Source organism: Euprymna scolopes, chromosome 36 (assembly GCF_053919585.1).
Source record: "Euprymna scolopes isolate OS-2025 chromosome 36, ASM5391958v1, whole genome shotgun sequence".
In the NCBI taxonomy this organism is placed as follows: Eukaryota; Metazoa; Mollusca; class Cephalopoda; order Sepiida; family Sepiolidae; genus Euprymna; species Euprymna scolopes.
In genome coordinates this window covers 65,601,430-65,744,903 of record NC_136517.1, presented here as the reverse complement: position 1 = coordinate 65,744,903, position 143,474 = coordinate 65,601,430, and the positions used below count along the sequence as shown (strand labels likewise).

The 143,474-nt window shown below is 31.3% G+C and overlaps 1 protein-coding gene across 2 annotated transcripts; it reads left to right on the top strand.

The window, feature by feature from the left end:
- The first annotated feature begins 35,153 nt into the window (after window positions 1–35,153).
- LOC145260558 (egl nine homolog 1-like) lies at window positions 35,154–119,636 on the top strand. 2 transcript variants are annotated; one of them, XR_013864320.1, is made up of 6 exons: window positions 35,154–36,347; window positions 80,803–80,922; window positions 95,702–95,838; window positions 105,114–105,178; window positions 106,364–111,034; window positions 111,104–119,636. XR_013864320.1 is itself a non-coding variant. In XM_080118797.1 (5 exons), the coding sequence occupies exons 1-5, from the start codon at window positions 35,430–35,432 to the stop codon at window positions 106,411–106,413; spliced, it is 1,290 nt and encodes a 429-aa protein (XP_079974923.1). In that variant the 5' UTR covers window positions 35,154–35,429; the 3' UTR covers window positions 106,414–119,636. The 2 variants fall into 2 exon arrangements, 1 of the variants encoding a protein (XP_079974923.1); XM_080118797.1 differs by having other exon boundaries at window positions 106,364–119,636.
- The last annotated feature ends 23,838 nt before the right edge of the window (window positions 119,637–143,474 follow it).

The window sequence follows — 143,474 nt, the reverse complement described above, 5'->3', positions numbered from 1 at the left end:
CATATATCTGTTTTGACATTCGAACACAATTAAAAATGGCGTCTTTTTACATGCTAAAATTCTAAAATCCAAATGATTTCTAATTTTTGTTATGTATATAAAAATATAATTTTTGTTATGTATATAAAAATATACATTTATTTTTGAGCAGAACGAACACAAGGGACTTCCCCATTATAAAAAATAGGGAGGATGTTGCAATATTTTGGAGTTATAATGGGGTATTTATTTAAATGCTGCCCACATCAGCATTATGTGGCACAAGGCCGGAAAGTGGAAACCCCGCAGGCTCCCCTAAAGAAGGGGCACTCCTGCAATTTTAAAAATTGCCTGAGTAACCGCGTCGGCATTCCTTGGTCGGGGCGCCTCAGGCAGCAAGCAATAAACTTGCCCCACTGGAAAGCCCGGTGGCAAGGGCTTGGAGGGTGGACCTCCTAGGTATTACCCAGGCGGCGTACTTCAGTCCAACAGGTGCTGGGCCGGTTCCCGGCCCCTCACCTGTTGGGCTGAGTGTCAAGTGACGAATCCTTGACGTGTACTACCCTGTCTCCCTGCAGCCGAAGCCACTAGGAGACACATCCCATCACAACAGTGTTATAATGGGGTATGATCCCACACAGTCGGACTATTCTATTTATAAACGATGCTGCTAGGAACTGACGAATCGAATTAATTCATGTTCTGCTACCAACCAATCAAAACCAGAATTGCTCCATAAATATTAAACCTTTTCCGTAGCAATTTCACGTTTTTTTTCCGTCTCGACACGGTAAGAATATTTTGCTCTGTGGAACTGTCTACTGCAAATAAGTCACCTCTCAGGACTTGTGTGTAACAGCGAACCATCAGAAACTGTTCTGTCTACTGCAAACCAGTCACCTCTCCAAACTTGTTTAGAACAACGAACCATCGGAAACTGTTCTGTCTACTGCAAACCAGTCACCTCTCAAAACTTGTTTAGAACAACGAACCATCTGAAACTGTTCTGAAACTAAACATGGCTTACACTTCTAGAACACTCTTTAACCGTCATCCTGGAGTGGCCTCTTGGCCTTAAGTGCTGATGCCTATGTAAAAAAAATAAATATATAAATAAATGTTACCATGACTAATAAAAGTTACTTTTCTACCTACATTGCTTATTATTGTTTAGAACTCGTTTTTTTTTTCAAAATAATTACACATTTTAAATTTAAATCAATGTATTCAAACGGTCCTTTGAAAAAATAGAAATATGTAAAATAAAGTGATGCAATAGCAGTGTCAGTAAAAACTTGCGGTAAACACTGGAATATTTAGACTTACTGTCTTTCGGAGCATATAACTTCTTGAAAAATGTAATTCAAACCCTAATTTTTTTTTAATTAAAGGAGCAAAGACCAAAATTTAAAAACAATAACAGGTTTAATAGCAAATTATGCAATATTTGTTTTTTTTTTAAATCGGTTTTCCTTAAAAAAGATTTAAAAAAAACAACGAAATTTTACTTCCTTCGATTATAAAAAATATATATGAATTCCAAAAAATTACTTACCTATAAAAACTAGTATTCGATGAGTAGTTCAATTGTTCATTGTTAAGAATTTATCCATATTTATACTTATATTCCATGTCCTTTTTAAATAAAATACTTTTTTAAACAAGGATTAAAAACAAACGCGAACTCACATTTTGTTTTAACTGTTCAAATAAAGGGAGACAAGTCTGATTTTATTCGCCTTTATATTCCGGTGCCTTGAAGGGACATAATTTATGTGTCTTTTTAATGCGTGCTTTAAACCAAATTTAGTATTTCGGTCCCCCGTACTTAAAAACCGAACATATTCACTTATAAGTTTTTATTGCTAAACAAAAAAAACCAAAACAGTTGACCGATTTTTTATTATTTTTTTTATTCTCTTGATGAAATACATGAGTTTTTGATAGATATATTTTAATACTTCCTATCGACTTAATTTTTTGTTTTTTTTATATCTATAAAGAAAACATTGAATGAAATAGAAAAATTGTTGTAAGCATCCCATATTTATTTGACATTATGAGTATAACATAAGCTGCCACTTAAAAAAAAATCAACGTATTACACTTTGGACTTTACAGGTAAATTAAAAAAGGTATTACACTTTGGACTTTACAGGTAAATTAAAAAAAAAAACTATTCTTTTTTTTTTAATTAGAATATTTTATTTATTGATCTTTTATCTTCAATTTGTGACATATAAAACTTTGGCACATAAATTAATTATTAAGATTTTGATAGACATTTCAAAATGGGGGGGGGTGAATTTGAAAAAAGAAACGTTTCTCTAAAATATTATAGTTGGTTTATTGGAAAGAGCATAAAATTTCATATTGACCCTGAAAATATCGTAAAAATTGAACCAATAGAAAAATTTTGGTCAATTTTTAAACTTAAAAAATTGAAAAATATTTAACTCGTAAAATTCAAGTGATTTCATTACGTAAAAAATAATGGCTGCATGAAGGCGCGCCGGCACTTTGTAAACGCTGTTTTTTAAACAACTTTAATAGTTTATTTTGGAAGTATATTCCATAAAGAAAATAAACAACCCACTTTAAAAAGAGAAATTACGAGTTTTGTATATTTTATTCGCAGTTTTGTGTGAGGGGTGTCAAAAATTCCCTCAAAATTCTGATACACCTAGTGGGTCATGTTACCGTACCGTGCTATTTTTTTTTTTTTTAACCCCGTATTTTCAAGTTAAATTAAAGTTTTACGATATCTTTTTGTTAGGCGAAAGTACAGAATAATTACAATGCACCCGCCAGCCCGGTAACATAAATGCATAAGTACCGAATTCTGTATTACCAATTCTTTGCTTACCTCCCTTTCCGATCCTTTCCCCCGCTTCAGCTTAGTGTCTAATCGATAATAATCTGATTAAAATACTACCTTTTTTAAGTACACGCGAATCAATTCATAATTGTGAAATTATTCAAAATTGAAGAACTGAATTTTTTGAATAATTACACAATTCTTTAAATTTAAATCAATCTATTCAAACGGTCCTTCAAGTTTTACGATATATTTTTATTTATTAAATTGTTAGGTGAAAATACAGAATAGTTACAATACACCCGTTTGCCCGGTAACATAAGTGCATAAGTACCGAAAAAGTGATTTTTAATATCGTATTCAGCTAAATCCATAAGCGGCACTTGAATTAATGGTTTATTTTATTGATGCTACAGTAAAAAAAGAGTAAAGAGTTCCAAAAAATTTATCTTAATTTCATCATTTTTTTTTTATTTTTATTTTTTAGCAACGAAAAAACAATGTGTCATGATACCGAGCAAAAGGTTCGATTTTTAGGAAGAAAAGCTAGTAATAAAGATGGGGACGGTATATCTGCGGTTTACATGGAGTTATCAACAAATTTCATAATGGCTGACTTCAACGTGCTCGCATAAGAACGTCTTTTTCCGCCGTAAAAAAAAAAAAAAAAAAAAAAACTACCCGATCAAATTAAATGAAATTTTTTTTCCGGAGATCTTCAGTCCAAAACGGATGAGTACAATATAACCCCTTTTTTTTTTTTTTTTCCTTTTTTTTCTCTCGATATTTTCATTTTTGAATGCCTTGATTAAACTGTACAAGTACCTTTATTTTGGGAGGGTGGGGGCTGGAACTTTGCGCTTTTCGAATTATTTTTTTAATGTTTTTTCTGTTTGTTTTTTGGCCAGAGGTTATAGTTATAGGTAATTATTAACAGGAAAATTGGTGCAAGTAACAGCTCAGCAGCAGCACTTCTGGCGATAAACAAAAACCTATCACGTGTTTTTTTTTTCATAGTATTTTCAATTAAAATTTTACTATATCTGTTTTTATTAAATTGTTAGGTGAAAGTACAGAATAGGTACACAACACCCTCCCGTCCCATGTTAAAAATGGCTTTCTAAATAACGTTTTATTTTAGCACGGATCAATTGTGCGCAGTGCATGAATCATGCACTTATTATTGCACTCCTTTTATTTTCTTAAATAAAAAAACAACTATTTGATGAGAACACGAGTACGACTGTTTTAGTTTTAATAATTTTTTATTAAAAATAAATAAATAAAATTATCTAGTATTTTTTCGCTTTTCACGTTATAAGCCTGATCCCGTAGGTGTGTCAGAATTTGGGGGAAAATTTTGAGAAAGCTAACACAAAACTGTGAATAAAATATTAAAAAAAAACTCGTAATTTCTCTTTTTAAAGTTGTTTGTTTAATTTCTTTATGGAATATACTTCCAAAATAAACTATTAAAGTTTTTTTAATAATAAAAATATGATTTTTATTTAAAAAAAAAAAAAAGTGTTTACAAAGTGCATGCGCGCTCATGCAGCCATTTTTTGTGCGTAATGAAGTGAATTGAATTTTACGAGTTAAATTTTTTTCAATTTTTAAACTTTAAAAATCTATAAAAAAATTTCTGTTTGTTCAATTTTTAGGATATTTGCAGGTATGCAGGTTTAATGTAAAATTTTATGCACTTTCCAATAAACCGAATATAATATTCTAGACAAACGCCCCCCCCCATTTTTAAATGTCTATTAAAATGAAAATAATTAATTTTCTCACCTAAGGTTTATATATCACAAATTGAAGATAAAAGATCAATAAATAAAATAATCTAATTTAAAATAAACAAAATAGAATAGTTATGTGCAAATTTACCTGTAAAGTCAAAAGTTTCAAAACTTTTTTTTAAAAAAACACGTTGATTCTTTTTTTTTTTTTAAGTGGAACCTCATATTTTGATAATATTGTTCAGTAAATATTGGACTCTTACATCAATTTTTCTATTTCATTCAATGTTGTTTTATTTTAGATATTTAACAAAAAAATTCATTCCATAAAAAAGAAATAAAATATTTAAAATCAAAAACTCATGTATTTCTTTAAAAGAATAAAAAAATCGAAAATTTGTCGAGGGGTTTGTTGATAAAAGTAAACTTGTGAGTGAATGTGATCATTTTTCATATTGACTAACTTTTGTTGACAGCAAACATATCAGAAATAGAAAGGGGAGATTAATCATGGCGGTTTTAGGCCACTGTATTTGTCAACTCGAAAAAAGGGAGACAAACTGGCTCTGTGACCATCTGATATGAGAATTTAAAATGGCGTTATTTTTTAATCCTTACTTAAAAAATTTGTTTATTTAAAAAGTACATGAAATATAAAATATAAATATGGACAAATTCTTATAAATTAAGAATGGAAGTACCCATTGATTAGTATTTTTATAGGTAAGTGATTTTTTTGAATTTATATATATATATTATATTCAGAGTAAGTTAAAATTTGTTGAATTTCTTGAAATCTTTTTGAAAACTGATTAAAAAATAAATATTGCATATTTTGCTATTAAACCTTTTATTATTTTAAAATTTGGTCTTTGCTCCTTTTATTGAAAAAAAAATTAGGGTTTAAATTACATTTTTCAAGTAGTTATAAGCTTCGAAAGATAGTTTAGTCTAATAATTCACATTTTTATCACTCATTTTTAATGGCGACATCTGACACTGCTACCCGGTATGTATTTTAGTGTTTACCGCCACGAGAGCTAATCTAGACTTGCACCAATTTTCCTGTTAATAATTACCAATAACTATAATCTCCGGCCAAAAAATATCCAGCAAAAAAACAAAAAACAAAAAAACATAATAATAAAATAATCCACGCTTCTTGAAACTGCGTACAACATCAGAAATTTATGAATGATTAAAATGTACAATAAAAAAAATGGATAAAAAACAATATAAGACTTACCATTTATAAAACAAATAGATTTTTAATAACGAACTACACAGACGATAAAATTAATTATTCTAAACATGATGTCGTACAGACCTCTGTACTTTGGAAAAAAAAGCGCAAATTTTGATTATCACCTCTGTCATTTTAAATAATCAAATCAAAGGAATTTTCTTAGTCGATTTTGCTTTTGTAATTTTTATTATCTCAAGAGTCATATATTCTGTAGGGGAAAAGAAGTTTAAGTGAAATTAAATCTCTTTGCCCCAAACAAAATAATAAAAAGGAATAAAACAAAATAACACCTCCTTCTGGTTTTGTGCAGCTGCCATTGCTCAAAGGCAGCATGCATACTTCAGTATGTCCAATACAAATAGACAAAAGTTTATAGAAGTAATTGTAAAAAAGAAATAATTGCAGATAAATGAGAATATACCAAAACCACCAGAAAATGAATTGAAATGCAAAAATGATTTCTGGAAAATTTATAAAAATGCAGTAATGGGCAATCAACAATTCCCTCACTATCCAAACAATCTTGAGGTTGTTTGTATGCCAACTGAGAAGGCTAACCTACTGGCCCCATCGGTTTGCCTCCAACTCTACTTTGGATCTAGTAAACCACTCCCTTGTAGATTTCCCTTTGTGGACAGAAACCATACTTGATGATCTGAAAATCACCCCTTCTCAAGTATGTGATATCATAAAAATCCTTGACACCTCAAAAGCATCTGGACCTGATCTCATTCCGGCTATACTATTAAAAAATGCTTTGCTGAGGTTGCTCTCGTTCTTTCCAAACTTTTCAATAAATGCCTTAACAAATCTTGTTTTCCTGACTGCTGGAAAACTGCTTGTGGTACCAGTTTACAAGAATTCTGCTGAAAGAACTGACTCATTACATTATTGCCCTATTAATTTCTCCCTCTTTTTTACAAAAACTTTGAGTCCTTAATTAATCAAGCTCTAGTCCACCCCCTCACAGCTGCTAAACTTCTATCCGACCAACAGTATGGATTTAGGCAAGCCCCTTCTACTGCAGATATTCTAACTGTAACCTCTGAATGTATATACCATGCACTGGATAAGACAGGGGAGACTTATGCCTGAGGATATCCTGTACCTTTACAAGGCCACCATTCACCTATGTATGGAGTATTGTTATCACATTTGGGCTGGTGTATCTGCTATTAGTCTATCACTCTTAGACAGGGTTAAAAAAAAGTCACCAACCTAGTAGATCCCACACTGTTTAAACGCATGGACAGAATGTTGCATCTCTCTGCCTGTTTTACAAGTATTTTATGTACAAAATTTGTTTTGGCGAAATAGTCAGTTCCTGTTCAAATCTATGTGGACAAAATGTATCAGTGTTTGTTTTGATGAATATCCAATTATAAGGGAAGATTTTTTCCCACTCATCTGCAGAAGGATATTGAAAGGAACTCATAACTTCTATGGTTATTCCCTTAAATGGGATCTTTCAATAATTTTCCCTGTTTGAGAATGAATCAAACTTTATTGAACTTTTCCCCTTTGTTGCAATAAGTTACATTACAAACTACAGGGTGTCCAAAAAGTTACTGAAGGGTTTTGAACTTAAATAGATTCTTTTTGATATCTTTTTGTAATTTTAACACAATCTGACTAAGACATTCGGAAATATTTTAAAAAATGCAAAATTAAACCATTTTTATTTATGAAAAATAATGTTTTGGAAGGAAAGATTATTCATGCAGAATCTCTGGATTGCAATTTAACTCCCTTTTTTCGTTCCTGATGTTTTCCTTCAATTCTTACATGGTTTGGGGTTTGTACATCTTGGTCTTCAGTTCAGTGCACAATGTTTCCAATTGTATTGTGACTTAGGCTATCTCTTACATGATAATGCCGTCGATAAGCTCTTTGAGTCAAAACAATTGATCCCTGATTTTTGTAAAACAATTTCACAACTTGTGTACGTTGTTCAATGCTAAACTTATCCATAATTAATTTCCAAAATATTATTTGTAAAATATTTGAAATAGACAAAAAAAATAGTTATTAATTGTAAAATGACAAAGATTTTCAACCTTTCAGTGATTTTTTGGTACAGTGACTGTACCAGGACTTTACTTCATTACATGCCTCAAACAGGAAGCTCGAAGCACACTTAAAACAGTTTTCTGCAGCATAGAATTCAATCAAGAAATATATTCAAGGTAAGTGTTTATGGTTTTGCATATTTCATGCCTTCAAAGTCGTTTATCTTTGGAGAAGAAATGTCTACAGTAAACAAAAATCCCACTGATTTTCACAAAAGAACGGATCACAGAAAGTGTAATAATTTTGTTTAATTAATTTAATTTTGTTGTAATAAAACAGGAAATGTTTATTTAAGTAGAATATTTTTTAATGTCTTACCACGTGTGTGCGTTGGGTGGGGTCAGGTGAGAAAGAGAGAGATCAAAGATGATGCCCGTAGTTTTATGAACGGTGGTCTCGCAAAATCATGCTGCACACATGTAAAAGAGGGGAATTACAAGCTGTATAAAAGCAGCTTGAGTCGAAAAGTATTGGAGTGAATCTGTATCTTTGATGATTGTCGGTGCTAGTCACATTGTTGAAGTTTGAGCCACGTGTTTGTTGGACCGTTGCTACAATTTTTCTCAAAACCAAAACAAGCTATCTTGGCTATAGCTAACGGCCTGAACAATATGATAAAGCCATTCAGTGGTGAAGGCGATGTGGTGGATTGGCTAAAGAAAGTGAACCTAGTGATGAAGCTCCAAAAGATTGGCAATGTTGTCACAGTGATACTGTTGTTCATGGAGGGGGATGCGCTAGCTTATGCTTGGAGTTGAACGAGTGGGAACAGAATGATACTGACGCAATCAAAATCAGATTGATCCAGGCATTTGCCAAGGGACCATTTGAGGTGTTCAAGAGATTAAAAGAGATGAGGTGGACGGGGGGAATCCATCGATGTGTACGCTAATGAGCGTAAAAGATTTAGCAGGAATTAGGAGGCAGGCAGTGAGTCACATGGTCAAGATGACGTTCGTTACTGGGTTCCTGGTGAAGATTTCCAAGAGGTTGCAACAGGTTCTGGGTGTTGAGACCTTAGAGATGAGTGAGCTGCTCCCAACTGTGAAAATATTAGTGAGCACCCAACCCTCTGGACTTGTGGGAATGACGACAATAACGCGGAAGGATGTGAGCAGAAGCCGACCAAAATCGAGATACATGTTTCAAATGTGGTGGCTCACACCTGTGGAGAGACTGCAGGAAATTCTTAGAAAGGATGGTGTGTCACAGTTGTAACAGGAATGGTCACATGGTAGTGAACTGCATGAGTCCAGGAAACTGGCAAGGGGGAGCCGAAATGCCAACGACTGTCCCGACTTGGGAATAATGATGCACTCGCAGCAGATACTCAAGCGGGAGATTGTGGTGGAAGAACAAGAAGTCATGGCCCTGATCGACAGTGGCTGTACCACTACTATGGTGTACACAAGCCTGGTTGGAGAATGGAAAGGGAAAGTCGAAGTAGTGGCATTTGATGGGTCACAAGTGAAGTGTCGAGGGAGAAGAACTGTCATGATTGAAATTTAGGATCACCAGATGAGAGTCCATGCAGTGTCACCAACCAACTGGTGCCTGGCATGCAAGCAATTGTCAGAATGAATGTAATATGCCAACTTGGAGGCGTCACAGTCAACAGCGATGGTTTGAGGTTCATACTGGCTGGGTGTGCAGTGACAGAGTGGGTCAACAAAGGCATCAAAGAAGCCAGAGAAAAGAGATGGATATCGATTGGTGATCCAGATTTTCAAGCTGAATTCGACGGGAATCAGTGGATGGTGTAGTTGGCATAAAAACATAAACTGCTGATGTTAAAAAACAGGGTGGCATGCTACAATAATTCGTTCAAAGGAGGAGCAGGAAAGGATTTTGAATGAGAAGTGGACAGATGGATTGAGAAGGTCATACTGTTGCCGTGGATGGATGACTTCGAAACAGGCATCTTTGCCATTGATGGCCATTCTGCAACCAACAAAAGGGAAAGTCAGACCAGTTCTGTATTTCAGAGAGTTGAACCAATATGTTGAATGCCATACTGTCATGACGCTGTAGGAGTATGCAGTGAAATTATTAAAAAATGGAGGCAAATGAATGGTGTGTCTACCTTGGTTGATCTAAAATTTGCCTACTTGCAACTCCACATCGCCAAAAAACTGGATGTACTAGTTGGTCAGATATATATATATGAGGAAGGTTCTGGAAAGAATGGGGAAAGGAGATGGCACCGTGAGCTTGTACATTGATGACATCCTCATAAATGGAACACTGGTGACTGCAAAGGAGGTGGTAGTTCAGATTGGTCTTACACACTTATGTTACCATACTATTTTTAAAGTTATTACAGTCGTGTGTGTGTGTATGTGTGTGCATATGATACAACACACTCTAATACTTGCTTTATCCAAACTGAGCCACAGCAAAAGCCAGGTATAGCTAGTATATATATAAAGCCTATTCGATAAAATTACATGTGTTTACCTTAATAAAGCCTATTCGATAAAATTACATGTGTTTACCTTAATATAATTTCAGTGGTGGTTTGGAATGAGGTCGTCATTGTATGCCATTTAAATAGAAAATCATCAAAATCAATTAAAAAACAAAAAACTCAACATCTAAAATAGCCATATGATAGTGAAAAACAAAACATGTACGATGATCTTGTTTAGTCTATATAGTAAACTTCAGCATCTGAATATGAAGACAACATAATTTGAATGTAATTTGTTTTGGAACTTTTGAAGTAAGGAGCGATGATTTAGTTTATTCATGTTTGACATAATGTTCTGGAAAGTTTGAAAAGATACATTTAAAAGAAGGTTGGGGGTTACATCGGCCAAAATGTTGTGAAAATAATAACCAAAATATGAATAGTAGTTCAAATAATCCAAATAGCACATAAAGTAATTTGTGGTTAAAATTAAAGTTTATATGTCCAAACATTCAGTATGCAAAATTAAGATGCCCCAAGTGGACTCGGTTTATCTGAATATGGAATGTATTAAGTATAACCAAACCCCCACCACTGCCCACTCTAGACCTCTCCCCTTTCTACATAACTCTCCTATAAAAAGAAGAGGACATCTAATTGTAAAATGGCTGCTCAATAAAGTTGTGATTACACTTAGTTCTGTGTCATCTTCATTCTGATGCTAACGCATGAACGTAACATGGTGGGATCGCATTTACAGAATTCGTACCATACAAGAAGGATGACAGATTGTCAAGTAATGTGTAAGTAGTATTCCTTTTGGTTTTAACTTCTGTTATGTTTTTTTTTTTTTTTTATCACTCGGTCGCTTCCACGTGAATATATTAATGACGTGCCCTCACCTCATGGTCCCTGCTGATCTCTACAGTCTGTTATTATTATTATTGTTATTATTGTTGTTATTATTATTGTTATTATTATTATTATTATTATTATTATTGTTGTTATTATTATTGTTATTGTTATTATTGTTGTTATTATTATTATTGTTATGGAGTTGCTTGTTGCAAGTGATTCTTGCCTAAACTTTTTTTTCATCTCTACATTGATGAATTTCCAAAGCAGAACATGTCTCACGGCGATGTTCACCGAAGAGAATGTGACTACTGCAACTAATACCATCTCCTTGACTGGCGACCTGTCCAGCTTACACATCAAAGTCCCAGAAGAACTCATATTTAGTGGAAATAAGGCAGACTCCTGGAAAATCTATAAATATAAAAGCGAAAATGTATGTATGTATGTATGTATGTATGTGTGTGTATGTATGTATGTATGTATGTGTGTGTATGTATGTATGTATGTATGCATGTGTATTCGCTTTTTCTGTGTGTTTACAAAAGGCTTCTTTCAGAGAAGCGGTCGGTCGGTTTACAACTTTTTAAAACTTTTATATCACATACAAATCGTAATATCTCACAGTTAACAACGAAGCTCGCCTGTCTATTTAATTTGGTCGATTTCAGGAAGAAAAATATTCAATATTTGTCGCTTGCCGCATGTGGGTTAGTCTTTTTCCTATAACATCTTGGGGGCGAGGAAAAAAGCGTTCAGCAGTAAATGAAATCCCACAGTAAAATTGACCTCATTAAAACGAGCACCTGCTAAATCCAACTAATTAAATAAATTCAAACGTGTTTCCGTAAGCATGTCGTGATGGGGCAATGGTTAACATCGCACGTTTTTTTTTTCACAACTTTGCCTCAAGGGTTCGGGTTCAATCATCATACTTACTTTTTTTTTAACTCCCCCCCCCTCAAACACCCGGGCAACGCCAGGTACCCCTTGCTAGTCTAATAATATAAAAGGCAAAATGTGAGTGTGTGTGTTTGTACGTCTGCTAAACACTTTCGACAGATAGAACAAAAATTAACAAACTTGGTCTCATATTAAAGCCCCACCCTCCGGACGACAAATATCGAAAAATTGGCTCAAAAGGACCATCAGAAGTGGGTCAGCTGATCGATTTTCTGCAGGCCCCCCCCCCCCGCCAAAAAAAGTGACATTTTAATGTTAAACATTATATATTTTTAAATCGATTCATAAGTGCCCCCCCAAAAAACCGGCCCCAACTCTTCTACATAAAGTGTACACGGAGCCCGTTTATTTTGGGTCACCTTGTATTTAAAAACCGCTGAGTCATGTCACGTGATCTTGATGTCAGCAAGTTGTAATGGCAGTCTGTATATAAAAACATTGTGCATATGTACGAGCAAAATACCCAGCGTCGCCCATAATAGTATGACATAGCACTAGCACGACATATATACTAGCTGATTACCCGGCATGGCCTGGGATTGGAAGAACACTCAGCGACGCCTGGGATTGGAAAAAATTGGTTGATATATGTACTAGCTCAGCGTCGCCCAGGATGGATTACATAGGTGGATATCTGTACTAGCAAAATACCCGGCATAGCCCAGGATTGGATAAAGTAGGTGTATATGCACTAGCAGAACAACCGGCGTCGCCCGGGATTGTATGACATAGGTGGATGTGTACTAGTAGAATACCAAGTGTCGCCTGGGATTGTACGATATAGGTGAAGTATAGGTCCGATTCGACAATTTGAAAGGTGCTTGTGCAGTATAGGTCCGATTTGAAAAATTTTGATGGTGCTTGTGCATTATAGGTCCGATTTGACAATTTTGAAGGTGCTTGTGGATTATAGGCCAATTTGACAATTTTTAAGGTGCTTGTGCAGTATAGGTCCCATTTGACAATTTTGAAGGTGCTTGTGCCGTATAGGTCCAATTTGAAAAATTTAGAAGGTGCTTGTGCAGTATAGGTCCAATTTGAAAAATTTAAAAGGTGCTTGTGCAGTATATGTCTGATGTGAAAATTTTGAAGGGGCTTGTGCATTATAGGTCCGATTTGAAAAATTTAGAAGGTGCTTGCGCAGTATATATGTTACAATATGCAAGTGACCCCCCTTGGATGTAGCATCATTATCAGATTCCATTAGATTAATATACAATCATTGTTATAAAATGCAAGTGACCTCCCTTGGATGTAGCTTCATTGTCGAATTCCATTATATTAATATACAATCATTGTTATAATATGCAAGTGACCTCCCTTGAGTGTAGCTTTATTGTCGAATACCATTAGATTAATATACAATCATTGTTATTATATGCAGGTGACCTCCCTTGGATGTAGCTTGAATACCATTAGATTAATATACAATCATTGTTATAATATTCAACTTACCTCCCTTGGATTAAGCGTCATTGTCGAATACCATTAGATTAATATAAAATCATTGAGGTAATATGCAAGTGACCTCCCTAGGGTGTAGCTCCATTGTCAAATTCCATTAGATTAATATACATTCATTGTCATAATATGCGAGTGACCTCCCTTGGATGTAGCTTCATTGTCGAATACCATTAGAATTATATACAATCATTGTAATAGTATGTAAGTGACCTCCCTTGGATGTAGCTTCATTGTTGAATACCATTAGATTAATATAAAATACTTGTTATGATATGTAAGTTACCTCCCTTGGTTGTAGCTACATTGTCAAATTGTATTAGAATAATATACAATAATTATAATATGCAAGTGACCTCCCTTTGGTGTAGCTTCATTGTCGAATTCCATTAGATTAATATACAATCATTGTCATAATATGTAAGTGACCTCCCTTGGATGTAGCTTCGTTGTGAAATACTATTAGATTAATATACAATCATTCTCATAATATGTAAGTGACCTCCTTTGGATGTAGCTTAATTGTCGAATACAATTAGATTAATATAAAATAATTGTTATATGTAAGGTACCTCCCTTGGATGTAGCTTCATTGTCAAATTCTATTAAAATAATACAATCATTATAATATGCAAATGACCTCCCTTGGGTATAGATTCATTGTTGAATTCCATTAGATTAATATACAATCATTTGTTACAATATGCAAGTGATCTCCCTTGGATGTATAGTCATTGTCGAATTTCATTAGAATAATATACAATCATTGCCATAATATGTAAGTGACCTCCCTGGGATGTAGCATTCTTTGTCGAATACTATTAGAATAATATAAAATCATTAGTGTAATATGCAAGTGACTTTCATAGAGTGTAGCTTCATTGTCGAATACCATTAGATTAATATGCAATTGTTGTCATAATATGTAAGTGACATCCATTGAGTGTAGCTTCATTCTAGAATTCCATTATATTAATATACATTCATTATCAATATGTAAGTGACCTCCCTTGGATGTAGCTTCATTCTCGAATGCCATTACATTTATATACAATCATTGTTATAATATGCAAGTGACCTCCCTTGGATGTAGCTTTATTGTCAAATACCATTAGATTGATATACAATCATTGTTATAATATGCAAGTGACCTCCCTTGAATGTTTGTTGTCGAATACCATTAGAATAATATACAATCATTGTTATAGTATGCAAGTTACTTCCCTTGGATGTAGCTTCATTGCCGGATACTTTTAGAATAATATACAATCATTATAACATGCGAGTGACCTCCCTTTGATGTAACTTCATTGTCGACTACCATTAGATTATGCAAGTGGCCTCACTTGGCTGTAGTTTCATTTTCGAATATAATTAGATTAATATACAATCATTGTTATAATATGCAAGTAACCTCCCTTGGATGTAGTCTCATTATCGAATACCATTAGATTAATATGCAATCAATGTAATATTATGCCAGTGAAAGCTCTTGGATATGGCTTCATAACTGGATATTTGTACTAGCATAATACCCAGCGTTGCCGGTGATTGGATAAGAAAGGTGGATATATGTACTAACAAAATACCCGACGTTGCCTGGGATTGGATGACATGGGTGGGATGTTTCCTAGGAGAATACCTGGGATCGGATCAGATGGGTGGATATTTGTGCTAACAGAATACCCCATATGGGAAGATAGTGCGATTATGTCATAAAATCATGAAAAATTATTGTCCAGATTAGTAACATATCCAAGAATTATGAAAAATTATGAAATGCGAGTTATTTGTTGGTGTGTTTATAATGAAATAACATGCCAGACGATGTCACAAATAATTATTTTAGCAAAAGGAAAGGATATTATGTGGGTTAAATTATGAAAAACGATTGTCGAAATTAGTAACATATCCAAGAATTATGAAAAATTATGAAATGCGAGTTATTTGTTGGTGTGTTTATAATGAAATAACACGCCAGACGATGTCACAAATAATTATTTTAGCAAAAGGAAAGGATATTATGTGGGTTAAATTATGAAAAACGATTGTCGAAATTAGTAACAAATCCAAGAATTATGAAAAGTGATTAAATGTAAGTTATTGGATTGGTGTTTTTATAATGAAATGAACAGCCCAAATATAGTCTTAAAGGTAATATTTTATTAAGAGGAGTCGATTATGTGGGTTGCATCATTAAAAATGATTGTAGAAATTAGTAAAATATCCAAGAAAAGTGAAAAAGTATTAAATGTGAGTTATGTGATTGGTGTGTTTGTAATGAAATTACCAGCACAGACAATGTCTCAAATGTATTAATTTAGTAAGAGGAAGGGGATTAATATGGTTAACTCATGAAACATGATTGTCGAAATTAGTAACATATCCAAGAATTATGAAAAATGATGAAATGTTAGTTATTTGATGTGTATGTTTGTAATGAAATAGACACCCTAAACAATGTCGCATGGTTGTTATTTTAGTAAGAGAGGGGCGATTATGTGTGTTAAATCATCGAAAATGATTGTCAAAATTAGTAACAAATCCAAGTATTATGAAAAATTATAAAATGTGAGTTATTTGATTGGTGTGTTTATCATGAAATAACCAGTATCAATGTCTCAAAGTTTTTATTTTAGCAAGAGGAGAGGCGATTATGTGAGTTAAATCATCAAAAACGATTAGAAAAGTATACAAGTATTGCCATAATATGCGAGTGATCTCCCTTGGGTTTAGCTTCATTGTTGAATTCCATTAGAAATATATACAATTGTTGTTATAATATGTAAGTGACCTCCCTTTGGTGTAGCTTCATTGTCGAATACAATTAGATTAATATAAAATCATTGTTATATTATATAAGTGACCTCCCTTGGGTGTAGCTTCATTGTCGAATACCATTAGAATAATATAAAATCATTGTTATAATATGCAAGTGATCTCCCTTGGATGTAGCTTTGTTGTCGAATACCATTAGAATAATATGCAATCATTACTATAATATACAAGTGACCTCGCTTGGATGTAGCTTCATTGTCGAATATCATTACATAAATATACAATCATTGTTATAATATGCGAGTGAGCTCCCCTGAATGTAACTTCATTGTTGACTACCATTAGATTATACAGGTGACTTCCCTTGGATGTAGCTTTATCGTCGAATACCATTAGATTAATATGCAATCATTGTAATATTATGCCAGTTAACTCTCTTTTATGTGGCTTCATAACTGGATATGTGTACTAGCAGAATACCAAGCATTGCCGGTGATTGGATAAGACAGGTGGATATATGTACTAGCAAAATACCCGACATTGCCTGAGATTGGATGAGATAGGTGGTTTGTTTCCTAGGAGAATATCTGGGATCGGATAAGATAGGTGGATATTTGTGATAACAGAATACCCTATATAGGAAGATGGTGCGATTATGTCGTAAAATCATGAAAAATTATTGTCCAAATAAGTAACATATCCAAGAATTATGAAAAATGATGAACTGTGAGTCATTTGATTGGTGTGTTTGTAATGAAATAAACAGCCCAGATGTTGTCTGAAAGTTAGTATTTTAGTAATGAAAAAAAAACAAAAAAGCCAGATAATGTCTCAAACTTATTATTTTAGTAAGAGGAAGGGGATTATGTGGGTTGAATCATGAAAAAATGATTGTTGAAATTAGCAACATATCCAAGAAATATGAAAAGTGATTAAATGTAAGCTATATGTGTTTATAATGAAATAAACAGCTCATATATAGTCTGAAAGTTATTATTTTAGTAAGAGGGGGTTAATTATGTGGGTTACATGATAAAAAATGATCGTAAAAATTAGTAACATATCCAAGAATTATTAAAAACTAGCGAGGGGTACCCGGCGTTGCCCGGGTGTTTTTCGGGGTATGTGAAAAAACCCCAAAGCGTTGACGACGCGCAGTTGAAAAATAGTAAACTGTTTTAAAAAAAACAGGTGCGCGTTTTTGATTGACGTGACGGCGATAGGTATTCAGCAGTTATTTTGTGCGGGACAGTTTTGAATAAATGGGTTTGTTTGTTTTTAAAAAGCCGCTCACAAGGAGCGAAATGAAAGCTAGAATCTGATATGACGAAGTCGACATTGACGAAACTGGCTCTGGGCCTCTGATTAGAGTCGAGGTTAGCTTTTTTTATACTGAAAACCGAATGTAACGCGTGCCGATGCGGGAAATGTGGAATAATTAAGGTTTGAAAGTGAATAAAATTAAATAGAGAGGCGAGCTCCGTGGATAATTCGTAGATATTACAATTTATAGATGACATAAAAAGTTTTAAAAAGTTTTTAAGCGAGCAAGCGCTTGTTTGAAAGAAGCCTTTCGTGGACATCAAGGAAAAGCGAACATACATACATACATTTTCGCTTTTATATTTATAGATTAGTAAATTTGAGTTATTTGCTTGGGTGTTCTTAATAAAATAGAAAGCCAAGATGGTGTATTAAAGTTATAATTTTAGTAAGAACAGGGCTATAACTAGTGTTAAATCAAGAAAAATGATTATCAAAATTAGTAAAATATCCAAGAATTATGAAAAATGATGACATGTGAGTAATTTTATTAGTGTGTTTGTAATTAAATAGACAGCCCAGACAATTTCTGAAATGTATTATTTTAGTAAGAGGTGGGCGATAATGTTGGGTAACTCATGAAACATGATTGTCAAAATAAGTAACATATCCAAGAATTATGAAAAGTTATGAAATGTAAGTTATTTTATTTCTGTTTTTATAATGAAATAAACAGCCGAGAAAAAGCCTCAGAGTTATTTCTTTAGAAGGACGGGGTAAATTATGTGGGGTTAATCATGAAAAATGACTGTTGAAATTAGTAACATATCCAGGAATTATGAAAAATGATGAAATATGAGTTATTTGATTGGTGTGTTTGTAATAAAATAACTAGCCAGATAATATCTCTAAGTTATTATTTTAGTAAGAGGAAAAGGGATTATGTGAGTTAAATCATGAAAAATGATTGTCAAAATTAGTAACATATCCAAGAATTATGAAATATGATAAAATGTGAGATATTTGATTAATGTGTTTGCAATGAAATAACCAGTCAGACAATCTCACAAAGTAATTATTTTAGCAAAAGGAAATGATATTATGTGGGTTAAATTATAAAAAACGATTGTCGAAATCAGTAACATATCCAAGAATTAGGAAAAGTGATTAAATGTAAGTTATTGGATTGATGTGTTTATAATGAAATGAATAGCCCAGATATAGTCTTAAAGTTAATATTTTAGTAAGAGTGGGTCGATTATGTTGGTTACATAATTAAAAATGATTGTTGAAATTAGTAACATATCCAAGAATTATGAAAAATTATAAAATGTGAGTTATTTGATTGATGTGTTTATAATGAAATAACTAGCAAGACAATGTATCAAAGTTATTGTTTAGCAAGAGGAGAGGGGATTATGTGGATTAAATAAACTAAAATGATTGTCAAAATTAGTAACATATCTAAGAATTATGAAAAATGATAAAATATGAGTTATTTGATTGGTGTGTTTATCATGAAATAACCAGAGGCAATGTCTCAAAGTTATTATTTTAGCTAGAGGAGAGGGGATTATGTGGGTTAAATCATGAAAAACGATTGTCGAAATTAGTATCATATCCAAGAATTATGAAAAGTTATTAAATGTAAGTTATTTGATTGGTGTGTTTATAATGAAATAAACAGCCCAGATATTGTCTGAAAGTTAGTATTTTAGTAAGAGGGGGTCGATTATACGGGTTAAATCTTAAACAATGATTGTCGAAATTAGTAACATATCCAAGAATTATGAAAAATGATTAAATGTGAATTATTTGATTGATGTGTTTGTAATTAAATAGACAGGCTAGAAGATGTATCAAAGTTGTTATTTTTGTAAGAGGAATGGGATCATGTCGGTTAATGAGGGGGCGATTATTTGGGTTACTTTATTAAAAATAATTCTCGAAATTAGTAACATATCCAAGAATTATGAAAAATGGTAAAATGTGAGTAACTTGATAGGTGTGTTTGTAATGAAAAAAAAAACAGCAATACAATGACTGAAAGTTATTATTTTAGTAATAGGAGGTGGCGATAATGTGGATTAACTCTTGAAAAATTGTCGAAATTAGTAACATATCCAAGAATTATGAAAAATGAAGTTTTAGTTATTTGATTGGTGTGTTTATAATGAAATAAACAGCCCAGTCAATGTAGCAAATTTATGATTTTAATAAGAATTGGGCGATTATATGTGTGCACTCATTAAATTTGATTGTCGAAATTCATAACATATTCAAGAATTATAAAAAATGATGAAATGTGAGGTATTTTATTGATGTGTTTGTAATGAAATATACAACTTAGAAATGTCTCAAAGGTATTATTTTAGTAAGAGGAGAGGGATTATGTGATTGAACTCAGAAAAAATGACGTTTTAAATTAGCAACATATCTAAAAATTATGAAAAATGATGAAATGTGAGTTATTTGATTGGTATATTCATAATGAATTAGACATACTAGACAATTTATGGAAGTTATTATTTTAGCAAGAGATGGTGATTATTTGGGTTACTTCATTAAAAATAATCGTCGAAATTATTAACATATCCAAGAATTATGAAAAATGATATAATGTGAGTTACTTTGTTGGTGGGTTTGTAATGAAATAACCAGCCATACACTGTCTAAAAGTTATTATTTTAGTGATAGAAGGGGGCGATAATGTGGATTTACTCATGAAAAATGATAGCAGAAATTAGTAACATACCATAGCCTATGTATCAATGTTTTTATTTTAGTAAGAGTGGAGGCGATAATGTAAGTTAAATCATGTGACATGGTTGTTGAAATTAGTAACATATCAAAAAATTATGAAAAATGATTAAATGTGAGTTATTTTGATGATGTGTTTGTAATGAAAAACCAGCCAAGACAATGTCTTAAAGTTATTATTTTAGACAGGTGAGCGATAATGTGGGTTAAATTGTCGAAATGTGTAACAATCCAAGAATTATGGGATTCAACGAGATACATCTGGAGTCACCCTGGATTCAATGAGCAAATGTATGCAAGCAGAATACATGGTCAGCTGGGATGTAATGAGATAGATGCAAATATATACTAGCAGAATACTTGGCGTTGCCTTGGATTGAATTAGATTGATTGAAATATATACTAACAGAATACCTTGCGTCGCCCAGGATTTCATGAGATTGATTGAGATATATACTAGCAAAACACCCAGTGTTGCCCGGGATTGAATGAAATAGATGAGAATATATATTAGCAAAATACTTGGCATCGCTTGGGATTTGATGAGATAAATATGTTGCATATTACCTGTCCTTGCATATACATGCTGTAAATTACCTACCTTAGGTAAGATACAATTATTTCATATGTGTAATACCCGTCTTATGTAGGTAAAATATTCTTTTGCTCGAAATAGCAAATGATACATAAACATACAAAATTCCTCTCATAAGAATAATAAATATATTACCAAACCAAATTCAATTTTTTCATTGTTTATACGGTCCCGAGCAACGCCGGGTAGCCCGCTAGTATTTCATAAATGATGGCCCATCTTCTCGTTATTGATCGGTCTGGACCATAAACCACAAGAAATTCAGGTTACTATACTTGAGAACTCTCGGCGATGATGCCATGAAAATATACTAGGACATGCAGTTTGACAACCCAGAGATTGAGCACACTATGGAGGACATACTACAAGCACTGGAGGACTATTTCATTGGAATTCTCAATTCTCAAGATTTGCATTCTGTCAGAGGAAAAGGGTGAGGAAGAGGCCTTTGACAAATTCTAAAATGATCTTAGAGTACTGTCAAAGCCATGCAATTTCTGCGTTCGATGCAGTGATTCACTTCTGTGGGACCAGATTGTAGAAGGTGTTTATGACCAGTTAACCAAGCAGGATTTGCTAAAAATACAGAACCTCATTTTACAGAAGTGTAGACATATGCAGAGCAGCTGAAATAGCTTCAACCCACAGTCCAGGAATGGGTCTAGATACTCTCAGGTGATGAGAGTATGTGAAACCAGTTGAGTGAAGGAACCAGTCTTCAAAAGAGAATGCCTATTTTGTGGCTACATACACATGCCAAAATACAACAGATGCCCAGCCGATGGCAAACTGTGCAATGCATACAACGAGAAGGGATATTTTGAGTCCAAGTTTCCAACAAAGACAAAAACGACACAAAAAAAGAGACACAACACATGAACAAATGGAAGCAAGAAGCGTGTTGCATCTCCACCACGAGTACATCAACTAGATGTATCATCATCAGAGGAGGATGAAGAATACATCCATAGGGTGAATGCGATAAAACCCCCAAAGACAAAACGAGGCAAAATACCTTCTGAATAAAAAAGTTGTTTTCCAGATTGACACAGGGGCATCTATTAATACTCTCCCTGAAAAGTTTTGCCAAGAGGATGAAACCCTATAAAGAGGGTCAATCTCTGATGAAACCACTTGGTGTATGCTGAAGAAAAATTTAAAAAACCTAAAACACAACAATCGTACTCAGTAGATTTGGTTGGTTGTTTTTGGGTTTATGGCATATCAACCCTTTCTGGGTTATTTAATGCCAAATCCAGTTATTTTGGGAATAGAATTCGATGTTGTATCCAGTTATTTTGTAGAAGGTTTTTATTCTTCAAGCTCTTTGTATTTTCAATCGTTAGTTTGTAGCTTTTGGTTTGGTTGTTTTATAGTGGATTTTATCATTTTTGTTCTGTTTTGCAGAATATGGTTGGGTTTTGCAATGGGAGGGGGAAAATGGTTACAGTATTATTGATCGGTACATTTTGGGTTGGAAAACCAGTCAGAAAGTGGGGGGAGATAGAAAGAGAAAGCGAAAATAGGAGGATGGAAAAGTAGGAAAAGGCAGGTTGTTTTTGTTTTTGCAGAATATAAGGTTTTTGGGGGTTATATTTTTTGGAAGAGTCCTGTTTCTTTAATGTAAGATAAGATTTTTCCGGTGTTGAAGATTTTTTAAAGAGTTTTTTCTAATTTGTGAAAGATCTATGCATTCAGTTAGTAAATGTTTTACAGTAAGTGGTGCTTGACAGAGAATGCATTGAGGTTGAGTTTCTCCTTTTAGGAGGTAAGAATGCGTTAGGTGTGTGTGACCTATTCTAAGTCTTGTTAAAATGACATTTTGTTTTCTATGTGTTTTTTGATGATCCCGCCTCTACTCTCCAAGTGTGGGTTTTATATTTTACTAGCATGGGTGCCCGGTGTTACCCGGGTGTTTGGAATGGTATGCTGAGCAAAAAAAAAAAAAAAAATGAGTAATTTTTTAAACTTTGACCCCCTAAAATTTATTGTTTTGGGCTCAAGGAACCTATATCTAAAATTTCAAGTGTTTAGACCCCAAATTGTCGGAGGAGTTTGATAGAGTTCTCAAAGATCAAATCGTTGAACTTGGACCCCTTAACAGCCAAATTTCTGTCCGAAAACCGATCACATAAATGTTCCCAAATCTCAGTACCCTGTATATCAAATTTCAAGTCTGTAGACTTAAAATTAACAGAGTTATTGCGAAGGAAAATGTACACAGGCACACAGACAGACAGACACGTTCACTTTTATAGATATAATAATAGATAATTTGTTATTTTATTTTCATTCCATTGACTTTGCCATTTCCCAAGTATATAGCTGTTGATCAGGGGTCCAATATCCATGTATGGGATCCTGTGCCCATCATTGCCTCCTTAGCCATAGTATCAGCTCTTTCATTGCCCATGATTCCCATGTGGCTAGGGATCCAGATGAACATTTTCTTTTGGTTGGTAATGGGATTTATTTTGTTTAGGAGTTTGAGAATAGAATTCGATGTTGCAGGGGTTCTCCTGTTTTCTATTTTTTATTTTATAGCTGTTAAAACGGATAAAGAGTCAGAGAATATAATGAATTTTTCTGAGTTTTCCTAAGCAATAATATCCAGTGTTAAATCTATGGCTCTGGTTTCAGCACTAAATATAGAGGCTTCGTTCGGAAGTCGTTTGCTAATTGTTGTAGGTAGCCGCACATCCAACTAGCGTTATCCTTTGAGTCATCTGTGTATATGTATGTATAGTCAGAATAGAATAGCTTGATATTTTCAAGGTCTTTTTGAAATATGTCAGGATTTGTTCTTGATTTTTTATTTTCATTTAAGTTCAGCATTACATCTGATTGTCTCATAGTCCATGGTGGGCTTTCGGATATTATAGAATGGTGGATATTTGTTATTGGAATTTGAGATTCCTCTATACTGGTTTCCATTCGAAGTCCGAAGATTTTTATGGCTTTTTCTTTTCTGTTAAATAGGTTTCTATATTTGGGGTCAAAAGTACATTGATAAGCATGGTTTGTTGGGCAAGACTTTAGTTTCAAGTAATATTATAAGCCAAGTTTTTCCCGTCTGAGCTTTAAGGGTGCTTCATAGGCTTCTGCATATAGACTTTCTTTGGGGGATGTTCTATATGCTCCCAAGATTAGTTTTAGTCCCTCATGGTGAATGGAGTCAAGGATGTAGGAAGACCTTGCTGACCCATAAATGAAACAGCCATAATCCAGTTTCGAATGAATTAGAGTCCTGTATAGTTTTAAGAGTGTTTGTTGGTCTGCTCCCCAGTCTATGTTGGCGACAACTCTTAATAATTGTAGTGCTTTGTGACATTTCTGCTTTAAATATCTTAAATAAAATTAAATTTTTTGTCAAAAACGATCCCTAGGTATTTATATCATTTTTTTTGGCATCGAGTTTGAGGGTTGGATCATTGTGCATTTTTTTAATATTACAGAAGTGCATTCACTTTGTTTTTGACTTGGAAAATTTAAGCCCATTTTCTGTGGCCCACCGGTTTTTGTTTAGGTTCAGCTGCAAACTGTCGCTCTACTGCTTGGACATTTTTTGATCTATAACAGATCAAGAAGTCATCGACATATAGGGAGCAGTCGGTTCCAGGACTTAGCTATTTGGTAATACTGTTAATCTTTATATTAAACTAGCATGGGCACCCGACGTTGCCCGGGTGTTTGGATGTGTATGTTGAGCAAAAAAAAAAAAAATGTGGTAGTAGGGAGGCAGGCTCGAACCCGTACCGCAAAGGAGGAAAAGAACGAGGTAAAACCTAACGTTTATGCTGTTACGACCACCGCCAAACCGGAAGCGACATTTTTTAAATCCTTTCTAATTTAAGGAAAAGGACAGTTAACATAGCCCATCAAGCACACCAAGGCATTGTTCCCAGGAATAGACAAATTAGTGGAAGAAACAGTACATGGCTGCATCCCCTGCCAAGTCTTGAACCCAAGACACACTGCAAACTAATACATTCCACTTTTCTCCCAACTACTCCATAGACTGAAATTTTGGTTGATTTTGCAGGTCTATTTCCATCTGGAGACTAGTTGAAGACTATAGGCAATTTCCTGAAGTTGAAATACTCACCTCACTGTCTGCTGAATTTAGGAAAATTAGACACCAGAGAACTAATTTTGGCAAGATAGTGAAAAATGCCCCCTCTCCTTTATGAGGAAGGAGCGAGGAGCCTCGTTTTCAGATTTGTTTTTGCACATATTTTTGAAGACTGAATCGCACAAAAATAGAAAATAAAATACTCAACAGAATGGAAAAGTGGTCAAAAACAAATATATAACATTTGAAATAGAAAATAAAATTAAAGACTCGTTCTCCCTAAGTTTTTTTTTTTTTTGTTAAATTTTCTTTTAGGTAGGGGGGGAGGTTAGTGACGGGTCTCCCCCCCCCCATCTCTCTCTCATATATATATATGTATATATGTATGTGTGTGTTTGTGTGTGTGTTTTTAGGGACAGGTATCTCAAAAACTGATTTTTTGAGGGAGGGGGATATCTCACCTTCTGTGGTACAACACAAGAAGGTGCTCATGGAGAAAAATACTTTGTTATTTTTTTAAATAATAATATTTACATGAATTTTCAGAGAAGACACCATAATGAAGATAATGAAGGAGAGCGAAAAGGTGAAAAACAAAAGAGGAAGCAAAAAAGAAAAGCATTGTTAAATTGAAATTCATCAAAAAGACTTCTACGACTGAAATGGTAGAAACGAAAGATGAAAATCATGCTGAGACCGAAGGTAAAGTTGATATTGCTAACGTTCATACAAGAGACACCACCTTAGAGTTTTGCTTTTGGTTTTACGGCACATCAACCTTTTCTGGGTTATTTAATGCCGAATCCAGTTATTTTGGGAATAGAATTCGATGTTGCATCCAGTTATTTTATAGGATGTTTTTATTGTTCAAGCTCTTTGTATTTTCAATCGTTAGTTTGTAGCTTTTAGTTTGGTTGTTTTATAGTGGATTTTATCATTTTTGTTCTGTTTTGCAGAATATGGTTGTGTTTTGCAATAGGAGGAAAATGGTTACAGTATTATTGATCGGTAAATTTTGAGTTGGAAAACCAGTCAGAAAGTGGGAGGGAGATAGAAAGAGAAGGCGAAAATAGGAGGATGGAAAAGTGAGAAAAGGCCGGTCATTTATGTTTTTGCAGAATATAAGGTTTTTGGGGGGTTATATTTTTTGGAAAAATCCTATTTCTTTAATGTAAGATGAGATTTTTCCAGTGTTGTTCTTTTTGAAGATTTTTTGAAGATCTATTTCTTTGTCGTGTTTTTTTTCTAATTTGTGAAAGATCTATGCATTCAGTTAGTAGATGTTTTACAGTAAGTGGTGCTTGACAGAGAATGCATTGGGGTTGAGTGTCTCCTTTTAGGAGGTAAGAATGCGTTAGGTGTGTGTGACCTATTCTAAGTCTTGTTAGAATGACATTTTGTTTTCTGTTTGTTTTTTGATGATCCCACCTCCACTCTCCAAGTGTGGGTTTTATATTGTATAATTTGTTATTTTTATTTTCATTCATTGACTTTGCCATTTCCCAAGTATATAGCTGTTGATCAGGGGTCCAATATCCATGTATGGGATCCTGTGCCCATCATTGCCTCCTTAGCCATAGTATCAGCTCTTTCATTGCCCATGATTCCCATGTGGCTAGGGATCCAGATGAACATTTTCTTTTGGTTGGTAATGGGATTTATTTTGTTTAGGAGTTTGATAATTATGGGGTTCTCCTGTTTTCTATTTTTTATAGCTGTTAAAACAGAAAGAGTCAGAATATATAATGAATTTTTCTGAGTTTTCCTCAGCAATGATATCCAGTGCTAAATCTATGGCTCTGGTTTCAGCACTAAATATAGAGGCTTCGTTCGGAAGTCGTTTGCTAATTGTTGTATTGTTGTAGGTAGCCGCACATCCAACTAGCGTTATCCTTTGAGTCATCTGTGTATATGTATATATAGTCAGAGTAGCATAGCTTGATATTTTCAAGGTCTTCTTGAAATATGGCAGGATTTGTTTTTGATTTTTTATTTTCATTTAAGTTGAGCATTACATCTGGCTGTCTCATCGTCCATGGTGGGCTTTCGGATATTATAGAATGGTGGATATTTGTTATTGGAATTTGAGATTCTTCTATACTGGTTTCCATTCAAAGTCCAAAGGTTTTTATGGTTCTTTCTTTTCTGTTAAATAGATTTCTATATTTGGGGTCAAAGGTACATTGATAAGCATGGTTTGTTGGGCAAGACTTTAGTTTCAAGTAATATTATAAGCCAAGTTTTTCCCGTCTGAGCTTTAAGGGTGCTTCATAGGCTTCTGCATATAGACTTTCTTTGGGGGATGTTCTATATGCTCTCCAGATTAGTTTTAGTCCCTCATGGTGAATGGGGTCGAGGATATTTATGTAGGAAGACCTTGCTGACCCATAAATGAAACAGCCATAATCCAATTTCGAACAAATTAGAGTCCTGTATAGCTTTAGGAACGTTTGTTGGTCTGCTCTCCTGTCTGTGTTGGCGACAACTCTTAATAATTGTAGTGCTTTGTGACATTTCTGCTTTAAATATCTCAGATGGGGAATAAAATAAAATTTTTTTTCAAAAATGATCCCTAGGTATTTATATTTATCAGTAATATCAATTTTTTTGCCAATAATTTGAGCGTTGGATCATTGTGCATTTCTTTTTAATATTACCAAAGTGCATGCACTTTGTTTTTGACTCGGAAAATTTAAGCCTATTTTCTCTGGCCGACCGGTTTAATTTGTTTAGGTTCAGCTGCAACTGTCGCTCTGTTGTTTGGACATTTTTTGATCTATAACAGATCAAGAAGTCATCGACATATAGGGAACAATCAGTTCCAGAACTTAGGCATTTGGTAATATTGTTAATCTTTATATTAAATAAAGTGACTGATAGTATGCTTCCTTGTGGCACACCTTCCTCCTGATTTTTGAGGTAAGAAAGGGTAGATCCCACACGGACCTTGAAGTTTCTGTCAGACAAAAAATCTTTTATTAATTTGGGTAGTCTGCCCTTTAGTTCAAGATTGTGTATGTCTTTCATGATACCGTCTCTTCATGTTGTATTTTAGGCCTTTTCTAAATCGAAGAAAATGTTTGTTATATGTTCTATTTTTATGAATCCCTCTCTGATAAAGGTTTCTAAGTGTACCAGGTTATCAATGGTGCTCCTTTTATTTCGGAACCCACTTTGGAGGTTTGTAATCAGACCATTTGATTCACGGTACCAAGTTACTCCTTGGGTTCACTATTCTTTCGAATGTTTTACATATGCAACTTATTAATGCTATGGGTCAGTAGCTTTTGGGATCAGACTTAACTTTATCGGGTTTTGGGATGGGGATCACTGTTGCTCGTTTCCATATGTCAGGGAGTTCAACCCTGATCCAAATGTCATTGAAGATGTTTTGGAGGTAGATTAAGGATTTTTGAGGTAGTTGTTTCAAGAACTTGTAGTGGATCTCATCTGGCCCTGTTGCAGTGTTGTGTGAACTGTTTATGGCCATTGGTTAATTCAGATAGGGTGAAAGGTTTGTTGTAGTTTTCTACATTGAGTTGAAATTTAGTTTCTTTCAGCATCTAGTTTGATTTTTTTGAATTGTGGTTTATAATTTTTGCTAGAGGAGTTTTTTGAGAAGGTTTTGCAAGTACATTTGCTATATCTTTTTTTGCTGGTTATTTTTGTATTATCATTTGACGGGTGTTTTAGCGGTGTTGGTTGATTTTTACTAGCTGTCTTTCTAACCATATTCCAGATTTGTTTTGTTTTCGTGTTAGAGTTCAGTTTGCTGATGTAGACTCTCCATGACATTCTTTTGACCTCTTTAATTGTTTTACGGGTTTTTGCTCGGTTTTGTTTGAACTGGTCTAGATTGTAGGTAGTGGAACGACTTAAATTTTTGCAGTGCAGCTTTATGTAATCTTACCGCTTTTTGGCAATCTTCATTAAACCAAGGTCTTTTATATTTTTTTGATTTGGAGCCTTTGGGTATACATTCCCCAGCTATTGACATCAACGTATCAGTGAAGTGTTCCATAGAGTTCTCCGGTTCCTTTTTGTCTATTAGTTTTGCATTGCATTGGGTTTTATATTCCTCCCAGTTAGCTTTGTTTAGCTTCCATCTGGGGGGGGGTATCTTCAATCGGGATTGAGTTTTCAAGTATAATGGGAAAGTGATCGCTACCACATGAGTCATCATACACTTGCCAATTAATTTGTCCATTAATGTGGTTGGATCGCATAGCGACAAATCAATGGCTGAGTATGTACCTGAGGCAGGGTGGAGGTATGTATTGAAGATTTGGTTCATGAGGGACAGGTTATTATTGTTGATGATATTTTCTAGTTTTTTACCTTTTATGTCTATTTTATTGTTTCCCCATATGATGTGGCTGTTGAAGTCTCCTAGTACGATGTATGGTTTAGGAAGTTGTTCTATTATTTTGTTGACTTCGACTTCATTTATGGGGTCATGTGGTGGGATATACACGGAGCAAATTCTGATGGTTTTATGTAAAGTGATTTTCACAGCAATTACTTGTAATGTGGTGTCTAAAGTTATTTCGCTCTGAGGGATGTCGTTTCTAACTAAAATCGATACACGTCAGAAGGGCCTCTGCCAGTATTGTGTATAAAGTCGTATTGGGTGTAGTTTTTTATAGTAATGTTATCGTGTGTCTTCAGAAATGTTTTCTGGAGGCAGATGATAGCAGGTCGTAGTTTAGATATTAACAATAGTAATTTGTTTATGTTTGCCTTAAGTCCTTGGCAGTTCCATTGAATGATAGTTTGATTTTTTTTTTTTTTTTATTGTGTTCTGTCATTTTATTTGTCTGGAGGTGTTTTGTCTTCTACCTCCATCTCCTACAGTGTTCCTATTTTGTTTCCTCTCGAGGTTGATTGGGATCTAGATCTTGGTTTGTTAATTGTTTTTTTTTTAGTTTTAGTTTTATTGGTTGATGATGGTGTTTCATCTGGTTTGTTTATAAGGGTTGTTGCTTTTTCTTTTTCTTTGTTTGATTTAATTTGAGTTTTTTGGTTTGTTGGTTCTGTTTGTTTTTTTTTTGTTGTACTCTCTTTTGTAGACTGATTATTTCCAGAGTTCAGGATTAGTGTTTTAATTTCTTTCATTGGGTCTTTCATCTCTTTTATCAATTGAGATAGTTCTTCAATTTTTATTTCTGGCGAATTTTTTGTATAGCTTTGACAACTTTGATTTGTGTGTATTTTAGCATTCTTGGTTACTTCTGAGTATCTTGCATTCATAATTTTCCTGGCTTCCAGGAAGGTTATATTTTTTGTGTACTTTATTGTTATTTCTTTTAGCCATGTTTTTCATCCTTTGAAGTCAGCTGAATGGTTTTCACTACAGTGTGAGCATTTGGGTTTATTTTTTTTGCAGTCATTGTTTTGAGTTTTTGCCACATCTTACACAGATTGATGATTTGGTGCATTCGGATTGGTGATGTCCAAATTGTTGACAATTGTAGCACCTTAGAGGGTTTGGGATGTATTTTTCAACGTTCACCAATTTTAATCTCACTTGGGGGATTTGTGGAGTCAAAGGAGAGTATATATGTATTTGTCAAAATAGTTTCTCCATTTCATTTTATGCTTATTCTTTTTACTTCTGTAACACTTTGGGATGATAGATTAGATAAAATTTCCTCAGTCGAGCAATTTGATAGTTCGCTGCATCGAATGACTCCTTTTGAGGAGTTTAGGTATGGGTGGGGAGAAGTTTTAATTTTTATATTATTAAAGGTTTACCATTTGAGAATTTCTTTAGCTTGTGTTTTTTTGTTTCAATTTGATAAGTATGGTGTTATTTTGCAGTCTTTTTATCATTTTGGGTTTTATTTTTTGAGAGAAAATTTTTCCCATTGTAAAAGGTGAAATTTTATTTCATTTTTTTTTTCAAGTGTTTCCATTACTAAAAATATTGAGTTTTCTTTGATTAAGCATTTCTGTTCATCCTCTGAACTTGAAATGTCGGAAACATCTGAAAAGTTTCTTTTTGGGGGAGTTATGGGGGTAATAAAGCCATAATCAAATAAGATTGGTTTTTTCATCATCTTTGCTCCCCACCTTCCTCGGAGCCCTATATGAGAAGTGTCTGGAGGGAAACCCATTCGCCCAGGCTCAACAAGGATAGATGATATACTCGATTCGTACTCAGTAGAATTTATAATATTCAAAGATGAAGATGACTGCCAACCACTGCTCGGCCTGCGGGCGAGCATACAAGTGGATCTTATAGAGATAAAACAGAACAAGTTCCACCGTGTCATAGCAGTCAACATAGAGAAAATCCATAAGGAGGTGTTTAATTATCAACTCAGCAAACTGTCGGGCATTGCCACTCTCCAGGTCAAGCCAGATGCAATACCAGTTATAATGCCCAATTGGAGAATACCTATAGCCATATGTTCTGAACTGAAAAATGAGTTAAGTCGACTGACCAAATTAGGAGTAATTAAACCAGTAGAAAAACCCACTTCATGGGTTAGCCAACTTGTCATCATAAGAAAGAAAAATGGGATTCTCACGAGCTCAACAAAGCACATACCAATTCTCGAGGATGTTCTTCATGACATAAGAGATGCAAAAATATTCACAAAAATTCTCATCAGGATATTGGCATGTTGAGCTCGATGATGTAATCAGTGACTTTTTAGACGTGCTTTGGCCAATACTGTTGGCATCGGTTACCATTTGGCCTGAACTCCTCAGCAGATATTTCAAAGTAACCTAAATGAATATTTTCAAGATATTTAAGGATTTATTATTGTAGATGATCTAGTCATTTATAGGAAAGATCAAGAAAACTATGACACACGGTTCCACAAGACACTTCAGAAATACCAAACAATAGGAGTAAAACTCAAACCAGAAAAAACACGATCACTTTCATGGGGCATTGCATCACCAAAGATGACATTGGAGTTGACCCAGAAAAAGTGAGGGCTATAACTGATATGCCAGCACCAGGAAACATTGGAGCTCTCCGCAGATTCCTAGGCAGGACAAGCTACATAGGGAAATTTATCCTAAATCTTGCAACAATAACAAAACCCCCTCCAGAACCAAAAAAGGTGTTCTGTGGACATGGTCGGATTTCTAACAAGCAGCTTTCAATACTGTAGAAGAAGTAATCATAAACTCACCCATCCTTATGCACTAGGACCCTTATAAGGAACTGACTCTTAAGAATTATGCGTGTTAGGAGCAGCACTAACACAGGTTGAAAAACCAGTTGCATTTGCAGATTTGCTTATCAGATGCTGAACAAAGATATGCACAAATTGAGAAAGAGATGCTGGCAGTTGTATATGGCCTATAAAAATTTCACCACTATACCTACAGAAGAGAAGTGATAGTTTTGACTGACTACAAGCCCCTCATCTCAATCAGCAAAAAACTCCTATCAAAGGCACCAAAACGACTACAGAACATCCTGCTATGTACCCAGTAATACAACTACACACTCTATGTGTCAGGAAAAGATTGGCAGATACGCGGTCATGAGCACCAACAAACAAGCCAAACTTAAAAGAAATAACGTTGATGAATAATCTGACAATGCAACCGATACAGAGACTTGCCGAAAAACAGTTGCGGACTCTAACATGAGAGCACTGGCAGAAGTAATCGCCAAAGGGTGGCTGGATGATAAGGAAAGCCTGCCTAACTTGATCAAACTGTTCTCAGAAATGAACCCAATGTAAAAGATGGACTAATACTGTGAGGACAGTGAATAGACATATGAAAGAAAACGCGCATGCTGGCCACATAGGCATAAATACATGTCTGCGAAGAGCAAGAGATCTTAAATTTTAACCAGGAATGTCTAAAGAGATTAGACATTACATTGAAGTCATATCACCAGTGCCGGAAAGACTTTGGCAACAAGTAGCAGTTGACCTCCTATCATGGGGAGAGAACATCTGATCACAGTAGATATAGCAATTTCTTTGAAATTGACAAACTGGATACACCCACATCAGAAACTATGATTGAATGCATGAAAGCACATTTCACACACCATGGAATTTCAGAGGTACTGACATTTGACAATGATCCTCAGTTTTTGTCATACACGTCCAGAAAATTTGCCAGGGAATGGCTGTTCAAACACAAAACAATTCACTAGGCAACAGCCAAGCAAATGGCGCTGCCAAATGCCTCTTCCACAAATGCAAAGCGTCAGGAGAAAATCCATTTTTAAGGCTGGTGAACCGACACAATGTGGCAATTGAAGGACTAAATAACAGCCCAGCACGAAGACTCTTTGGTAGAAGGAAAAGGTCAACAAATGAACAATCCACCCTCCCCCATGTTGCCATTCAAAACCCTGCCCCTAGGTGTCTCCTTCCACCTAAGAAAAAAACAAAATGAACAAACACCCACCCTGATGCAGAGGTGGGGGTGTTACATACAACAAAACCCCCACCATTGCCCTCCCTCTTGGCCTTCGAGCAAAAATCAAAGTGTAGTATCTATTCTTCAGATGCTACACTTGTTTTTTGTTCTCTCTCAGTGAATGAAAAATCCTTCACGACTGAGACAATTTTAATTTTTGTTCCTTTTCTCCACGTTAAAAAACGACCCTGGTGTTGAACTCTGTCCCGTGGGGGAGGCAGTGTAAGGAACTCTCCTATAAAAAGAGGAGGATTTTGTAAGATGGCCGCTCTTCATTCTAATACTAACTCAGCTGGTTTTGTTTAAAGTAGGAGGTTTGTAAACAATATGCCAGGGTCGAGACCCGGCCCGGCGCCTTCGGGGCCTGGGCAACAAATGTCAAGCAAAGACCATATGTGGGGGCAACCCCACATATGTTATTGATCAATGTAGGGGAAACCCTTTATACCAATTGTCACTATCAAGCTCCCCTACTCCCCGGGGAGTTGGTCCCTATTTCTCCAAACTCTCCACATTAAAAAACGGCCTTGTGCCTAATTTGTTCAGTGGGGAAGCAAATAAATACATACTAACTCATGAACGTTACAAAATCGAGTCAGTAAACGTGAAACGAAAAACGAAACCATATAAAAGCAGTTCTACTTGTTTTATTATGAAACAAAATAATAAACTTTTATTTTTTTTACATTTCTATAAATATTTTTTTTAATATTTAAAATATATTCATTTGGAAATATTTTATTTCCAAAAAAGTAAGTTAAATATTAATTAAATTATTTATAGAAATATAAACTATGAAAGTATAGTTTACATTTCTATAAATAATTTTCTAAATATTTAAAATATCTACATCAAGATAAAATTACAATTATTCATTTTAAGAAACTTTTTTATATAAATATTTAAAATAATTTTTTTTTGTGATAACACAAGAAGTGTTTTTTTAACTTTCATACATTTATGACAAAATTCTATGATAAATCTTGTGAAAAACAAATATATTATTTCAGAAAGGCACCATTTATAAAAATGTAAACAATAAAAAAAAATTCATTGTTTTTTCGTGATAACACAAGTGTTAAAAATATTTATGACAATGTAAAAAAATGAAAGTTTATTTTTTATTGTTTCATGAAAGCACAAGAACTTAAATAATTTTTTTAAATAAAATATTACGATATAGTTTTGTATTTCGTTTCATGTTTACTGTTTACCGACTTCCATTTCATATTTAGGTAAACCGAGTGCTCTTAGACGTTTTAACTTCTCGTACTGAATTTTTGGACATTAGTCCGAATGTCATGGTTAATTGTCAGTGCTCAAACATAAGAAAACATTTTTCACATAAGATATTCTAGAAAAGAAAAATTAATGTTTATTTAAAAATGAAATGAGAAAAACTGAAATAGAAGTGATATTTTGTATTTAAATAAAAAGACAAATGGATTCCATGAAGATAAAGATAACTTGATTAACTGCGCAATTTTTTTTAATTATAAAAATCCACTAACAAAACAGTAAATAAGATATTTCCGTTTTGCTTTGAGACGTGCTTACAAATATCTAAACAATGGCGCCTCGATTGAAACTACTCTGACCCAATACATACATAATCGTTAGAGAGGTGAAAGTAGATATTTTCGATGTGTTATATATATATATATATATATATATATATATATATATATATATATATATATATATATATATATATAACGACGATAATATTTGGAACGATAGAACTATGCTAAGTTATAAACAATAGGGATAAGAAATGAAACTAAAGGTAATAACGCCTTAGTTTCGCTTCCACGTATTTTATTTTACCTGGTTTTGCAAATAAGTAATAATTTTATTACTTCATTCAAAATCCAAGATTTTAAAGTAATGCAGTTGAATTTAGTGTGTTTTGAATTTAAGTAAAAGCAATGTGTACGAACATAAACTGAATACGAAACTACAGAGTAAGTATTATCTCTGTTTGTGTTCTAAAAATGGCTGACAACGTGCGAATATGTCAATAACTAATAAAATTTGTCAACTGTGTGGCACTTTTGAAAACCTGTCGGTCTGTTCCGGTTGTAGAAATGCCTGGTATTGCAGCCATGAGCACCAGAGAACCGATTGGAAAGTTCACAAATTATTGTGCCGGAAAACTCCCTCAAAAAATTCTGAACAAATCCAAGCAGGCCAAATCTTAATAAGCAAAACAAGATTGAATAACAATAGTAAGCATTCATCGGAGGTAAAAGTGTCCAACAATCGTTCTCCGGAAGAGACATCTTCCGAAACAACGGCAAACTCGGGACCTCCAGTGTCTTCTAAACGCCGCGGAAACAAAAATAATAAAAACCAAACAACTAGTATAACTTCTTCCGAGGCGAAACCGATAGATCTCCCAATTCCTAACGAGGGGACGGTGATTGAAAAACGCTCAAACCAATCGAGCAAAAGGTCTGGCTCCCATAAGTCTTCCAACAAACGGAAAAACAAACTACAAGCACAAAAGAATGATAATGATAGCCAATCTGATCGAGATAATCCGACTATGGTCCGTGATGCGCCGAGGGTCGAAATCGACTCGAATTTAATGGGAAGAATTCACGAATTGCACCATTATGTCATAGAATGCATGGATAAATACGGGATATGTGTTGTGGATAATTTTCTAGGCGAGGATCAGGGCCTAAAAATTTTGAACGAGGTGAAATGTTTGTACGATTCTGGGGTTTTCACACAAGGTCAGCTTGTTAGTTCCCAAAATAAGGACGGGTCCGCAAATAACTCGACTATCCGTGGTGATATGATCATGTGGATGAATGGGAACGAGGCGAATTGCGAAAATATCAAGTTGCTTATGGAGTGTGTTGATAGGCTTGTACTTCTATGTAAAGGAAAATTAGGACATTATAACATAAACGGACGGACGAAGGTAAGTAAAAGATTTTGGCACTTATGCACTTATGTTACCGTTATTATTCAGGAAGTCATTCTTAACATCGGGAAGGGATGGCGTTTTGTAACTATTCTGTACTTTCACTTAACAATTTAATAAAAAGAGATATAGTAAAACTTTAATTTAACATGACAATACTATTTTAAAAAAATAGCACGGTAACATAAGTGCATAAGCTTCAAGATTTTCATTAAGTTGACGTGTTTTGTTTTTGCAACAAAATTTGAGTCGGTTGAGAAAGAGTTCTCCTCTGGCCAAAACAGAATAGATATTACACTTTGAAAATTTTAATTGTAAAAGAGTCAACATTTCTTTTACAAATTAGGCACAAGGTCATTAAAATGTGTGAGGAGTAGTGAAGATGTGTTTTTTCAGCACTGTAGCAGTGTTCTTTTCATTCTTCCATCATTTTCAATTCAGTAAACACCATAATACTACATTACTCTATTTACTTAAAATTTAATAAAAAGGAAGGTAAACAGCAAAATATCCCAAAAGAACTCCTAATCTTTTCTAACAAGCAAGTCGATCTCTAAATGGGAATGGAACTTAAGTAGGAGGAAATGAAAAAGGAATGGAGTTTAGGAGTAGATGGTTTTCTACCAAGCTAAATACAATTTTGGGATGCCAAGGTCAAAATAAAAGTAGAAAGAGAGCATCTTGTAGAATCTGTATTACCAAAAAAAATAAATAAATAAATAAAAAAGGGGATAGGGCTTTCTCATCTAGCTAACCGGGATGGACTGAAAAAGACTAAGTGTGCAATGCTCACACAAGGAACACATACTCATATTTGTACAACTTTTATCCACCTTTTGTTGAATTCTATTGGATGCAATCTTATCGTATCACATCTAATTTTAACCTTAAGCTGATGCTTGAAGAATAAAATCAAATCCTGAAGAAAAAACTGTCCATTTCCAGATGCGTTGTCCATACCACTATTCCAGCTATGTCTAGAATTGTAACATCCAACAGTACCAACTGCTAGGTATTGATGTGTGCTGTCATCTTGTTGACATACTTCCAGGACAGCCAAAGATTGCTGCAGTCAAAGGTGTTATCAGCAATTTCTTCATCAACGCTGTTGCAACAGAGAAAATCAAGCATTTTTGCTTTGCTTGAACTAAAATGTACACCCATACGTTCTGGACAAGACCATTCCTATAACAGGCCAAGCCCCTTCCAATCAGTCAGCCAAAATCTTTTTAGCTTTTGTTGTATTATAGTGTGGCTCCCAGGTTGGGAAATCGTAATAGTGCGTAGGACTCCCTGACAATGGTACATAGCAGTTTTAGTTACGTCGATCGTCCGCAGGTTCACTTGTTTACTAAGCGGTTGTGATGACAACGAGTTAAGACTAGTGAGTTATCTCACCTTAGACTGGCACTTTTTCTTTATCTTGCCTCTCGTCAATTGTCAAAAATGTCATAACAACGTTGAACCTGAAAACAAAGCGATTGACGACTTAGAACGATCAGCTGTAACTTAAAAATATGCATTAAAAGACGTAAGTCACAATTGTGTTTGTTTTTGTATAAAATTATATTTTACAATATAGTTACAATTTAAAACAAATCGTCTTTTTTCTTTTGGTGGTTCTGAAGTTCCCAGTTAGCAGTTTTCTCACAGTGCTCTGAGGAGGGAAAAATGACGCTTCGACAATACGGTCTTCAGCAACACATGCCGTGTTTCTCTCTCTCTCTGCTCTATCTGCTCTGCTCTGCTGATTCACCGTTTTTATTGGCATTTTGTCGCTTTGTTTTCTCTATCCACGCGTCCTGTCAATCGGTTGATACATGTGTTCTTAAGTCACGTTTTGACCTCAGAAGAACATTCGATTTTGTCTTCAACGAGCGACACGTGAATTACCCACTCATGCCAATATCTGTAATTCCAGAGCTTACGAGGAATGTCACGTTTATTTGTTTTGTAAACAAAAAAATCGTCGTCCGATTTCTCTGTTTATGACGTAAGCCCTTCCTCTTTTCAACAGGTAGACAATCGATTATTCGATGCCCACTCTTTTAAATCTTTTATTAAAGTTTTTTCTTTTCAGTTATGTATGATGGTTCCAGCCATTCATTACATAACACTTTTAACACTTCACTATCATTGAGAAAATTTTATTCTGAAAAAAGATCTTTACTTAATTTTTTTTAGCTGAGATATTACATTATATCATGATTCAATTAAAAGTTTGTGAGTAAAAAGTTGAATTTTATTGAGGACTATTTAAATTCTGAAGTTTTGTATCAGAATTTTGCTAGAAATGCCAACAAAAAACGTGAAACATTTTGCTTATGAAAATATTAATTTATTATCAAAACTGAAGTAACAGTTCTTCCAAAATAAGTTGGAAGAAAGTTTTCCAGTGTTTGAATGTGAGACAACAATGAAAATTCATGCTTTATTATAGGATGACTAGCTGTACTCTGCCACGCGTTGCTGTGGCTTAATTTCGTGTAATGGAAAATTCTAATAAAAAGAGGAAATGCATGTTTCTTATATTCTTAGTACAGCAATCCACTCCAAAGAGTAAAAAAAAAAGGCGAAAATAAAAAAAAAATATGGTACTCTTGCCGAATTGGATCCGGATCTTCGGGAGTTACCATCAATCATGGCTTGGGCTCGACCAACATTTAGTGGATTAAGCCGAAAGTTGCTAAACCATTGAAACACTAAATAGTTTTCTTTTTTATTGTATTAAAAAATGTGAGTTTTTAATTAATATTTGGGTAAGGGGGGGGGGTGTTACTATACACAGATTCGAAAAAGTTGTTCAAAAACGAATAAATGAAAGCAAAGGTAAGGTAAATTACGTTTCTATCTAACTGGATAATTTTTTAGTGTTTTTATTTAATATAAAATGTTTAATCGGCTGAAAAACGCAGTGTTTATCTATGTATTTGAAAAAGACGCATGGTCGCGGACTCTGTTGAATACGTTAAGTTTGGGAAAATCAGTCAAAAACTATACAAAACAATGTCAGACACCTACTGATTATATGTTATTGTGACATAGGCTGACATATTCGGTGGGTCTCTGATAGTATTTTGTATAGTTTTTTAGTTTTAAATCATTTTCTCAAACTTAACATCATCAACAGTGTCCATCATAGTTTGTATTTTTCAAATACACTGATAAACACTGTTCTTCAAGCTGACTAAACGTTATAGTAAATAAAACGGGTTTGTATTACTAAACACAGAAACGAAAAAGTTGTTGAAAAATAAATATAACAAATAAATGTTATCAAAGGCAAGATAAGTTACTTTTCTACCTAACTGGATAAGATTTTAGTGTTTTTATTTAGTGTAAAATGTTTAATCGGTTTGAAAAAATGTAGTGTTTATCTGTATATTTGAAAAATACAAATGGCGGCAGACTGTTCAACACATTAACTTTGGGAAAATGAGTTAAAACTAAAAAAACTATACAAAATACTGTCAGGAACTCACTCAATATATGTTACTGTGACATAGGCAGACATGTATTCAGTGGTTTTTAACAGTATTTTGTATAGTTTTTTTTAGTTTTAACTAATTTTCCCAAACCTAATGTGTTAACACAGTCTGCTGCCATTTGTAATTTTCAAATATAACAGTAAACGCTGTGTCTTTTGAGCCGAATAAAAATTTTGCATTAAAAAAACAAAAAAAATTATACATTTCGGTAATAAAGTAACATATCTTGCCTTTCATAATATTTGTTAATAAGGTCACGTGAGTCGATTAATGGGTGCTAATGCACTTACTGATCTGCGCTATTTTTTTTTAAATCGTATTTCCAAGCTTAATTAAAGTTTTATGTTTTTTTGGTATTTTTTTAGATTAGGTCCACCTCCACAATTTTCTTTTAAATGACGACTTTAAAAGGTTTCCGACTATGCTGAATACAGAAATCGCATTGAAATTTTGCAGAAATAAGTAGTTATCAAGATATAGATAGTTGTTTTATGCATTGTATTCTTTGGCGGCCATCTTTGTTATGCGCATAGATTTGTTTATGAAGCGCGCAAGCGTGTAAAAAAGACGGCTGTCAGAGATTACAATGCATTATACAAATTTTTAATATCTCGATAACTACTTATTTCTGCAAAATTTCAATGCGATTTCCGTATTCAGCATAGTCGAAAACTTACAAAAGTCGTCATTTAAAAGAAAATTGTGGAGGTGGACCTAATCTAAAAAATTTACCGTTTTTTCATTCAATTGTAAGGTTAAAGTACAGAATAGGTACAAAACACCCTCTTCTCCCAATGTTAAGAATGGCTTTTTAAATAATAACGTTATTATTTCAGCACGGATCAATAAGTGCACGAGTACCCAATTTCTTTATAAGCATTCATATTTTCTTATATAAAAACAACTTCTGTAAAAAAAAGAAAAAAAGAAAAAACGTGCACTTTCAATCTTTGTTAAAAAAAGGTTTTCTTGAAAAAAAAAAATACGGTAAAAAAAGCAAAAAACAAAACGTTAATCGGTATTCATGCAGAGAGTGATCCTTGCTGAAATAATAACGTTATTATTTAAAAAGCCATTCTTAACATGGGGAGGGTGTTTTGTACCTAATCTGTACTTTAACCTTACAATTGAATAAAAAACATAAAACTTTAATTAAACATGGAAATGCGATTTAAAAAAATACAGAATAGTTAGAAAACATCCTCCCTCCCCATGTTAAGAATGGCTTTCTAAATAATGTTAATGATTCAGTACTGTTCCTTGTCTGCTTAAGTTTAACTTTTGTTTATTAAATTGTTAGGTCCAGAATAGTTACAAAACACCCCTTTACAAAACACCCCTATCCCCATGTTAAGAATGGCTTTCTAAATAATGTCATTATTTCAGCGGGGTAGCTTCTCTGCATAAGTACCATGTTTTGTTTTTAAATTGTTAGGTAAAAGGACAGAATAGTTACAAAATACCATCCCCATGTTAAGAATGTCTTTCTAAATAATATTATTTCAGCGCGGTATTTTCTATGCATACGTACTATCTATTTTTGTTTATTAAATTGTTAAGTGAAAGTATAGAATAGATGCAAAACTCCCTCCCCATGTTAAGAAATCATTTCTCTCCGATAGGCTCATAAGAGTAGTGGTAGATGGACAAAAATCGGAGGCCTGCAATATAAATGCTGGAGTCCTTCAGGGGTCAATCCTGGGCCCTACTCTCTTCCTGATCTCCATCAATGACCTCCCTAAACACATACTTAAATCATTCGTTGACATCTATGCTGATGACACGACCATCTACGGCAACACATTAAAGGCTGTAAATGACAAAGTTCTCTCTCCTCTGATCTCGAGCGCGTGGTTCAGTGGGGGAAGATGTGGCTGGTTACCTTTAACGCATCCAAAACCAAACTCCTATCCTTACATCATCAACGCTCTGATCCCCAGCTGGCATCAATTGTGATGGATGGCTCTCATCTGGGTGAGGCCCCGTGTTTTTACAAGCTTCTGGGTTTGACCTTTACTCCTGATCTGAAATGGAACACGTACATCAAGTCTGTTGCCAAGGTTGCTGGAAAGATGGTGGGATCCTTCTACCGCTCCAGAAGATATCTCACTACTGATGCAATTCTCTATCTATATAAAAGCCAAGTACGTCCAAGGATGGAATACTGTTGCCATATCTGGGCAGGAGCGGCCAAAAACAGTCTATCATGCCTTGACAGAGTACAAAATAGACTTTGTGGCTTAGTGGGGGATGCCCTTTTCTCTACCCTGCAACCTCTCTCCCACAGAAGAGACGTTGCGAGCTTATCCTTGTTTTATCGTTATTTTCATGGCAGGTGCTCGTCTGAACTCCAATCTCTGGTCCCCCCTCGCCAATCTTTCACGAAAAACACCCGTCTTGCTGAATCCACTGTGAAAAATTTACCCCACTCTATATCTGTGCCTGAATCAAAACGCGGATTACATGAGCAGAGCTTCTTTCTTAGAACTGCACGCCTGTGGAACTCTGTTCCGTCTGCCTGCTTCCCTCCGGACTACAACTTGGATGTGTTCAAGTCCAATGTTAACAAATTCCTAATGAACCGCCCCCTTAATTAAACACTTCATCAAATCTCCACACTAACGTAATGTACTTGCAATAACCCTTATCCCTGAGTGGCTTCCGGGCCTTGATAAGTGGTGATCACTGTGTAAAAAAAAAAAAAAAAAAAAAAAGAATAGCTTTCTAAATAACGGTATTTCAGCATGGTACCTTTTCTGCATAAGTACTATCTTTTGTTTATTAAATTGTTAGGTGAAAATATAAAATAGTTACAGAACACTCTCCCTTTCCCATGTTAAGAATGGCTTTCTTAATAGCGTTATTTCAGCACGGTACCTTCTCTGCATAAGTACCATCTTTTGTTTATTAAATTGTTAGGTGAAAGTATAGAATAGTAACAAAACGTCCTCCCCATGTTAAGAATGGCTTTCTAAATAACGTTATTATTCTATTATTATGGTACTTTCTCTGCATAAGTACCATGTTTTGTTTATTAAATTGTTAGGTGAAAGTACAGTACTCATGCAGAGAGTGATCCGTGTTCTAATAATAACGTTAATATTTAAAAAGCCATTCTTAACATGGGGAGGAGAGGGTGTATTTTAACCTTACAATTGAATAAAAAAAACATATAATAAAACTTTAATTAAACCTGGAAATACGATTTAAAAAATAGCGCGGACCACTCTTTGCATTAGCACCAAACTGTACTTTTACCAACCAATCTTACATCGAAAAACAAAAAAAAAACTCAAAAAGCAAGCGACAAACTTTTTTTTTGGCCTTATATAATAAAGAAAAAATGTGTAAATTAAAAAATTTGGAAGATAAACAAATGAATTATGTTTTTTTTTGTTTTTTTTTTACTTATCGAGTAAACAGAAAATGAAATCTACTTCTTTTTCGTCAATTCGTGGCTGTGAAATGAATCGAACCGGAAGTTCAGTTTTATCAACAAAGCAGGTTCGCACTAACGGTTAAAAAAATATATTTATTTTATTTAATATTTTAATAATTTGCAAGGTAAATTTATTTTAATAACATAAAAACATCCCTCGACTCTAAAGATGGGTTGTCTGAAAATTTCAAATAAATTGGTAACGTAGAAATATGTTTTTATTCACTTGTAACAAACCAAGAATTACATTTTTATATATATAGATTGTACAAGAAAAACTTTCCTCAAAGAAAGTTTTGAATTTTTGTAAATATAGAGTGTGTAATGGAAATTTATGAAAATGTCAAGGTTCACTTAAAAGAGTGGTATCAGATTGTAAACATGAAAATTTGATATTTCTTGCAACTTTTAGGAAGTTTGCAATATAAACGAAGAGACCCCCCCCCAATAATATATTACATAAGGGACTCTGGTATATCTATCAAGCATGTATGTAATTGTTGTAGACATTTATTTGACAGTGGATTCCATTTTGCCATTCTTGGAGAATTTACCACTGCTCATCTTGAAACTGAATCTAAATGTTATTAAAAAAATTTATATTCAAAAAACAAAATTAATTAGAAAGTTGACATAATGCAGATAATAATTGTTCCAAATGTGAACATCTGATGGATTGGCATGTCAAACAAGCTAGAATCCAGAAAAATATTAAACATACAATATTTACAAAAATTCAAAACTTGTTTTATAAAGCAAAAAGTCTATCTCTGCTCTATCATTACTTTCATGGTAGGTGCTCGATGGGCTCCAATCCATGATTACCCCTTTTAAAACATTTGTGACAAATACTCATTTAGCTACAGCAACTATCAACAATTTCCCTTAATTGTTTACTTAGGTCTGTGCTTAAAACTAAACATAAATTCCACAAGCAGTATTCCTTTCCTATAATTGTCCGTCCGTGGAACAAGATACTGTGGAGCTGCTTCCTGACTATAACTTGGTCATTTTTAAGTCCTAGTTTTTTTTGATGTGTACTTTTAAACAACTAAGCCCTATTCACATTCCACCATTACCGATCATCATTGAGTTCTCAACAATTACCTAATACTTAACCTTTATCCTTGAGTGACCTTCTGGCCTTAATAACTGATGACTTTGTAGTAAAAAAAAAAAAGATTGTCTAAGAAAATAGGAAATATATTATGAGAATGGAAGTTTTTGAAAGAAATAGGTTGTGGTGAGTTTAAAGTTCCACTGGATACCACTATTCAGTTGGTGCTTTTTCTGTTTCATAATATTCAATTCTGTTAAATCAAAGGTTTTGCAGAAATGAATAAAATCTCCATTTTCGTGTCTGAAACGTTATAAAGATGTGCATGCAATTGTTTATTTCATCTCTCAAATCAAGAAGTTTTTTTTAAGTTTTCTTCATCTGATTTGATCACTTATTGATCTGTGAGAACAAAGCAACAATTTTTGTAAGAGTTGAAAGAATGGATGAGGGAATTCTTAAGGTAGTAACTGAAGAAATGTGGAGGTAGCCAAATCGATTAGTCGGAGAAGGCCAAGAGAAAACGAGGGAGAAAGTAATAAAGATAGATTTGCCAAAATGAGAGATAAAAACCTGGCCAGAGATATATTAGTCAGAATTTGATTTCTAAAAGCTGTTCAACACATGCTAGCATGTAAAATGAGCATTAAACCAAATGTGAAAAATGTGAAAATGAGCATTAAACCAAATGTGAAAATTTGAAAAATGAGCATTAAACCAAATGTGAAAAATGTGCATTATACCAAATGTGAAAAATATGAAAATAAGCATTAAACCAAATGTGTAAAATGTGAAAAGTGTGAAAAATGAGCATTGAACCAAATGTGAATGATGAGCATTAAACCAAATGTGAAAAATGTGAAAATGAGCATTAAACCAAATGTGAAAAATGTGTAAAATGTGTAAAATGAGCATTAAACCAAATGTGGAAAATGTGAAAATGAGCATTAAATCAAATGTGAAAAATGTGTAAAATGTGAAAGATGAGCATTAAACCAAATGTGAAAAATGAGCATTAAACCAAATGTGAAAAATGAGCATTAAACCAAATGTGAAAATGTGAAAAATGAGCATTAAATCAAATGTGAAAATGTTAAAAATGAGCATTAAACCAAATGTGAAAATGTTAAAAATGAGCATTAAACCAAATGTGAAAATGTTAAAAATGAGCATTAGACCAAATGTGAAAACGAGCATTAAACCAAATATGAAAAATGTGTAAATGTGAAAAATGAGTATTAAACTAAATGTGAAAATGAGCATTAAACTAAATATGAAAAATGTGAAAATGAGCATTAAACCAAATGTAAAAATGTGAAAAATGAGCATTAAACCAAATGTGAAAATGTTAAAAATGAGCATTAAACCAAATGTGAAAATGTTAAAAATGAGAATTAAACCAAATGTGAAAATGTTAAAAATGAGCATTAAACCAAATGTGAAAATGTGAAAAATGAGCATTAAACCAAATGTGAAAATGTTAAAAATGAGCATTAAACCAAATGTGAAAATGTTAAAAATGAGCATTAAACCAAATGTGAAAATGAGCATTAAACCAAATATGAAAAATGTGTAAATGTGAAAAATGAGTATTAAACTAAATGTGAAAATGAGCATTAAACTAAATATGAAAAATGTGAAAATGAGCATTAAACCAAATGTAAAAATGTGAAAAATGAGCATTAAACCAAATGTAAAAATGTGAAAAATGAGCATTAAACCAAATGTGAAAATGAGCATTAAACTAAATGTTAAAATGTGAAAAATGAGCATTAAACCAAATGTGAAAATGAGAATTAAACTAAATGTGAAAAATGTAAAAATTAGCATTAAACCAAATGTGAAAATGTGGAAAATTACCAGTAAACCAAATGTGAGAAATGTGTAAAATGAGCATTAAACCGAATGTGAGAAATGTGTAAAATGAGCATAAAACCAAATGTGAGAAATGTGTAAAATGAGCATTAAACCAAATGTTAAAAATGAACATTAAACCAAATGTGAAAATGTTAAAAATGAGCATTAAACCAAATGTGAAAAATGTGAAAATGTTAAAAATGAGCATTAAACCAAATGTGAAAAATGTGTAAAATGTGCATTAAACCAAATGTGAAAAATGTGAAAATGTTAAAAATGAGCATTAAACCAAATGTGAAAATGAGAATTAAACTAAATGTGAAAAATGTTAAAATTAGCATTAAACCAAATGTGAAAATGTGAAAAATTAGCATTAAACCAAATGTGAGAAATGTGTAAAATGAGCATTAAACCAAATGTGAAAATGTTAAAAATGAGCATTAAATCAAATGTGAGAAATGTGTAAAATGAGCATTAAACCAAATGTTAAAAATGAACATTAAACCAAATGTTAAAATGTGAAAATGTTAAAAATGAGCATTAAACCAAATGTGAAAATGTTAAAAATGAGCATTAAACCAAATGTGAAAAATGTGAAAATGTTAAAAATGAGCATTAAACCAAATGTGAAAAATGTGTAAAATGAGCATTAAACCAAATGTGAAAAATGTGAAAATGTTAAAAATGAGCATTAAACCAAATGTGAAAATGAGAATTAAACTAAATGTTAAAAATGTGAAAATTAGCATTAAACTAAATGTGAGAAATGTATAAAATGAGCATTAAACCAAATGTGAGAAATGTGTAAAATGAGCATTAAACCAAATGTGAGAAATGTGTAAAATGAGCATTAAACCAAATGTGAGAAATGTGTAAAATGAGCATTAAACCAAATGTGAGAAATGTGTAAAATGAGCATTAAACCAAATGTGAGAAATGTGTAAAATGAGCATTAAACCAAATGATAGAAATGTGTAAAATGAGCATTAAACCAAATGATAGAAATGTGTAAAATGAGCATTAAACCAAATGATAGAAATGTGTAAAATGAGCATTAAACCAAATGTGAGAAATGTGTAAAATGAGCATTAAACCAAATGTGAAAAATGAACATTAAACCAAATGTGAAAATGTTGAAAATGAGCATTAAACCAAATGTGAAAATGTTAAAAATGAGCATTAAACCAAATGTGAAAATGTGAAAATGTTAAAAATGAGCATTAAACCAAATGTGAAAAATGTGTAAAATGAGCATTAAACCAAATGTGAAAAATGTGAAAATGTTAAAAATGAGCATTAAACCAAATTTGAAAAATGTGTAAAATGAGCATTAAACCAAATGTGAAAAATGTGAAAATGTGAAAATGTTAAAAATGAGCATGAAACCAAATGTGAAAAATGTGAAAATGTGAAAAATGAGCATTAAACCAGATGTGAAAATGTTAGAAATGAGCATTAAACCAAATGTGAAAAATGTGAAAATGTTAAAAATGAGCATTAAACCAAATGTGAAAAATGTGAAAATGTTAAAAATGAGCATTAAGCCAAATGTGAAAAATGTGTAAAATGAGCATTAAACCAAATGTGAAAAATGTGAAAATGTTAAAAAATGAGCATTAAACCAAATGTGAAAAATGTGTAAAATGAGCATTAAACCAAATGTGAAAATGCTTTAGGTAAAATAAAGGATGGCAAGTCTGCAGGTTGAGACAGCACAATCCTATCGAACATAACAAATGCTATCATTAGAGAAGAGTGCGGGTTTGAGTGCTAGGGTGAGAGTGACATTGTTAACTGCTATAAAAAGAAAGGAGGTGTATGATTACATGGTCATTAGAGGTCTGAAGTTCCTAGAAACAGGAATGAAAATAATTGAATATGTAGCAGACAGCATCATCAGACAAGTTTATATAGATTAAATACAGTTTGACTTTGTATCTAGCAGGGACACAATTGATGCCATATTCATCATTCTTCAACTACACAAGATATGTATGTGCTGAAAAGAGAATATGTGACATTTGTGGATCTGAAGGAAATCTTCAACAGAGTCCTCAGTGATGAGTGAAAGGTGGGTATAGAGGAGTGACTTGTCCATCTTGTACAATGTATGTATATGAATACTAGAAGTAGAGTAGCTGGATGATATTTACAATGATAGTTTCAATGTCAAGGTTGGATTTCATTATGGATCTATCCTTAGCCTTATAATTTTCATCAATAGGTACTGCCAAAAACATTTTGGTTTGGTTGTTATCATTGTTAAATTCTTGGAACAGTTAAAGCAGTGGTTCTCAACCTTTTTTTTACTAATGGACCCCTTTTCCCTTCTTTTTATCTTGGTAGACCTCTTCATAACTATTGGTCATAAGACAATCTTCTATTTTTCACTAATATAAATTTTGAGGTTTTAATAATCAAAGAAATATTATATAATTAAGATTTATTTTTAAATGAAAACTAATTTAATGCAAATAAAGTATTCTACAACAACTATAATAATTATGATAATAATGATAAGTAATAATAATAACAATAATCTAAATTAGAGTGATAATAATTCTTTACCTGTGGACCCCCAGAAATATTCCATGGACCCCTTGGGTTCATGTGGACCCTGGTTGAGAATCCTTGAGTTAAAGGATAAACTGAAAATATGGAGAAACCATTTTCGGCTTCAAAGGTTTGAGAGTGAATTTGTCTAAAACCAAAGTGATGATGTGTGGCTCTGATCTATAATCCCTAAAGATTCTGGTAAGTATCCTTGTTCTGTGTGCTGAGAAGGTGTTAAATGCAACCTGTTCTTATTGAACTAAACCCCTAATTTAAGTGTATGTATGGAACAGATATTGCTGGATGACAATACCCTGAAGGTAGTAAACTCTTTCTGCTTAGAGATATTCTAAGTGTGTGTGGTGAATGTAAACTCAACACGGGCAAAATTTTGGAGTTGTTGCCTCTGAGAGCAACATGAGATATCCCTCTTTGTGTCGGGGGGGGGGGGTAAATTGTATAGCAGTGAGGCCCTTAACCAGCTCTCTCTCTCTCTCACTGGATTGCAGCACAGTGACAGATCAATGATTAGTTGGATCTGCAATATGGAATCTAACCAACGCATTAGGTTGGATAATTTGCTGAAAGTATTGTCCAGCATAGAGGCCATCCTATGTGGAGTGTTACTCTTTTTGGATAAACTGTGATAGAAGTATGAATGTCTTAAATCGTAGGAAGCTTGACTGACCAAGGAAAACTTGGGAACAAGTAATTTGACAGGATCATAGAATTTGGAAACAGTTGACTCACAAAACCGTGAGATAGATGCCTAATACCAGAAAACCTTTGAACTGTGAAAAAGAAAAAAGTGATATTAAATGAATAGAAGAAAATTAGTTTTTACTTGAAAAAAATTATTGATCACACTTTCTGTGTATCATTTTTTTAAAGAATAATTTTGTGGTTCTTAATTTTTGTTTTATAGCAGAGCATGGCATATGGGGAGTGCTTTTTCTCTTTTTATACCACAAAACTAAAGAATATTCTTTCAGATGGATTCTTGATGATAACAAGAAAAACTACTCTTGTAATTTTGTAAGTAATGTCCTTATTGTTTTAACACATTTTCGTTATCGTAACTTGTTGCTTTGGACACTTTGTTTTATAGACTTTTAATTAAACCTTTTATTTAATCTATAGACATTATGTTATCTCATTACATCTATTTCAGTGAATTTTGCTTGTGGAGAAATGCGTGACTTACCTGGATAGACCACATGCGGGTCGGTCACCAAAAATAAATAAAAAGAAAGAAAAGAAATGGTCAAGACTCTTATTTATAGAGTAGTGATCACGTGAGTTAGAAGAATATGCAAATAGAGGTGAACGATTTTGCGATATAAAAAGCCTGTGTTGTTAAGAGGAGGGGCAGACTGTTGGCAGAAGTCAGTGCTGTCAGACGTGCTTTAGAGTTTTGTTATTATATGCTGTGTTCGATTGTTGGGAGAGAGAAAAGAGAAGAGGAGGAACCAAGAAGACATTCTGCAGATACTTGACTTTGTGTTGGTTTTAAGCTATTTCGGCGCTTGGCGTGCGGTTACTAACAATGGACAGATTCGACATTCGCTTAATACCCGAGTTCGATGGATCTACCACTGGACCGGCTGTCGTTGAATGGATTGAAAAGGCAGAGAAAATCTGTAAACTGTGCAAAATTAAAGAACCAGCCACAGTTATCCCTTTGAGGCTAACCGGAGGGGCCTATGCAGTCTACCAACAACTCGGGGATGAACCAGACTGGGATGAAATCAAGCAGAGCCTGTATACAGCGTTTGGTACAGATCCATTTGTTGCGTGGCAACAGTTCACGAGCCGGACACTTCAACCCAAGGAAACAGTCGACGTGTACCTAGCCGACCTGCGAAAATTATCTGTACCGTTTGGTGGGGTCAACGATAAAATATTAAGCTGTGCTTTTTTGGTAGGCCTACCCGAGGAGGTCAGTAAACTGTTGCGGGCATCATCAAGAATCGATGAATTGTCAACTGATGAGTTATTGGCCCGAGCTCGAAACATCTGTAAGGAACAGGAACCAATTGCAGCAGCAGCTCGTTTTCGACATGGAGGCAATGTGGACTCTCTTCCAGATAGTAATAAGCATGCCACCCCAGTGTGCTATAAATGTGGGGAGGCCAATCATTTTGCTAAAGAGTGCCGGAGTGATAGGAGAGGTGTATATCCACAATCAAAGAGACCAGTGCAATGCTATCGCTGCAATAAGTTTGGGCACATATCTCGCAACTGTTCGGGAAACGAAGTTGGGGGCAAGGTACTATCGCTACCCTTGCCCCCTGCCAACCAATAAACACAGGATTGCCTGTCATTAGCGTTAAACTTGATGATGTGCAGTGTTCAGCACTTATAGACACGGGGTGTTCCCGGTCTATAGTTAGTGCCCATTGCTGTCCGGTGTGGCGGAGGAACCCAGTCGGCGTTATGACCATCAATGGCTTATCACGGGTATGTTGTGGTGAAGGGACAGTCACAATCTGCACTGAGAAGAGTGACACAGCTAAAGTTGACGTTCTGGTGATGCAGGAGAAACCCCTTGGCTACGACATGTTGCTTGGAATTGATGCAATACAAGCACTAGGAGGCGTTACAATCACAGCAGCTAGAGGTATCAGGCTTGGAGAAGGGAAAGACGTCTGTGCAGCCATGTCGATTGAAGAAAAGGACTTCTGTGCTACATTTGATGACAACGAAAGGGTGTGGACTGCAAAGTGGAAATGGGCCATGGGCCAGGAACCAGATTGGCTGTGCAACACGATTCCAGAGTATGCAGTTTCTACCAAGAATAGGGCCGCATATGAAGAAGAACTTCAGATGTGGATTGACAACGGTTGGTTAATACCATACCCACAGGAACGTCTGGGACCACCCAAGGGATTAATTCCGCTCATGGCTGTTGAACAACCTACCAAAGAAAAAATTCGTCCCGTAATGGATTACCGAGAGTTGAATCGGCATGTTGATGCGTTTACCGGAAACGCAGATGTGTGCGCTGCTAAACTGAGAGAGTAGCGTCAAAAAGGGAGCAATGTAGCACTTCTGGATCTAAAGAGGGCCTACCTGCAGATACGTGTCCATGAGTCATTATGGCCGTTTCAGACAGTACTACTCAAGGGAAAACTATATTGTTTGACACGTTTGGGTTTTGGCCTAAACGTAGCACCCTTGATTATGACAACCATTATTAAAACTGTTTTGATGCAGGATGAGACCACAGCAAAAGCTGCTTCAGCCTACATAGATGACATCTATGTTAATGAGGACATAATGTCTGCGGATGCAGTTCGAATAAAACTGAAAGCGTTTGGGTTAATAAGCAAAGACCCTAAGCGCCTAAAGGATGGAGTGCCCGTGCTAGGCCTCGAGGTCTGGGAGGAGGGCAATACGTTGCGATGGAAACGAGGGAGCCCACTTCCAAAGTTACCCAATGTATTAACAAGACGTACTGTGTTTTCTATCTGTGGTAAATTGGTAGGACATCTACCTGTCTGTGGATGGCTCCGATCGGCAACAGGAGTGGTGAAAAGACGAGTGACTACAGTAACAAAAGGATGGGACGATGTTGCGGATGATGATTCTCTCCAACAAATGATGGCTGAAATGTTGTCCAGAGTGCATAGGAATGACCCTGCCCGGGGTGAGTGGCAAGTGTCTGGAAACGAACTAAATGCATGGGTTGACGCAAGTTCGTTGGCTACAGGTGTCGTGTTGGAGCAACTCGGTGTTGTTGTGGAAGATGCATGCTGGCTTCGTCCGAAAAATGATGCCCAACATATAAATTTGGCAGAACTTGATGCCACGTTAAAAGGTCTTAATCTCGCATTGCAATGGCAGACTAATGTTGTGCATCTCCACACTGACTCATTGTGTGTTTACCATTGGTTAACCGACACCTTGACTGGAAAGGCTCGAGTTAAGACTAGAGCTGCAAGTGAAATGCTAGTACGAAGGAGACTAGCAATAATTAAGCGTCTAGTTGACGAATACAGCTTGCAGGTAGACATTACGTTAGTCTCGTCGATGCAGAATTTGGCTGATAGCTTGACTCGAGTACCAAAGAGGTGGATCGATGCAATGAGGCAGGGATCCGATCTTCAACAACAAACATGCGCGACTGTAACGGATCAATTAACACCTGACCAGATCCGTATGATACACCAGCAGATTGGACATCCTGGAATTCAGAGGACTGCATATTTTGTCCGAAGAGTATGCCCTGCAACTACAAAAGCATCAGTGAAAGCAGCCATACGTTCGTGTGAAGAGTGTCAGAGAATTGATCCGGCACCATCCCAATGGCAAAAAGGGAAGCTCGAGGTGGAGGGCAACTGGCAGCGAGTAGGGATGGACATAACACATTATGGGGACAAACATTTTTTGACCATGACGGATTGTGGCCCGACGCGTTTCACAATATGGTGCCTGTTGACACGACAGGATGCAGCCAGCATTATACAACAGTTGAGAGCCGTCTTTTTTGAACGTGGTGCCCCGATTGAAATTCTGACTGATAATGCCGCCACATTTCAATGTCAAGAATTTCAGAAATTCGTGCACGAATGGGGGATTAAAATGCATTATCGGTGTGCATATTATCCCGAGGGTAATGGTATAGCAGAACGGTGTCACCGCACCATCAAAAGAATTGCAGCCAGGACGCAGTGCTCTATTCCAGAAGCTGTGTACTGGTATAATATAACACCCAAGGACAATGCAACACCAGCAACTGCACCAGCCAATGGGATTTACCAATATGAACAGCGTGTGAAAGGAGTTGATGCCATACCATCAGTGGTGAGTGTTGTCAATACACCATATCAGGTGGGAGACCTCGTTTGGATAAAACCCCCAAATGCTGGGTGCACTACGAAATTTTTCCGGGGAAAAATAGACGAAATCATAAGTCCTCAGACCATGTTGATTGGTGGCATACCACGTCACGTAAAAGATATCCGCCCTTGTTATACCTCTTCTGATTCTGAGGACGATGAGGAGGATCACACACCGTTCAGAGATGATCCTGATCACTTACTGCCCCTTCAGGTGAGCATAGAAACACCACCAACAGAACCAGATGAGGGAATGATGGGACATACTGATGACAATAGTGAGGAGAGCGATGGACACAAGGAAGTAATGCCTCATCGAAATACTCGACAGAGACGAATACTGCCCACCCCCCGTGATTGCGAAACCCCGCGAGAAGGGATGATGGAGCATACCGAGGAGATGACGCCTCCGATTCTTCGGAGAAGTACCCGACAAAGACGGATACTGCCCCCCTGCCCTTATTGTGAGACACCGCCTATGGAACCACGAGACGGGATAATAGAACAGACTGGTAGTAATGATGGTGGTAATGAAGAAAACAGCAATGAGGAAGTGCTGCCCCCAATTCTTCGAAGGAGTACCCGCCAACGACGATTGCCCGCATGTCCTGTTTGTGATCATGAGATCAGGGGGGAGTGTGGAGAAATGCGTGACTTACCTGGATAGACCACGTGCGGGTCGGTCACCAAAAATAAATAAAAAGAAAGAAAAGAAACGGTCAAGACTCTTATTTATAGAGTAGTGATCACGTGAGTTAGAAGAATATGCAAATAGAGGTGAACGATTTTGCGATATAAAAAGCCTGTGTTGTTAAGAGGAGGGGCAGACTGTTGGCAGAAGTCAGTGCTGTCAGACGTGCTTTAGAGTTTTGTTATTATATGCTGTGTTCGATTGTTGGGAGAGAGAAAAGAGAAGAGGAGGAACCAAGAAGACATTCTGCAGATACTTGACTTTGTGTTGGTTTTAGTTTAATCGACTAGAAATTTTGATTTTGAAATTTTAGTTTGAACAGTTTGGATCATTTTGTGCAATAAAGTTTTTGCTGCAAACAATAAAATTCTTACAAATTTCATATTGAAACTAAAAGAAAGAAGTTAGAAAATTCAAAGTTGTAATGCATTTTATGTACAAGGAATTGAAATTTAATACTATGACTGTTTAAAAATGAATGTATTGCAAGATTTTTTTTGTATTATTGTAGATTAACACCTATTTAGAATATGCAATTCTCTTTTTTTTTTAAACACTGAAAATCTTGGCAGAAAGGAAAAAAACAAAATGAGTTTAATGTAAAATAATTCTGATTTCAGGGCCATTATAATGTTTTACGGTAGTTAACCAATTTTTTTATATGGGAAATAAATCCTGTAAGTTTTTGTCTCTATTTCGTGTGATGGGGTTGCTTTTTTTTTCTCTTGTTTTTAGATGATTTTGTGTGGTTTTAAGAGGGTTTTTGTAGGAGTAGGGGGCTTGCCACTCAGACTTCGGGTAAGTGCTAGACAGAAAGAAAAGAAAACAATTATTTTAGAGTGGGAGATTAGTTTCACATATAAATTTAATATAAAATAATGTACAATTTCTGTGTTATTCTGCCGTTTTAGATCAGTTAATCAATTCTTTTATCGGAGAGAAATCCTAGGTGGAATGTTCATGGTTATTTTTCTTTTAAATTTTTTAGATGATTATGTGTGGTTTTATGAAGCTTATATGACAGGGGCTTGCCCTTTGGATTTAGGGTTAGTGTTAGGGTTATAGGAGTTTGTTTCAGCAGTGGGACATTTTTTGTATATACTATTCAGTTTCAAAAAATATCAACAAAATTTGGAGTGCTAACTCTTCTAAAATGCAAGAATTCCCGACAAATGGGGTATCATTATATGTTACATTTATTTGCAAAATTGACCTCTCTTTATTCTAAATTATTTTATTGTTTTTTCTTTTTTTTATTAAGATTTTTAAGATATTCACGTGTAACTGTTTAAAAAAGAAAAAAAAAACAATTTTATTTTTTCTTTAATTGTTGGCAATAAAATTAAAGTTTGGAAATTGAGTATTGTGTGAAGGAGCCACTATTTTATAAAAGAATCACAAACCACATTAATTTGTAAACAAAATTAAAAGAAAAGTTTTTGATATTCGTCATGTTGAAGTCTTAACAAAACAAAAAACGAATGGGCCAGTTTATTTCATACCTTAACAGTAAGATTGTGTTTTTCCTGATTTGTTTACAAATTTTATGACGAAATTCCTCATAGTTATGTGGTACCAAACTTAAAGAAACAGAGGCTTCATAGAAAACCAAAATCGCTGTTTTATAGTTTTTAGATTTTTATCACATTATTTGCTCCAAACTCTTAAAATATATCATGTAGATTATTTATTTATGCATGTGAAAGGATATTTATTTTTGAACAAAATTATGGCATTTTGAAGACTTAAGTGTTTTGATTGTCAAAATATAACTATTTTAGTAGAATTACTTTACAATTTGTGATTATCCAAAGTGTTTTATGATCAATAAGTATTGCTCAATCACGATCTTGTGACACAAATTCTCTAAAAAAAAATCCTGCATTAAAAGTAAAATAATTCATTGAAATATGCATTTGCCTTTGTTTATTAAAAGTTACCTGTTTCTTTATTGTTTATCTTCTCTGCAGTAGGTTAGACACAAGACTTCTCTGCAGTAGGTTAGACACAAGACTTCTCTGCAGTAGGTTAGACACAAGGCCAAATGAGGTTTTGAAAAGCCAGTGCAGAAATGCACTCTAGCCTACAAAAAATGTCTGAGTAACTCTATCATGCTCTATGGTAGGAAAAGAGAAGATTGAATTCGGGAGGGTTGACCATCTAGAATTAAAAAAAAACCATATCTCTGCCCAATAGCAGTGATTCTCAGACTAATTGTCGAGGATTTATCTTCTAAATTGTCCCAGGAATTTTTCTCTAATTGTCTAGTTTATCAATTAGTTCATTGTGGTTCTAATTATTTGGTATTTAAAACACATAAAAACATCAAATTAATCTTACAGTGTATTGTTTCCCTCTATTTTTAACTGCTACATCAATTATTTAAGAAAATTCACACTATTATAGGGATGGTTTTGGTTCCTAATCAATCATCAGGTCAGAGAATCCGCGAAGTTGTGGAGATATCCCAGAGTTAATGTCCAACTCCATTGAAAGTAGATCTCCTCCATCATCTCAATCCCTACCCCAAGCAGATCCAAAATGGAACCTTCCACTAAATCCCTACATCATACTTTTCTAGGCAATCAAACATCACTCGGAAGCTTTTTGAGCAGAGCTCATTTCTTAATGAGGAACTGCAATTCACTCCACAATGTATGATGGCCTTGGATGGAAGAGCTGAGGATGAGGTCAGAGAAAGTACTCTTAACTGCAGTTCTCTGTGCAGACTTCTATCAAGGTTTGATTCAGATGGAGGGGGGGGGGAGATAACCGGACCTGTCTGCTAACTTAAGCTATACCTCTTCTCCAGAGAAGTGAAAAAAGAAGGCACTAAGTAAGTCGCTCAAAATCCAGGTTGTAAAAAAGGAGGAAAGACATACATAAGGCATATCCCAACTCTTTAAGCAAAAATTCCTCCATTTTCACCTTTCACTGTATTTTTGACTTTAAGCAAAAATTCCTCCATTTTCACCTTTCACTGTATTTTTGACTTTAAGCAAAAATTCCTCCATTTTCACCTTTCACTATATTTTTGACTTTAAGCAAAAATTCCTCCATTTTCACCTTTCACTATATTTTTGACTTTAAGCAAAAATTCCTCCATTTTCACCTTTCACTATATTTTTGACTAAAAAAATTGTGCTGAAGCTACATCATCTTGACAGTATTGCTTGTGTTCGAACAATTCTCCAATGATAACTTGTAACTGGTTTGATTAGCAATACCTACAAACCATAAAATCACTTTTGATCAGCACAGATTTCAAGGAGTGAACATACTAAGAAAGTCATATTTTAAAAACGGGAGCACTTTACATCCTCAAAATACCACTATTTTGTTCAGAAAGGAATATACTTGATATAATAATGCATGTCCATCACCATTCAATGTTAAATTCTCTTTTAATCATATTTATGTGCATTTACTGCAGATTACTTAGAAACCCTTAATTTCTGAAGATTTCCAGTGACATATTCTAATTCCTTGCACAAAGTAGTAAAATGGGGTAAGAAGTGGCTGGTTACTTTTAATGCATCTAAAACCAAGCTTCTCTCTTTACATCATCAACATTCTGATCCACATCTGGCATCAATTGAAATGAATGGCTCTCGTCTTCAGGAGGCCTCAAGTTTTGACAAGCTTCTTGGCTTGACCATTACTCCTGATCTTAAATGGAACACGTACATCAAATCTGTTGCCAAGGCCGCTGGAAAAATGGTGGGATCTTTCTATCGATCCGGTAGATATTTCACTGCTGATGCTATTCTCTATCTATATAAGAGCCAGGTACGTCCAAGGATGGAATACTGTTGCCACATCTGGGCAGGAGCTGCTAGAAAGGACTTGGCCTGCCTTGATAGAGTTCAAAATAGACTTCGTAGCCTCGTAGGAGATGTCCTTTTCTCTTCCTTGCAACCTCTATCTCACAGAAGAGATGTTGCGAGTTTGTCTCTGATGTATCGTTATTTTCATGGAAAGTGTTCGACTGAGCTTCAATCTATGGTCCCCCCTCGCCAAACTTTCACAAGAAACACTCGTCTAGCTGTAAACACTATCAATAATTCCTCCCACTCTTTATCTGTGCCTAAACCTAAACGTAGATTCCATGAACAAAGCTTCTTTCTTAGAACTGCACGCCTGTGGAATTGTCTTCCGTTTTCCTGCTTTCCGGCTGACTACAATATGGTTGTCTTCAAGTCTAACGTAAATAAGTTCTTGATGAGCCGTTCCATATAAGTTATCAAATTTACCGAATTTTCATTACTAATGATTACTATATTGTCCAATTTCTACTGTACACTCTTTAACCCTTATCCTTGAGTGGCCTCTTTGCCTTGATAATGTGGTGATGCCTATGTAAAAAAAAAAAATTATATGACAAATTTCATTGGTTAATCTTGTGCTTTAAGGTTAAGGTACAAAAATAGTCCAAACATTTATTTTTAGCTCGATTTATTCATTTCTTAAGCTCTTTCGATGTATGCCATTATTGCGATGTTTCAAACAATATTTTTTGTGTGCATTACTAATTCATCGAATTCATGGCTCTCATGTCTGTCTCATTTCTTCAACAATGTGATCACACCCTCGGTCACCTGAACAGAAGTGAATACATTCATTAGAATCAGAATAAACATGTGATAATCTTAACAGTTTGTAGACTATCAACCCGACGGCCATTTTGTTGCCGCCAACTTGCTTAAATAAAACCTCATACTCTGTAACCATGTGACAAATAGCTGGTCCAACTGTATGTAGATAGGGAGAGTCTGCTAAATAGTTGCCAAACTCCTGGACAGGGAATCTGGACAGTGGAGTGAAGCACTTTTGGAAGTGCTCCTGAAATCCTTCACAAATATCAGGTGGGTATGGAAGTACATCCATTTGAGTTCTTGACTTTCTGGATCTATCAAAACTTTTACAGAGCTCCTCATTTTGTTTTCTGCGTTGAAGTTCATGACTTTATTTTATACTTTCTTTAACCTAACGTGAACTATTTTTTCCTGATAATATTCACTAGCCTTGTGGTGTAAGTCCTCCTTAACTAGTTCAATAGTTACGGATCCCTCCTTCCTCAGTCATCATTCAGGCCAGTTTATTTTTAAAGTGTTCTTTTTTTTTTTCTTAGTTTTTTACTTTTGAGTTTTTTGAAAAATGGAAAGGGACAAAATGAACAAACAAAAAACTTGGCAGTGTCAAGACGTTCTCTAGTCGATACAATGCACAAAAGTCCTTTTTACTTTCTTTCCTTTGCAATAAATCCTCATGTGTTCGATATTATCTTCCACTGTTCGTTCTTGTTCTAAGCTGTCCAACAAAAAACTCAACTCAACTGTCATGCTTTAGAATTCATCTCTTTTAACATTTACCAATTGTGTACATATGCAAATTAATGGCATATGTTCACCAATGAGCAACCTACAAAATTATGCTTTTCTTCTTTACTACATTTTCTGTTGACATTTTACAGGCTAAGCAAACATTAGGTCGTTTGCAAAAGTGATGATTTTTATTACAATAGTGTGAATTGCTGGCCATATTTATCAGAGAAACTTCTAATTTTAGTTTTTAAAATAAGAACCCACTAAATGAGGATTTCTAATTATTCCCGGATGTCACATATCTTCAGCAAAGAAACAGTCAACATCCACTACCTGGTTAATCTAGACTTCTTGCTGTGCAATCAAACCTAACCAATTTATGGTCCAATTTCTTACCCTTCTTTAGCATCCTATCCAAATAAGTAAGGCATGGTATTAGTCTATGTTCCCATCTCTCACTCTAGGTCATCAACACAAAATTCATCGACAAGATCATTTAACCATCAGGTTTGATAGATTGTTCTTATACCTAACTAATCTATCTTTGGATCAAGGCTGACATACTAATCACCCATTGCGATGTAGACTTACAATCACCAAAAAAAGGAAATTCTCTTGAACCAAGTTGAGTGCATGAACTGTGATAACTGGAAACTTGCAATCTTTTATGGCAACATTATCTATGATCAACCTACCTTCTATATTAACAATATTCATGATATTCAAGGAGACACTTTTAGCTCAGAGTTTCTCACATGCATAGAAGATAGCGAAGTCTCCATTCAACACCTGACAATCTCTAGTCTAAATGTAGTGAGTCTATTTGATAGCAGCTGCATCTACTCCAAGCCACAAAAATCTCTCCAATCATGAATAGCACCCTTTTGAAATGTCATGCCTCTTGTATTCAAACTGACCAGATACAAGCTTATGATTACTGAACCTACTCAATCTTCTTGAGTAAGGACATTACTGGCATGTATGAGACTGATGTTTAGAAGTTTTTAAGAGTTTGAATGTAGTCTGTCTACACCTTTGACATTGAGGGGGAATGTTAGTTTTATGTTAGAAACCACCTAGTTTGGAACACAAAATTAATTATGGTGAAATTCCTTTCAATTTCAATTTGCAGTATTTTTATTTTTTGTGGTTATTTTGATCAATTTAGATGCAAACAAAATGTAACCATTTCTTTATATAAATGTACAATTCTGTCTTTTATGTCATTAATAGTTTGCTTCCTGCTGCTTCAAGTTAGGTCTGAAGTGGCAACAAAATCCAAATTGAAAACTATAGTGAATGAAATTTTTTTTTCTTATCATCAAATTGTTTTATCTGTTCTTAAATTGGCCAAATCTGTGTGTTTTTTTTTAATTTTAAAATCTAGTTTAATTTTTGTTGTGCTATGAATCAAATTATGAAGATCCAATTTGTTAGCTGATGAAATAACCTATATCAACAAAGTTGTGTGTCATTTTCTGCTAGTTGTTTTCAAGAGATAATGGGATTTTGAGTAATGTTTAGGCTGGTTTAATCTAATAATTATTGCTTTCATTACAATTAATTTTCATTTACCACAAGATGTCATGATACATTTTGTAAAGATTTTTCACTTGTTTGAAGTCTGCAGTTATAAACTGTGAAATTGGCTTTTGGACCGATAGCACACACAATGACAACTTTTCTAATTTGCAACAAACTTTGAATAGTAATAATTTGGTGGCAAATTGTGCTACCCAAATAAATATAATTATATATATTTTGCAAAGATCTATTGTTATTGATATAATATTATCTGAGGCATGTATAAATACACATAGATCTGCACCGCCATGTCATTAGCATTAACTTCATATGAACACCACTCCCAAGGCTTAAATGTAGGATTTACTAATTAGAATGATAAATAAGTCCTGAGCCTAACTAATAAAGCTACAACTTTTACAAAAAATTACTGTTTATATTAACATTGTCTTTTTTAGAGTGATACACTGATTCCAACACTTTTCTAACAATTCAATGCCCTTTTTTTTGTAAAACAATGTATCTTCAGCATGTCAGCTTCCTATTTCACTTAGAGCCAAATCTCTTTACCTAGAAAATATTTTGAGATCTGCAAATGGCCAATAGGCGCTGGATGGTAAATCTGGAGAATAGGGTGGGTGTGAAAGCAATTCATGCAGTTTTTCATCATTGCAATCAATGTGACATGATGCATTGTCTTAATGAAAGAGTTTGTCTCTCTTCATTTGTGTTCGTGTCTTGGCATCTTTTTTCATTCAAATGCACCAATAATGCTATATAATATTTGCTATTCTCAGGATGAACAAAATATACTGCACATCTAAAAATATGGAGGACAAAACCTTGCTTGCTGATGTTTGCATCTTTGATGGCTTCCACCTACTTTTGTCCACTGACGATTTGACTCCAGAGTAATGTGGTCTGTCCATGTTTCATCCATTGTCACATCCATTGATGACAAAACTATCCTTTTTGTTTCACTGAAATATGTTGTTGTTTTTGATCAACTGCAAATTAATACGGCACCAACTTTGAATACAGTTTTCTCAATGATAAATATTTACACAAAATGGTGAATATACTGCTTTCTAATGTCTTCAACTCTGCTATCTCACACAACTTCAATTTATGATCAATCATCAGTTTGTGATCAGTTGACTTTTTTTTTTGTTTTTTGAGACAACTGCCAAATTTGGTTCAAGTTCAGCAGCATTTATGTTTGACGACGTTTAACCATTTTTTCTGATAAAACAAAGTTTGAATAATGGATTTTTTCCCATCATGAAGTAATACATTATCAACACATAAAATTCTGATTTTTGTATTGTTTCAAAAATTTGCAACAGTAGATTCACTATTGTAATCCATTTGGGTCCAAATTTTAACATGTACCATTTGAAGGTTAGTACTTTATTGCATACTAGCATGGATACCCAGCATTGCCCAGGTGGACAAGGTTCGGTTTGGACAAATGTAATCGCCCAGAAAAAGAAGTATGTGAAAATCTCCCCACCAGAAGGAAGATATGAAGATAAGAAGCTATTCTCCAGATATTGAGCACTTTAGCGAATTTCTTTAATACTGCCTCAGTCTAGAAAGATTTCTCGTTACGGACTGTTGCAATGAAAATAAGCTGAAAAAATCATTCAGGTTTATAAATAATAAAGTAGAATTTGTATTAACTAAAAAATGATTAGTTATAATTTAATGTGTTATTAAAAAAAATATTAGGTGTTACGATGTAAAAAAATCACATTACGTAACCCTCGAAGTAAGAAAAAATGTTTTGTTTTAATGTAATTAACTGGCAATAAAAACATTTTAACCCGATTTAAATGTTAAAACTGTAAAAAAGTAAAAATGTTAATGATAAAAAGTTTGTTTTTTGTTTATCGTTATTGGATTAGAATTTTTGTTTCTTTTGAATAAAAACTTAACCTTCAGTTTACTTAAACCTCTAATAAAAAAAATCGAAATAAGGAAATTGTTTTTTGTTTTAATATAATCATCGGCCAAAATTACAAAACAACTCTGTTTAAAAAAAAGAAAAGACCACCGTTATGTGTATGTGAACGTCAAAACTAAAGCTTACAAGATAACCTGCTAATCCACTGGCCCACAACGCTGATTGTGAAATAATGTTGGAGATTCTTTTATTTAAACCAATTCAAAAAATAATGTTTGATGCCTACGCAGTTGTTCAGAAGTTGTTTATAAAGTTTGGTTTGGACACAGCTGCTAACTCCATCATTACCCCCCACAACAATTTCAGAAATAAAAGAACGGATAAAAACACGAAAATGTAATCGCAGAGAAAAAGTACATGAAAAAACCTCTTTATCCAAATATTTCAGCAGAAGGGATATAAAGATAAGAAGCTATTCTCCAGATATTGAGCACTATTTGATGACTATATACCAGTTTAAGCAAACTTCTTTAATGCTGCCTCAGTCTAGAAAGATTTCTCATTATGATCTGTTGCAATGAAAACAAACTGAAAACAATTGAGTTTTAAAAATAACAAAATAGAATTTGTTTTAACCGAAATAACCGTTATAAAAATGATTAGTTAAGACTTAATGTGTTAAAAGAAAAAAACAGCAGTTACGATGACAAACAATCACATTAAGTAACCCTTGAAATAAGAAAAATATTTTGTTTTAATTTAAAAAATGCTAAATAAAAATCTTTGAATCTTGTTTAAAAAAAGATTGTAAATGATAGAAAATTTGTTTTTTGTTTCTCGTCATTGGATTAGAATTTTGAACTTCAGTTTACTGAAACCTCTGATAAAAAAATCAAAATAAGGAAATTGTTTTTTGTTTTAATATAAAATTACAAAACAACTCTGTTTAAAAAAGAAAAAAAAAGGACCATCATTATGTGTACGCGAACGTCAAAACAAAGCTAAGGAGGCAACCTCCTAATCCACTGACCCACAACGCTGATTGTAAAATAACATTGGAAATTCTTTTATTTAAACCAATTCAAAAAATAATGCTTCATGCATGCAATGTCGGTTAAAAGTAGTGTTGGGACGATTCCTAATTTTTATACGATTCCGATTCCAGGAAAATATTGATTAACGATTCCGATACCAAGTACGATTCCGATTCCGATTCCTAGGGAATTATTGTTTTGAAATATACCAGGTAGTTTTATACTTATGGTCGGTAGTTCCCAAATATGTTCCCTAACTTTGGAAGAGATATTTTATGTCTACACCGTCGTGTTTTGGTTTAAATAAAATTATTATATAGTAAACTAAACGGAAAAATTAGCAAAATTTATTTTAGAGAAAATTTATTTTACTTAATTGGAATACAGAAAAAAAATTCAAAGAAAATAGAATTTATCCTTCAGAGAAAAAACAAATAAAATAGAATTTATATAACAGAACAAAAACAAGAAAATTAGAGAATAAATACACACAATTCATTATTTTGGTCCTCATAATTAACAGATTTAATGAATTAAATAAAAAAAATATAGCGGAAGAGAAAGAAAATATATACTAATTAAATATAAAAAAGATAAATATTTAATTTAATAATTTATAAATTAACGTGCGTAATGAAAAAAAAAACAATATACCACGTGACATGGTGCCGTAGATACAAAATAACCTTTCCAAAGTTAACGACCATATATGAGAAATACCATTAATCGAAAGTTTTTGTGTTTTATACCAAAAGGTAGGTATAGCGAAAAGTTACAATTAAAGAATTTCAAAAACGATTTTTTGTTTGGCTATTGATAGTTGTATTTGTGACGGCAGTTCTTCAGACCTCCATAATTCACAAGGAGTAGTTAACACCTATTATTTTTTCTTACTTTTTCATTGCTTTTACACGTTGTTTCTAACGTGAAGAATAAGTTTAGCCAAACTAATTTTGAAATAGGGTATATCAATGGAACACATATAAAAATGATACCACTATAAAAAAACAAATGAAATACTAGATAAAATTTAGCAAACATAATTACCAAAATTACAGAAAAAGATTAAAAAAAAAAATAAAAAAAATGGTGAAGTTTGAGTGAAATGAATTATTGAAAGAAAATTAATTGAACTAATAGAAATGTTAAATAAAAAAATGTCACATTTCAATATTTTTTTAATAATTAAATTCTCAGGGTTGTTGAAATTAAAAATTAAGTGATTTTTTTTTATTAGACTTCTTTTGAAGCTTGTTACCTTGAAAAATACATTTAAAACCCTGTTTTTTTTTTTTAATAAATTGAAAAATAAATGCAATTAAAAAAAATTTAATTGATAATTGAAACTTTAAAAACATTAAACATTGAAAAATTACTTATCTCACAAATTAACGTCCAATAAAGTAGATCCAGTCTTCATACAGGAATTCGGTTATAATGAATATATCTTTCCCAAACTTAAAAATTAAATCTTTTTTTTTTTTTTTTTTTTTTTTTTTTTTGGAGAGAGTGCTTTAAAATCGCCGAGGAATGCCGCCTAAAATTTTAAAGAAGTAAATTTTAGGAGTTTAGTGCCTTTCAAAGACGGTTATCATAATTTATTATCATCATTTAATTTCCTTTTTTTCCTCCCCCCCCACACCTTTCCATGTGGTTCAGTAGTTAACCAGTGCTCCTGTTGCTGTCAGTCAGCTATCTTTACCTAAGTTTTAATTTCTAGTTAAAAGAATTTTTCATGAATAGAATCAGCATTTTTAAAAATTATTTTTTTAGTTGTATATATTGTATTTACTCTTTGAAGTTAAGGAGGGTTAAAAAAAATTGGTGACACCTAGATGGTGACGTAGGCAAAAAAAAAAAAAAAAGACACTGCGATTTCGACCCTCATTAATAAAACTGCTCTGAGTGACTAGTTGGTAATTTTTTGTTCCTTTTCTTTTTTATTTTGCTCCTCCAATTTATTTGGATGCTTCATAGTTAAATGTTTTAACATGTTGGTTGTGGTCATGTTAGATGGTTTTATTCCTCGCGATATTTTAATTTGACAGACTTTGCAAATGGCTTTCAACTCATCATCTTCATCAACTTCAAAAAGTTTCCATGCAAGACTTTTTTTGGACTTTGGGCCATATTAGAAAATTCAGTTTATCTGTAAACAAATAATTTACTATTAAATTTTGTTTTAAAGCTAGTCAATTATTTGGATAATTAATTGAAAATAATCCGCTAAAAAAGACAAAAAGAACAAAAATATAAAGGGATGGGGCGGTAAGTTGTACCAACCGGTAGTTAACAAAAAAACTTATAGAATTTAATTTTTGAAACCAATGTATAAAAGTTTACATAATGAAATGCAAATATGCATTTTCTTTTGAATTTTTTTTTTGGTTGACTGTGTTCAATTCACACATGGTTGATGCGGTTCAATATTGCTAAACTATAAGTCTTAAGTAAAATTCTATTTATAAATACTTTTTAAAATGAAATTATTTAATTAATCGTAAATATTATTTAGACATAAAAATTAATTGATTACAAAACCTTTTAAAAAAATATATATTAATTTCTTTTTCGTTTGGCAAAAAACTGCGCAAAACACTTTTAATTTTCAATTTAAAATTCTAGAAAAAAGATTATATTATTCTGCTTTTAATATAATCAAATTCAGGGTTTTATCTTTCTGGAGAAAAAAAAAAAAAAAATAATGGATTTTATTTCAATGAAATTAAAAAAAAAAACTTGACTGAATTGAATTAATTACCCTTAAATTAACGAAGGGGTTATTTAATAACTTTAGGTTTGGAAGAGATAGGTATGGGGTCGATTTTTTTGAAACTTCAAAAGAAGCCGACTACTGTCAAAACTTTGCGAAATAATACAATGTGATCAATTTCATTTTAGAGATATTTCTTTCAAAAGTCTTCTTTTAAAAAAAGAAAAAAAAGTATATTGTTCTATTAAACCTTTTACTGTTTAAATAATTTGAATTTGCTCGTTTTATTTTAAGAAAATATAAGTTGAAAAAGCATTTTCATTCAGTATTAGAAGATTTGTCAGTAAAAAAAAACAATCGCCAAAAAGATAAGCGTTTTTTTATTTTTACTCGCAATGTAGAGCCCTGCATACTTCTTTTCAAGTTAACTCTTTTGTAGTTTTGATCACAATAGATCTGAATGAATGTACCTTGTAAGGGAGGGGGCACTAAGCATTGCCCTGTTAATAATGAATTTCTTTGGTTTCTTTTTATAACATGCTACATTTCTCTCTTGCGGTTAGAAATATCAGGAAATTTTTTTCTTTTTTTTCAACATCAGACTAAAAGAATCGTAATGAAGGAATCGGAAAATTAAGGTATTTTTTAATGATCCGATTCCGATACCTCCCAAAATACACGATTCTTACGATTAACGATTCCGATTCCGATTAATCGTCCCACCACTAGTTAAAAGTCATTTAGAAAGAAAAAATTTTACTGACACTCCCTTCATTTAAAACTTTATTTCTATATGAAATAATTGACCATTTTTTCCCTAATTTTCACATATTATGGGACTGAGGGATGGTACCGGTCTGGACCCAGTCCAATGCAATTGACAAAAGTTTTAGCGAGACATACAAGCATACATACACCCTACGTTTGCGATGTATATAATAGATGGATTTTTTTATTAGTAATGGAATCTATATGTCAGACCCTGGATATATTAAACAATGTTTTAATGGGACCCCAATAAAATACAACAGAATTAAACATTCCATACCAGTAGCAACAGTCCAGCATGCTATGCTAATTTCTTGGCAGCGATAATGAGCGATACAACTTCATAATAACTACCTTTTACAATATTATGACCCAGTTAATTATTATTACAATGACAATGAGATGTAATTATCGACAGTGAGGATGTATGAAAGTGAAATCTAACCAGTGAGGGTTGAGGATATGTGTTGCATGGAGAGAAATGATGTAAAAATGATAGATGTATAATGGTAGTCTTAAAGATAGACTTAGATCTAATGGACAGTATAGGGAGACGTGCAGAATTTAAGATATTAAAAGAATGGATGAGAGTTTTTGAATGGCTGAAATGTTATAGGGATGACTAACTTTTCAGAGCAATTGACGTAGAGGACCAGTTTATAGGGGAAAACCAAGAAAAATCTGGAAGGAAGTAATAAGGATGGACTTGAGAGAAAGAAGAATAAACATGGATGTATAATGTGAGTTACAAAAATAAGCTGATTTTTTATGACATTTGAGAAAGATTAAATCTGAATGGTATAGGGGGATGCAGAATGAAAACTTTGATGGTATGGTCACATAGAAAAATGGATGAATAAATATTGAAATCAAGCCGAGATTAAAAAAAATGTAAAAAAAAATGCAAACATGACTATACTTTGAATTATTTTTCTCTAATCCTTCCACTTAGCAAATTCATACTAGAATTATCTACATGAATGCATAGTGCAATCAGGTTTCTGGAAGTTGAATGTTCAATCTTTACTACAGTTGATACTAATTAAAAATCACATAATGATAAGCATTTCTACCTGATATTCAGGGTTGATGAAATGAAAACAAACTATCCCATGAATAGTTCAGTTCCAAACCCCATATTAAGGTTCAGAAGTTGTAAAAGATACACCTGAAGATCAGGTTGCATCATTTAAAACATGAAAATAACAACCAAGATGAGAATAGTAGTTTGAATAATTCAGTACAAATACTATTGCAAGATGAATTTTAGCATATCAATTCCCAAAGATGATTGTTTTCTTTGTTTTTGTAAGGAAGCAATAAGTTAAGCTTTTAATAGTCAAAATTGTCTGCTAGTTGTGTTTAGTGCACAAATTATGATGGTATAAATTTAATTCATCAAAGGAAAATGTTTTTCACGTAACTGAACTGATGATTAGTGTTTTATATCCTGATGTATAATAATACAGCAGTTAATTTACTCTTTGAAAATTTTTAAATCTAATGCCTGTTAACATCTAATGATTGTTAAAATCTAATGATTATTAAAATCTAATGATTATTAAAATCTAATGATTGTTAAAATCTAATGATTATTAAAATCTAATGATTGTTAAAATCTAATTGATTGTTTCATGATTATTATTTTTGACAGTGGATTCATCTAGACGGGTGTTTTTCGTGAAAGATCATGAGATTTTAATAATTATAAGGTTTTAATAATAATTAGATTTTAATAATTATCAGAATTTAATAATAAGATTTTTATAATCATTAGATTGTAATAATTATAATATTTTAATAATTATCAGATTTTAAAAATTATTAGATTTAAATAATTATTAGAATTTAATAATCATTACATTTTAATAATTAGAAGATATTAATAATTATTAGATCATAATAAGCATTAGATTTTAATAATTATAAGATTTTAATAATCATAAGATTTCAACAATAATTACATTTTAATAATGATAATATTTTAATAATTATAAGATTTAGATTATCATTAGATTTAAATAATCATAAAATTTTACATATAAGATTTTAATAATTATTAAATTTTAATAATTATAAGATTTTAATAATCATTAGAGTTTTATAGTTATAAGATTTTAATGATCATTAGATTTTAATAATTATAAGGTTTTAATAATCAGAGATTTTAATAATTATAAGATTTTAATAATTATAAGATTTGTATAATCATTTGATTTTAAAAATTATAATATTTTAATAATTTTCAGATTTTTATAATTATTAGATTTAAATGATCATTAGATTTTAATAATCATTAGATTTTAATAATCATTAGATTTTAAGAATGATAAGATTTTAATAATTATAAGACTTTGATAATCATCAAATTGTAATAATTATAAGATTTTAATTATCATTAAATTTTAATAATTATTAGATTTTGAAAATTATTAAATTTAATGATTATTAAAAAAATGTTATAATATTTAAAATCTAATAATGATAAAAATATTATAATTATTTAAATCTAATGATTATTGAAATCCAATAATTATAAAAATCTAATGATTATTAAAATCTTATAATTATTGAAATCTAATGATAATTAAAAACCTTTAATTATTAAAATCTAATGATTATTAAAATCTTATAATATTAAAATCTAATGTTTATTTAAATCTTTTAATTATTAAAATCTTATAATTATAAATATCTAATGATTATTAAAATCTAATGATTATTAAAATCGTATAATTATTAAAATCTAATGATTATCAAAATCTTATAATTGTTAAAATCTGTTAATCATAAAACTCTAATGATTATTAAAATTCAATAGTTATTAAAAATATTATAATGATTAAAATCTAATGATTATTAAAGTATAATGATTATTAAAATCTAATAATTATTAAAATCTTATAATTATTTAAATCTATGTATTATTAAAATATTATATATATATATATATATATATATATATATATATATATATATATATATATATATATATATATATATATAAAAAGTGTGTGTGTGTCTGTGTACATTTCCCTATGCAATAACTCTTTCAATTTTAAGCCTACAGATTCGAAATTTAATATACAGGGTACTGAGATTTGGGAAAATCGATGTGATTTCGGACAGACATTTAGCGATTAAGGGGTTAAAGTTAAACGATTTGAACTTTGAGAACTCTTCCAAACTCCTCCTACAATTTTGGGTCCAAACACGTGAAATTGTAGATATAGATTCCTTGGACATGGATCTAACTTCATAACTTTATTTGAGCCCTAAACAATAAATTTTAAAGGGGTATAATGGGGTCAAAGTTAAAAAAATTGACCGTTTTTTTTTTGTTTTGCTCAGCATACACCTCAAAACACCCGGGCAACGCCGGGCACCCATGCTAGTAATTATTAAAATCTAATGATTCTAAAATGATTTTATATTATAATGATGATTAAATTATAAAGGTTATTAAAATGTAATGATTATTAAAATGTAATAATTATTAAATTATAATGGTTATAAAATTAGAATGATTATTTAAATCTTATGATTATAAAAATCTAATGATTGCAAAGTTGGAATGTATTATTAAAATCTGATGATTAAAAAATGATTATTATTTAACTTTAATACTTATTAAATGATAATAATTAAGAAAATCTAATGATTATAAAATTATACTGATTACTAAATTATAATGATTATTAAAATCTAATAATCATTAAAATTTAATGATTATTAAAAACTTATGATTATTATAATCTTATAATGATTAAAATCTAATGATTATTAAAATCTTACAATTATCAACATCTACTGATTATTTTAATCTTATAATTATTAAAATCTAATAATGATTAAAATATAATTATTAAAATCTAATAATTATTAAAATATTATAATTATTAATATCCAATGTTTATTGAAATCTTTTAATTATTAAAATCTTATTAAAAATCTAATGATTATTAAAATCTCATTATTAAAATCTTATAATTATTAAAATTTAATAATTATTAAATCTAATTATTATTAAAATCTAATAATTATTAAAATCTTATTAAAATATAATCATTATTAAAATCTTATAATTATTAAAATCTAATACTTATTGAAATTTAATGATTATTAAAAACTTATGATTATTATATTCTTACGATTAATAAAATCTAATGATTATTAAAACCTTATAATAATAAAAATCTAATGATCATTAAAATCTTATAATATTTAAAATCTAATAATGATTAAATATTATAATTATTTAAATATAATGATTATTAAAATCTAATGATTATTAAAATCTAATGATTATTAAAATCTAATGACTATTAAACTCTAATAATCATAAAAATCTAATGATTATGTAAATCTTATAATTATGAAAATAATTATGAAAATATTAAAATTTTAATGATTATTAAAATCTTATAATTATTAAAATCTAATGATTATTAAAATGTAATGATTATTAAAATCTTATGATTATTAAATCTTATAATTATTAAAAACGCATAATTGTTAAAATCTTATTAATAAAATCTTGTAATTATTAAAATCTAAATAATAAAATATTAATGATTATTAAAATCTAAAATCTAATAATTATTAAAATCTAATGATTATTAAAATCTAGTGATTATTAAAATTTTATGTTATTAAAACCTTATTTTTAAAATCTAATGATTATTAAAATCTTATAATTATTAAAATCTTATGATTATTAAATCTTATAATTATTAAAATTTAATAATTATTAAAATCTAATGATAATGAAAAACATTTTATTATGAAAATCTAATGATTATTAAAATCTTATAATATTTAAAATCTAATAATTATTAAAATATTATAATTATTGAAATCTTTTAATTATGAAATCGATTGATTGTTAAAATCTAATGATTATATAAATCTTATAATCATTAAAATTTAATGATTATTAAAATCTAATTATATTTAAATTAAAATCTAATTATATTTAAATTAAAATCTTATATTATTTAAAATCTAATGATTATTAAAATCTTATAATTGTTAAAGTCTTTTAAATATAAAAATCTAATTATAATTCAAATTTAATAATTATTAAAATATTATAATTATTAAAATCTAATGATTATCAATGTATAATGATTATTAAAATGTGATAAGTATTGAAATCTTATAATTATTAAAATCTAATGATTATTAAAATCCTATAATTATTAAAATCTAATGATTCTAAAATGATTTTTACATTATAATGATGATTAAATTAAAAAAGGTTATTTAAATATAATGATTATTAAATTATAATGGTTATAAAATTAGAATGATTATTTAAATCTTATGATTATAAAAATCTAATGATTTCAAAATTTTAATGATTATTAAAATTTGATGATTAAAAAATAATGATTATGTTTTAACTATAATACTTATTAAATGATAATAATTAAGAAAATCTAATGATTATGAAATTATACTGATTACTAAATTATAATGATTATTAAAATCTTATAATCATTGAAATTTAATGATTAGTAAAAACTTATGATTATTATAATCTTATAATGATTAAAATCTAATGATTATTAAAATCTACTGATTATTTTAATCTTCTAATTATTAAAGTCTAATAATCATTAAAAAAATTATAATATTTAAAATCTAATAATGATTAAAATATTATATTTATTAAAATCTAATGATTATTAAAATCTAATAATTATTAAAATATTATAATTATTAATATCCAATGTTTATTGAAATCTTTTAATTATTAAAATCTTATAATTAAAAAATCTAATGATTATTAAAATCTAATCATTATTAAAATCTCATTATTAAAATCTTATAATTATTAAAATTTAATAATTATTAAAATCTAATAATTATTAACATCTTATAATCATTTAAATATAATAATTATTAAAATTTTATAATTATTGAAATTTAATGATTATTAAAAACTTATGATTATTATAATCTTATAATCATTACAATCTAATGGTTATTAAAATCTTATAATTATTAAAATCTTATTATTTAAATCTGATTATTATGATTATAATCTAATGATTATTAAAATCTTATAAACATTAAAATCTAATAATAATTATAATCTAATAATTATTAAAATCTAATACTTATTGAAATTTTATGATTAGTAAAAACTTATGATTATTATAATCTTATAATGATTAAAATCTAATGATTATTAAAATCTTATAATTATCAAAATCTAATAATCATTAAAAAAGTATAATATTAAAATCTAATAATGATTAAAATATAATTATTAAAGTCTAATGATTATTAAAATCTAATAGTTATTAAAATATTATAATTATTAATATCTAATATTTATTGAAATATTTTAATTATTAAAATCTTATAATTAAAATATCTAATGATTATTAAAATATAATCATTATTAAAATCTAATGATTATTAAAATCTCATTATTAAAATCTTATAATTATTAAAATTTAATAATTATTAAAATTTAATTATTATTAAAATCTAATAATTATTGAAATCTAATGATTATTAAAAACTTATGATTATTATAATCTTATAATCATAACAATCTAATGGTTATTAAAATCTTATAATTATTAAAATCTTATTATTTAAATCTGATTATTATTATAATCTAATGATTATTAAAATCTTATAAACATTAAAATCTAATAATTATTAAAATCTAATAATTATTATAATCTAATAATTATTAAAATCTAATACTTATTGAAATTTAATTATTAGTAAAAACTTATGATTATTATAATCTTATAATGATTAAAATCTAATGATTATTAAAATCTTATAATTATCAAAATCTACTGATTATTTTAATCTTACAATTATTAAAATCTAATAATCATTAAAAAAATTATAATATTAAAAATCTAATAATGATTAAAATATTATATTTATTAAAATCTAATGATTATTAATATCTAATAATTATTAAAATATTATAATTATAAATATCCAATATTTATTGAAATCTTTTAATTATTAAAATCTTATAACTAAAAAATCTTATGATTATTAAAATATAATCATTATTAAAATCTAATGATTATTAAAATCTCATTATTAAAATCTAATTATTATTTAAATCTAATTATAATTAAAATCTTATAATTATTGAAATCTAATAATTATTGAAATTTAATGATTATTAAAAACTTATGATTATCTTATAATCATTACAATCTAATGGTTATTAAAATCTTATTATTTAAATCTGATTATTATTATAATCTAATAATTATTAAAATCTTATAAACATTAAAATATAATAATTATTAAAATCTACTACTACTAATTATAATGATTATTCAAAACTTATGATTATTATATTATGATTATTAAAATCTAATGATCATTAAAATCTTATAATATTTAAAATCTTTATATCTAAAATATAATAATGATTAAATATTATAATTATTAAAATCTAATGACTATTAAACTCTAATAATTATAAAGATCTAATGATTATGTAAATCTTATAATTATAAAAATAATTAGGAAAATATGAAAATTTAAAAAAAATAATGATTATTAAAATCTTATAATTATTAAAATCTAATTATTAAAATCTAATTATTAAAATGTAATGATTATTAATATCTAATTATTAAAATGTAATGATTATTAATATCTTATGATTTTTAAGATCTAATGATTATTAAAATCTAATGATTATTAAAATGTAATGGTTATTAATATCTTCTGATTATTAAATCTTATAATTATTAAAAACGCATAATTATTAAAATCTTATTAATAAAATCTTGTAATTATTGAAATCTTATGATTATTAAAATCTAAATAATGAAATAATTATGATTATGAAAATCTAATGATTATTAAAATCTAGTGATTATTAAAATTTAATGTTATTAAAATCTTATTTTTAAAATCTAATGTTTATTAAAATCTTATCATTAAATAAATCTAATGTTTATTAAAATCTTATCATTAAATAAATCTAATGATTATTAAAATCTAATGATAATGAAAAACATTTTATTATGAAAATCTAATGATTATTAAAATTTTATAATATTTAAAATCTAATAATTATTAAAATATTATAATTGTTGAAATCTTTTAATTATGAAAATCGAATGATTTTTAAAATCTAATGATTATTAAAATCTTATAATTGTTAAAATCTTTTAATTATAACAATCTAATGATTATTCCAATTTAATAATTATTAAAATCTAATTATTATTAAAATCTAATGATTATTAAAATCCTATAATTATTGAAATCTAATGATTCTAAAATGATTTTTACATTATAATGATGATTAAATTATAAAGGTTATTAAAATGTAATGATTATTAAATTATAATGATTGCAAAATTGTAATGATTATTAAAATCTAATGATTAAAAAATATGATTATTATTTAACTATAATACTTATTAAATGATAATAATTAAGAAAATATAATGATTATGAAATTATACTGATTACTAAATTATGATTATTAAATTATAATATTATTAAAATCTAATAATTATTAAAATAAAATGATTACTAAAATCTAATAATTATTCATTATATTTTAGTAATAATTTTAATTAAATAATAATGAGATTTTATAATGATTATAAAAATATAATCATTATTAAATAATAATTATTAAATTAGAATTATTATAAAAATCTAATGATTATTGAATTAAAATGATTATTTCAATCTAATGATTATTAAATTATAATGATTATTGAATTATAATGATTATTAAAATTTGTGATTATTAAAATCTGAGTACTATTAAAATTATTATTAAATTATTATGATTGTTAAATTATAATAATTACTAAATTATAATGATTATTAAATTATCATGATTAAAAAATTATAATTATTATTACACTATAATCATTATCACATTATAATTATTGGTAAATTATGATGATTATTAAATGATAATTGTTATTAAGTGATAATGATTAGACAATTATAATAAACAAAAAATATAATGAATAGTGAATTATAATGTTATAATTATAATCTAAATAATTTAAATTATAATTATCATAAAATTATAATGATTGTTGTCATGATTTCTCCATTGCCTATGACCTCACTCAGATTGTTCAGGAACCTACCCGTGTGCCCGATAATGACGGCCAGTATGCGAGCCTACTAGACCTTTTTCTCACAACTTGCCCTGAACTATGTTCAGTTTCTGTTCTGTCGCCTCTTGGATCTTCCGACCACTCTGTTGTATCAATTAAGATAAAAATGAAATGTAATAAGTCCCCAGACGTACCACTTCATCGTACAGTATATCGATACACTAAGGCTGACTGGGATAGCTTCCGTACATTTATATCTGATCTACCTCTGCATTCCATGTTTAAAAAGGATGTGTCCTCTATAGTATTAGACCTAACTGAATGGTTAATTGTAGGTATTGACCATTTCATACCCTCTAAAAAGTTTCAGCAAAAACCTAACAGCCAGCCATGGTTCTCTCCAGAATGTGCTGCTGCCATTGCGCACAGAAATCACTTTTTCCACTGCTTCAAACGTAATAGATGTATGGAAACTAAAGCCGCTTTCAGGACTGCCAACAACCATTGTAAGAAAGTAATAAAGAACGCAAGAGAGTTGTATGCTCAATCTGTTAAGTCCAAAGTAGCTGAGCAGCGGCTTGGTTCCCACCAGTTTTGGCAAATAGCAAACAGAATCCTGAACAGAAGCGTGTGCTCCATCCCAACTATTATCAATGGACCTGAGGTAATCTCGTCAACATCAGACAAAGCCAAACTCTTTGTCAAGAACTTTGCAGCTAATTCTACCCTTTGCGACCAAGACCGCCAACCCCCAATATTTCCTCCTGTATCAGAAAACACGCTATGTGATATACGTATATCTGTACGTGATGTTGCCAAGCTAATCAAAAACCTTGATTCCAGTAAAGCAACTGGCCCTGATGGTATTCCAATTATAGTACTCAAAAAACTTCAACCTGAACTAGCGCCCATACTTACAAAACTGTTTAAACGTTGTCTTAAGGAGAATAGTTTCCCATCTCCCTGGAAAATCTCATCAGTATGCCCTGTATTTAAGAATTCAGGTGATCGCTCATCCCCCTCTCAGTACAGGCCAATAAGTCTCCTGTGCGTCATGAGTAAGTTGCTAGAATCTGTGTTAAATACAGAAGTAATCAACCATCTCAACAAAAATAACCTTCTTAGTGACACTCAATATGGTTTCCGTTCTGCTAGATCTACAGCAGATGTCCTTACAGTTATATCGCATAGGATTAGCAAATCTCTCGGCGGTGGCAATCTTTCTAGGGCAATTGCTCTTGACATATCTAAAGCCTTTGATAGGGTATGGCATAAAGGTTTACTTCATAAGATCGCTAGCTATGGTATAGCTGGAAAAGTCTTCTCAATTATTAAATCATTTCTTTCTGATAGGTTCATAAGAGTAGTAGTTGAGGGGCAAAAATCAGAAGCTCACAGTATTAATGCCGGTGTCCCTCAGGGATCCATCCTCGGCCCAACTCTTTTCCTGATTTACATTAATGATCTTCCAAATCATATCCTTACATCATTTGTAGACATTTATGCTGACGACACTACCATTTATGGTACCACATCTAAGACAGTAAACGAGCAAGTACTCTCCAATTCTCTCTCCTCTGATCTTGAGCATGTAGTACAATGGGGAAAGGAGTGGCTGGTTACTTTTAATGCATCTAAAACCAAGCTTCTCTCTTTACATCATCAACATTCTAATCCACATTTGTCATCAATTGAAATGAATGGCTCTTGTCTTCAGGAGGCCTCAAGTTTTGACAAGCTTCTGGGCTTGACCATTACTCCTGATCTTAAATGGAACACGTATATCAAATCTGTTGCCAAGGCCGCTGGAAAAATGGTGGGATCTTTCTATCGATCCAGTAGATATCTCACTGCTGATGCTATTCTCTATCTATATAAGAGCCAGGTACGTCCAAGGATGGAATACTGTTGCCACATCTGGGCAGGAGCTGCTAGAAAGGACTTGTCCTGCCTTGATAGAGTTCAAAATAGACTTCGTAGCCTCGTAGGAGATGTCCTTTTCTCCTCCTTACAACCTCTATCTCACAGAAGAGATGTTGCGAGTTTGTCTCTGATGTATCGTTATTTTCATGGAAAGTGTTCAACTGAGCTTCAATCTATGGTCCCCCCTCGCCAAACTTTCACAAGAAACACTCGTCTAGCTGTAAGCACTATCAGTAGTTTCCCCCACTCTTTATCTGTGCCTAAACCTAAACATAGATTCCATGAACAAAGCTTCTTTCTTAGAACTGCACGCCTGTGGAATTGTCTTCCGTTTTCCTGCTTTCCGGCTGACTACAATATGGTTGTGTTCAAGTCTAAAGTAAATAAATTCTTGATGAGCCGTTCCATATAAGTTATTAAATTTACCAAATTTTCATTACTAATGATTACTATATTGACCAACTTCTACTGTACACTCTTTAACCCTTATCCTTGAGTGGCCTCTGGCCTTGATAATGTGGTGATGCCTTTGTAAAAAAAAAAAAAAAAAAAAAAAAAAAATCATTAAGATCCACTAATTATTAAATTAAAATGTTTATTAAATTATAATGATTATTTAATCATGAAGATTATGGGAATCTAATGATTATAAAATTATAATGCTTATTCAATTATAATAATTATTAAAATAATAATTATAAAAATCTAATGATTATTAGATTAAAATGATTTCAAAATCTAATGCATAATTGATTATAATGATTATTAAATTAAAGTTATTATTAAAATCTAATGATTATTAAATTATAATGATAAAAATCTAATGATTAATAAGATCTAATTATAATTAAATTATGATTATGAAAATTATATAATTATTACAATCTAATAATTATTAAAATCTTATGATTATTACATTATAATGACGATTACATTATTATGATTATGTAAATATAATGATTCGTAAATGATAATGATTATTAAAATATTATGATGATTATTATATTGTAATAATTATATAAATCTAATGATTATAAAATTATACTGATTACTAAATTTTGCTTATAAAATTATAATGATTATTACAATCTAATGATTCCTAAATTAAAATGATTACTAATCTATCTGATGACTAATTATTTATAATTATTATTGAATTATAATCATTATACAAATAAAATGATTTTAAACTAACGATTATTAAGTCTAATGATTGGTAAATTATAATTTTTAGTAAAATCTAATGATTATGAAATTATAATGATTTTTGAAATCTAATGATTATTAAATTATGATTATTATAATCGAATGATTATTAAATATAATGATAATTAAATGATAATATCTAATGATTAAGATTAAAGATTTTTAAATTATAATTATTATTATTACTATAAGAGTAAGTAATTTATAATGATTGTTAATATATAATGATTACTAAATGATAATGATCATTTTATTATGATATTTATTAATTTATAATGATTATTAAATTATAATTATTATTAAATTATAATGATTATTAAAACCTTATGATTATATAATTACGATGATTATAAAATTATTAAAATATAATGATTATTAGGAAGAAAAATATTATAATCTAATGATTATTACATTATTATTTAATTATTGTTATTAAATTATAATAATTATTATAATGATTATTAAAGTATAGTATGTATTAACTTATAATAATTTTTATTATATGATTATTTAAATCTAATGAGTCTTAAATTATAATAATTATTTAATTATAATCATTATAAAATTATAATGATTATTAAAACTTAATTATTATTAAAATCTAATGATTATTAAAATGTAATAATTTATAAATTATTATTATTAAATTATAATGACTATGAAATTATAATGATTAGTAAGATGTAATGATTATTAAATTATAATTATTAAATTATAATCATAATTAAATAATCATATCATAATTATTAAATAATAATTATTATTAAATTAAAACGATCATTAAAATCTAATGATTATTTAATTATAATTATTAAATTATAAAATTATTTAATTATAATGATTATTAAATTATAATAATTTTTAAAATATAATGATTAATAAAATTTTATAACGATTATTAAATTATAATGATTATTAAAATCTAATGATTATTAAATTATGAGTTAAATTTAAAAGCAAAAAGCAAATTTTTAAAAAATAAAATTTCGTCCACTGGATGATATTTTTAAAAAATGTTTTTGTTTTTCGATTTCAGGGAATGGTAGCATGTTATCCTGGTAATGATACAAAATATCTTCGTCATATAGATAACCCAAATGCTGATGGTAGATGTATGACATGTATTTACTATATTAATAAAGATTGGAATGTTGAAGTAAGTATCTGTTTCCTTTATAACTTATTGCTGTGACTTGAAAAAACAAATATATATATATATATATATATATATATATATATATATATATATATATATATACTTGTTTATTGTTATATAAACATGCTCACATCCCGCTGCTACAAATAGCCACTTGTTTCAATCAAACAACAGATATCATCAGGCAGCGACTTGACTATTCAAAAGTTCAATGAATAATGGATTTTTATTTTAGGTAGGAACTCTTTAGAAGTTGGAGTTAAAAAACTTAAAACACAGGACTTTAATTAAATAAAAAAGTAAAAAGGGAGAGGCAATTTAAATAAAGTTAAAAGATTACAATGGGGAGAGAGTGATTGAGAAGAGAAAAAAAAAAAAAGGGAATAGAGACAGAAATAGAGAAAGAAAATAGAGAGAAAACAAAATAGAGAGAAAAAGAAGAGAGAAAATATATATATATATATATATATAGCGTGTCCAGGGGTGATGAAAAAAATCCAGTAAAGTGCTCGATCGTAGATGTGAGAGCTGAAGATACAATATTTATTATTACACTATATATACATATTTCAAGGTCGTACCATTGGTTTCGATACACCGAAAACAGTAATAATATACTGTGGAAAATCGGTATAATCTCTTCGGCGACAAAGAAAAATCTGAAACTAATGCAAAATGAACGAACATAGAAGAAACGCTAGACGAGCGTTTAAGACTCAGAATTTCATATTTAAAAAAATATTGTTTTAAAACTGACGTTAATAGATTATTATAGAAGAAAGAAAGGAAGAATGTGTGTGTGTGTGTGTGTGTGTGTGTGTGCGTGCGTGCGTGCATAGCGGGGAAGGGGGTGCGATGGAAAACTCTCTAAAAAATATAAAGGTCCTGTTAAAGCCATATTAATAAATAAAAGTAGGACAATTAACGGTAATAAATAATGAGAAAGGCATGAATATATTAATATGATTTATAAAAATTTTAAAATTATTTAAATTAATTAAATTAATTAAATTAAATAAAATAAGGATAAAGATAAATAAGGTAAATTTAATAAATAAATAAAAAATAAGAACTTTAAAAGAATTTTAAATATTTTTTAAAAATATTAATATTTTAATTATGAGAGAATAATAGTGAATGGAGAAATTTAAGATAATTAAAATAATTAAAGGAAATTAATAAATATTAAAAGACTATACAACTATCAGATGCGAAGGTTGTGGGGGGGGGAAGGGGAATAGTTTCTCTATAAAGGTTATCCTTATTATTAGGGGGGGTTATATGGTAAAGTTAAAGATATTAGGTGGTGAGAAAGGTTGAGATATGAGTAGAAGAGAGTTGGTTTGGAGATTAGAATGAGAGGTGAATGTGGAATTTAGGTGTCTATACATGAATAGGGTGTCTTTGTGTAAATAGGGTGTGTGATAGTAAGGAGGTAAGGTGGCGAGGAATGTTGAGGTATGATTAGAAGAGAGATGGTTTGAGGTTTAGAGTGAGAGGTGAATGTGGTATTTAGGTGTCTATGTGTGAATTAGGAGTTTTTGTGTAAATGGAGTGTGAATCGGTTAAGTTATGCTGTTGTTAGGCCATTTGGCGAGGAGGAATTTTCTTTTGTGGGGACATTGTCTGAAGATTTCGTTTTTAATATTCATACAGGCTATGGATGGGTTATTGATAGCCTGAAGGATCCTAAATTTTTCAGTAGTGCAAAGTGAGCAGGTCTTGGAGGTTGGGTCGTAAGATTTTTTAATATCCATGATTGACCATTTTATTTTATATGGAGTATTAGATTCTTTAAGCGACCAAATCTTGGTGGCTAAAGATGTGTCAAATTTCTTTTGGGGATATTTGAAAGTGGTGTTATGTGCATACAGCCTCTGCTTGAAGGTACCCTGAGTCATTCCAATGTAGATTTCTTCTTTACCTGGGTTATTTTCAGGAATGACTTTGGCCTGGTAAACGATAGATTTGATTGTGCAGCCTCCCCCCAGAGGACAGGTATCTCCTCCCCTGCATGAGCAGCGAGGGTTAGGGGGGTTAATAGGGATTGGGGGTTTAGATGTCAGGATAGAGCCGACTGAGGGAGAGCAGGAATAGCTAGTTTTGATGGTGTTTCTATTAAAGATTTTATGGAGTTTGTTTGTGGGTGGAAAATGCTTATCTATTAGAAGAAGGAATTGTCTACCTATATTATACCTGACGTTGAGGGAGAACGGAGGGGTGAACCAAATTATGTTCCTGGATCTGTTGGATCTGCGCTGTCTGGTGGGTGGATTGGGCATATATGAAATATCTTCCTGGTATCCACTTTCTCGGAGCGCTCTGTTATAATATGGCGCAGCTTGTTGGAAAATCTCTCTGCTGGATGAAAGGTTGGAGATTCTTCTGCTGATGCTGGGGACAAGGTTCTTGAAAACACGAGGTGGATGGCATGATTGCGTATTAATGTACTTAAGCTGTTCAGTAGGTTTGTGGTAGGGTCTGGTAGAATTGCTGGGCAGGTCCAATGTAACATCTAAGAAATCCACACTAGTAAGGTTGGTGTCAATGGTGATATTAAACCCAAGTTCTTTAAGGAATGTGGTCAATTGTTTTCTGAACCTGTCTAGGTTTCGACCATTGCAGTTGCGTGAAAGACATAAACCATCATCTCGGTATAGGCCAAATTCATGGTTGGGGAACTTGTTCTGTAGGGAGTGGAGAATAAAGAGACCTACCAGATCACAAATATCCGCACTATCAAAGGCACCCATTGGAACATCAAAGGGGTCCTCAGGATTGGATTTTTTAACCCACGTTTTGTTATCAAAGAAAAGGAGTGAATTTCTTGCATGGAGGATAGTTTGGATTTCCAAGTCACTGATCTCCATGAAGGATTTGGCAAAGGTTAGGGAGCTGTCGAGGATTTCCCTGCTAATGGATGGATAAAAGTCAGTAATGTCAAATTGAGTAAACTTGCATTGTTCTTTATTGGGAATGGCTTTGAACCATTGGATAGATTCTTGGGTATTAGTCCAAAGTTTTAGGTTGCAATTGTTTTTAATACATTTGTTAATTTTCTTGACGATATATTTACTCGCTAGACCTATTTCACTTTTAGCAGGGTTAATCAGTCTGCAAGTAGGTCTGTCTTGAAAATGAGGTTTGTGGTCTTTCAAGGTAATGAAGGCTGTTTTTTGAGCTAGTTGATTTGCTCTGTAGTCAATTTTTAGTTTAGCTGCAATGTTTGAGGCTTCTTGGTTAATATTTGATAAGGTACGGCTTGATGCGATTTGATATTGCTTTGTGATGTTTTTTAAAGCAAGATCCTTGTATTTGTTTGTATGGATTTTATAGATATTTCTGTTTTTATCTGCAAATGTGAGAGTGTGTTCATTTGATTTAAGATTTTTTATGTCAGCGGCTAAGATTTTTTGGAAGGCAGTGTTATTTCGCATGAAACGGATTTTAGGAATTAAATCCAGTAAGTCTTTTTCAAAGGCGTCCATTTCAGGGGCTTTATCCGGATATTTGGAGGATTTTAGACCATAATGGTTATTTAGATGTGGGTCTTCTGTAGAATTAGAAATATGATGTTTCCACCTCATACGTTTCACTACATCTTCCATTTTATTGATAAGACATTTCAGATAAAAAGTGTTGCTGGGCGTCGGAATGTCCTTAGGAGAGTATCTGAGTTCTTGTTTGTTCATTTTACAATTGTTCCTCTTAGTAGTAGATATAGTACAAGATTTATTTTCAAGAGTGCTCAACCGCGTAATCGACATAACACCACTTTCAAATATCCCCAAAAGAAATTTGACACATCTTTAGCCACCAAGATTTGGTCGCTTAAAGAATCTAATACTCCATATAAAATAAAATGGTCAATCATGGATATTAAAAAATCTTACGACCCAACCTCCAAGACCTGCTCACTTTGCACTACTGAAAAATTTAGGATCCTTCAGGCTATCAATAACCCATCCATAGCCTGTATGAATATTAAAAACGAAATCTTCAGACAATGTCCCCACAAAAGAAAATTCCTCCTCGCCAAATGGCCTAACAACAGCATAACTTAACCGATTCACACTCCATTTACACAAAAACTCCTAATTCACACATAGACACCTAAATACCACATTCACCTCTCACTCTAAACCTCAAACCATCTCTCTTCTAATCATACCTCAACATTCCTCGCCACCTTACCTCCTTACTATCACACACCCTATTTACACAAAGACACCCTATTCATGTATAGACACCTAAATTCCACATTCACCTCTCATTCTAATCTCCAAACCAACTCTCTTCTACTCATATCTCAACCTTTCTCACCACCTAATATCTTTAACTTTACCATATAACCCCCCCTAATAATAAGGATAACCTTTATAGAGAAACTATTCCCCTTCCCCCCCCACAACCTTCGCATCTGATAGTTGTATAGTCTTTTAATATTTATTAATTTCCTTTAATTATTTTAATTATCTTAAATTTCTCCATTCACTATTATTCTCTCATAATTAAAATATTAATATTTTTAAAAAATATTTAAAATTCTTTTAAAGTTCTTATTTTTTATTTATTTATTTAATTTACCTTATTTATCTTTATCCTTATTTTATTTAATTTAATTAATTTAATTAATTTAAATAATTTTAAAATTTTTATAAATCATATTAATATATTCATGCCTTTCTCATTATTTATTACCGTTAATTGTCCTACTTTTATTTATTAATATGGCTTTAACAGGACCTTTATATTTTTTAGAGAGTTTTCCATCGCACCCCCTTCCCCGCTATGCACGCACGCACGCACGCACGCACACACACACACACACACATTCTTCCTTTCTTTCTTCTATAATAATCTATTAACGTCAGTTTTAAAACGATATTTTTTTAAATATGAAATTCTGAGTCTTAAACGCTCGTCTAGCGTTTCTTCTATGTTCGTTCATTTTGCATTAGTTTCAGATTTTTCTTTGTCGCCGAAGAGATTATACCGATTTTCCACAGTATATTATTAGTGTTTTCGGTGTATCGAAACCAATGGTACGACCTTGAAATATGTATATATAGTGTAATAATAAATATTGTATATATATATATATATATATATATATATATATATATATATATACATATATATGATATGGAGAAGAAAAGAAAAAAGATATAAATGGTTATAATAAAGAGAATAAGAACTAGAAGGAAAAGGAAAGAATAATGAGATCTAGTTAAATAGAGAAAGAGAGTAAGTAAGAATTTGACAGTATATAGAAAAAGAAAAAGAAAAAGATCTGCGTGTCAACCAAATTATGAACAATTATACAATTTAGTAATGAAACATATTATTACAAATACAAACAGAAGATACAATCCAAGCGTCAGAAATGAACGTGTAAAAAAAGGCAGTGAATGTATTCAGTTAGCATATTTATCCTCTTACATACGTCCACGAGTAAAACCAACGCAATTCAAACATATGTCTACCATTAATTAGGCCCTTTATGCTAAATGATATAAGTTTAAAGTTTTCGCGTTTTTATTAGATAAATATATGAATAAAAGAAGAAAATAATGATAAAACAATATTAAAATTATTATTAATAACAATAAACATAATAGTAATGATAATTATAATAATAATAATAATAATAATAATAATAAAAACAGAATAAAATTAATATTTATTATCTTTTTAATATAACATATTTAGCCATAAGAGGGAATTAAATAAATTAAATAGGTCCAATAATTATAAATAAAAAACTACTAATATTTATGTATATAAAAAGAATACAATACAAATATATATATATACACACACACACATATATATATCCAAATATACACACACATATATATATATATATATATACATATACATGCACATAAGTAAAGGTGTAACTATACTATTAAGTTGGAAGTTTAAGCTATTTAAGTATAGATATAAAGTCATATTAAATCACAAAATAATACATTCAAGACCAGATTACTAATAACACAGATACAAGTACACTTACCTATAAATATATAAATATATTCAGGCAAAAGAAGTAATTAAATCAACGAAATACTCAAAAATAGCGACGCACAGGTAGATAGTACCCAAATTAAAAATAATAAGATACATATGTATATACTCACAGAGAACCAACCGACATACAAATAAGCATATATATATATATATATATATATATATATATATATATATATATATAATCTTATGTATACACATACATACAAAGAATACACAAATATATGCACACAATCATATACTAATAAACAACAACGCACACACACATATATATACTCACACATAAATATGTATAATTTACATAAATTATATATATAGAAATACATAAGAATACAAATAATTTGGCAAGAGTACAGATAGATGCATACACACATAGAAATATACAAATGGATTGAATAAACATGGGAGGGTATACCAAATAATATAGAAATATATAGATCTAAGTCCACACGGTCATAAAATAAATACATAGACACATACATATACACATAGACACACAGGTATATAAGATAGGAGAAGTAAAGAATGAAATCAGGAGAGGAGAAAGTATATTAATAGTATTTTAATAAATTATAGAAATCAGTGACAATTTTTAATTTATTTAAATTTTATATCTAAACTAAATTACTTAAAAGATGGGTTTTATAATGTTTGCAATTAATTGAATTTTCGTGCTTCTTATTTAATAATTTATCTCTTTCTCTAAAAGTAAGTATAAATAATTTCTCATAAAGACATAGGTAGCAAGGCGAGTTTAAAGATGAACAGGTTTTCGCTTTCTTTAAAATTTTCCAATTTACTATTGGGGAGTAACCTTGCTCTACTAGTTCATTGTAATATTTAGACAAGGAAGTTCTATTTTTGTACTCATTATTTTCAAAAGAGCACTTGTGACCGGTAAATCTTTCTTTAAAATTGTTATTTGTCATTCCTATGTAATATTTTTTTTCATTCGGATTAGGAGAATGAAGTGGAAAGCTTTTTTCTTCCTGAGAAATTCAAATGACAACAAGAATAAGGATTACCATGGTTTCAAAAATCGAGATTCGGCACCACATATCGACCAATTGGATGCTTTTGAAGCAGACATTATGGATCTTATTAGAGGCCTGTCTTTCCATAGGAAAAAGAATCATTTTCAAAAACAGTTGGATTTTACCATTAAGAAAATCAACACCTCGGATTACCTTTACGTTAAAGCAGATAAGACGCAAAATTTCTACAAACTAACTACACATGAATATAACAAGCTTATTAAAGAAAATATTACAAAAAATTACAAAAAATCAAATATAGATATTTGCAAAAAAATTGACAAGGATAGTAAAGAAATAACTGACAGACTTAAAATTAGTAATAGAGTGGGAATTTTACAAAAAAAACAGTCATATATTTTGCTTAAAGACCATAAGATAAATTTTGAAAATAAACCTACAACTAGGTTAATTAATCCTACGAAACCCGAAATTGGTAAATTAAGTAAAAATATACTAGAAAGAGTTAACTATCAAATTAAATCAACATATAACCTAAATCTATGGATTAACACAGCGGATACCATTAAATGGTTTTCCAATATACATAATAAAAAGAATTGTACTTTCTTACAATTCGATATTGTGAATTACTATCCCTCCATATCTAAGGAACTATTCGAAGAGGAGTTTGCTAAACTCCTGTCTGATATAAAAGACACTGAAATTGAAATTATACGGACATGTAGAAATACTACATTAATTAGTGGAAATGATCAGTGGTTGAAAAAAGATCAAAATGACCTGTTTGACATTTCCATGGGGTCTTTGGATTCGGCTGAAATGACAGACTTAGTAGGTCTATTCATACTATACAACTTAACCAAAGACATCAATGTCATGGATATAGGCTTGTATCGTGATGATGGACTGATGATCATCAAGGAATCCAACGGCCCTAAATGTGAAAGAACCAAAAAGATTATCTTAAATGAATTCCGTAGAATTAAATTAAAAGTGGATATTATATCAGATGTTAAAACTGTAAATTTTTTGGATGTGAACTTTGATTTAAGGAAAGGCATCTACCAACCATATAGGAAGGAAAATTCAAACCCAATTTATGTACACCCCCTATCAAATCACCCAAAATCTATCATTAGGCATATCTCCAAATCCATTAGTAAAAGAATCAGTGACAATTCTTCCAATCTTGAAACATTTAATAAACATAAATATTTCTATAACAGGGCCCTTAAGGATAGTGGATACAAAAACACCCAAATTGAGTTCATAGAACCAACACACCCAAACACAAATACAAATAGAAACCGTAAGAGAAAAATCCTGTGGTACAATCCCCCTTTTAATCTGAAACTTAAAACAAATCTAGGAATGAAATTCTTAAACTTAATTAAAAAGCACTTCCCTATTAATAACATACTACATAAAATTTTCTATAAAACTTAGTTATAGCTGTAATGAAAACCTTGAAAAAATAATTAAAAAACATAATAACAAAATATTAAACAAAAATAGCACACCCATTGCTACCGAAAGTTGTAACTGTAGAATTAAATCAAAATGCCCTCTTAAAGGAAATTGTCAAATTACTTCTGTAGTGTACCAAGCAACTATTTCTACTAAGGAAAAATGAAAAAAAATATTACATAGGAATGACAAATAACAATTTTAAAGAAAGATTTACCGGTCACAAGTGCTCTTTTGAAAATAATGAGTACAAAAATAGAACTTCCTTGTCTAAATATTACAATGAACTAGTAGAGCAAGGTTACTCCCCAATAGTAAATTGGAAAATTTTAAAGAAAGCGAAAACCTGTTCATCTTTAAACTCGCCTTGCTACCTATGTCTTTATGAGAAATTATTTATACTTACTTTTAGAGAAAGAGATAAATTATTAAATAAGAAGCACGAAAATTCAATTAATTGCAAACATTATAAAACCCATCTTTTAAGTAATTTAGTTTAGATATAAAATTTAAATAAATTAAAAATTGTCACTGATTTCTATAATTTATTAAAATACTATTAATATACTTTCTCCTCTCCTGATTTCATTCTTTACTTCTCCTATCTTATATACCTGTGTGTCTATGTGTATATGTATGTGTCTATGTATTTATTTTATGACTGTGTGGACTTAGATCTATATATTTCTATATTATTTGGTATACCCTCCCATGTTTATTCAATCCATTTGTATATTTCTATGTGTGTATGCATCTACCTGTACTCTTGCCAAATTATTTGTATTCTTATGTATTTCTATATATATAATTTATGTAAATTATACATATTTATGTGTGAGTATATATATGTGTGTGTGCGTTGTTGTTTATTAGTATATGATTGTGTGCATATATTTGTGTATTCTTTGTATGTATGTGTATACATAAGATTATATATATATATATATATATATATATATATATATATATATATATGCTTATTTGTATGTCGGTTGGTTCTCTGTGAGTATATACATATGTATCTTATTATTTTTAATTTGGGTACTATCTACCTGTGCGTCGCTATTTTTGAGTATTTCATTGATTTAATTACTTCTTTTGCCTGAATATATTTATATATTTATAGGTAAGTGTACTTGTATCTGTGTTATTAGTAATCTGGTCTTGAATGTATTATTTTGTGATTTAATATGACTTTATATCTATACTTAAATAGCTTAAACTTCCAACTTAATAGTATAGTTACACCTTTACTTATGTGCATGTATATGTATATATATATATATATATGTATATATATATATATATATGTGTGTGTGTGTATGTGTGTGTATATTTGGATATATATATGTGTATGTGTGTATATATATATATTTGTATTGTATTCTTTTTATATACATAAATATTAGTAGTTTTTTATTTATAATTATTGGACCTATTTAATTTATTTAATCCCCTCTTATGGCTAAATATGTTATATTAAAAAGATAATAAATATTAATTTTATTCTGTTTTTATTATTATTATTATTATTATTATTATTATAATTATCATTACTATTATGTTTATTGTTATTAATAATAATTTTAATATTGTTTTATCATTATTTTCTTCTTTTATTCATATATTTATCTAATAAAAACGCGAAAACTTTAAACTTATATCATTTAGCATAAAGGGCCTAATTAATGGTAGACATATGTTTGAATTGTGTTGGTTTTACTCGTGGACGTATGTAAGAGGATAAATATGCTAACTGAATACATTCACTGCCTTTTTTTACACGTTCATTTCTGACGCTTGGATTGTATCTTCTGTTTGTATTTGTAATAATATGTTTCATTACTAAATTGTATAATTGTTCATAATTTGGTTGACACGCAGATCTTTTTCTTTTTCTTTTTCTATATACTGTCAAATTCTTACTTTCTCTCTTTCTCTATTTAACTAGATCTCATTATTCTTTCCTTTTCCTTCTAGTTCTTATTCTCTTTATTATAACCATTTATATCTTTTTTCTTTTCTTCTCCATATAATATATATGTATATATATATATATATATATATATATATATATATATTTTCTCTCTTCGTTTTCTCTCTATTTTGTTTTCTCTCTATTTTCTTTCTCTATTTCTGTCTCTATTCTCTTTTTTTTTTTCTCTTCTCAATCACTCTCTCCCCATTGTAATCTTTTAACTTTATTTAAATTGCCTCTCCCTTTTTACTTTTTTATTTAATAAAAGTCCTGTGTTTTAAGTTTTTTAACTCCAACTTCTAAAGAGTTCCTACCTAAAATAAAAATCCATTATTCATTGAACTTTTGAATAGTCAAGTCGCTGCCTGATGATATCTGTTGTTTGATTGAAACAAGTGGCTATTTGTAGCAGCGGGATGTGAGCATGTTTATATAACAATAAACAAGTATTATCAGCTCTTTTTATTGAGCACTATCTAACAACCTCGTTGAATTCATTAGTCCATTACTTTTGAATATAAAAAAACCCGAGTATATATATATATATATATATATATATATAAATATTATTTATATTTTATATTTAAATTATTTATATTTTATATTTATATTATTTATATTTTATATTTATATTATTTGTATTTTATATTTATATTATTTATATTTTATATTTATATTATTTATATTTTATATTTTTATTATTTATATTTTATATTAAAATTATTTATATTATTTATATTTTATATTTATATTTTATATTTATATAATTTATATTTTATATTTATATTATTTGTATTTTATATTTATATTATTTATATTTTGTATTTATATTTATTTATATTTTGTATTTATATTTATTTATATTTTATATTTATATTATTTATATTTTATATTTAAATTATTTATATTTTATATTTAAATTATGTATATTTTATATTTATATTATTTATATTTTATATTTATATTATTTGTATTTTATATTTAAATAATTTATATTTTATATTTTTATTTTATATTTATATTATTTATATTTTATATTTATATTATTTATATTTTATATTTATATTTATTTATATTTTATATTTATATTATTTATATTTTATATTTAAATAATTTATATTTTATATTTATATTTATTTATATTTTATATTTATATTATTTATATTTAATATTTATATTATTTATATTTTATATTTATATTATTTATATTATTTATATTTTATATTTATATTATTTATATTTATATTATTTGTATTTAATATTTATATTATTTATATTTTATATTTATATTTATTTATATTTTATATTTATATTATTTATATTTTATATTTATATTATTTATATTTTATATTTATATTATTTATATTATTTATATTTTATATTTATATTATTTATATTTATATTATTTGTATTTAATATTTATATTATTTATATTTTATATTTATATTTATTTATATTTTATATTTATATTATTTATATTTTATATTTATATTATTTATATTTTATATTTATATTTATTTATATTTTATATTTATATTTATTTATATTTTATATTTATATTATTTATATTTTATATTTATATTAATTATATTTTATATTTATATTTATTTATATTTTATATTTATATTATTTATATTTTATATTTAAATTATTTATATTTTATATTTATATTTATTTATATTTTATATTTATATTTATTTATATTTTATATTTATATTATTTGTATTTTATATTTATATTATATATTTATATTATTTTGATTTTATATTTATATTTATTTATATTTTATATTTATATTCTTTATATTATTTATAGTTTATATTTATATTATTTGTATTTTATATTTATATTATTTATATTTTATATTTATATTATTTATATTTTATATTTATATTATTTATATTTTATATTTATATAATTTATATTTTATATTTATCTTATTTATAGTTTATATTTATATTATTTATATTTTATATTTAAATTATTTATATTTTATATTTAAATTATGTATATTTTATATTTATATGATTTATATTTTATATTTATATTATTTATATTTTATATTTATATAATTTATATTTTATATTTATCTTATTTATAGTTTATATTTATATTATTTATATTTTATATTTAAATTATTTATATTTTATATTTAAATTATGTATATTTTATATTTATATGATTTATATTTTATATTTATATTATTTGTATTTTATATTTAAATTATTTATATTTTATATTTATATTTATTTATATTTTATATTTATATTATTTGTATTTTATATTTAAATTATATATTATATTTAAATTATTTATATTTTATATTTATATTATTTATATTTTATATTTATATTATTTATATTTTATATTTAAATTATTTATATTTTATATTTATATTATTTGTATTTTATATTTATATTATTTATATTTTATATTTAAATTATTTATATTTTATATTTACATAATTTATATTTTATATTTAAATTATCTATATTTTATATTTAAATTATTTATATTGTATATTTAAATTATTTATATTTTATATTTATATTATTTATATTTTATATTTAAATTATTTATATTTTATATTTAAATTATGTATATTTTATATTTATATTATTTATATTGTATATTTAAATTATTTATATCTTATATTTATATTATTTATATTTTATATTTATATTATTTATATTTTATATTTACATTATTTATATTTTATATTTACATTATTTATATTTTATATTTACATTATTTATATTTTATATTTATATTTATTTATATTTTATATTTAAATTATTTATATTTTATATTTAAATTATATATTATATTTAAATTATTTATATTTTATATTTATATTATTTATATTTTATATTTATATTATTTATATTTTATATTTATATTTATTTATATTTTATATTTAAATTATTTATATTTATTTATATTTTATATTTTATTTAAATTATTTATATTTTATATTTATATTATTTATATTTTATATTTACATTATTTATATTGTATATTTATTTATATTTTATATTTAAATTATTTATATTTATTTATATTTTATATTTTATTTAAATTATTTATATTTTATATTTCTATTATATATATATTTTATGTTATTTATATTTTATATTTTTGTGTATATGTGTAAGGAAATATAAAAGTATATGTGTGTGTAAGTTTACATCTGAAATATGCACGTCCAAAAATCGAAAATATCGTCTTCTCCATTCTGGGTGGCCGTATGGAATATGCAGACTACCCAAAGTCTGACCGCTAGCTATAGATGACATAGTCAGACTTCTCAAGTAATTTACAGCGCAAAACAAGAGGAGATACTTCACCTTTGGGTTATAAAGAGAATATAAAAAGAATAAAAAAATAAAAATTATCCTTCACCGAAGTTAAGATAAGAAAAGACAAAATCCTGTGAGGAATGGATTATTCAGAGGCCTTGCTTATCCCCCCCCCCATACAAATCCCGATTCTATGACAAGATTCTAATTTTGTAAACGATATAAGAAAATGTTTTTATTTCTTGAAATTTTAGTTTTCAAAGGTAATTCTTAGCCTGAAGACGTAATCTCCCCAATAACAGGTGATTACAGAAACATGTATGCACATATGTAGCCATCAATGTTTGAATGAATAAATTTCATATATACACGAGGTACCTTAAATAAGTTTCCAGGCACTTTTGTTGATAGTACACACATGAAACTCCCTTTGAAGTAATCTCCTTCAGCTGCAATGCACTTGTTGTACCGTTCCAACAATTTCTGGAAGGCCCCATGGAAGTCCTCTTGTGTGAGCATGTCAATGACCCTTGTGTCACATCCTCTTTCATCTCCTCAATTGTCTCATAACGACAGCCTCTAAGGTTTTCCTTGAGCTTAGGGAATAACCAAAAGTCACAGGGAGCAAGGTCTGGACTATAAGGAGGCTGAGGAACTGTTTTGATGCCCATCTTGGTCAAATAATCTGTGACAAGGATAGAGTTGTGGACTGGTGCATTGTCCTGGTGGAAATACTACTGACCCGATTTGAAGAGTTCTGGCCTCTTCTGATGGAATCTCTCCCTGAACTCTCTTAAACCACAACATAGTATTCCTTGTTGACTGTCTGTTCAGTGCCAGTGCGTGTAAATCATGCCTGTGCTGTCAAAAAAAGGGATCTTTATTTTCTTCTGGTAGAGGCTCATTGGTACCCTTTATTTATTTATTTATTAGATGTTAGCGTAGCAATGATTGAACTATAAATCAAAGGTTTTCAATTGTTTCTTATTTTTATTGTATTTCAGACTGATGGGGGTTTACTACGGATCTTTCCTGAAGGCCAAGAAACTGTTGCAAACATTGTTCCAAAATTTGATCGTCTCCTTTTTTTCTGGTCAGATCGCAGGAATCCGCATGAGGTTCAAGCTGCCAAAAAATGTCGGTAAGTTAGAAACTGGCTTCATTTTTTCATCTCCAAGTCATTCAATTTGAACTTCATGTATGCTTCTTAGTTGCGAGAGTTTTCTGACAACAGAACTGACTTTTCCATCTGTTGCCAATCTATGAACATGGAAAACCTACTGTCTTTGAGAGCTGTTGTGTCTAACCATTATTTTTTTCAAGTTCTTTGTTTTCAGCATAAACCCCCATTTAAAGAAACCTGAACTTTTTTTTAAATTTTTGAATATGCAAATCGAATTCTGGGTGGTATTATATAAATTCATTTGTTTGGATGTTTATGAATGTTGCCAAATTCAAAAGGTCACAAGGATGCACCTATTATATATGAGAAATATAGTTATCTATCAACAAATAGTAATGATGCTATTTTTAAAAGAAGACCTAGACTATGGAATTTGGATTTAATATCTGTTTAGGCTTTCATTGCTTGATAAATTGTAAGAGAGCAGGAAATGCAACCCAAATTGCAGGTGAGTAGCTCCAGACCAAACATATTTCCCATATCTCAGATAATTTGTCTTTTCTTAGTTAAATATTTCTCATGTTCAGCAAACCTATTAATCCGTATGCATTGCAAACATGCAATACACTAAGCATGCTGCTTGATGCATATTGTTGCCTTTGTTAGAGGAGGTCGAATTTTAAAAGTATGCTTCTTAGTCTTTTGAATTTTTGTTTTCAGCTAGTTGCTAACTTCAGTCCCTCTCTCAAGCAATCTATTTTTAAGACTACGCAACTATCTTCTTGTGCTTAATTTCATTTATTAATAATTTTCACTTAAAAAAAGTTTTGAAATTTGCTACTTAAAAGAACTCAGGAACTCAAAATGGGTCACAAATGCCCTAAAATTGCAAAAAATGACACTTTTTACCCCATAACTTTTGCTCCATCTATTAGATTTTTCTGATACTTGGCAAAAATGTTTTTCATTAAGTATCCCTGGCCCTGGAAAAATGTTTTTCATATAAATTAAGTATCACTGACCCTGGAAAAGATGTTTTTCATATAAATTAAGTATCACTGACCCTGGAAAAAATGTTTTTCATATAAATTAAGTATCATTGACCCTGGAAAAATGTTTCTAATATAAATTAAGTATCATGGGCACTGGAAAAAATGTTTTTCATAGAAATTAACTATCACATTTTATCTTAAAAAAATGTTTTTAATATAAATTAAGTATCACTAACCTTGGAAAAAATGTTTTTCATATAAAATAAGTATCACTGACCCTGGAAAATTTGTTTTTCATATAAATTAAGTATCACTGACCCTGGACAAAATGTTTTTCATATAAACTAAGTATCACTGACACTGGAAAAAATGTTTTTCATATAAATTAACTATCACTTTCCCTGGGAAAGATGTTTTCATATAAATTAAGTATATCTAACCCAGGAAAAAAATTTTTCCATATAAATTAAGTATATCTGATCCTGGAAAAATGTTTTTCATATAAATCAAGTATCACTGACCCTGGAAAAATGTTTTTCATATAAATTAAGTATCACTGACCCTGGAAAAAATGTTTTTCATATAAATTAAGTATCACTTAGCCTGGAAAAATGTTTTTCATAGGAATTAAGTATCACTTACCCGGGAAAGATATGTTTTTTAATATATATTTAATATCACTGACCTGGAAAAACTGTTTTTCATATAAATTAAGTATCACTTACCCTGGAAAAGATGTTTTTCATATAAATTAAGTATATCTGACCCTGGAAAAAATGTTTCTCATATAAATTAAGTATCATTGACCCTGGAAAAATGTTTTTCATATAAATTAAGTATCACTGAACCTGGAAAAAATGTTTTTCATATAAATTGACTATCACTGACCCTGGAAAAAATGTTTTTCTTATAAATTAAGTATCACTTACACTGGAAAAATGTTTCTCATATAAATTAAGTATCATGGACACTGGAAAAAATGTTTTTCATATAAATTAAGTATCACTGACCCTGGAAAAATGCTTCTCATATAAATTAAGTATCACTGACCCTGGAAAAGATGTTTTTCATATAAATTAACCATTACTTACCGTGGACAAAATGTTTCTCATATAAATTAAGTATCACTGACCCTGGAAAAAATGTTTCTCATATAAATTAAGTATTACTGACCCTGGAAAAAATGTTTTTTCATATAAATTAAGTATCACTTATCCTGGAAAATAATGTTTTTCATATAAACTAAATATCACTGACCATGGAAAAAATGTGTTTCATATAAATTAAGTATATCTAACCTTGGAAAAAATGTTTTTCATATAAATTATTTACCCAGGAAAAAAATGTGTCTCATATAAATTAAGTTTCACTTACCCTGGAAAAAATGTTTTCATATAACCTAAGTATCACTAATCCTGGAAAAAATGTTTTTCATATAAATTAAGTATCATTGATCCTGGAAAAATGTTTCTCATATAAATTAAGTATCACTTACCCTGGAAAAATGTTTTTCATATAAATTAAGTATCATGGACACTGGAAAAATTTTTTTCATATAAATTAACTATCACTTACCCTGGAAAAATGTTTTTCATATGAATTAAGTATCACTGACCCGGGAAAAAAATGTTTTTTCATATATACTTAATATCACTGTACCTGGAAAAACTGTTTGTCATATAAATTAAGTATCACTTACATTGGAAAATAATTTTTTTCATATAAATTAAGTATATCTGACCCTGGAAAAATGTTTTTCATATAATTAAGTTTCACTGACACTGGAAAAAATGTTTTTCATATAAATTAACTATCACTTACCCTGGAAAAGATGTTTTTCGTATAAATTAAGTATATCTAACCCTGGAAAGAATGTTTCTCATATAAATTAAGTATCACTTACCTTGGAAAAATGTTTCTCATATAAATTAAGTATAACTGACCCTGGAAAAATGTTTCGCACATAAATTAAGTATCATGGACACTGGGAAAAATGTTTTTCATATAAATTAAGTATCACTGATCCTGGAAAAAATGTTTCTCATATAAATTATGTATCATTGACCCTGGAAAAATGTTTTTGATATAAATTAAGTATCACTGACCCGGGAAAAATGTTTTTCATATAAATTGACTATCACTGACCCGGGAAAAAATGTTTTTCATATAAATTGACTATCACGTACCCTGAAAAAAATGTTTTTCATATAAATTGACTATCACTGACCCTGGAAAAAAAATTTTTCATATAAATTGACTATCACTGACCCTGGAAAAAAATTTTTTCTTATAAATTACGTATATCTAACTCTGGAAAAATGTGTCTCATATAAATTAAGTATCACTGACGCTGGAAAAAAATGTTTTTCATATTAATTAAGTATCACTTATATTGGAAAAAATGTTTTTCATATAAATTAAGAATATTTAACCCTGGAAAAAATGTTTTTCATAAAAATTAAATATCACTGACCATAGAAAAAAGTTTTTTCATATAAATTAACTATCACTTACCATGGAAAAAATGTTTTTCATATAAATTAAGTATCACTGATCATGGAAAAAAAATTTGTCATATAAATTAAGTATCACTGACCCTAGAAAAAATATTTTTCATATAAATTGACTATCACTGACCCTGGAAAAAAGTGTTTTTCTTATAAATTAAGTATATCTAACCCTGGAAAAAATGTTTTTCAGATAAATTAACCATCACTTACACTTTAAAAATGTTTTTCATATAAATTAAGTATCACTGACCCAGGAAAAAATGTTTTTCATATAAACTGTTACTTACTCTTGAAATAATGTTTTTTGCATAAATTAAGTATATCTTACCCTGGAAAAATGTTTTTCATATACATTAAGTATCACTGACCCTGGAAAAAATGTTTTTCATATAAATTGAGTATCACTGACCCTGGAAAAAATGTTTTTCATATAAATTGAGTATCACTGACCCTGGAAAAAATGTTTTTCATATAAATTAAGTATCACTTACCCTGGAAAAAATGTTTTTCATATAAATTGTCACTTACTCTTGAAATAATGTTTTTTGCATAAATTAAGTATATCTTACCCTGGAAAAATGTTTTTCATATACATTAAGTATCATGGACACTGGAAAAAATGTTTTTCATATAAATTGAGTATCACTGACCCTGGAAAAAATGTTTTTGATATAAATTAAGTATCATGGACATTGGAAAAAATGTTTCTCATATAAATTATCACTGACCATGGAAACTATCACCTACCCTGGAAAAATTCTGTTCTGCATCCCTGAACATATACACTTTCCTTACCATTAAGTCAACGTTGGTCCTTCACACCTCTCACCTTCATCATTTCTTCACTATTTTTTGTGGCATCATCTCACATGCAGTACTAGCGGGGGACCACGCATGTATAATTGGAAAAGAATACATGTTCCTTGAATGAACAATTAGAAAACAAGCTTTTACTTGATTAGAAAGTACATGACATCTTATTATGGAAGAGGGGGAATAAATCCTATTTACATTGATATCCCCGCACTGGCAAATATTGTGAATTGATGATACAATATAGCTAATGAAGTATAAGCAATTAGATTTTTTTTTCTTTTTAAAATATCTATACACTAAATTTGTAACTTTTTGGGGGGTACATATTTGCAACGCTGACTTTTTATTATATTAAGTTTTGCCACATATACCTGGATATCATTCAAAAAGAAATCAACACATGATATGACATGAAATAAATACAATAGTAAATAAAATAAAAAAAATGATATATTTATACTTTCTTGTAGTTCAATTCTTTTGGATTTGTTTATAATTTCAACACTTTTAAGAAATTGTTGAACTAAGTAGCACATTAATCAACCTTGTTCAGCGGTTTTTGAATTGCTTAACATGCTTTTCAACATTTCTTCTTAGTGGGAGTGCAAAAACAAAACAAAACAAAACAAAAATATCTCGATCTATAAGGATTTCTCCTTCATCAAACCCAATGGTTTTACAATTGCTTGACATGCTTTTCAACATTTCTTCCTATTCATTTCTGAACTTATACATCACTTCATAAAAACAAAAAATGCTTTTGGCTATTATGCACAATTTTTGGTAAAATATTACCTCATCTGCAGCATTGCGGATTCTGAGGGAGTCAGAATTGGAGTCTGATTTATAAGAGTACTACGAGTTGGAGTCGGAAATTTTTATCTGATTCTGACTCCTTAAGTCCAATAAATTTATTTTTTTACATGGTTTTCCTGTTTGATTTTACCAGTTGCACAATTTAGCAGTTTTTGTATAGTTTTGCTTTCATTTTTGGAGATATACCATATTTTGTACTGTAATGTAATGCTTCCACTTCATCAAGATATTTCAGTTCATCGGATCACTACAAATCCTGTCTGGACAGCTGTTTTCATTTTGGTTGTGATGTCACACAGAATCAATGAAAATTCTGTCTTCGAGTGAGATCACTGTGGATTACATCAGATAACAATCAGATTGTAATCCGAAAGTTATCCAGTTCTTGAATCAAATGGAATTTGGCAATTGGATTAGTCTGGGATCGATCCGGAATTACAATCTTATCCGGAAAAAAAAAAATGGACATAAATCAATAAGAAGCAACCTATGCTACTATAGCCCTTTATAGCTTTTTATTTTTTTTATTTTATTTTTATTTTTTTTTATATAGGAGTCACTACTTATCAAGGCCCGGGGGCCACTTGAGGATAATGGTTAATGAGTGTACAGAAGTCAATGGGACAATATCCTAGTAATCATTAATAGTGGAAATTTGGTAAATTGGATTACTTAAGGGGATGGATCATCAAGAATTTGTTTATGTTGGACTTGAAGATAACCAAATTGTAGTCAGCTGGAAAGCAGGCAAACAGAAGAGAGTTCCACAGGCGTGCAGTTCTAAGAAAGAAGCTTGATTCATGGAATCTATGTTTAGGTTTAAGCACAGATAAAGAGTGGAGGAAATTATAGATAGTGGTTTCAGCTAGACTAGTGTTTTTCATGAAAGTTTGGTGAGGGGAGACCCTAGATTGGAGCTCAGATGAGCAACTGCCATGAAATTAATAAAGCTGAGAGACAGGCTCGCAACGTCTCTTCTGTGGGTTGCAGGAAAGAGAAAAGGGCACCCCTCACTAGGCTATGAAATCTATTTTGAACTTTGTCGAGGCAGGATTAGGTCTTTCTAGCAGCTCCTGCCCAGATGTGGCAGCAGTACTCAATCCTTGGACATACCTGGCTTTTATATAGGTAGAGAATTGCATCAACAGTGAGATATCTACTAAAGCAGTAGAAGGATCCTATCATTTTTCCAGCGACATTGGCAACAGACTTGATGTACGCATTCCATTTCAGATCAAGAGTAAAGGTAGAACCCAGAAGCTTGTCAAAACATAGAGCCCTCCCAAGACGAGAGCGATTCATTTCAATTGATGCTAGATGGGGTGAGACTGTTGATGATGTAAAGATAGAAGCTTGGTTTTAGATGCATTAAAATTAACCAGCCACCTCTTTCACCATTGCACCACATATTCGATCAGAGTAGAGAAAATCAGAGAAAACTTGGTTGTTTACGGCCTTTGACATGTTGACATAGATGGTAGTGTCGTCAGCATAAATGTCTACGAATGATCTTAGGATGTGATTTGGAAGATCATTGATGTAGGTCAGGAAGAGAGTTGAGCCCAGAATGGACCCCTGAGGAACTCTGGCATTAATACTGTGAGCTTCTGATTTCTACCAATGAACCACTACTCTTATAAATGTATCAGAGAGAAATGATTTAATAATTGAGAAAAATTTTCCAGCTATGATATAGCTGGAGATTTTGTAAAGTAGGCCTTTATGCCGTACCCTATCAAAGGCCTTTGAGCAATTGCCATAAAAAGTAAGGCTCCATGGAGAGATTCACTAATGCTATGAGATATAACTGTAAGCACATCTGCTGTAGATCTAGCAGAATGAAAACCATATTGCATGTCACTAAGAAGGTGATTTTTGCTGAGGTGGTTAACTACTTCTCTATTTAACACAGATTCCAGCAACTTACTCATGATGCCCAGGAGACTTATTGGTCTGTACTAAATGGGAGATGACTGATCACCTGAATTCTTAAATACTGATGAGGTTTTCCAGGAGTTGGGAAGCAATTCTCCTTAAGACAACGCTTAAACAGCTTTGTAAGTATGGGAGCTAGTTCTGGTTGAAGCTTTTTCAGCACTATAATTGGAATGCCATCAGGGCAAGTTGCTTTACTGGAATCAAGGTTTTTGATTAGCTTGGCAACATCACGCACAGATATTTGTATATTGTATAGCGTGTTTTCTGATACAGGAGGAAATATGGGCACGGGGGCATTGATGGCCTTGGTCGCATAGGGTATAATTAGTTGCAAAGGCTTTGTCTGATGCTGACAAGATTACCTCAGGTCCATTGATTATGGTTGGGATAGAGCACATGCTTCTGTTCAGTATCCTGTTTGCTATTTGCCAAAAGTGGTGGGAACCAAGCCACTGTTCAGTTACTTTGGACTTAACAAACTGAGCATACAACTCTCTCGCATTCTTTATTACTCTTTTACAGTGATTACTGGCAGTCCTGGAAGCAGCTTTAGTCTCGGTACAGTTTCCTGTTTTTCCTTTGATCCTTTTTCTATAAAGGCAATATTATCTTTTGAAAAATTTCTTCTTTGTATAATATGTCTTTACCCCCCTCTTCTGATGAGAAGCATTTGGCTTCAAAATGCCATGGCCCAAAGAGGTTTTCCTATCTCTAAATATTGTATTCCTTTTTGGACTGATAGCATAATAAAATTCGATTGTAAATTTTTTATAAGCAGTCAGAGTTAAAGATATCAAAGGAGTCGGAGTTAGTATTCTAGGAATTCTAGGAGTTGGAGTCGGACTTTTACCATCTGACTCTGGAGCCTTGCTCACCTGCCTTTTTAACATTTATTTTTTAAATATTTTTTCTTCCTTAAAAGCTACCAACTCGACTGTGAGAGTTTCCATTTCAGGTCATTACCAATTACTTCATACAAACAAAACAAAATTACCTTAGTCTATAAATTTTTTCTCTTTCATTTCTAAAACATTAGAACCACTGGTTTCAGAATTGATTAAAATATGTCTTTTTTTTAATTCATTGTTTTCCTTTATTAGAAGAAAGTTATATACATGCAAATGTTTTAAAATAGTCAACTAACGTTTTTGTTTAACAATTGCTTAAAATATTTCTTTTTTAATAATTTTTATTCTTTACTTTCCATTATTTGGGAGGTGGAAGCACATATTTTAGACATTAATTAACATGCTTTTTAACATTACTTGTTAGGAATACATTAACTTACTGACCACTTTATAAAACAAAACAAAATTAGCTCAGTCTATGATAATGCGTTTAAAAATTATAGTGTAATTTATTTTCGAATAGGTGATGGTTCTTTCAACAAAATCTGTTCTGGCTTTATAGCACCCAAGTCTTTTTATTTATTTTTTTTTAACTTTTTGAATAATTACTATATATTAGGTACAATATAATAATAGAGAATTGTCTCTATGATAATAAATACGAAACTGCATAAATCAAAATATCATATTTAGTGTATTTTATCACTGGGCAATGCTGGATGGCCGGTTAGTGTGTATGTATATATACTAGTAGAATTTATGTACAGAATATAAAAGAATGATTTAATAATAAAAAATGCCTACAAAAAAAGAATTTGCAAAAACATTTTTTTTTCATAGAATAAAATGAAGTGCAGAAACAATATTAAATGTTTGGGATACATTTTTTCTGCCTCATTAACCTTTATTATGAGTAGTTTTAGGCCTTGATATGTATTGACCAATAGTAATTGATGAGTATTGACCAGTAGTAATTGATGAGTATTGACCAGTAGTAATTGATAAGTATTGACCAATAGGAATTGATAAGTATTGACCAGTAGTAATTGATAAGTAGGACTATGACAACAGCATATTCTTTTCATTGTTTTGACTCTTAAGTATATATCCATTAATATCTTATGTGTTTTTATATAGACGGATGTGGTTCTCGATTGATTAAGTGTGTCTGTGTCGGATATAAAAGAATGAAAAGAATATTCTGTTGTCACGGACCTATTGATAAGTATTGACTGATAATAAAAAAAACAGATAACATATTGAAATATTGTCATTAACTTTGTCTCATACCATCTTTCAGTTACTAAATTTTCTTTCGTTTTGTCATTTAACATGATTCTAGTGAACATTCTTGATTTTCTTCTTTTTTATAGTTATGCCATTACTGTATGGTATTTTGATTCTGAGGAGAAGGCGGCTGCTATGAAAAGGCTTTCTGGTAAATATTTTATTTCTATTCTGTCTGCTATAATTAAAACAAGCCGTCATCAATTTTAATGGTTTGTTTTTTTGTTCATCTGAATTGGTAGCATCAATAATCTTGTGCAAGTTCAGATAATTGTTTACTATTTAGTCCTGAGTTGTTAATGAATGACAACAATTTTTGTGTAATCATCCAATCAAACTGAAGTGACCAAATGGAGGTTCCCATTTTTTTGTTGAAATTGTTTTTCAAAATGTCAGGAAACCTATCTTGGGAAATGTCAGGGAACAAACTGTTCCAACGTAATAAATTGATAGGTAAATTGTCATTTTTTTTTTAAAACAAAATTCAAATTATATTCAATGTAAGTAAATGATGAGTTTGAAGAGTTAAACAGTTTTTCATTTACCTTAATGTGTTATTAATATTAAGTGTCTCATTAAATGGTTTCATGATGATGATGATAATTTAATACTGTTTTTTTTCCTAATAAGAGGGGGAAAAAAAGGAAATTTCTATTTATGATTTTGTGGTTTGTATCTCTCCAGAATAGTGTCATCAAGACAATGCACTGTTCCGATTTATTTGTCTCCCCATGAGGGCAGAATTAGACACAAGGTCGAATTTTAATGGGGAGAAAATCAATCTCCTCAAAAGGAGTCACTCTAGACAAAAATAAAAATTACTTCTGACTAGAAGGATTTCTCCTTCACTGACTGAGGACAGAACAGATTATCAGGATAGATATTACGCTTTGATCTTAGCCACAAAACTAAAATTGTTGATTCACACTTTTATTCACTGAAAGTTTTCATAAACATCAAGATGGTGTTTGAAATGGTTACTTTTTCACATATTCTACACATACTCTACAAAAGTATAGTGACCATTTCATGTTTTCTAAAAGGTCATTGGTAATTTACCATGCAACTGCACACTTGTGTGTATACATACAGTGAATTTATAAACATCTTATTACACTTTAGTTAAAATTTGCATAAATAATTTTACAAATTAACATATGAAGATGAAAAAAATATCCAACTTAAGCTGTTTTTGTATGAATGGTGACTAACTGAAAATCTGTGCAGTCCATCATAAAACGAAACCTTTCATTTAAAATATACAACATGGACAGTAAGTAAATATAATTTCCCTTAGAAGCTCATTTTTTTTGTTTATCTTTATCTCTCTTTGCAGCTCAAAATAACAATGGTGGATCAAAGGATTTAGTCAGTCAGACGGAATAAACAATGGAAGAGACAAAATCACCTGGCTGAAAAAAGAAAAAAAATTACAAGAGGAAACAACTGAAGATTTTCACCCAACTTCCTTCCCCACCTTAAACTCTCCCATTTTTGTCAACTGCCTATAACACTTCCTCTTACTCCACCTTTAAAGCGAAACAACATATTTTATCCCACTAGTCAACCACTACCACCATTGCTGATGCTACTACTACAACTACTACTGCTGCTGCTGCAACACCTTTTTGTCAAGGTTATTTGAGGTTGTTTTCAGAATTAACTAATCTTGCATTATGGCAATCATTCCAGGGAATGTGGGGTCAGAGGTCAGGTAGGGTGGGATGGAAGAGAAGAAATAAGAATCTTAGCTTCAGTTTTTGTTATTTGGATTTTTTGCTTATTTGCACCATTTTATTTTTTATTGTTACAACAGAATGTGATAATCCACTTGATTAGGGACACATGTATTTTAAAATATATATTTTTAAGTTCTCTTTCTCTTAATACCTTCTAGAAGTTAAATATTTCATTTTCTTAGATAAGAGGATGATTTTCTAAAAATGTGATAACCTAGATTGCTATCCGTATTTGAGGAAACGTTTTTCTATTATGAAGACTATCTCGCATTATTACAATATCTTCTATAAGCTACTTTTTGTTGCTGTTTTCTTTTTACCTGTGATGAACATATTTTATGAGGCTGAAAACTTTCAGCTCGTATATTTCTTTTTAAATTGTTTTCGCATCATTTTATCATTATGTTGCACCACATATTTTTCACAAAATCTTTTCAGTCATATTACACAACCACTCATTAAGTGAACACCGGCTAAATCACGTGACGTAAACAGATTAACTTCCTCATGCCACCTATTGAATAAATTGTTCTGTTTTTATCACCCAAAAATATAATCAAAGCGTTATTAGTCTTATTTCTTCATATATTACATGATAGTTTTAAAGGTTACTTTAGCATTTCTATCAGTATTCCTATTATTATCAATCACATAGACTTACCTACATAGCGGTGACAACAATATTTGTATACATGGAATAAATAATTGTAAACTTTATGGAAGAGTTTTTTTCTTTTAAAGAAATTTAAATTTTAGTTTTGGTTTTAGTTTTTAATCTCTTTGATTCTTTTTCCTTTTCCATTTTTTTCTTCCAAGCAAAATCGACATGACTATCACATCTGGTATCTATATATTTTTCCTCTACAGTATATATATATATATATAGTATTTATAGATGAAAATTAAAAATATTGGATGTGCTTTCATGAGTTATTCATTTAGCCAATTTGAAGATTTCAAAATTTTAATAGATAAGTGTAGATAAAAGTTAACCATAAAAACCCTGGAACAACTGAGACTGAAGCCGAACTGAATTGGTGTCACTTTGTTATCATTTTTTTTTTTAGTGTTTGGCTTGGTAGTTTACAATTCTTGCTATGAGGTTGAGAAAAGCAGAGCTTTAATAAAAATGTTTCATTTTATATAGTTTGTTTATGGTTGTAAACATTACCATATTTAAGCATATATATAAGGAATACTTAATGCATATATATATATATATATTGTTGGATAAACTTATAAATAAATAAATCTTTAGTTGGGTAAACAATCCTATGGATCTTATAAGATTCATAGGATTGTTTACTCAACTTCTGTAAATAAAAAACATACACTTGTAATGTGTGTTTTCTGTGTAGGTTTATATAGTAGTACTCATTAGCAAGTAAAGCATTATATTAGTATAAATTTTTATTTTTTTAAATTTTCAACAAAGCCCAAAACAGCTAAAAAGATTGAGAATTCAATAAAAAATGATTTCTGAAAAAAACAAAACAAAAAAAACAAGCAAATGACATCAGTCTTAATAGAAAGCCAACATATGAGACCATATCAAAAGCCAACATATGAGACCATATAAATCTCAGAAGTTTTCTGATATTCCACAAGTTCACTCTCGACTTCACACAGTTCATCAGTTTCCAAATTTAACTCTCTGCAGTTGTGTCCAATCATTTGCTTTCAAGCGTTTCTTGCCCAGCCAATATTTCTGCGAATATTCATGTCTTTGCAATGGTTTATCTAGGAGGATGAACATTCCAGCATAATTAATTCATCATTAGGATAACCTAGATGCTGAGCAAGCGTGGTGTTTTCAGCAAATCTTGATGCATTGAGTTTGGTTAAATTTCATATTGCAGATCCATCTGATCATGGTTCTGTCATTGTGCTGCAGATGGGCAAGCGAGGGCTGGGTAATATATCATGATGCTCTTGAGACAGTTGCTATACAGCTTACCCCAGATGTAGAGATGTTATCAGAGGCAACAACCTGTACAATGTTGTCCAAGCTGCCTTGACTCTTTTAGCCGTACTGAGTTCATATTCACTATCTAAACTCAGAATATCTCCTAGAGTTGACTACCTTCAAAGTATTATCATCAAAGTATCTCATTGTGAAGATGAGCACCAATCGAATGTTCCATGCATCTCCTATACTTGAAGTTGGAGTTTGGGAGCTAACTTGAACTTCAAGTCCCTGCACTTTTTGTGGACGTACAGTAGCATACTGTATCAGATTGCATTTAACATCCAGTAACTATAAGTAACTTTACGGATAGCAGACCACAGTCATACCAATTCACCCTAAGTCATACCAATTCACCCTAAGTCATACCAATTCACCCTAAAACCTTTGACCTCCACACTGTTTATCATATTTTCACTTTATCCTTAAACTGTTCCAAGAATTCAGCAATGATAATTAAGTCATCAGCATTGAGCAATTCTCATGGGCAGCTGAACTTCTTGACAGTGCCTCCAAGGCTATCATGAAAAGCAGATCCATGATGAAATTCAACGTTAACATTGAATCTATCACTGTAAGTTCCCGCACTTGATGAGTAGCATTAATGTACATACAATGTATGGATGGACAAGTCATTCCTCTATGTTCACTATGTACTGCCTACCATGGAATTTCTGCAAGGATTCTGTCGATGACTTTCTCCAGCTACACAACTGATTATTTAATTATAATGAATATAGCATCAATCTTGCCCCAAGCCAGAAGCTTTATTGCCAAACTGAATCTGATCTGTCAACCTGCTGTCTGATGTTGTTTGCTATTCAATCACTTTCATTCCTGTTTCTAGTAGTTTTCAACTTCTATAAAATTACCATGTGTCTCTTTTCCCTTTATAGCAATTATGTAATGTAACTCTCACTCCAGCTCTTCTCTTATGATAGCATTTGGTATGTCTGATGTCTGTTAGGATTAAAATAATGACCTTACTTTAGCATCTGCTTTCAGCATTTCATGGACTATACTAGAAATTCCTGCAGCCTTGCCATTCTTCATTTTGCTTAAAGCATATTCTATCATATCTGGATCCTACACAAGTTGCTCTAATATTAGATGGTCCAGGTTACAGAGGAATGCAACGTTAAGCAACATTTAATAATGCTGTTCTCAGGCTCTATCTTTGGCCTAATTATCTAAGCTGCTCAACATCATTTATATGCATCTTATACACATCTGCTTTGTCACTTTATAGATGAAGCTACTTTTGTGGTCAGTGTCATTGAACTCGTTCAGGCAACATCATGCTTGACAGCATACACAACCTTTTTTGTGAGACTTCTTGCAATTGTGTTCTCTTTTATGCTTCCTCCTTTTTTCCGAGGAACATTTCCTCTTCCACTTTATCCTGTGTTAATTCTATCATTCCTCTACTGTCGGGTTAGTTTCTCCTCTAAGCACTTTTCTATATAATCACAGACACACCGCTCAGATCTTCCTTCAGTTGTTGCCAGCATCCTTTATATTCCTAATCTAACAATTTCTTGTGCGTTCAATGAAAGCATTTTTGAATTTGTGCTGCACATCTTGATTTTTGAGCTTTCAGAATCAAATTTTAGGATTTTGTAGTGCATAACAGGATGTGATATTCCCTGAAATAGCAAGAAGTGTTGGTTGTTGCACATTGTCAACGATAAATTTACTGCTTTTTATACATTTAAGATCTCTCTTTCTCCCAGCAAGATATAGTCAACCTGTTTTCATTCCTCCAAATAAGATCAGGTGAACCAAAAGTTAACACTCATTAAAGTGTTGGTTATTGCATACTTTTCCCTTCAGTGTTAGATGTTTTTGAATTCTATCGGCTCAATTAAAAGAATTTTCTCACAAATGATGAGATAATGAGAAGAATTAACATATAAAAAGCATGCATTACTTCAGTGTGTGATACAGGCTTCACATAGCTGATGAATTTAATGGGTGATACAGGCTTCACATAGCTGATGAATTTAATGGGTGATACAGGCTTTACTTAGCTAATGAATTTAATGGGTGATACAGGCTTCACATAGCTGATGAAGTAATGGGTGATACAGGCTTCACATAGCTGATGAAGTAATGGGTGATACAGGCTTCACTTAGCTGATGAAGTAATGGGTGATACAGGCTTCACTTAGCTGATGAAGTAATGGGTGATACAGGCTTCACATAGCTGATGAAGTTAATGGGTGATACAGGCTTCACTTAGCTGATGAATTTAATGGGTGATACAGGCTTCACATAGCTGATGAAGTAATGGGTGATACAGGTTCACATAGCTGATGAAATAATGGGTGATACAGGCTTCATTTAGCTGATGAAGTAATGGGTGATACAGGCTTCACATAGCTGATGAAGTAATGGGTGATACAGGCTTCACTTAGCTGATGAATTTAATGGGTGATACAGGCTTCACTTAGCTGATGAATTTAATGGGTGATACAGGCTTCACATAGCTAATGAATTTAATGGGTGATACAGGCTTCACTTAGCTGATGAATTTAATGGGTGATACAGGCTTCACTTAGCTGATGAATTTAATGGGTGATACAGGCTTCACATAGCTAATGAATTTAATGGGTGATACAGGCTTCACTTAGCTAATGAATTTAATGGGTGATACAGGCTTCATTTAGCTGATGAAGTAATGGGTGATACAGGCTTCACATAGCTGATGAAGTAATGGGTGATACAGGCTTCACTTAGCTGATGAATTTAATGGGTGATACAGGCTTCACTTAGCTGATGAATTTAATGGGTGATACAGGCTTCACTTAGCTGATGAATTCTAACAAATTTTTTTTGTGTAGTTGGTGCAAAGGTATGAGGTCATAAAATGTTTTAATCTGGTAAAGTTAATGGTTTTAAGAATCAAATTGTTAAAACTGGAGGGCAAAATACTATGAAAGAGAACTGGTTGGTTGGATTTTTATTAAATGATGGTGTCTACTTGTTTTTTTTTTCTTGAATTTAGTAGTAATTTTCAATGGAATTCTCAACCTGAATAACAAATTTTCTATCTTCCAAAGTCCAAAGTTTTATCTTACCAATCATTTTTTCCAAAATAACAAATTTTATTATATTTTACAAATCTGTTTCATTCATACGGAACAATGAATATTTGTATGGCAACATTGAATATTTCCTTCTGTGAACTCGTTAGAAAAAAATAGAAAGTTCCTAAAAAGAAAAATGCAAAATGATGTAATATGGAAAATTCAGGAAGAAACAGAAAATTTGCATCAGCCTATGTTCTGTGAACAGCCACCTTGATTTCTGAGCAAAAAAAGCTATCACATCGTATTGACTTGAATTGTATACAATTTCATTTTGATTGCAATTTATAAATAAAAAACTTTTGTCTATTTTAAACTAATAATATATATTGTACGTTAATTAGGGTTAAAGCTGACAGGAACATTTTCAATACAAGACTAATCTTATGTATATCAGGAGTATTGCTTTCGTATTTTGTGGGTTGCCATCTTGTTTTTTGTGGAAAAAATATCATTCCATTTTTAGAGTTTCAAGTTAAATTGTTTAAGATATCTTTCTGGTTATAGATTACAAAAAAGTTATCTATTAAAAACAGTCTATTTTAAACTAATACTAATTTTATATTGTATACCAATATATATACAACTGAGGGAGGCATTTTCAATTCATATGAGTACAAAACTAATCACATATATAATTATTTACTAGGTATGGGCAAATATGAATTAAAAAGAACAGACTCTTATACTTCTTAAAAAGGCTTACATTTTTAGTTTACGTCCAAATTTGGATTCTATTTTAAAGATAACAGACCAAAGTTAACCTCTAAAATGAAAAAAACAACATATATTTACATTTTTAAAAAATACAGTGAAAAATGTTAAAAAAATACAAAATCTTGTTTGAATTTTAAGCCTGAATAAATCAACTTTAAAAATCTCTAGAAAAATGATTATTAGTTTTCTGATACTATTTCAATGATAAATAGTAAATTAAAATTTTAAGATAACAAACAATAGAATATGAAAGCAATGTCCTTAATCTTAATGTATATATAAGACTATCAGGCTACCCGGCATTGCCAGGTCATAAGATATGCTTAAATATAATATATATATATATGTGTGTGTGTGTTTGCTTGTGTTAGAACTTTTTCATTCTAAATTCTATGCAATTATGCACAATGTAAAAAATATACATAAATAGAATTGAGCTTATCCAATAAGGAACCACAAAAAAAATGAATAATTAACGAAAGTCCATTTTTCAAAGGAATATGCAAATTAGTTAAATTTCATGAAGTCACTTGCATATCCATGACTGTGTATATTAAGAAGTTTGTTTCAATAATTTTTTAATAGAAAAAGTACACTTTTAATATCAATGTGACAAAAACTCAACTTTATATAGATTGGTCTCATACTCATATAATATACAATTTATAATAATTATTGGTTTAAAGTTTTTTATATATAAATTTTTTTATGACTTGTAATCAAAAAGAAATCTTATACAATTTAAGTTGATACGCTAATACTGATATGATAGCTTTTTCCCATAAATCAAAATAGGCAGAAATGTTCTGTTTCTTCCTGAATTTTCCACGTTTTTTCCTGATTAGTCCATGGATGAAAATATTTAATGTTGACATACATTGATTGTTCCCAGTGATCAAAACAGATCTATAAAATGTACCAAAATTTGCTATTTTAGAAAAAAAATGATTGTATAAAACCTTGTACTTTGAAATATAGCAAAATGTTGTTCACTTACATATGATCTATGTTGTTATACTTAACAAACATTAGCAATACGACACCATTTTTTTCTTTACATTGAATAAACTCAAATCAAGCATTATTGAGATAAGTATAAAAACAAAGAAATATTTTTAGTTTTTTGTTTTTAAATCGGTCGATCTGACCATTAAATGTATAAAAAAATGTGTGATTCTCTGGAAATTTTGCTTTACGTCAGTCCTATTCAAATGCACACAAGCTTCTGACTGAAAATTGTAGGAAATTTGCACAATTTACAGACTAACCCATCTTTAAAAAGCTGTATCTTCAGTTCTTTTTAAGATATTATGATGAAATTTTGACCATATCATTATAATACCATGAAGGTTCAGATGAATGTATTTATGACCATCTCATTTGGTAACTTACAGACTAATTAGCATACTAATTAGCATATTTCAGTTTCATTTTAACAACTTTAAGTAGAAACATCATAGAAACAGCTAAGAAAAATGGTAAATAAGGCTTTATCATCATAGGAAATATTATTCTGATGGATATTATCATTTGCTATTATAACATCATGAAAAATCCAAGATGGCCACCACGACATGATTCAAACAAACAAAATATGTCTTGTAGCATATCAAGTCAAATGAAAGGAAATTTTGTACAGATTACAATTATAATGTTTTCCAGTATATTAAACTAATTTGCATAATTAAGTTTTATTTTAACAGCTTTAACTTGCTGTGACAATTATCGAGTGTGTTTTTACCACTACTTTGTATAATTTTTTATTTTGAAGTCATTGTCAAGTCTTCAAAGATTTCAAGAGACATCGCGGCCATTTTTTCTTGTTCTCATGTAACGCTCGGCACTACTTGTTTTTTTAAACAGAGCAAACATTTACAGCACCAAAAAGTTATCAAGTAGGTAGAAATTATCTTGCCTTTGGTAACATTTATTTGTTATATATATGTTCTTTGGCCACTTTTTGTACCTCTGTGGATTGTAAAATAAACCCAATAAATGTTATCATAGGCAAGATAAGTTATTCTTTTACTTAACTGGATAAGTGATTTGTTGTTGTTTAAAAATGATTTTTACTTAAATAAATCAAGTGGTGTCGAGTGAAGCGTTTGAAATAAAATTAAACAAAAACATTTTTTTAACAAAACAAAATTACAGCGTTATTTTTATAATACTATTTTCAAGTTAAATTCAAGTTTTACGCTATCCTTTTTTATTACCTTGTTAGGTGAAAGTACAGAATATTAAAAAACACTCTCCCCTCCCAATGTTAAGAATAGGTTTCTAAATAATAATGTTATTATAATATAATTCTAATTTTTTATTAAATCGTTAGGTGAAAGTACAGAGTAGTTACAAAACGCCTTATCCCCATGCTAAGAATGGGTTTCTAAATAAAGCATTTCAGAAGTGTGGGGGACTGTTTTAGAGTCGCAAACCTTCCCCCACCTCCTCTATTTAAAAATTTACCAAAATTCAGGAAATCAACCAATTTTAATTAAATTTTCAGTATTTATTAATTAACATTAACAGAATATAATATAAATATGTATAAAAATGATAACATTTTGGGGTGTCTTATTTGTTGTATTAAACATTTCTATTGCGCTTAAATTTTCATTTATTTTTATACAAATAAACTTTCTATTTAACTTTGATTTGAATTGAATATTTTTTGAAAAAAATTTTTTTTCTCACACTAAAATAAAACATTACCAAAAATATTCTTTTTCTTTTTATAATCAGAAACTTTGATTGTCCAAATAATAGGCCACCTTAGGATGTATCAGTTTTCTAAATAATTAAAAAAAAATGTATACCTCATTACTATAAGCCACTTTGTAAACAAGCGTTTTGTTATGAATTTACATGACGAATGACAAAAAAAAACAATCAAATATTGGCACTTGCTATTATTTCTATCAATGCACATGTAAAAAGTTCTTAACCAATTCTTTTCAAATTTTATAACAAAAGAAAGAAATATATTAGCTTTTACATACGATTTAAACAAAGTTTCTGTCTTGATTTATTTTTTGTACTAGAAAACCTCAACTTCAAGATGTTTTAACTTTTGACTGGAAAATTGCACGTATTTTGTTCAAATTCCATAGTAAAGATAATTTTTTTCTCTTGTTGTTTTAAAAATATGAAACATCATCAACTAGTAGAGCTTCCGTGTTGAGTATTTACATGAACAGAGCTAAAATTCATGCATTCGAAAAGTCATTTACCACTCACAGACATGCCATGACGATGTGTTTCATTGTTAATAGGTGAAATTAAATTGCAATTTCTTTGAATATACGAATCACAACAAAAATATTAAAATATTATTTTAAAGAAAATTTTATTTTGAATTCAGTCATATAAATTTTATATTGATTGACGTAGGAGAAATCTATTAATTACTGATTTAAAAACTATGATTGTCAGATTAAGTAGCAGTATGTGCCTTGTCCAGTGCTAAACTGTATGTCTTTTGATATTTCTACCAACATAGTTTCTAATTTAAAAAAGAATTGGTATACACAAACAGTGAAAAATAGTTGCAAAAGCATATGTTTTCATTTCACAAAACACACACACACACATATATATATATATATATATAAATCTATGGACTCATGTTTCTTAGCAAAATTCTCAACCAAAACCCCAATTTGTTTGCATGATTACTTTCTTGGAAAAAAAAAATACAATAGTTTTATTTTTTTAGATTTATTTATCAAATTTGAACCAATAGATTTGTTTTACCAATTTTACGTTAGTCTGTTTTGGTTGGGTCTGTTAGTGTCTCATTTCACATAAAGAAGTTGGGAGGCTAGATGTAAGATGATGTGTGATCGGCAAACCAGACCTAAATCTTCTGGCTGGTATGGCAGGGTGTTGAGTCTTTCTGCTAAACATATTGCTTGCAACTACTTGGTCGATCTAGACATTCATTACTTCACTCAGAACACAGCCATTGTTGTTCAGCCTGAAGGTTCCATGGAAGAAATAATGTGGCATGACATCACCATCACTGCTGATAACACTAAAGACCATGGTTGTTATTGGAAACTTTGGATGCATGACTTTGCAAGCCATCTATTTTTCTGAAAGTTGATCTTCTGGGATTGACAGAAGTTTTTTCTTGCCAGAGAAGAACTGCAGCATGTCTGGTGTTTCAATTTGGTGATCAATTATTTTGTGCTTGAGTTATTTTTATTGAGGACATCTGCTATGAAACATAGCGGATGAGCTATTCATCTATGAATTTCCCCACTTGCATGCATTGTTTGTCAATGTACTTCAACAATAAAAACACTGGCATTCTGATGACATCAGAAGAAAATGTATGGAAGAAGTAAATTTTAAAAAGTAAATTTTTTAAAAGTAAATTTTTGCTAATCCATAAACCCCTTTTTTTCTCTTAAACTTTTTTGTTTTCATCATCGACTTTAAAAAAATTATAAATATTTTTTTTCTCCATTGAAATTTTTTTTTTTTTTAAATTTTCCAATATTTTTTTTCCTAAACTCATTTGGTTAGGATCTTCTTTAATCCCAAACAGAAATTTCTCCAACTTGCCAATTTTTTTATTACTTATCTTTCCACAAATGTTTTTTCTTCATCTAATTCTTTTAAGAACAAACAAATCGATGTTACATCACTTGTTATAAAAATATCAGACAAATACTTTTTTGTTTTAAATTTTGAGGCCATGAAAAGAAACCCCTAAACTAAAGATTAATTGAGATTAGCAAACCTTGATAAGGTAACTAGGCTAGGAGAAAGAAAACTTGCAAATAACATTTCTCACACAGAATTCTGATTACCTTCAAATTAGTTATCTTTTTTCAGTTGTTCTCATAGAAAAAAAATAGCTCAAATCTAAAATTAATCTGTAAGCAAGGGATAGATGGTACCATAATGATGGACATTCCATTAAGACGATTTTGTAAATGTAAAAATAGGATTTATATGAATTTCTGTTTAATTTAAAAACAAAAGTTAATTTTGTTAATCTATTTTCTTACCCTAATGGCTATGGCAGTAAATTTACATTGAAATAACCAGAGTGCAATGTTCCAGTCAATAAATAAAAAATAATAATCTCAGAATTCTCTTCCTATGCATAATCAATGCATAAAATAGACAAACATAAATATATACATAAGACATGTTACAAGGTGACTTTCCTACCCCATCATTCAACTGATATAAAATCAATAAAATCTACTGCAATTCATACAAATCAATAATTTATTTTGTATAAATGAACTCCAAGTGATGCCTGGTTTATCCAACAAGTTTCAATCATGAATATCCAACAGTCTTTGTTTTATCACTAATCAATCACTTTGGTGATCGTCTCATAAGTAGATGTGATCCTGAACGTGTTTCATACGTATCAGACTTATCCCACCTCCAATTTTTGTCTCAAAGTGGCGATTCAATATTACCCCCACTTCAAAAAAAAAAAAGTAAACAGTCTTCAGATGATTCTTCATCACAGCCTAAATCAATTTTGCATGTCATGAAACTGTGATAAAAAAAAAAAATCAATTTTGCATGTCATGAAACTGTGATAAAAAATTTTGCATGTCATGAAACTGTGATAAAACTAAGCCTGTTAGACATTCATGACGTCATGCATAGACTGAAGTTTATTTCTATGAAATATGGTTTGAATTGCAAAAATAAAGTGCACATTTTTGTTGATGATTTCATGGGTGGCACTTTAGGGGGGGGGTCACCTTATGTAAGAATTATTAAAGAAGCAGGTGTATGCATTCTCCTGTCATCTACACAATTAAAAAAAACATAATGTGCATATATTTGTAAACGTGCAAAAATAAAAAAAACAATGGAGAATTATTCTTTATCTGAAACAATGAAATGACAATTATCTCAAAAAGTAACATCTATCTAAAAGACTATAAACTTTCTTTAGCATCATCTAAACATTATTAACTTTCTTTAAAAATTCCAGCAGGTGTCATGTGTTCTAACTCATCATTTTGTTCTTCTTTCTTTTTATAAACACAACATGTCAGGGTTAGTTTGACCAAAGGATAGAGAAGAGTGCAAATTGCTCGAGAGGAGGAACAAGTAAAAAAGTATGAATTCATTTTTTTATTTCTGAAAATTTAAATGTCATTTATAATAAGTAATTTCTGATCTGGCAAAAATGTTTTCAAATAATTTAGGAACTTATATTGACCATTATTTTTTAGTATAGTATTAAATTTTTAGTTTAGTATTAAAGTTTTAGTTTAGTATTAAAGTGGCATGGGAGGAGGAGGATACTGTTTTTAGTTGTGGTTGTATTCATGTTCAAATTTTTTTGTAAAAAAACAAACAAACAAAAAAGTGAGCATAAAAAATCTATCATTTTGGTAGCCATGACATGTCTTTTTATTTTTGGTGGCTTCTCTTTTTATTTTTGACTATGGAATTTAACTAATTTTTGCCTTTTCTTCCTATTAATGTATCATTTTAATGTTTATTTTATTTCTGTTTGTTTAATTTCTTTAATTTTTGATTTTTATTTTTATTAATGAAATTTGGGGGAGGTATGCACTCTTCTTAGTGTTATTGTTGTAATCTTTGTTTAGTAGTATATAATAATGCCTGCTCCCCCCAAAAATGTTTTGTTGTATACAGCAATGTGTAAACCTATTTGTTTTTTTATTGAAGTGTACATTTTTTGTCCCCTAATCTTGTAAACAAATGCAGCAAGCAAGCAGTAGAGTTGTAGATACGTCACACCTGGAAAAGATTTTTTTTTTGTTTGTTTTATTTCCAACTTATAGTGAGGTCTCTTCAACCAATCAACAATAACCAAAAAGAATCCAGGCAAATCTATCCCCTCCAAAACACCTTTACTTGGGATAGTCTACATGTCCTTTACAACATTGAACAATGGAAAGGTAAAAAGTCTTCCACATTCATTCACAAATACCCCCTTCCTTAAATTAAAAACATCCCAAAAAACACTTTATTCTTTTAAAGTAAATTTTAAACATTATTATTATTTTTTTTAAACCCCTAAAAGAAACAAAAAGCGTACTCCGGTGAGTAGTGTTAAATAAATTTTTTGCTTGTTAAATTTCACTTTTGTCTGTGCTTTTTATTTCATCTCAGATTGATTTGTCTGTTGTTGACTTGCCAACACTCTGGTGGCTTATTATTTAATCCTTATTATTAATAGTAGTATTAATTACAAAATAGATACACTTATAAAAGAAACAAACATCATTTGTTTCATGAAAACAGAAAAAAATCCCCAGTAGCAGATTCAAATTGCACAGGCAATTTTGACTACTGTCAGTAGCAATACACATGAAAAAATTGCAAATGCTTAAAATATCTCAATAATGGCATACATAGAAAGAACTTGATGATCTAAGAATCTTTTAAAATTTTTAAAATCCAATTAAAAATAAGGAAGTGATGACTTTTTGTGCCTCACACATTTGGATATTTTTCCATAAGATAATATGCGTTTCGTCACATTTTTTTTTTACACTACTTTTTCAGTAAAAAATGTCATATCTTTGTTAAAACAGGAGATTAAGAAATGAAATTTACCATTTAAGTGTATTTTTGTGCAAGGAATCAGAATATCCTACTGTAAATCTCCTGAAATTAATAGTTTCCAAATAATCTACAGTAAATTCACTAAATATGCTGTAATTCCTTAAAAATGCTGTGTATCCATTAAAAGAATAGAAGTTAAAGAACTCAAAGTTGAATTGTAATGTATTTTATGTATAAGAAACTGAAATGTTTAAAAACATTTTTTTAACAAGAACCCAAGTTTGCCCAGCTGGTCCTTGTACCGGAAAATATCCAGTAAATAAAACATCGTTTAGTAAATCGTTATTTTTTTTTTTGCATTTTTTTGCATTTCCATACATCAAACATGAATATAAATATCACTAAAACATCCGCTGAGTCATAAGCTTCATTTCGGTACCTAACTTATCTGTAGGCTGAGATAAACCACGTCTCACACACACACACACACACACACACACACAGTAAATCGAACTTACTAAGGGAGATAAAAACTTCTGGTGAATTCCAGAAAAATATCCAGTAAATAAAATGTTGTTTAGTAAATCGTTATTTTATTTTATTTTTTTATTTTTTTTTTTTTTGCATTTCCATACACCAAACATGGATATAAATATCACTAAAACATCCGCTGCGTCACAAGCTTCATTTTGGTACTTAACTTGCCTGGGTGGGTTGCCTGTAGGCTGAGATAAACCGCATCACACACACACACACACACACACACACACAGTAGGAAAATTTATAATAAGAAGTCACAAAATAAAAATAAAAGTTGCTGATTAATATAAGAAATAGTGGCGTTTCTTCATTGTAATAATGAGATCCAAAAATCAAAACATTTGAATTTCAGTTAAAATCATTGGTATCTACTTAATCGTCATGTCGAAATTCGTAACATATCCAAAAATTATGAAAAATAAGGTAAAAAATTAATTATTAATGAAAATAGTTTTCCAAATTATGAGTTATGTCATAGTTGCCAGATTGGCCTTTTTGAAATTTTTTTTTATATGAAAAAAAAAAATAACCCCACTCTAGATTTTTAAATATTTTTTTTTCTTCTTTAACACATGATTGCCATAAAAAAGAAGGCCCTATTGGGAGAGGGTACTCGCTTTAAAAAATATGAAAATGGTAGACTATATAATTAATATTCTTTAGCACAAGTGCTTCTATCTAAAAACATTAAATTTCCTCCTAAAACATAAAAAGCTTATGATTTCAATTTCATAGGAAATTTCTTACTCTAGGTTAGTTTGAAGATGTTGAGTTCAAATATTTGTGTCTTTTTTTCATTTGTTTCATATTGTTTTTTAACAGCTGCTTTTAGGTCTGCCAGCAACCACTGTAAAAGAGTAATAAAAAATGCAAGAGAGCTATATGCCCAGTCTGTTAAATCCAAGGTAGCTGATCAGCGGCTTGGATCCCACCAGTTTTGGCAAATAACAAATAGGATCCTGAACAGAAGTGTGCGTTCTATCCCAACCATCATCAATGGTCCAGAGGTCATCTCGTCAGCATCAGACAAGGCCAAACTATTTGCAAAGAACTTTGCAGCTAATTCTACCCTATGCGACAAAGACCACCAACTCCCCATATTTCCTCCTACAACAGACAACACGCTAGGTGACATACAAATATCTGTGCTTGAGGTCGCCAAGCTAATCAAGAACCTTGATTCCAGTAAAGCAACTGGCCCTGACGGCATTCCAATTATAGTGTTAAAAAAGTTTCAACCAGAACTTGCCCTCATACTTACAAAACTGTTTAAGCGTTGGAGAAGTGCTTTCCAACACCCTGGAAAACCTCATCAGTATTCCCTGTATTTAAGAATTCAGGTGATAAATCATCTCCCTCTCAGTACAGACCAATAAATCTCCTGTGTATCATGAGTAAGTTGCTGGTATAACCCTAACGCCCTCTGTTGTCCGAGGGCCGGGCCGCATCCGTCGCTAACCTGGTTCACGGGAGCATACTTGTGATGTACTTCTGACTGTGTTCGTCGCTCCCAGTTCACAGGACCATAGATGCAACCCAGCAGGGCTACATTCTTACTTGTCTAGTGGTGGACCCCTCAAGGGTGACCAGACTCTCACTGGTCACTGGAAAATATCTCTCTGCTGCTCAGGGCACGCGAAATGTGCATGACCCCAAGTCTGTGTGACAACATTGTCGATTTCGGCCGTCACTCTGGCTTCGTACTGGATCCAGTCCATCTCTTTCATCATCTGACGTCAGGGCATACCTGGAATAAACTGTATCCTCATTCAGGCCTGCAATCGAGAAACAAACAAAAACTCTGGGTCATTTTTATATAACAAAACAAAATAATTATTCATAAATCGTTTTACACTTGTTTGATCCGAGCTTCATGATGCAGGTTGTATACTTAAGTTCATCTAATTAATTTCTCAGCTAAGAACAAGAGCTTTTCAACTTAGCTCTTATGAGGGTTTCACCCACCCACCCCCCAGGCGGGGTAACGGCGATGTGCACGTCCCAATGCCAGCTGGCAAAAAAGACCCTAGTTCTAAAAAACCAATCGTTTTTATAAAACTGGCCTCTTCTTCTCTCTGTCATATTGAAGATTACTTTTCTTTTTTTTTCTCAGAACCTCTTTTTTTCTCTTTCCCATTATCTTATTCTTTTTCTTCTCTCGTAAACTCCTTTCTCTATCCCCTTATTTTATATTCTTTTCATTTTCTCTTGTGAACCTCTTCTTTCTCTTTCGTGACCATATCTCTCCCTAGGTTCAATTTATTTATTTATCTGTCCAACTAACTTATCACTGGCTTGGTGGTCTGGTAGTTAAATACAACAGGTGGACCCAAATGACAACATCTCCTAGACACCAAAGCAGACATTTTGAACCCAAGTCATTGTTTCCATAATATTTGAATTGTTTTTCAAATCTCAACCAGAAAACGATCCTGTATTATTTTTCTGCCAAACTCAAGAATCTCATTATCATATTTATTTATTTTTTTTTTTTCCCCATTGAAATATTTTATTTTTATGGACATTTTTGCCTCTTATCGCCACATAAGTACAAAATGGAAATTAAAATTGCTTAAAGAACAATTATTATCTATTATATTTTTCTTCTCTTGATAAAAGTCCCAGGAACACCCCTCTTTTTTTCTTGATCAAATATCACCCCCCTCTCCTACCTTCTCTTCCTCTATTTGACTAGCAAGCCCATCTGGTATCGTCAGGGATCTTGCTACACTGGAATCTATGGAGAAGTAGTCAACCACTTCAGCAGAAATAACCTTCTTAGCGACATGCACTATGGTTTCCATACTGCTAGATCTGCAGCAGATGTGCTAATCTTCATCTACCTTCAGTCCACTAGAAGGGATCAGCTGCCAGTCGTTCCTCCTTCCACCTTTTTGGAGTTATTCTTTCCCTTTCTCTTTTCCTCTCCCTCTCTTCTTTTATCCTATTAATTTGAATTCCCTTTTTTCCTTTCTTCTTTTGAATTTCTTCCCTTTCTCTGTTCCCATGATTTCTACTCCTCCTCGACCTTATCTATACCAATTTTTAACCTCATTTGCACTGAGGTGTTAACCCATTATCAATTAGGTGTGATTAGCCCCCCCCCCCCCGATCAAACAATGCTCAGTGGTGACCCTCACCCCAAAGCTGTCAGCTAAGACATCTGTGCCTTCTCATCTCGCTCAACAGAGTTGTTAACAGATATATAACAGCAATGAGATAAAACAATTATCATTTCTTTTTTCTTTCTGACAAAATCCCATAGATATTTCTGTTTAAAACAACATCAAACCATCATCATTAGAATTCAGCTGTGTGAATTCCTCTGAATTCGTGTCAACTAGCAAGGTCACTCAGCATCGCTCGGTCCCCATTGGGTCACATAAGTGCCTACTTCACAAGATTTCCAGCTACGGTATAACTGGAAATGTTTTTGCAATCATTAAATCATTTCTCTCTGATAGGCTCATAAGAGTAGTAGTTGATGGGCAAAAATCAGAGGCTCTCAGTATTAATGCTGGGCCCAACTCTCTTCCTGATCTACATCAATGATCTCCCAAAACATATACTTAAATCTTTCGTTGACATCTATGCTGATGATATGACCATCAAAGCCGTAAATAACGAAGTTCTCTCTGACTCTCTCTCCTCTGATCTTGAGCGGGTGTACAGTGGGGGGAAGAGGTGGCTGGTTACCTTTAATGCATCTAAAACAAAGCTCCTATCTTTACATCATCAACGTTCTGATCCCCATCTGGCATCAATTGAAATGGATGGCTCTCATCTAGGGGAGGCCCCATGTTTTGATAAGCTTCTGGGTTTGACCTTTACTCCTGATCTGAAATGGAACATGTACATCGTCTATTGCCAAGGTCGCTGGAAAGATGGTGGGATCCTTCTACCGCTCCAGAAGATATCTCACTACTGATGCAATTCTCTATCTATATAAAAGCCAAGTACGTCCAAGGATGGAATACTGCTGCCACATCTGGACAGGAGCTGCTAAAAACAGCCTATCCTGCCTTGACAGAGTACAAAATAGACTTCATAGCTTAGTGGGGGATGCCCTTTTCTCTTCCCTTCAACCTCTCTCCCACTGAAGAGACGTCCGCGAGCCTATCTTTGTTTTATCGTTATTTCCATGGCAGATGCTCGTCTGAGCTCCAATCTCTGGTCGCCCCTCACCAATCTTTCACGATAAACACTGTCTAGCTGAATCCACTGTAAAAAATTTTCCTCACTCTTTATCAAATCCAAACGTAGATTCCATGAACAAAGCTTCTTTCTTAGAATTGCACACCTGTGGAACTCTCTATCGCTTGCCTGTTTCCCTCCTGACTTCAACATGGATGTCTTCAAGTCCAACATAAACAAATTCCTGATGAACCGCCCCCTTAAATTATGACACTTTATCAAATCTCCAATACTAACGAATACTGCAACACTATTCCACTGATCACTGTACACACAATAACCCTTATCCCCGAGTGGCTTCTGGGCCTTGATAAGTGGTGACCTCCATGTAAAAAAAAAAAAAAGTAGTTGTCATTGTTTTTTAATGAAAACTTAATTTTTTGACTTTCAGATTTTACCATTATATCGAAAAAGAACTATAAATCAGATTTTCAGATAAGATTTAAAAAAAAATAAGTGTTTTTAATAATTGAATTTTAGCATAGTAATAGTAATGATAATACAGTAGAACACCGTGATACGACATTAATCCATTCTGGGGTTGGGATCGTAAGGTGAAATCACTGTATGGCAGGGCATAAGCAAAATTTTATACAGTACATATTAAAAATTAGTAACAGTAAAGTATATAATACACATGTATATAATCCTAGGGTCAGTGTATTCTGGAGTTCTACTGTATTGGTTTACTCAAAAAAGAAAAAACTTTATCATTCCAGATGATTTTAAATGACTTTGAACAATTACATGTTCTGACATTATTGAGATTCGTAAACAGTTAATGAAATTTGCGTTTTCAACATTTTTGTTTGTTTCTTGCCACTTTTGTTCATTGATGAAATTAATGTCTCAATGTTGATGTGTCTGAAATAAATTAAGAATAAACATTTATAATTTGGATAAATCACAAATGCAGAATGTTTGAAAGCAAACAACGTTTGGTCTTGATAGTACTTTGAGGTACGTAAGGGTAAGAACACATCTGATACTATTGGGTCACTTATCAAGTGTGCATTCCTTCACGCTCTCGTTAATGACCCAGATCAAATTTGCTGTTGTATCCATGTTGTCAAAATCTACAGAAAATTTTTTTTTTCTTTGTTGAAGAGATAAAACCAAGTGAGAGGATTCCTGCCACAAACGTCCAGTAATTCCACTTCTGAGACAACTATCAATTCACAGCATGAAAAATGTCAAGGTTTTTTGCAAGCAACGAACTTGACATGCATTCAATATACTCACTCTGTGTTTGGCTTGGACTGCTCTGGCAGTCTACTAACACTTGACTCAATGAACATTGAAGATGAGAGGAGTAAACATGATGATGATCCTGAGGGCCCCATTGATAAGGAATATGGTTCCAATACTGAAATGTATGGACCATGAGGGATTTTCGTTCTAGTACTGTAATTTGCATCCAGCACGGGAAGATACAGTAAAGCTCGCATAATCCAGTGAAATTCTTGTTGCACTTCTGAACCAAATATGAAAGTCTATTTACTAAATATTAAAATCAGTTTACTAAATATGAAAGTCTGTGCACTAAATATGAAAGTCGGTCCACCAAATTTGAAAGTCTGTTTACTAAATATGAAAGTCTGTGCACTAAAGATGAAAGTCTGTTCACTAAATATGAAAGTCTGTTCACTAAATATGAAAGTCTGTTTACTAAATATGAAAGTCTGTTTACTAAATATGAAAGTCTGTTTAGTAAATATGAAAGTCTGTTCACTAAATATGAAAGTCTGTTTACTAAATATGAAAGTCTGTTTACTAAATATGAAAGTCTGTGCACTAAAGATGAAAGTCTGTTCACTAAATATGAAAGTCTGTTTAGTAAATATGAAAGTCTGTTCACTAAATATGAAAGTCTGTTTACTAAATATGAAAGTCTGTTTACTAAATATGAAAGTCTGTGCACTAAAGATGAAAGTCTGTTCACTAAATATGAAAGTCTGTTCACTAAATATGAAAGTCTGTTTACTAAATATGAAAGTCTGTTTACTAAATATGAAAGTCTGTTTACTAAATATAAAAGTCTGTTTACTAAATATGAAAGTCTGTTTACTAAATATGAAAGTCTGTTTAGTAAATATGAAAGTCTGTTTACTAAATATGAAAGTTTACTAAATATGAAAGTCTGTTCACCAAATATGAAAGTCTGTTTACCAAATATGAAAGTATATTTACTCAATATGAAAGTCTGTTCACCAAATATGAAAGTCTCTTTAATAAATATGAAATTCTGTTCACCAAATATGCAAGACTGTTTACCAAATATGAAAGTCTGTTTACTAAATATGAAAGTCTGTTCACCAAATATGAAAGTTGTTTACTAAATATGAAAATCTTTTCACCAAATATGAAAATCTTTTCACCAAATATGAAAGTCTTTTCACCAAATATGAAAGTCTGTTCACCAAATATGAAAGTCTGTTTACTAAATATGAAAATCTTTTCACCAAATATGAAAGTCTGTTCACCAAATATGAAAGTCTGTTTACTAAATATGAAAGTCTGTTTCACTCAATATGAAAGTCTGTTCACCAAATATGAAAGTCTCTTTAATAAATATGAAATTCTGTTCACCAAATATGCAAGACTGTTTACCAAATATGAAAATCTGTTTACTAAATATGAAAGTCTGTTCACCAAATATGAAAGTTGTTTACTAAATATGAAAATCTTTTCACCAAATATGAAAATCTTTTCACCAAATATGAAAGTCTTTTCACCAAATATGAAAGTCTGTTCACCAAATATGAAAGTCTGTTTACTAAATATGAAAGTCTGTTCACCAAATATGAAAGTCTGTTTACTAAATATGAAAGTCTGTTTCACTCAATATGAAAGTCTGTTCACCAAATATGAAAGTCTGTTTACTAAATATGAAAGTCTGTTCACCAAATATGAAAGTTGTTTACTAAATATGAAAATCTTTTCACCAAATATGAAAGTCTGTTCACCAAATATGAAAGTCTGTTTACTAAATATGAAAGTCTGTTTCACTCAATATGAAAGTCTGTTCACCAAATATGAAAGTCTCTTTAATAAATATGAAATTCTGTTCACCAAATATGCAAGACTTTTTACCAAATATGAAAATCTGTTTACTAAATATGAAAGTCTGTTCACCAAATATGAAAGTTGTTTACTAAATATGAAAATCTTTTCACCAAATATGAAAATCTTTTCACCAAATATGAAAGTCTTTTCACCAAATATGAAAGTCTGTTCACCAAATATGAAAGTCTGTTTACTAAATATGAAAGTCTGTTTCACTCAATATGAAAGTCTGTTCACCAAATATGAAAGTCTGTTTACTAAATATGAAAGTCTGTTCACCAAATATGAAAGTCTGTTCACCAAATATGAAAGTCTGTTCATCAAATATGAAAGTCTTTTTACTAAATATGAAAGTCTGTTCACCAAATATGAAAGTCTGTTTACTAAATATGAAAGTCTGTTTACCAAATATGAAAGTCTGTTTACTAAATATGAAAGTCTTTTTACTAAATATGAAAGTCTGTTCACCAAAGATGAAAGTCTGTTTACCAAAGATGAAAGTCTGTTTACTAAATATGAAAGTCTGTTTACTAAATATGAAAGTCTTTTTACTAAATATGAAAGTCTGTTCACCAAATATGAAAGTCTGTTCATCAAATATGAAAGTCTTTTTACTAAATATGAAAGTCTGTTCACCAAATATGAAAGTCTGTTTACTAAATATGAAAGTCTGTTTACCAAATATGAAAGTCTGTTTACTAAATATGAAAGTCTTTTTACTAAATATGAAAGTCTGTTCACCAAAGATGAAAGTCTGTTTACCAAAGATGAAAGTCTGTTTACTAAATATGAAAGTCTGTTTACTAAATATGAAAGTCTTTTTACTAAATATGAAAGTCTGTTCACCAAATATGAAAGTCTGTTTACTAAATATGAAAGTCTGTTTACTAAATATGAAAGTCTTTTCACCAAATATGAAAGTCTGTTCACCAAATATGAAAGTCTGTTTACTAAATATGAAAGTCTTTTTACTAAATATGAAAGTCTGTTCACCAAAGATGAAAGTCTGTTTACTAAAGATGAAAGTCTGTTCACCAAATATGAAAGTCTGTTCACCAAAGATGAAAGTCTTTTCACTAAATATGAAAGTCTGTTCACCAAATATGAAAGTCTGTTTACTAAATATGAAAGTCTTTTTACTAAATATGAAAGTCTGTTCACCAAAGATGAAAGTCTGTTCACCAAATATGAAAGTCTCTTTACTCAATATGAAAGTCTGTTCACCAAATATGCAAGACTGTTTACCAAATATGAAAGTCTGTTTACTAAATATGAAAGTCTGTTTACTAAATCTGAAAGTCTTTTTACTAAATATGAAAGTCTGTTCACCAAATATGAAAGTCTGTTTACTAAATATGAAAGTCTGTTCACCAAAGATGAAAGTCTGTTCACCAAAGATGAAAGTCTGTTTACTAAATATGAAAGTCTGTTTACTAAATCTGAAAGTCTTTTTACTAAATATGAAAGTCTGTTCACCAAATATGAAAGTCTTTTTACTAAATATGAAAGTCTGTTTACTAAATATGAAAGTCTGTTTATTAAATATGAAAGTCTGTTCACCAAATATGAAAGTTGTTTACTAAATATGAAAGTCTGTTTACTAAATATGAAAGTTGTTTGCTAAATATGAAAGTCTGTTTACTAAATATGAAAGTTGTTTACTAAATATGAAAGTCTGTTTATTTCAAAATCATTTCCACCGTGTTATAAATCCAGACTTATTGCATGTCCAATTATTGCATATATTTTAAAAAAAAAACAAACATATAAATAATTAGATTTATTGAGTTAAACCTGAAACTCTACCATTCGTTAATTTATTGATGGTTTTCCTTCACGGCGGTTTAACTTATTTCAACAAATCCTTACGGTGAATATGACTTAAATTCTTTTCCAAAGCTGTACTAACAACTGCACATTTCCTTTTCAGTTTTTCCGCTTTTCACCCAGTACGTTATATATGCTATTATTTTACGTTATATATGCTATTATTTTATTTCCATCATATTTGTTTGGAACGCGTATTCAATTGTTAACATTAATATCTCTGAAAACGATACACAAGCAAAGAAATATTGTCGCGCCGCCAAATGGAAAACTTTTCACTAAGTGACCCCCCTCCCCCTAAATTAGCCTACCCACTCCCTACTGAATAGATAGCATCTTGGTACCACAAATGCCATTTGACCATGCGGTGCCAAGGGAAACAACCACCCTGGTTTTTAGTCTCGAGTGTCCAAGAAAAAAAACCCAAAGCTAAGTAAAATCTTTAACTTTTTCGCATGAAATTAAAGCAAATATTCTTTACATTTCCAGGCATATTGTAACCGATATTTTTCTCCACTTAAATAGACCATTTCGCAGTTTACAATCCCATCTCACTTAAATAATAAGTAAATGCTATAGTAAAGACAAACTCGGTAAAAAAAAGAAAAAGAAATTATGCTAATTTATTTAGAGGATATGAAAACTTTATTTAAAAATCATATCCACCGTATTATAAATCCAGACTTATTGCATGTCCAATTATTGCATATATTTAAAAAAAACAAAAAACATATAAATAATTAGATTTATTGAGTTAAACCTGAAACTCTACCATTGGTTAATTTATTGATGGTTTTCCTTCACGACGGTTTAACTTATTTCAACAAATCCTTACGGTGAATATGACTTAAATTCTTTTCCAAAGCTGTACTAACAACTGCACATTTCCTTTTAAGTTTTTCCGCTTTTCACCTTGTACGTTATATATGCTATTATTTTACGTTATATATGCTATTATTTTATTTCCATCATATTTGTTTGGAACGCGTATTCAATTGTTAACATTAATATCTCTGAAAACGATACACAAGCAAAGAAATATTGTCGCGCCGCCAAATGGAAAACTTTTCACTAAGTGACCCCCCTCCCCCTAAATTAGCCTACCCACTCCCTACTGAATAGATAGCATCTTGGTACCACAAATGCCATTTGACCGTGCGGGGCCAAGGGAAACGACTACCCTGGTTTTTAGTCTCGAGTGTCCAAGAAAAAAAACCCAAAGCTAAGTAAAATCTTTAAATGTTTCGCATGAAATTAAAGCAAATATTCTTTACATTTCCAGGCATATTGTAACCGATATTTTTCTCCACTTAAATAGACCATTTCGCAGTTTACAATCCCATCTCACTTAAATAAGTCAATGCTATAGTAAAGACAAATTCGATAAAAAAAAAGAAAAGAAATTATGCTAATTTATTTAGAGGATATGAAAACTTTATTTAAGTACGATGCTTGATATAATCAGCTATCGAAAGGCAATTTTTTTTTTTTTTTTTTAATTAAAATAACGTTAATTAGATATCAGTGACCCCCCCCCCTTCCTTGTACACTGCCATTTCCTTTCCGGACACCTGTTCCGAACCTATGCTCTTGATCCATCATTTCATCAAAATACGAAGACGATGGGCTTCTATGTCTTACACAACAATCTATCAGTCTGTACAATTGTCTATAAACTGATATCATCAAAAATTAGATAAGCTGTTTTAAATTTCCTCTTTTGACAAAATTGCCAATCGAAATGCAAACGGGTTTTCCTTTACAATAGTGGATAGAACTGAAGCAGTATACTTAATATGTACAATACGTGCGTACTAAACTAAACCACCTTTGCTAACTATATATAATCGCCTGTACTGAATCCTCATCAGCTTACAACTTTCTGTATCCTCAGACTCTTAATTTCTCAAATCTTATATCACCAAGAAATCCTTCTGAATAGATACAAGAATTCTCCTGAGCAGCATAACATCCAGTGATCATATATCTAATCCTCATGAAATTGCTTATATCACTCTGAATATTACCTTAAATTTTCTTTCTATCCCTAAGCTAAGTAGAACACCTCATAATACTCTATTCAACTACTTTTAAAATTAGATACACCCAGTTGCAATATTAGAAGTGCTTCGTCCCTGACCTAGACTACGGACTTGTACAACAAACCATGAAACTATTGTACCTAAAATTCCTCTTAAAACTGAAAAATACTGCTGATTGTATACTAAGTACCTCCTATAGATACTTTACCTCCAAGATGACTGCCTTGTCGGTTTTGCATGACAAACCTTTTTATTTTTTACTTACATTCTCTTTCTCCTGATCACTAACAAATCAAACTGCTCTATTTCTCAAGTTGCCACTAAACCTAATCCGTTTCACGTAACTTAGAAGGGTCCTTGCTCTCCGCCCTTGACCCTAACAGACTCGTAAATCGATACCCATTAACAACCAAAATTTCCTAGGCATGCTCCTGATTAAAACTCCTAACCCATAACCAAGCTTCTAAGTAAATACTTACTAGCCATAGTCCTATACACAGACTTAAAGTAATCTATAATGAACAGCAACCATTAATATCTCTTTGTTAAGAGATAGTATTGCAATAATCATTACACAAACTAAACCGGTACTCATTGAAATAAAAACTTCCGGATATTAAGAGAAAGGCGAAGTCATTCTCCTTCGTTGTAGTCTAAAGGCAACTTACTCAAATTGTCTAAAATTCCATGCATTCGTATACAATACTACTTATCCATCCATCTATATTTAACTATACTTACAGAATATGCAATAACCTATATCTATCAGGTATAACTGTACTCCATATCAAATGTTCTCTTGTATCTATACTGAGCATATCTTATCTTTCAGTCTTACTAAATATTCGGTTTGGGCACCAAATCATAATTTCTAATAGCAAGTAAATCATACCCTAACACTTTATCCTAATCCTAAACCTACTAAACCATATCTAATCATCCATTCCTAAACTTACAAAACTATATCTAACCATACATTAACTCGTCTCTCTCAATCCAATACTGTAACAAATTTAGCTGCTTCCACTGCACGAATTTTTACCTATAACCTCTTCCAGTAAAAATGAAAATGGAAGCATAGTAATGCCCTTTTTTAACCAGGTTTGAGGAGTGAAAATTTTCTGTAGAAGTTAACCTAAATGCCAGATTTTTTTCAGGAGATATTAACCTAAATAACCAATAAATATTAACTACCCATGCGGGGGCGCAGAAATATCTGGATTAGGACCCAGGCGTGGAGCGAACCCCCTCGGAGCTGATGGACCCGTAGGTCTTCCCAGGTCATCCGTCTAGGAGAAGGAAAACTCTGAAACTAAACCTAGGGGAGGGAGGCCTCTTCAGTCCTGGACGACAACCTTCCTAGAGCTGGTGACTCAAACAAATCACCGGTTGGCAAACCTAAACTGCTTAAGGAGGAGATAGGCTCTGTCTATCGCCCGGCTTTCATACTCCTTCTTTGCCTATTGGCCAGGCGTAGAGGTACTATCACAGACTCGGCTGAATCACCCAGTGGTTGACCTTGTTTCCCGCCACATCCCATCCCCCTAAACTGGACACAGTGAGGTGCTTCAGTGCCATATATGTCGGTGCAGTTGGACTGGGCTGGCTTTGCCTAACGGATTGAGGGTACCGGATTGACAGTTCCTGGCTGCTGTTTCCGACTGATAGTACAGGAGCCCTAACTCTTTGATAGCGCTTAGAGCGGCTGCTCCATCAACAGTTGTAAAATATCGGGATGTTTGTAGTGCCATGTCACGCATGGAAAGGGACCCTGCACTTATTCCCGGTGGGCTTTCCTGAGGCCACAATCCTGTGGGTGAGGACAGCTGATGGTCTACTTGTATTGCATGTCTGGTATTCTGCACAACTACTTGTCCAGCACCTCTCACTCACCCTAACTGAAACTTTTAAATAAAATAAAATGAAATGACAGCTCAAGCAAAAGTTATGTTTAAACCAGGACCAAACTCAAATAAAACCAACCTGCCTCCTCCCTTGAGGCTTGCATTTACTAATATCCGCGGGCTTAGAACTAACTTAGATGATGTTGAGTCATTTCTCCTTGTAAACACCCCGGATATCTTAGCATTAAGTGAAACTAACCTTCACTCCTCCATTCCCTCTAACCACTTTAACATGCCTGGTTATCTCCCATTCTACCGTAAGGACTCGGACAGACATGGACTTGGAGTCTATATTCATAACACCCTCCCCCTGACTAGAGAAATAAAACTAGAATCAGAGGACCAGGCCTTTATGTGCTTCAGACTAAATATGCAACACAATATTAGCTACTTGTATTTTCTCTACCGCTCTCCCTCAAACCAAGACTGTACCCTAATAAACAAAGTCTCAGACAGCATAGATATAGCACTCTCCCTCGATACTAGCGCACAAATACATGTATTTGGTGACTTCAATGTCCACCACAGTAACTGGCTAGGATTCTCTAATCACACAGACGTAGCTGGTAGCGCAACACATAGCTTCTCTATATCCCATTCCCTATCTCAGTTGGTTACATTTCCGACACGTTTCCCAGACCAGCAAGATCAACATGCCTCACTTCTAGATCTCTTTCTGACAACGGTTCCCAATGACTGTACAACAAATGCCCACAGCCCACTCGGGAATGCTGATCACGCTGTGATAATGGTAGAAATCGGCCTAATTTCTCGCCCTAAAACTGAAGACCCACTACTCAAAACAACGAGGTATTACAAAAAGGCTGATTGGGAAGCCATCAGGGAGCTCATCAGAGATGCCCCATGGCAAAATATCTTTACTCTTCCAGCGGAACAGTGTGCAAATGAGACCACTGAATGGTTCAAAACTGCTATTGAAGCACATGTTCCCGCACGGAAATTCTATAGCAAGCCCCACTCCCCCCAGTGGTTTACTTCTGCTTGTGCAGCTGCCATTTGTCAAAGGCAGCATGCATTCGGCAGATTCAACCGACATAAGTCCAGCTCAAATAAACAGAAGTTTATAGAAGCTAGAAATAATTGTAAGAGAGTGATAGAGACAGCTAAGACAGATTACTCTGAAACCACCAGAAAACGCATCGAAGCGCAGAAATTAGGAACCCAGGATTTTTGGAAAATCTACAACAGCGTAGTAAATAATGGACAGTCAACTATTCCCCCACTATCAAACGATCATGATGTTGCTTGCACGGCAACTGACAAGGCTAATCTGCTTGCCAGTCGGTTTGCCTCAAACTCCACACTGAACTCGGTACACCACTCACTCCCTGATTTTCCTCTGCGAACAGACGCCTCACTAGACGATTTGAAAATCACCCCTTCTCAGGTACATGCTATTATAAAAAACCTAGACACCTCAAAAGCGTGTGGACCAGATCTCATCCTGGCTGTGCTATTAAAAAAATGCTCTGCCGAGGTTGCTCCAGTTCTGTCCAAACTTTACAATAAATGCCTTAACGAATCTTGTTTTCCCGACTGCTGGAAAACCGCCTCTGTGGTACCAGTTTTCAAAAATTCTGGTGAAAGAACTGACCCACTAAATTATCGCCCCATTAGCCTCCTCCCGCTTTTCGCCAAAATATTTGAGTCCTTAGTAAATCAAGCCCTAGTCCAGCACCTAACAGCTGCTAAACTCCTGACTGACAAACAATATGGATTCAGGCAAGCCCGTTCAACAGCAGATATCTTAACTGTAGTTTCTGAACGTATATACCGTTCATTGGATAAAACAGGGGAGGGTAGAGCGGTGGCCCTCAATATATCTAAGGCTTTTGACAGGGTATGGCACGATGGTCTTCTAAGGAAAATTAGGTCCTATGGAATCACTGGAAGAATTCATAATGTAATTAAATCCTTCTTAAGTAATAGAAAAATCAAAGTTGTCCTCGACGGTCGTACATCCAAACAATACGACATAAATGCGGGAGTACCTCAGGGGTCTATCCTTGGACCTCTATTATTCCTGATATTCATAAACGACCTCCCTGATAAAATTGTTTCGGAGATGGGTATATTTGCCAATGACACCACTCTCTATAACAGATATGAGGGGAAAACAAGTGAACACATATCCAAGGAAATGGCAGAAACACTAGAGGATGACCTCCAATCCGTAGTGGAATGGGGACAAAAATGGTTGGTCACATTCAATGCTGCTAAGACTAAGCTTGTTTCCTTCAATAACTACAAGAAACCTTCTCTACCACCAATAGCAATGGCCAAGAACACATTACCTGAAAGTACTTCTTTTAAACTCCTTGGCCTAACGTTTGCAGGGAATATGAACTGGAATAGATACATTCAGAGCATTGCCAAGGCTGCTGCAAGGAAGGTTGGCTCCCTCTACCGTGCTAGAAAACTACTTACGCCTGACAGTATCCTATACCTCTATAAGGCAACCATTCGCCCATGTATGGAGTACTGTTGTCACATCTGGGCTGGTACATCTGCTTCTTGTCTCTCGCTCCTGGACAGGGTTCAAAAGAGAGTCGCCAACCTGATAGGTCCTGAACTGTCATCTAGGCTTCAGCCTCTGTCCCATCGACAAGATGTTGCATCCCTCTGCCTGTTCTACAAATACTTCAATGGTGAATGCTCTGACGAACTGCAAACACTTGTACCTCCCCGATGTAACTACCCCCGACAAACCCGACAAGCTACTAAGTCTCATCCCTTTACAGTAGAGATCCCTAGGTGCAGGAAAGCCTTTTACTCGAATAGTTTCTTCCCCAGAACTGCGGGTCTTTGGAACTCCCTTCCGGGATTCTGCTTTCCCAACTGCAACGATATGCAGAAGTTCAAGTGTAATATCAACAAACATCTTTCTACTCATCTCCCTTCATAATGACCCCGCTAATTAAGTCCCTGATAGTAGCCCCCTGCTTAAAAGTGGCACTGTGCCTTGTTTGGGGTGAAAATTGAATAAAAAGAAAAAATAAATAAATATGAAAATCTGTTAACTAAATATTAAAGTCAATTTTCTAAATATTAAAGACTGTTCACTAAATATAAAAGTCCGTTCACTAAATATGACAGTCTGTTCACTAAATATGAAAGTCTGCTTACTTAATATAAAAGTCTGATTACTTAATATGAAAGTCTGTTTACTAAATATGAAAGTCTGTTTACTAAATATGAAAGTCTGTTTACTAAATATGAAAGTCTGTTCACCAGAGATGAAAGTCTGTTCACTAAATATGAAAGTCTGTTTACCAAAGATGAAAGTCTGTTCACCAAAGATGAAAGTCTGTTCACTAAATATGAAAGTCTGTTTACCAAATATGAAAGTCTGTTTAATAAATATGAAAGTCTGTTCACTAAATATGAAAGTCTGTTTACTAAATATGAAAGTCTGTTTACTAAATATAAAAGTCTGTTTACTAAATATAAAAGTCTGTTTACTTAATATGAAAGTCTGTTTACTTAATATGAAAGTCTGTTTACTAAATATGAAAGTCTGTTTACTAAATATGAAAGTCTGTTTACTAAATATGAAAGTCTGTTCACTAAATATGAAAGTCTGCTTACTTAATATAAAAGTCTGTTTACTGAATATAAAAGTCTGTTTACTAAATATAAAAGTCTGTTTACTAAATATAAAAGTCTGTTTACTAAATATAACAGTCTGTTTACTAAATATGAAAGTCTGTTCACTAAATATGAAAGTCTGTTTACTAAATATGAAAGTCTGTTTACTAAATATGAAAGTCTGTTTACTAAATATGAAAGTCTTTTCACCAAATATGAAAGTCTGTTTACCAAATATTAAAGTCTGTTTACCAAATATAAAGTCGGTTTACTAAATATGAAACTCAGTTTACTAAATATGCAAGTTTTTTTTACTAAATATGAGAGTCAGTTCAACAGTAATGAAAGTCTGTTCACCAAAGATGAAAGTCGTTTAACAAAATATTAATTCTGATAACCAAATATGAAAGTTAGTTTACTAAATTTGAAAGTCTGTTTATATATGACAATCTGTTCACTAAATATGAAAGACAGTTTAGTAAATATGGAAGTCTGTTCACCAAATATTAAAGTCTGTCCAACAAATATGTAATTCCGATGACCAAATATGAAATTCCCTTTATTAAATATGGAAGACATTTAACCAAACATGAAATCAGTTCACTAAATATGAAAGTCTGTTCACCAAATATTGAATTCTGTTTTCTAAATATGAAAGTCAGTTTACTAAATATGAAAGTCAATTTTCTAAATATTAAAATCTGTTCACCAAATATGAAAGTCTGTTTAATAAATATGAAAGTCTGTTCACCAAATATGAAAGTCTGTTCACCAAATATCAAAGTCGGTTTACTCAATATGAAATTCAGTATACTAAGTATGAAATTCAGTATACTAAGTATAAAAATTTGTTCACCAAATAGGAAAGTCTGCCAACCAAATATAAAGTCTGTTTACTAAATATGAGAGCCTGTTTACTAAATATGAAGTCTGGTCACCATATATGAATCGCTGTTCACCAACTATGAAAGTCTGTCCACTAAACAATGAAATTCTGTTAACCAAATATGAAATCTGTTTACTAGCTATTAAAGGCAGTTTACTAAATATGAAATTCTCTTTACTAAATATGAAAGTCTGTTCACTAAATATAAAAGCCTGTTCACTAAATATGAAATCTGTTTACTATGTATAAACGTCTGTTTACTAAATATAAAGGTCTGTTTACTTCATATGAAAGTCTTTTCACCAAATATGAAAGTCTGTTCACTAAATATGAAAGTCTGTTCACCAAATATGAAAGTCTGTTTACTAAATATGAAAGTCTGTTTACTAAATATGAAAGTCTGTTCACTAAATATAAAAGTCTGTTCACTAAATATAAAAGTCTGTTCACTAAATATGAAAGTCTGTTTACTAAATATGAAAGTCTGTTCACCAAAGATGAAAGTCTGTTCACCAAAGATGAAAGTCTGTTCACCAAAGATGAAAGTTTACTAAATCTGAAAGTCTGTTTACCAAATCTGAAAGTCTTTTCATCAAATATGAAAGTCTGTTTACTAAATATGAAGTCTTTTCATCAAATATGAAAGTCTGTTTACTAAATATGAAAGTCTTTTCACAAAATATGAAAGTCTGTTCACCAAATATTAAAGTTTGGTCACTAAATATGAAAGTCTGTTTACTAAATATGAAACTCAGTTTACTAAATATGCAAGTTTTTTTTACTAACTATGAGAGTCGGTTCAGCAGTAATGAAAATCTGTTCAACAAAAATTAAAGTCTTTTCACCAAATATGAAATTCTGATAACCAAATATGAAAGTTAGTTTACTAAATATGAAAGTCTGTTCAAAAATGACAATCTGTTCACTAAATATGAAAGACAGTTTACTAAATATGGAAGTCTGTTCATCAAATATGAAAGTCCGTATATTAAATATGCAAGTTTGTTTACCAAATATGCAAGTTTTTTTTTACTAAATATGAGAGTCGGTTAAACGGTAATGAAAGTCTGTTCACCAAATATGAAATTCTGTCAAACAAATATGTAATTCTGATTACCAAATATGAAAGTCCCTTTATTAAATATGAAAGACATTTCACCAAACCAGAAATCAGTTCACTAAATATGAAAGTCTGTTCACCCAATATTGAAGTCTGTTTCACCAAATATGAAAGTCTGTTCACTAAATATGAAAGTCTGTTCACCAAATATTGAAGTCTGTTTTCTAAATATGAAAATCTGTTCACTAAATATGAAAGTCAGTTTACTTAATATGAAAGTCAATTTTCTAAATATTAAAATCTGTTCACCAAATATGAAAGTCTGTTTAATAAATATGAAAGTCTGTTTAATAAATATGAAAATCTGTTCACCAAATATGACAGTCTGTTCACTAAATATGAGAGCCTGTTTACTAAATACGGTCTCTGGTCACAATATATGAATCGCTGTTCACCAACTATGAAAGTCTGTCCACCAACAATGAAATTCTGTTAATCAAATATGAAAGTCTGTTTACTAAATATAAAATTCTGTTTACTAAATATAAAATTCTGTTTACTAAATATAAAATTCTGTTTATTAAATATAAAAGTCTGTTTACTTAATATGAAAGTCTGTTTACTAAATATGAAAGTCTGTTTAGTAAATATGAAAGTCTGTTTACTAAATATGAAAGTCTGTTTACTCAATATGAAAGTCTGTTCACTAAATATGAAAGTCTGTTCACTAAATATGAAAGTCTGTTCACTAAATATGAAAGTCTGTTTCACTCAATATGACAGTCTGTTCACTAAATACGAAAGTCTGTTCACTAAATATGAAAGTCTGTTCACTAAATATGAAAGTCTGTTCAATTAATATTAAAGTCTGTTCACTAAATATGAAAGTCTGTTCACTAAATATGAAAGTCTGTTTACCAAATATGAAAGTCTGTTTAATAAATATGAAAGTCTGTTCACTTAATATGAAAGTCTGTTTACCAAATATGAAAGTCTGTTTACCAAATATGAAAGTCTGTTCACTAAATATGAAAGTCTGTTTACCAAATATGAAAGTCTGTTTACCAAATATGAAAGTCTGTTCACTTAATATGAAAGTCTGTTCACCAAATATGAAAGTCAGTTTATTAAATATTAAAGTCTGTTTTCTAAATACGAAAGTCTCATAAAATATGAAAGTCTGTTCACTAAATATGAAAGTCTGTTTCACTCAATATGAAAGTCTGTTCACTAAATACGAAAGTCTGTTCACTAAATACGAAAGTCTGTTCACTAAATATGAAAGTCTGTTTGCTAAATATGAAAGTCTGTTCACCAAATATGAAAGTCTGTTTACTAAATATGAAAGTCTTGTTGCGGGACTAACGCTTGTGTCGAAATTCTAAAATAATGGAATAAACCCCGGAGTTTTATGATCGTGACTTTAATAATAAGAATCAAAGTGTTAATAACAGTGAATAGTGGTAATAATAGAGATTAGATGGTGATAAAAATCAGAGGTGAAATCAAGTGTAAAATGGAGTTTAAACAAGCAAGCAAAGATGACTGAGGCGAATGGATAAATTATTTGCAAAATTTATTTTTATAAAAGATTTTAAATGAAAAAAAAGATACGAAAGTTTCTTCTTGGTCGAAAAGTCTCTTTCTGTGACTGAGATAATTCAATGTTTTTCCATGTAATAAAAGTAGAAAAGTCCTGCGACTGAATTGAATGTTTTTATGTATTGAAATAATCAAGGAAAGTCTTCGACTGAATTAATTGAATGTTTTTATGTATTGAAATAATCAAGGAAAGTCTTTGACTTTGAATTAATTGAATGTCTAAAAAGGGGACAAGTAAGAGTTCTTGGTTAGAAATAATCAGTCTTTTTATGAAGAATTAAAAGTCCACCGCTTACTTAGTGGAGAGATAGAAAAGGGGAAAAAATGCAAAGTTCATTAGGATTGCAAGTCCGTGTCCACGTGGAGGAATTAATTGTCGGGTCACACGCGTGTTTAATGTCCAAACATGGACGGGTCGATGTTGATGTTTACGCCATGGTGTTCAAAGGTTCGACCCCTGGTTTTGGGCGAAAGATGCCCTTTTTATACTTGTCCGACCGGCTCCAGGGAGGCCTTAAAAAAAAAATATTTTTTAAAATTTGTTTTTCTCTGTAATCCGATTGGTTTAAAAGAATACCATTCTTATGACGTAAGATGCTTTAACTGGCGTCTGCCCGAATAACTGAAATTACGTTTAAGAACCACCGAATTTGCGTGGGTGAGGAAAGAAAATGTACGCGCAGTTGAAATGATGTTTATACATCTACACGCGCAACTGGGTGTTACTGTTGAGGCAGCGCGCCATTATTCTGTTTTGGAGTAAATTCGATGCGTGTGCGTTGGGGCTATGACAGGGCCCCCTCCCTAGAAAATTGATTGGATAATCAATTCAGTAATATATGTACGTTTAATGTAGTGTCCAGAAGATGAGTCAAAATATGTTGAAGCTTCCTTGTAGGCGAGGAAGGGTGTAAGAAATGTCCAACATGGTTGAGAATGATCGGATTTACACGATTGTTCGTTGTCAGGTTGAAAATGAATGCAAGTGAATTTGCACGATATTAGTCTGCAAAGTGATGAGGTTGTATGTGCGAGTGAGTCTGCACGTGTTGATTGTATAGCCCGTGTTTTGGAGATGATAGTCAAAATTGGTCGAATACATACACTATGATCGAAGTCAGTTACGCAAGATGCCTGCAGTGCCATATACAAGTGGGTCTGTAATGGTGTTGGTGTGCGTCGTTCGATTCGATTGGGTCCCCGGTGTGTTGAATGCATCGTCGAACGGCCAATTGTTGAGTTTTTAGTGTGTGTAGAGCAGCTAACTCGTTTCTGAACTGGTGACTTCTTTCGTCCAGTTGAGTTTTTCCATGTGCGCGCCGCAGTTAACTCAAACTGGTGTGAGTTGAATGTCAGTTGTAATTGAAGCGCGCAGATTTTGTGCGTGTGGCGAAAATCCATGAGGTTCAGGTTTGTTGAATTTAGTCGGAAGAGGTTTGAAAAGTGATGTTTGCAGAGCTTGACTTTTTACGACTTGTATCAAGTCAAGAACTCGATGTCGATTCATGTTGAGACGTTGATACTAATTCGTTGTCATTCCTTGGTTTGGCTGCAATCTGTTAGAGATCGGCGGTATCGATGGCTTGAATGGTATCGTGTAAGTATGCGTGTGGTTTATCAGCATTGTGGAAGAAATGCAATGTAGTCGTGATTATGCATGCGTGAAAGTGTATCAGGATTGTTTACGAATCCGAGCTGCAAGTAATGATGAGTTTGTTGTGACGTGTTAGGAGGTCCATGTTTGTTTTTGGCACTAATTGGCTGTCGTTCAGCGTTTACTACGTAGAAAATCATGTTGTTTAATCTTCGATTTTTGAGCGATTAATCGCAAAAAATCGGTAATTTTGAGAGACCAGTGTCGTTATTTCTTAACAAAGTCTGTTGCGGACCAGCATATAAATACCCTAACTCACTACAAGAAAAAATAATGAGACGAATTGAATGAAGGAAACAAAGAACTCAAATGCTGGAATAAAATAAACATGTTTATTTTCTGTTGAGAAATGAAAGTCTTCGGTGTACACGTGTTCACTCAGCCGTTGACGACTACGCACGTGGAAGGAAAGGGGAATGCAATAGAGAAACGCGAAGTGGCAAGGCAGCCTGTAGAAAGAGAGGGTTAAGCTCAGTAGAGAGTCGCGCACATGTCTGTTTTGATGGACCAAAAGCGAAGGGGAGATAGAGTGAGAAAGTCAATCCAGTTCATGGAGAGAGAAAGCATATAAAGTGTATGTGCGCTTATCCCACATTACAGTAGCAGGAAAAATGACGTTAGGGCGCACGGTCGGTCTGTTGACTCAACAGGTCGAACGCTGGTCCGGACGAAAAAAAGGGAAGTTGACCGTTTTTTTTTACTTTTATACTGGAGTTAGTGTTCTGACTGCGCATGTCTGGCTTTCACTTTAAAGGAAGTGACGTCACAGCTCGGGTGTGTGTGTGTGTGTGCGCACGTTAGCGTGTGTGTGTGTATGCGCATGAATGTGAGTGTGTGTGTGTGTGCGTATGTGCGTGCATATGTGTGGGTGTGTATATGTGAAGAAAAACATGTTCGGACAAGTTCGAAGTTGAAAGGCATTGAGGGAAACGATAAGCCGCTAAAATCCATATGTGCCAGGTTCGAGTGTGCGAGTCTTTCATAACGTCTGCTTATTGTTGCTGCGTGTCATAGTTTGATAAAGCGGG

Bases quoted from the DNA above. Each gene is read 5' to 3' on its own strand.
- LOC145260558 (XM_080118797.1), top strand. From the start codon at position 35,430: ATGTCAATAACTAATAAAATTTGTCAACTGTGTGGCACTTTTGAAAAC. The intron at 80,923-95,701 runs GTAAGTATCTGT...ATTGTATTTCAG, and splicing joins ATAAAGATTGGAATGTTGAA to ACTGATGGGGGTTTACTACG. The intron at 95,839-105,113 runs GTAAGTTAGAAA...TCTTTTTTATAG, and splicing joins CAAGCTGCCAAAAAATGTCG to TTATGCCATTACTGTATGGT.